Genomic DNA, 136394 nt, shown 5'->3' with positions numbered 1-136394 from the left:
GAGCAGAAGCTAAGAAATTCATCCAAGAAATCAGCTTTCTATAGTGTCAGTGATTAGCTAAAATGCTAGAAAAATTATCAACATCCATAGGTTGAATAATAAAAAGTTGAAATCTGGAATCGAATCAGTCTGACATGTCAAATTTTCTGTGTAAGGGAAAATAGTAAATCATCATTATAACAAGAAAATAAATGTAAACATATGAAATGCCTATCAATACCTTAGACCATCCTGTGTAGCCTATCAATAAACAGCCCCCCAGCCATCCACATGCAAATAAATGTAAACATATGAAATGCCTATCAATACCTTAGACCATCCTGTGTAGCCTATCAATAAACAGCCCCCCAGCCATCCACATGCAAATAAATGTAAACATATGAAATGCCTATCAATACCTTAGACCACATATGTCAGAGTCAAGGCCCGCGGGCCACATCCGGCCCGCAAGAAGGTTTTTTACGGCCCCTGGGATGATCTTGATTTATTATTAGAACCGGCCCGCAGCAAGCCGGCAGCCCGCAGATCTTTTACACGCACCAATACTACATTTCCCACAATGCAAAGGTGACGCACCGAGCAGTAGGCTGCTTCATTTCAATATTTATTGGCACAGCAGTCGTCAGCATCACAGTAAAATTAACTTTCAGATACCCATCAAAAATGGCAAAACGGAAGGTGGATACTGAGAACCGGGGGTTTCAAACAAGGTGGGAGTCGGAGTATATGTTCACGAAGGTAGCTGGAAAACCTGTGTGTCTTCTGTGTGGAGAAAGTGTGGCGGTACTGAAAGAGTATAATCTGAGACGACATTATGAAACGAAACACGCGGACAAAAACAAGAATATGGACATGGAACAAAGGCTACAAAAGGCAGAGGAATTAAAACGAGGCCTCAAATCTCGACAGGCTCTGTTCAAAAAAGCCAAATCACAAGGCCAGGCTGCTGTCAAGGCCAGTTTTATTTTGGCAGAAGAGATCGCTAAATCAGCCCGGCCATTTACGGAGGGGGATTTCATCAAAAACTGCATGATTAAAGTTTGTGACGAAGTTTGCCCAGAAAAAAGGCAACTCTTTTTAAATGTGAGTCTGAGCAGAAACACCATTGCCGAGAGAGTAGACCAGTTGTCCATCAATCTAAAAGAGCAGCTTGTGAAAAAGGGAAAAGATTTTATTGCATATTCCTTGGCTGTGGATGAGAGCACCGACATTTCTGACATTGCCCAGTTGTCAATTTTCATCCGCGGAGTGGACTCCAGCCTAAGCGTGACAGAGGAGTTTTTGGCTTTACGTCCTATGCATGGCACAACTACGGGGCATGATTTGTATGAAGAGGTGTCAAGATGTGTAAATGAGATGGAGCTGCCTTGGGAAAAACTTGTGGGTTTGACAACCGACGGAGCACCTGCGATGTGTGGACACAGGAGCGGACTGGTGGCGAAGATACGGGAAAAGATGCAAGAGGAAAACGCGACAGGTGAGCTGACAGCTTATCATTGTATCATACACCAGGAAGCGTTGTGCGGTAAAGCCTTGAAAATGGAGCATGTAATGAGCATCATCACGCGCACAGTTAACTTTATCAGAGCCAAAGGTTTGAATCACCGCCAGTTCAAGGCATTTCTGACGGAGTTAGAAACGGAGCATGGTGATTTGCCTTATCACACAGAGGTGCGATGGCTAAGCCAGGGAAAGGTGCTTCAAAGATGTTTCGAGCTTCGTGAGGAGATTTGTCTATTCTTGGACAGCAAAGGGAAAGACACAACACAACTCCGAGACGAAATGTTTCTGTGTGAAATGGCTTTTCTGTGTGACATTACGAGTCATCTGAATGCAATAAACTTGCAGCTGCAGGGTCGGGATCGTGTCATCTCTGATATGTACAGTACAGTGAAGGCATTTAAAACCAAACTGACTCTGTGGGAGACGCAGATGCGGAAAGAAAATTTGAGCCACTTTCCCAGCTGCCAGACCATGAAAGAGAAGCTCTCTACCAGTGCGTTCCCGAGCACACAGTTGGCTGATAAAATAGGTATGCTTACCACTGACTTTCGACGCCGATTTGCTGACTTTGAAGCACAAAAAAGCAGGTTGGAACTGCTCGGTAACCCATTTGCTGTTGACGTGGAAAGCTCACCACCAAACCTCCAAATGGAGTTGATTGACCTCCAATGCAATGATGCACTGAGGGAAAAATATGCAGCAGTGGGTGCTGCGGAGTTTGCCCGTTTCCTCCCCGGCACAATGCCCCAGCTGCGCATCCAGGCTGCTCAAACGTTGTCTATGTTTGGCAGCACATACCTGTGTGAACAACTGTTTTCTTTGATGAACCTGAACAAAACATCACACAGAAGTCGACTTACTGCTGAACACCTCCACTCAATTCTGAGGATTTCTTCAGCTCAGAGCCTTACCCCGAACATTGATGAACTTGTGGAAAAGATGGGACACCACCAAGTATCACCCTCAACCTCAAACAAGTGAACATTACTGTGCAATCACATATTTAGAGTTTTTACTCAGTTCAAGTTTAAAAGTTAAAATTTAATATTTGTTTTCACTGCATGTTACTTCTCCTTAAACAAAGTGTTGTTTTTGATTAATAGATTTTTGCACTTTATTTTTTTGTATTTCAATCCAATTATATTTTAAAAATATTTCAGTTGAGTGGATGATAGAAAATTGCTATTATTGTTTTTTCTTTGTAAAGTAAAGTAAATTTAGCCCACTTTTGCTAAAATAGAAAATATAGTCTACTGATGGTGCCTTGAATACCGGTTTCTTTCATTTAATGTTCATGTTATGGGGATATTTATATAAAGGAAATTTGTCTTTTGTGTCTGTTGAAAATTAAAGATTACTGACAGAGCCATAAGAAAATATTGCTTTATTTATCTGATCATATTGTAATATATTTGTTAGGTTTTCAGTAGGTTCAATTAGGTTCACTAGACTATATGCGTCATTTAAAAAATTTTCAATGAACATTCGAACAGTCCGGCCCTCGTCTTGTAGCTGATTTTTTTATTTGGCCCTCCGTCCATTTGACTTTGACACCCCTGCCTTAGACCATCCTGTGTAGCCTATCAATAAACAGCCCCCCAGCCATCCACATGCCATCCACTAGCAGAGGGATGAGGGAAAATTCATAACTCACCCACACATCTTCACATATCAGATGGATTTAGCCTAATGCACAATACGCATAAAAATATACATAACACTCAGAAATCTAACACAACTGATTACCACGCACAAGATTATAAGGGTTAAATGTTACAAACATATGTTTGAGACTACGTTGTTGCAGCCTACTATGTTAGAATTACAGTTATTCCGAGCGTTTGAGCTCCAGGCAATTGCATTTTGAGTTTCAAACATTGGGATAGAGTCTGCACCGTTTCTCAAACAAGACAGGATATGTATCATAGGATATGTATAATTTGATCTATGATTATCTGCTCACGCCACGCATTGAGAGAATACATTGTAATCGCTAAATTTGAAACCTGTCCTATGCGCAACCAAGACAACGTCAGCATTATAAACGCACATGTTTCCCAGAAACACTGCGGTCTGTCCAATGATCCCGTTGTTGGTTAAAACGTGTTATTCATGTAAAAAACTAAACAATGAACGCTTCACGAATTAGAGTTTATATGAATATAAAAAATGGCTGAGCTCTGTAACTTTCCCTGTCTGGTTAACTTGGCCTGTCTGGTTGCTGGAGAGAGGCACGGATGCGGCCACCACAAGCTAGGCTACAGAGAAAGTTTCAGGTTGGATATTCGATGGATATTCGCCTGTAGTTTTCCTTACATCCACCAACAACAGTTAGGGACGGTCAACATAGTGACAAATAAAAAAAAAAGTTTTTCAATAGCTCTTTAACCATTACTCCTAACACTTTCAAAACTGGTTGTAGCTAATGTTATGAATTTTATGAATAATGACTAAATTATGTATACATTTAACGTAGAACTATAATTAACAAAATGTCACTGTATGATCGTATGAAATTTATTATAATCATAAATCTAATGTGTGTAGTTTTAGTCAGAATTAGAACAATAACTTTTTGTTCCTTTTTAGTATGTAAGCAGGGTGCAAGTGTGATTCAAATGATTAGAGGAGCTACCAACAGACAAGCTGTACTACTGTGTTCCTTACAGGAATTTCTGTCCCCACCCAGGGAGGGGTGGGCTTGTAGTAGATTGTATAACAGGTGGCAGACAATGTATGAGTAGAAGACTTGTGAACTATATTGTCATTTTTTCTGAGAGTAGGAGTGACAATTATGACGAAATGTGAGGTATATAGACCAATGTACAGGAAATGATAAGCAGAGCTCTCGTAAATAAACATGCTGACTATGGTAGACTGGCCTCTGTCTGTTTCATTTTAATAAGAACCTTACAAATTCTTAGTAACAGACAGAGTATTTTAATTGAAGTTCAGCTTATGAACATTGAGAACAAAATTCTCTTAACAGCTAACCCGATGGCATAGACACACATTGCACACCCTTTAGTTTGTCCATTTTCATCTCACACGTTTTTACATTAATTTTAAAAAATGTAAAATTTCAATAGCTCCTTGGTCATGTGACCTAATGTCCGCTGACTACCCTTCTATATTGCACACTCTTGTTTGTGTACTGTAAAGTCACGTGGTGTAACATACATTTTTCATAGTTTCACATTTGCAATACCTCCTTGGTCATGTCAATTACACACCTAAGAAGCATGCAGTGGATATACACCCATATTGCATAACCATAACATATCTTCTATATTGTTGTACATTAATATTAGTTTGACAATTAGGGGGTTCAGTCCAGTGTTGTGTTTACCCTTTTCTTTAATATTTATCTATAATAATTGGTAGTTCTAAGTACTTATTTTCCCTGTTTTTTATTTATTTTTCCACAGTATTTAACAGTGGTACACAATAGGAGAGAGACAGATAATATCTCCTTTCGTCGTTAATATCAACCATAAAGGAAAAGGGCAAAGTACGAGAGTCATGCTATTAATTGTCCAAAGCAGGGATGGAGAGTGAGCTGGTGAGGTAGGCTGCAGTGGGTTTGCTGGTCAATACATATACTGAACATGTAACCATAGTAATGGTGGCCAGTAAATCAATGAATACACATTTAATATTGACAAATTTAACAGAAATTGTAGACCTTTAATCTTTTCCAACATGTCAACAGACACAACTTCATTTAAGTATGAAACATTTCACAGTGTAAACTTTCTCTTTATCCCTGGTTGATGTACATGTCAGAGCCTCTTCAGTGTGGATGGGGTATAGCATACATTTTCAACAACAAAGACAGCACTTCCAGTTTGTGTTCTTTACTCTGTTGAACTCTCTTCTGTCTTCATTCCTAGGCACAGCACATGGAGCCACCGTTGGCATGCAAAACATTTGATCAAAACAAAGCGTAACACGTTATAAATAATATCAAATATCAATGAAGTATGATGAATGACGAATTAGCCATCCATTGTGTTATAACATAAATTGTCTTACATGCCGTCACTGTTGTCAAAAGATTATAAACATGTTAAATAAAGTTACTAACCCAGACAGTCTTTGGGCCACATCCAGGTTCTTTATCAGTGGCACACATGATGGCTATCCCACACAACTACATAAAAATCAAGAATGTTAATTTAGTTTGAATTAAATGTTGTTACATACCAGACATTTTAGTATATCCTCAGCCATTTCTTTTCGCAGTTGCTCCATGTGTTTTTGAAGGTTCCGTAACATTTTGGGAGGGGATGTTGGGGAACTTCCATGGCCATCTTCACCAAAAAAATAAATTGAGTTTTTGACCTAATTGTCACATAACAATTATTGAAAATATAACTATCAAACCTGCATTACAAAGACCCCGCAGCTGAAGGTGTCCTGCTGCATGGTGTGAGTTATTTCCCCTCCTTTCCACTTGATGTCCACCCAGTTGTCTTTTCCATGGCAGGATCTCCTCATTTTGAAGTATTCTCTTTTTTATGTAAAAATAATGGAATTCTGATTAGTTATAGGCAAATGAATACACAAGCCAAATCTGTATGCTGTTTTCCTTATCACTGTAATCTAGTAGTCATTTATTAGTAGAGGTATTTTCCTTTATGCCCCATTCTACACATTTACAGAACCATTTAATAAGGGACAATAATAAAAGTAGCATATAGGATCCAATCCTATCACAGAGTGAATAAATGTCGAGCGTTTGTAGACTTTAAGAAAAACATATTAAGTGACAGTTTCAACAGTACGTGCTTAAAGAAAGTAATATCACAAAGATCATAAATGACAGTGCCCACCAAATCTATGACAATAGAGAATGAATTGTAAGCACCAAAGTGTGTTTGTCAAAATAATATCTGAAAATGTCAGTTGATGAACATAATACTTCTATTTGCAATAGCAATTTATGATATATGCAGTTGAGGAATACTCCATGTACCAACACAACATGTAGGACGGACATAAGACATTCCCACATACAGTATTTTAAATTTTTTATTTCACCTTTATTCAACCAGGTAAGCCAGTTGAGAACAAGTTCTCATTTACAACTGCGACATGGCCATGATAAAGTAAAGCAGTGTGACACAAACAACAACACAGAGTTACACATGGAATAAACAAATGTACAGTTAATAACACAATACAAAAGTCTATGTACAGTGTGTGCAAATGAAGTAAGATTAGGGAAGTAAGGCAATAAATAGGCCATAGTGGAGAAATAATTACAATTTTACAAATAAACACTGGAGTGAGGTGTGCAGAAGATGAATGAGCAAGTAGAGATACTGTGGTACAAAGGAGCAATTTAAAATATATATATATATATATATATATATATATATAAATAAAATAAATAACAATATGGGGATGAGGTAGTTGGATGGGCTATTTACAGATGGGCTACATACAGGTGCAATGATCTGTAAACTGCTCTGATAGCTGATGCTTAAACAGTGAGGGAGGTATGAGTATCCAGCTTCAGTGATTTTTGCAATTCGTTCCAGTCATTGGCAGCAGAGAACTGGAAGGAAAGGCGGCCAAAGGGGGAATTGGCTTTGGGGGTGACCAGTAAAATATACCTGCTGGAGCGCGTGCTACGGGTGGGTGCTGCTATGGTGACCAGTGAGCTGAGATAAGGCGGGGCTTTACCTAGCAAGGACTTATAGATGACCTGGAGCCTGTGGGTTTGGCAACGAATCTGAAGCGAGGGCCAGCCTACGAGAGCATACAGGTCGCAGTGATGGGTAGTATATGGGGCTTTGGTGACAAAACGGATGGCACTATGATAGACTGCATCCAGTTTGCTGAGTAGAGTGTTGGAGGCTATTTTGTAAATTACACCGCCAAAGTCAAAAAATCGGTAGGATAGTCAGTTTTACGAGGGTATGTTTGGCAGCATGAGTGAAGGATGCTTTGTTGCGATATAGGAAGCCGATTCTAGATTTAATTTTGGATTGGAGATGCTTAATATGAGTCTGGAAGGAGAGTTTACAGTCTAACCAGACACCTAGGTATTTGTAGTTGTCCACATATTCTAAGTCAGAACCGTCCAGAGCAGTGATGCTAGGCGGGTGGGCAGATGCGGGCAGCGATTGGTTGAAGAGCATGCATTTAGTTTGACTTGCATTTAAGAGCAGTTGGAGGCCACGGAAGGAGAGTTGTATGGCATTGAAGCTCGTCTGGAGGTTAGTTAACACAGTGTCCAAAGAAGGGCCAGAAGTACACAGAAAGGTGTAGTCTGCGTAGAGGTGGATCAGAGAATCACCAGCTGCAAGAGCAACATCATTGATGCATACAGAGAAAAGAGTTGGCCCGAGAATTAAACCCTGTGGCACCCCCATAGAGACTGCAAGAGGTCCGGACAACAGGCCCTCCCATTTGACACACTGAACTCTATCTGAGAAGTAGTTGGTGAACCAGGCGAGGCAGTCATTTGAGAAACTAAGGTTGTTGAGTCTGCCGATAAGAATGCAGTAATTGACAGAGTCGAAAGCCTTGGCCAGGTCGATGGATACGGCTGCACAGTATTGTCTTTTATCGATGGCGATTATGATATCGTTTAGGATCTTGAGCATGGCGGAGGTGCACCCATGACCAGCTCGGAAATCAGATTGCATAGTGGAGAAGGTACGGTGAGATTCGAAATGGTCGGTGATCTGTGTCATAAATTGGCTTTCGAAGACCTTAGAAAGACAGGGTAGGATAGATATAGGTCTGTAGCAGTTTGGGTCTAAAGTGTCACCCCCTTTGAAGAGGGGGAGGACCGCGGCAGCTTTCCAATCTTTGGGGATCTCAGACGATACGAAAGAGAGTTTGAACAGGCTAGTAATAGGGGTTTTGCGGCAGATCGTTTTAGAAAGAGAGGGTCCAGATTGTCTAGCCCAGCTAATTTGTAGGGGTCCAGATTTTGCAGCTCTTTCAGAACATCAGCTATCTGGATTTGGTTGAAGGAGAAATGTTTTATTTTCTTTATTTCACCTTTATTTAACCAGGTAGGCAAGTTGAGAACCAGTTCTCGTTTACAATTGCGACCTGGCCAAGATAAAGAAAAGCAGTTCGACACATACAACAACACAGAGTTACACATGGAGTTAAACAAACATACAGTCAATAATACAGTAGAAACAAGTCTATATACGATGTGAGCAAATGAGGTGAGATAAGGGAGGTAAAGGCAAAAAAAAGGCCATGGTGGCAAAGTAAATACAATATAGCAAGTAAAACACTGGAATGGTAGATTTGCAGTGGAAGAATGTGCAAAGTAGAAATAAAAATAATTGGGTGCAAAGGAGCAAAATAAATAAATAAAATAAAATAAATACAGTAGGGAAAGAGGAAGTTGTTTGGACTAAATTATAGATGGGCTATGTACAGGTGCAAATGGGGAGGCTTGGGCAAGTTGCTGTGGGGGGTGCAGATCTATTGACAAGGGTAGGGGTAGCCAGGTGGAAAGCAAGGCCGGCCGTAGAAAAATGCTTCTTGAAATTCTCGATAATCGTAGATTTATCGGTGATGACAGTGTTTCCTAGCCTCAGTGCAGTGGGCAGCTGGGAGGAGGTGCACTTATTCTCCATGGACTTTGCCAGTGTACTAGAACTTTTTGGAGTTTGTGCTACAGGATGCAAATTTCTGTTGGAAGAAGCTAGCCTCTGCTTTCCTAACTGCCTGTGTATATTGGTTCCTAATTTCCCTGAAAAGTTGCATATCGCAGGGTCTATTCAATGCTAATGCAGTACGCCGCGGGATGTTTTTGTGCTGGTCAAGGGCAGTCAGGTCTGGAGTGAACAAAGGGCTATATCTGTTCCTGGTTCTACATTTTTTGAATGTGGCATGCTTATTTAAGTTGGTGAGGAAAGCACTTTCAAAGAACAACCAGGCATCCTCTACTGATGGAATGAGGTCAATATCTTTCCAGGATACCCGGGCCAGGTCGATTAGAAAGGCCTGCTCGCTGAAGTGTTTCAGGGAGCGTTTGACTGTGATGAGGGGTGGTTGTTTGACCGCGGACCCATTACGGACGCAGGCAATGAGGCAGTGATCGTTGAGATCCTAGTTGAAGACAGCAGAGGTGTATTTAGAGGACAGGTTGGTCAGGATGATATCTATGAGGGTGCCCGAGTTTACGGATTTGGGGTTGTACCTGGTAGGTTCCATGATAATTTGGGTGAGATTGAGGGCATCTAGTTGAGATTGTAGGACGGCCGGGGTGTTAAGCATATCCCAGTTTAGGTCACCTAACAGTACAAACTCTGAAGATAAATGGGGGGCAATTAATTCACATGTGGTGTCAAGGGCGCAGCTGGGGGCTGAGGGGGGTCTGTAACAAGCGACAACAGTAAGATACATTTTTCTGGAACGGTGGATTTTTAAAAGTAGAAGCTCGAACTGTTTGGGCACAGACCTGGATAGCATGACAGAACTCTGCAGGCTGTGTCTGCAGTAGATTGCAACTCCACCTTCTTTGGCATTTCTGTCTTGGTGGAAAGTGTATACACATACATACAGGCATTTTTCAGCTATGATTTTACCACTCAGAATCCAGAATGGATATGACAATGGGGCCAGCACAGGACGTAATACACCCTTACAACAATCTACTTTTAAACTTGACTATGTGTCAAGAAAAGAGCCCCATTAGGGGTTAGTGTACTCCAGTAAAAATTAAACACTATTGCCCTGTGTCCCCATTCATAGGGGCATGAGAGACTAGTCAGTGGTAGAATTGAGTTGGCACTTTAATTGGCCCAAACACCCACAAGGTTGAGGTTACTCATGGACAGTAATAAGTATTTTTTTGTTGTTGTTGCATTCATGCATTGTGTCTTCTAACTGGCTGTTGTCATATCATTCTCGTTAGAGATAAAATGAATCACTAACCTTTGATGATCTTCATCAGATGACACTCATAGGACTTCATGTTACACAATACATGTATGTTTTGTTTGATAAAGTACATATTTATATAAAAAAATCTGAGTTTACATTGGCGCGTTACATTCACTAGTTCCAAAAACATCCAGTGATTTTGCATAGCCACATCAATTTGACAGAAATACTCATCATAAATGTTGATGATAATACAAGTGTTACACATGGAATTATAGATATACCTCTCCTTAATGCAACCGCTGTGTCAGATTTTTTTTTAAAAGTAGCTACTTTTGTTAGGGCGTTAGGTACACAAAACTACTAAGGGTAGTTAGTGGACATTCTGAACCTTGTTTAAAGTCAGTAGGTCACATGACCAAGGAGCTATTGAAATGTGAATGTAAAAAAAAATTGTACTTTGTTTACACTCCCTAACTAATTCAACTTGGAATACAAAATGCTGCTCACATTTCCATAAGCTTTGGAAAGCGAATTAATGTCCAAATCGTGAAATAAGACCTGTGCAATGTTGTGCGCAATTTTTCCAACATCATGACACTTATTTGGAGTCTGTGGCTCAAGTGATTTGAAAGCTATTGAGGTTTGAACGCGCGAAAATCCGTCGAAATTCCAACACCGAAGTCCTATTCAAGTCTGAATCATTTGCTTTGTGTCTAGTTTAAGAAGCACAAAGAAATGTGGATTCCGGTATCCAGGGTTCCAACACTTCGATGCTAGATGACCCGTCATGGGAGTGTAAGAGTCTACACCTTGGTTGAAATGCCTGGGAGCACGACCCCTCCCCAGATCCCAACACGTTTTAACTACATGTCCCGTTCGTTTGCGAGTACACTGTTTATTGTACTGTTTAGATACATTGTTAACGTTAGATGCAACGGAACATGCCTTGAATCTAGGACACCATGGTGTGAATTAAGATTTCACAAGAATGTTCCAATAACATCTAAGTGAGCGGTGGTATCGCTGCATGTTAACCTGCGCGAAATGACAGACTCTGCGTCTGTGTTGTTTGTCAATGTCTTAATGACTGAAACATGAGCTGCCATTGCCCTAAATGGACTCGCTAGTCTATGAGGAGTGCGACAACGGCTGGGATTTCGAATATGCGGGCGCCAAAACGTGCGTTTTGGAGTGTGGCTGCGCTCTCCACAATCGTCTGTAAAGCCAAAACCATTATCCGTGTCTGAAACATCATCAGTCTGGTCTGCCTCAAAGCAGAGCTGTGGGCCGGGTGTTCAGTGTCTAGACACTTTTTCTAGCACTTCACATTGCTGCTTCAAAAGTGTCACCTCTGGCTCTAAGGAGGCAACATCAGAGAAGAGTTCCAAAATACATACATTTCACTTCAATTCCCTGTTTTGGTGTTTGCAAAGCAAATGCGCACTAACCTCTAGAATTTGCTTTTACTCTGCCTCATTTTTTGCATGTCAATTGTGTGCAAGTAATCAATTATTTCAACCATAGTCTAATCAAATGTGAGACATTGTTTGCCTTTTTTGATCAAATCATTAATGCGAGATGATTGCCATAATTAAAATAATCTGTTGCTTGCATATTTTTATTTAATTTAACGTTAATTTAACTAGGCAAGTCAGTTCAGAACATTCTTATTTACAATGACAGCCTATCAGGCCTCCGGCGGGTACAGGGCTGGGATTTTAAAAAAAAAGTATAATAAAAAAAATATATAGGACAAAACACACATCACGACAAGAGAGCTTGCGCCAAGATGTCCTTTATCATTCGGTCACCAATGCTCCTTAAAAGGACACATCCCTGCACTCCATACTCCTCTGTAAACTGGTCATCTCCGTATAGCCGTCGTCGCAAGACCCACTGGTTGATGCTTATTTATAAAACCCTTTTAGGCCTCACTCCCCCTATCTGAGATACCTACTGCAGCCCTCATCCTCCACATACAACACCCGTTCGCCAGTCACATTCTGTTAAAGGTCCACAAAGCACACACATCCCTGGGTCGCTTCTCTTTTCAGTTCGCTGCAGCTAGAGACCTGAACGAGCTGCAACAAACACTGAAACTGGACAGTTTTATCTCCATCTCTTCATTCAAAGACTCAATCATGGACACTCTTACTGACAGCTGTGGCTGCTTTGCATGATGTATTGTTGTCTCCACCTTCTTGCACTTTGTGCTGTTGTCTGTTCCCAATGTTTGTATCCTGTTTTGTGCTGCTACCATGCTGTGCTTCTGCCATGTTGTGTTGCTACCTTGCTGTGTTGTCATGTGTTGCTGCCATGCACCTGGAATGTATTTCAATTAACAGATGTGCCTTGTTAAAAGTTAATTTGTGGAGTTTATTTCCTTCTTAATGCATTTCAGCCAATCAGTTGTGTTGTGACAATGTATTTGTAAATGTTTTATGTAACCTTTATTCAACTAGGCAAGTGAGTTAAGAACAAATTCCAATTTACAATGATGGGCTACCCCGGCCAAACGCTAACCCGGACGACACTGGGTCAATTGTGCGCTGCTGGGACTCCCAATCACAGCCGATTGTGATACAGCCTGGAATCAAACCAAGGTCTGTAAAGGAAAGGAAGACCCAGAGTTACCTCTGCTGTGGAGGATAAGTTCATTAGAGTTACCAGCCTCAAAAAAATTGCAGCCCAAATAAATGCTTCACAGAGTTCAAGTAACAGACACATCTCAACATCAACTGTTCAGAGGAGACTACGTGAATCAGGCCTTCATGGTCAAATTGCTGTAAAGAAACCACTACTAAAGGACACCGATAGTAAGAAGAGACTTGCTTGGGCCAAGAAACACGTAGTTAGACCGGTGGAAATCTGTCCTTTGGTCTGATGAGTCCAAATTTGAGATATTTGGTTCCAACCGCCATCCAACTGTCAGTGATTTATTTAGAATTCAAGGCACACTTAACCAGCATGGCTATCACAGCATTCTGCAACAATACACCACCCATCTGGTTTGCGCTTAGAAGGACTATAATTTGTTTACTTTGAAGAATGTAAAATTAATTTAGATTTGTTTAACACTTTTTTGGTTACTACCAGATTCCATATGTGTTATCTTATCGTTTTGATGTCTTCAGTATTATTCTACAATGTAGAAAATAGTAAAAATACAGAAAAACCCTTGAATGAGTAGATCTGTCCAAACTTTTGACTGGTACTGTATTTTTTGATATTATAAATACCTCACATGCAACTCATAATAAGACTAAGCAATTATCCTATTCAAATGTTTATCTGACTCATTAAAGATCATTCAAATATACAAGCAAGCATTAAGCGATGAGTTGACGTTGACTACACAGGAGGTTGGTGGCACCGTAATTGTGGAGGACGGGCTCGTGGTAATGGCTAGAGAGGATTCAGTGGACTGGTATCAAATACGTCAAAACACATGGTTTCCAGATGTTTGATGGCATTCCATTTTCTCCGTTCCAACTATTATTATGAGCCGTCATCCTCTCAACAGCCTCCTGTGGTTGACTAGAATTACTGATCATTTTACAAACAGAAATGCTCAACAATAAGTAGCTTAAAGTAAAGCTTCAGTAACTGAGGTTTCTCTTAAACTGAAAGTATTTTAGCCCCCAACTTGTCTGCTGCTGACTCCAGTCCTTTCTCCCTGAATGTGAGCAGCATCAGCTTACTAAACTGTTGAAAGGGCATGGTAAGAGGGTTTGCCTTTTACACCACCTAACGTCTTTCCTCAATGGAGGCCATTAGCCGACTGAAGATTGGCCTATTCTACGGCCACCTATCCCCGTGGGTCAAAGGTGTGGTTGGCCAATAAGGGCAAGCTACCTAGCAGGAGGCCAGGTAGGGATGGTAGTGAGAGGGGCTGTGGCTTCAGCATTGGAGGCGGTGCTGGAGCTGCAGTTTGGGCGGTGCCGTTGCTGGCACAACTGCGGTGGACTGCAGTTTGGGCAGTACCTCTAGTGTTACAGCAAGGGACTGCAGTATGGGCGGTACCTCTAGTGTTACAGCAAGGGACTGCAGTATGGGCGGTACCTCTAGTGTTACAGCAAGGTACTGCAGTATGGGTGGTACCTCTAGTGTTACAGCAAGGGACTGCAGTATGGGTGGTACCTCTAGTGTTACAGCAAGGGACTGCAGTATGGGCGGTGCCTCTAGTGTTACAGCAAGGGACTGCAGTATGGGTAATACCTCTAGTGTTACAGCAAGGGACTGCAGTATGGGTGGTACCTCTAGTGTTACAGCAAGGGACTGCAGTATGGGCAGTACCTCTAGTGTTACAGCAAGGGACTGCAGTATGGGTTGTACCTCTAGTGTTACAGCAAGGTACTGCAGTATGGGTGGTACCTCTAGTGTTACTGCAAGGTACTGCAGTATGGGCGGTACCTCTAGTGTTACAGCAAGGTACTGCAGTATGGGCGGTACCTCTAGTGTTACAGCAAGGGACTGCAGTATGGGTGGTACCTCTAGTGTTACAGCAAGGGACTGCAGTATGGGCGGTGCCCCTGGTGGCACAGTAAGGGACTGCAGTTTAGGCGGTGCCCCTGGTGGCACAGTAAGCGATTGCAGTTTAGGTGCTGCCCCTTGTGACACAGCGAGGGACTGTAGTTTTGATAGCACCTCTGGTTTCACAGGGGGTATTGGCCAGACTCAGTCTGGCTCCCATGCCGGACATGAGGACACCTTAGACCAAGGAGGCAGTGGCAGCTCCATGGAGTCCCCTTCAGCATGACAGGGCAGCAGGTTGACTGCTTCAATGGGGTGGTCGGCTTTGGCTTGGCCTCCTTTGGGCTGAAGGAGGCTGAGATTTAGAAGACAGCAGGGTGGCTGCCTCAGGGCGGGAGGGTGGCGTAGCAACCAGTGCCTGAAAGTGGGTCCATGAACCTACAGAACAGCAGACTTTATAGAGGAGCTACAGAAGAAACCAGGCAGAGTGAGAGGAGTGTGTGACAGCAGAGTAGAGAGGTTCAGAAACGCACGGGTACCACAACACACACAGGTACCACAGTACACCACTAGGGGGCAAGAGAACACAATATGTTATACTCAGTACACTGGACGATATGCCCCATGGTAATACCATGTTAAAAGCAGGTATCAACTGGCTACAATCATTCAAGGTAGATTCGATTTGGATCAATCTTTCTCTGTGATGCTCAAAGCGCCTTACTCCGTCTCAACATATGTGTGCACAGAGCTGGATGCCAGGCACTGGTTGCTATGGTAAAGGGAGTGTTGGGCAGCGCTGGAGAAGAGGGCGAGGTCAAATGGAGCACCCATAATGCACCTCAGCTCCCCGGTAACATACAGACACGGTGTGTTTGGAATGTTGGCTCAGTACCCAGACGTTCCGGAATCTACCGCAGTACTCTGTCCCAATGCCCTCAACCTGCCGCGAGTACCCTAACCGTTGACCCCTAACCCAATGCGCTCCAAACATTCTAGGTAACCTGTAACATCCAACCCGACCCAAATGGTAGAAGAATAATTAATACCCTTCTCTTCTCCCCGTTTATTTGTCCTCTCCATCGCTCTCCTCAGATGTTCCTAGTCCCGTGCACTTCTCTGAGTCACACCCCTTCCTCTCCTCTACCCCCCCCCCCCGCCAAACCTAACCCTTCACCTCTAACCATGACCCCTGTATTCCTTTCCTCTCCTCCAAACAGAGCACAGTTGGTTCTGGTTGTTATGACATTGCAGAAAAGGGGTGGAGTAAGACTGACAATGGCCACACCTCCTCCTTCAGATCACAGACAGGGAGATACCGTCACAAACCTGACAGAGACGAGCACTCACAGTAAGACACGCACACACAGTGATACCCGACCTGAAACGACAAAGACCTTTCTCTGACAGAGCTTGTGCGTTTCAGGGAGTTTCCTGGTGCCGCCCAGAAGGAACACTTTGATGACAGCTGCAAAGGCACACAGCATACACACAAGCAGCACGCCCCAGACTTAGGATTCAACCATCAGATTTCAAAGTTTTGTTTTTCAACTATCCTCAAATCTATATTGATCAATATGAGATGTCTATGTTTGGTACCGTAGAAAGTAGTAGAGAGATTTACTGTTGACAAATCAAACTTTATTATCATACATCAACAAAAACATTTATGTGGACAAAAGCAGTGACGTCCTTTCTCTCTGAACACGCACACACACACGGACTGAGAACAGGTGACTGTTCTTCCACAAGCCAGAGGAAAATGTGATTGATTAAACACTACAGATGACGTGCGAACCAATAATCATCAGATGAGTTTAAGGCGGAGTGATGTGATCACAGTGGACACAAAGAAACATGCTCCATATGTCAGGATAGATTCTAAACACATGACGGAAGAGCAGACTGGATATGTGTTGTATAACAGGCAGAGGGCATTACATCATTAAAGCCACAGTCTGTAAGATGTCCAGTCATTTGAACTAAGGAAATATACCCCATGATAGTCAAATTAAGGAATGTTAAAACAAACAAATGACAGCACAGGTCTCTCCTAGGGTTATGAGCTAGAGGCTGGTGTTGGGGTTAGGGGTCAGAGGTTAGACATCAAAACAGGCAAGTGTTAGGGCTGTGTTTGCTTCATCAGCACATTCACATTCAGTGGAATTAACCATACAAACAGGATGAGAACATGGTGCAAACACTCCTTAAAGGCTCTCATCTTCATATTGTTGCTGGTGGGATGGCAGAGTTGAAAGGATCAGAGGTTAGAGGTCAGTGTCGTGCAGCTTTGCAGATCTTGTCGTAGACCTCGGGGAAAGCGTCCTGACAGCCAAGCTCCTTCCTCAGACGGTGATACAACGTCCCGTCAAACATCTCCCAGAACTCACTGCGCTCCATGTACACATCAGCATACAGCATCTGGAACCTGGAGACACACACACATCATCACAATCTGAACCCTAACTCCCTACTCTCTATAGCCCCTGTTGGGGTGCGTGTGTGTGTGTGTGTGTAAAGAAACTCACCCGTGAACCTCTCTGACAAACTGCTCCAGCTGTCTACACGAGGCTTTAGCCTGGAAGTGTTTAACTCCGGGTTCTCCATACGCTCCGATGTCCACATACAGCTCTGCCTCTTCACCTTTAGGATGAACCATCCCCCGGCCCGGGGGGAGCATGAACGGACACAACCACAGAGGGTACACCTGCAGGAAGGGACATACCAACTCGATCACACCCCTACAACGAGACATACCAACTCGGTCACACCCCTACAACGAGACATACCAACTCGGTCACACCCCTACAACGAGACATACCAACTCGGTCACACACCTACAACGAGACATACTGCACCAACTCAGTCACACCCTTAAAACGAGATCTACCAACTCAGTCACACCCCTACAACGAGACATACCAACTCAGTCACACCCCTACAACGAGACATACTGCACCAACTCAGTCACACCCTTAAAACGAGATCTACCAACTCAGTCACACTTGAGTTTGTCTAATTTATTAGGGTATATGTTACGCTGTGGAATCATGTAAAGTATGTGTCTTACGTGGATGTCCTGGTGGAAGCGTGCGATAGCTGTCTGGATGTGTTTCATGGGGACCAGCATGTCCTGGACAACATGGTGCTGCTCATACAGCTGTCTGATGGTCTCTCCCTGGGTCAGCTTCAACAGAGAGATCTTAGGAGGAACCATCCAGCCAAACAACCACCGGAACACTGGGTGGTTACCAAACGGGATGATGTCCTGGAGACACATTCATGTGAACAGGAATCAGCTTTCCAGCAGTGCAGTGGTGTCCAGTACATTTCAGAACGTTTAGCTATTGTAATGTACGCCCTACAGACCACGACCCTCAATAAGGATAGAATATCAGGAAGCTGTAAAACTGCCTCCTTACCCATCCTCTCCCCCTTCCCCAACAACAACATCCTCTGTCTGCCAGAAAAAAACTACATTATTTATAACATCATTTAAGGTTAGGAAAGAAACAATTACCAGCCAACCACACATGACTTCCTAATAGCAGTGTGTGTGTGCATGCATTAGGGAGACTAATGCATGAGCTGGGGGAGAATATGATGACATGCTGAAATCTGCAGGATAAAAGGGTCACTCTGTATCATCTGTCTAATGCATTGTGTGTGTGTGTGTGTGTGTACCTGGAGCTCCCAGAAGATGGATCGTGTGTGTCTGTGGTAGTAGTGGCGAAGAGGGATGTACTCTACTGCTTTCTTGTTCTCTGTCAAGTATCTCTCAACGTGCTTGAAGAACCAAGGCTTATAGTGCAGGCCGATCCGGTTGATCTGAAACACACACACACACAGAGGAGGGATATGGTTAGATCTTGCAGACAGACAGCACTCTCCTCCTCGCTTGTCCTTCTCAGTGTACCCGGTCATTCTTTCTCGCTTTCCCTCTCTCACCTTGTCGGGTTCAGCGGTGTCAGTCATAGTGCCAGTCATGATAACAGCTTCATCCAGTGAGTACTGCAGTCCTTCTACAAATGTGTTGTTCTTGTCCTCAGACGCCTCACTGAACCGACGGCAGATGTTCTCCAGCCCTCTGATTGGCTCATACTGCAAACGAACCCACAACCTCGCAGGGACAATCTTTATTTCTGCGGCAACCAGGAACCCCAGAGTTCCACAGGACCAAGGGACCGCGTGGAACAGGTCAGAATTCTCCTCCTGTTAGAGAACACAAACACACAGAACAACAGTTCCCCTCCTGTAAGAGAGACACACAGCAGAGGACAGAAACAATCCTCCTCCTCTCTAACTCTTTCCTTCGCTCTCTCTTGTTGTACTGTGAAACCTTTGTTTCCAGAATAGCTTTAGCTAGGTGTTGGCTTGTGTTTACTAATGGATTGGAGGTCTGTAGTATTACTCTGTTAGTTATAGAACTGGAGGTCTGTAGTATTACTTAGTTAGTTATAGAACTGGAGGTCTGTAGCATTACTCTGTTATAGAACTGGAGGTCTGTAGTATTACTCTGTTAGTTATAGAACTGGAGGTCTGTAGTATTACTCTGTTAGTTATAGAACTGGAGGTCTGTAGCATTACTCTGTTATAGAACTGGAGGTCTGTATTATTACTCTGTTATAGAACTGGAGGTCTGTATTATTACTCAGTTAGTTATAGAACTGGAGGTCTGTAGTATTACTGTTAGTTATAGAACTGGAGGTCTGTAGTATTACTATGTTAGCTATAGAATTGGAGGTCTGTAGTATTACTCTGTTATAGAACTGGAGGTCTGTAGTATTACTCAGTTATAGAACTGGAGGTCTGTAGTATTACTCAGTTATAGAACTGGAGGTCTGTAGTATTACTCTGTTATAGAACTGGAGGTCTGTAGTATTACTCAGTTATAGAACTGGAGGTCTGTAGTATTACCATGTTAGTTATAGAACTGGAGGTCTGTAGTATTACTGTTAGTTATAGAACTGGAGGTCTGTAGTATTACTCTGTTATAGAACTGGAGGTCTGTAGTATTACTATGTTAGTTATAGAACTGGAGGTCTGTAGTATTACTATGTTAGTTATAGAACTGGAGGTCTGTAGTATTACCATGTTAGCTATAGAATTGGAGGTCTGTAGCATTACTCTGTTATAGAACTGGAGGTCTGTAGTATTACTATGTTAGTTATAGAACTGGAGGTCTGTAGTATTACTATGTTAGTTATAGAACTGGAGGTCTGTAGTATTACTCAGTTATAGAACTGGAGGTCTGTAGCATTACTCTGTTATAGAACTGGAGGTCTGTATTATTACTCTGTTATAGAACTGGAGGTCTGTATTATTACTCTGTTATAGAACTGGAGGTCTGTAGTATTACTCAGTTATAGAATTGGAGGTCTGTAGTATTACGCTGTTAGTTATAGAACTGGAGGTCTGTATTATTACTCTGTTATAGAACTGGAGGTCTGTAGTATTACTCAGTTATAGAACTGGAGGTCTGTAGTATTACTATGTTATAGAACTGGAGGTCTGTAGTATTACTCTGTTAGTTATAGAACTGGGGGTATGTAGTATTACTATGTTATAGAACTGGAGGTCTGTAGTATTACTATGTTAGTTATAGAACTGGAGGTCTGTAGTATTACTATGTTATAGAACTGGAGGTCTGTAGTATTACTCAGTTAGTTATAGAACTGGAGGTCTGTAGTATTACTATGTTATAGAACTGGAGATCTGTAGTATTACTATGTTAGTTATAGAACTGGAGGTCTGTAGTATTACTATGTTATAGAACTGGAGGTCTGTAGTATTACTCAGTTAGTTATAGAACTGGAGGTCTGTAGTATTACTGTTAGTTATAGAACTGGAGGTCTGTAGTATTACTATGTTAGTTATAGAACTGGAGGTCTGTAGTATTACTGTTAGTTATAGAACTGGAGGTCTGTAGTATTACTATGTTAGTTATAGAACTGGAGGTCTGTAGTATTACTATGTTATAGAACTGGAGGTCTGTAGTATTACTATGTTATAGAACTGGAGGTCTGTAGTATTACTCAGTTAGTTATAGAACTGGAGGTCTGTAGTATTACTATGTTATAGAACTGGAGATCTGTAGTATTACTATGTTATAGAACTGGAGGTCTGTATTATTACTCTGTTATAGAACTGGAGGTCTGTATTATTACTCTGTTATAGAACTGGAGGTCTGTAGTATTACTCAGTTATAGAATTGGAGGTCTGTAGTATTACTCTGTTAGTTATAGAACTGGAGGTCTGTATTATTACTCTGTTATAGAACTGGAGGTCTGTAGTATTACTCAGTTATAGAACTGGAGGTCTGTAGTATTACTATGTTATAGAACTGGAGGTCTGTAGTATTACTCTGTTAGTTATAGAACTGGGGGTATGTAGTATTACTATGTTATAGAACTGGAGGTCTGTAGTATTACTATGTTAGTTATAGAACTGGAGGTCTGTAGTATTACTATGTTAGTTATAGAACTGGAGGTCTGTAGTATTACTGTTAGTTATAGAACTGGAGGTCTGTAGTATTACTATGTTAGTTATAGAACTGGAGGTCTGTAGTATTACCATGTTAGTTATAGAACTGGAGGTCTGTAGTATTACTATGTTAGTTATAGAACTAAAGGTCTGTAGTATTACCATGTTAGTTATAGAACTGGAGGTCTGTAGTATTGCTATGTTAGTTGTAGACCTGGAGGTCTGTAGTATTACTCAGTTATAGAACTGGAGGTCTGTAGTATTACTCTGTTATAGAACTGGAGGTCTGTAGTATTACTATGTTAGTTATAGAACTGGAGGTCTGTAGTATTACTCAGTTAGTTATAGAACTGGAGGTCTGTAGTATTACTCAGTTAGTTATAGAACTGGAGGTCTGTAGTATTACTCTGTTATAGAACTGGAGGTCTATAGTGTTACTATGTTAGTTATAGAATTTGAGGTCTGTAGTATTACTCAGTTATAGAACTGGAGGTCTGTAGTATTACTCAGTTATAGAACTGGAGGTCTGTAGTATTACCATGTTAGTTATAGAAGTGGAGGTCTGTAGTATTACTATGTTAGTTATTGAACTGGAGGTCTGTAGTATTACTCTGTTATAGAACTGGAGGTCTGTAGTATTACTCTGTTAGTTATAGAACTGGAGGTCTGTAGTATTACTATGTTATAGAACTGGAGGTCTGTAGTATTACTCAGTTAGTTATAGAACTGGAGGTCTGTAGTATTACTGTTAGTTATAGAACTGGAGGTCTGTAGTATTACTATGTTAGCTATAGAATTGGAGGTCTGTAGCATTACTCTGTTATAGAACTGGAGGTCTGTAGTATTACTATGTTAGTTATAGAACTGGAGGTCTGTAGTATTACTATGTTAGTTATAGAACTGGAGGTCTGTAGTATTACTATGCTAGTTATAGAACTGGAGGTCTGTAGCATTACTCTGTTATAGAACTGGAGGTCTGTATTATTACTCTGTTATAGAACTGGAGGTCTGTATTATTACTCTGTTATAGAACTGGAGGTCTGTAGTATTACTCAGTAATAGAACTGGAGGTCTGTAGTATTATTCTGTTAGTTACAGAACTGGAGGTCTGTATTATTACTCTGTTATAGAACTGGAGGTCTGTAGTATTACTCAGTTATAGAACTGGAGGTCTGTAGTATTACTATGTTATAGAACTGGAGGTCTGTAGTATTACTCTGTTAGTTATAGAACTGGAGGTCTGTAGTATTACTATGTTATAGAACTGGAGGTCTGTAGTATTACTATGTTAGTTATAGAACTGGAGGTCTGTAGTATTACTCTGTTATAGAACTGGAGGTCTGTAGTATTACTATGTTAGTTATAGAACTGGAGGTCTGTAGTATTACTATGTTATAGAACTGGAGGTCTGTAGTATTACTCAGTTAGTTATAGAACTGGAGGTCTGTAGTATTACTATGTTAGTTATAGAACTGGAGGTCTGTAGTATTACTGTTAGTTATAGAACTGGAGGTCTGTAGTATTACTATGTTATAGAACTGGAGGTCTGTAGTATTACTATGTTAGTTATAGAACTGGAGGTCTGTAGTATTACTCTGTTATAGAACTGGAGGTCTGTAGTATTACTATGTTAGTTATAGAACTGGAGGTCTGTAGTATTACTATGTTATAGAACTGGAGGTCTGTAGTATTACTCAGTTAGTTATAGAACTGGAGGTCTGTAGTATTACTATGTTAGTTATAGAACTGGAGGTCTGTAGTATTACTGTTAGTTATAGAACTGGAGGTCTGTAGTATTACTATGTTAGTTATAGAACTGGAGGTCTGTAGTATTACTATGTTAGTTATAGAACTGGAGGTCTGTAGTATTACTCTGTTATAGAACTGGAGGTCTGTAGTATTACTATGTTAGTTATAGAACTGGAGGTCTGTAGTATTACTCTGTTAGTTATAGAACTGGAGGTCTGTAGTATTACTATGTTAGTTATAGAACTGGAGGTCTGTAGTATTACTATGTTATAGAACTGGAGGTCTGTAGTATTACTGTTAGTTATAGAACTGGAGGTCTGTAGTATTACTATGTTAGTTATAGAACTGGAGGTCTGTAGTATTACTCTGTTAGTTATAGAACTGGAGGTCTGTAGTATTACTATGTTATAGAACTGGAGGTCTGTAGTATTACTATGTTAGTTATAGAACTGGAGGTCTGTAGCATTACTCTGTTATAGAACTGGAGGTCTGTAGTATTACTCTGTTAGTTATAGAACTGGAGTTCTGTAGTATTACTATGTTATAGAACTGGAGGTCTGTAGTATTACTATGTTAGTTATAGAACTGGAGGTCTGTAGTATTATCATGTTAGTTATAGAACTGGAGGTCTGTAGTATTACTATGTTAGTTATAGAATTGGAGGTCTGTAGTATTACTATGTTAGTTATAGAACTGGAGGTCTGTATTATTACTATGTTAGTTATAGAACTGGAGGTCTGTAGTATTACCATGTTAGTTATAGAACTGGAGGTCTGTAGTATTACCATGTTAGTTGTAGACCTGGAGGTCTGTAGTATTACTCAGTTATAGAACTGGAGGTCTGTAGTATTACTCTGTTATAGAACTGGAGGTCTGTAGTATTACTCTGTTAGTTATAGAACTGGAGGTCTGTAGTATTACTATGTTAGTTATAGAACTGGAGGTCTGTAGTATTACTCAGTTAGTTATAGAACTGGAGGTCTGTAGTATTACTCTGTTAGTTATAGAACTGGAGGTCTGTAGTATTACTATGTTAGTTATAGAACTGGAGGTCTGTAGTATTACTCAGTTAGTTATAGAACTGGAGGTCTGTAGTATTACTCAGTTAGTTATAGAACTGGAGGTCTGTAGTATTACTCTGTTATAGAACTGGAGGTCTATAGTGTTACTATGTTAGTTATAGAATTGGAGGTCTGTAGTATTACTATGTTAGTTATAGAACTGGAAGTCTGTAGTATTACTCTGTTAGTTATAGAACTGGAGGTCTGTAGTATTACTATGTTAGTTATAGAACTGGAGGTCTGTAGTATTACTCAGTTATAGAACTGGAGGTCTGTAGTATTACTCAGTTATAGAACTGGAGGTCTGTAGTATTACCATGTTAGTTATAGAACTGGAGGTCTGTAGTATTACTATGTTAGTTATAGAACTGGAGGTCTGTAGTATTACTCTGTTATAGAACTGGAGGTCTGTAGTATTACTCTGTTAGTTATAGAACTGGAGGTCTGTAGTATTACTATGTTAGTTATAGAACTGGAGGTCTGTAGTATTACTATGTTAGTTATAGAACTGGAGGTCTGTAGTATTACTATGTTATAGAACTGGAGGTCTGTAGTATTACTCAGTTAGTTATAGAACTGGAGGTCTGTAGTATTACTATGTTAGTTATAGAACTGGAGGTCTGTAGTATTACTGTTAGTTATAGAACTGGAGGTCTGTAGTATTACTATGTTAGTTATAGAACTGGAGGTCTGTAGTATTACTATGTTAGTTATAGAACTGGAGGTCTGTAGTATTACTCTGTTATAGAACTGGAGGTCTGTAGTATTACTATGTTAGTTATAGAACTGGAGGTCTGTAGTATTACTCTGTTAGTTATAGAACTGGAGGTCTGTAGTATTACTATGTTAGTTATAGAACTGGAGGTCTGTAGTATTACTATGTTATAGAACTGGAGGTCTGTAGTATTACTGTTAGTTATAGAACTGGAGGTCTGTAGTATTACTATGTTAGTTATAGAACTGGAGGTCTGTAGTATTACTCTGCTAGTTATAGAACTGGAGGTCTGTAGTATTACTATGTTATAGAACTGGAGGTCTGTAGTATTACTATGTTAGTTATAGAACTGGAGGTCTGTAGCATTACTCTGTTATAGAACTGGAGGTCTGTAGTATTACTCTGTTAGTTATAGAACTGGAGTTCTGTAGTATTACTATGTTATAGAACTGGAGGTCTGTAGTATTACTATGTTAGTTATAGAACTGGAGGTCTGTAGTATTATCATGTTAGTTATAGAACTGGAGGTCTGTAGTATTACTATGTTAGTTATAGAATTGGAGGTCTGTAGTATTACTATGTTAGTTATAGAACTGGAGGTCTGTATTATTACTATGTTAGTTATAGAACTGGAGGTCTGTAGTATTACCATGTTAGTTATAGAACTGGAGGTCTGTAGTATTACCATGTTAGTTGTAGACCTGGAGGTCTGTAGTATTACTCAGTTATAGAACTGGAGGTCTGTAGTATTACTCTGTTATAGAACTGGAGGTCTGTAGTATTACTCTGTTAGTTATAGAACTGGAGGTCTGTAGTATTACTATGTTAGTTATAGAACTGGAGGTCTGTAGTATTACTCAGTTAGTTATAGAACTGGAGGTCTGTAGTATTACTCTGTTAGTTATAGAACTGGAGGTCTGTAGTATTACTATGTTAGTTATAGAACTGGAGGTCTGTAGTATTACTCAGTAAGTTATAGAACTGGAGGTCTGTAGTATTACTCAGTTAGTTATAGAACTGGAGGTCTGTAGTATTACTCTGTTATAGAACTGGAGGTCTATAGTGTTACTATGTTAGTTATAGAATTGGAGGTCTGTAGTATTACTATGTTAGTTATAGAACTGGAGGTCTGTAGTATTACTCTGTTAGTTATAGAACTGGAGGTCTGTAGTATTACTATGTTAGTTATAGAACTGGAGGTCTGTAGTATTACTCAGTTATAGAACTGGAGGTCTGTAGTATTACTCAGTTATAGAACTGGAGGTCTGTAGTATTACCATGTTAGTTATAGAACTGGAGGTCTGTAGTATTACTATGTTAGTTATAGAACTGGAGGTCTGTAGTATTACTCTGTTATAGAACTGGAGGTCTGTAGTATTACTCTGTTAGTTATAGAACTGGAGGTCTGTAGTATTACTATGTTAGTTATAGAACTGGAGGTCTGTAGTATTACTATGTTAGTTATAGAACTGGAGGTCTGTAGTATTACCATGTTAGTTATAGAACTGGAGGTCTGTAGTATTACTATGTTATAGAACTGGAGGTCTGTAGTATTACTCTGTTAGTTATAGAACTGGAGGTCTGTAGTATTACCATGTTAGTTATAGAACTGGAGGTCTGTAGTATTACTCTGTTATAGAACTGGAGGTCTGTATTATTACTCTGTTATAGAACTGGAGGTCTGTATTATTACTCTGTTATAGAACTGGAGGTCTGTAGTATTACTCAGTTATAGAACTGGAGGTCTGTAGTATTACTCTGTTAGTTATAGAACTGGAGGTCTGTATTATTACTCTGTTATAGAACTGGAGGTCTGTAGTATTACTCAGTTAGTTATAGAACTGGAGGTCTGTAGTATTACTCTGTTAGTTATAGAACTGGAGGTCTGTAGTATTACTATGTTAGTTATAGAACTGGAGGTCTGTAGTATTACTCAGTTAGTTATAGAACTGGAGGTCTGTAGTATTACTCAGTTAGTTATAGAACTGGAGGTCTGTAGTATTACTCAGTTAGTTATAGAACTGGAGGTCTGTAGTATTACTCTGTTATAGAACTGGAGGTCTATAGTGTTACTATGTTAGTTATAGAATTGGAGGTCTGTAGTATTACTATGTTAGTTATAGAACTGGAGGTCTGTAGTATTACTCTGTTAGTTATAGAACTGGAGGTCTGTAGTATTACTATGTTAGTTATAGAACTGGAGGTCTGTAGTATTACTCAGTTATAGAACTGGAGGTCTGTAGTATTACTCAGTTATAGAACTGGAGGTCTGTAGTATTACCATGTTAGTTATAGAACTGGAGGTCTGTAGTATTACTCTGTTATAGAACTGGAGGTCTGTAGTATTACTCTGTTAGTTATAGAACTGGAGGTCTGTAGTATTACTATGTTAGTTATAGAACTGGAGGTCTGTAGTATTACTATGTTAGTTATAGAACTGGAGGTCTGTAGTATTACCATGTTAGTTATAGAACTGGAGGTCTGTAGTATTACTATGTTAGTTATAGAACTGGAGGTCTGTAGTATTACTATGTTAGTTATAGAACTGGAGGTCTGTAGTATTACTATGTTAGTTATAGAACTGGAGGTCTGTAGTATTACTCTGTTATAGAACTGGAGGTCTGTAGTATTACTCTGTTAGTTATAGAACTGGAGGTCTGTAGTATTACTATGTTAGTTATAGAACTGGAGGTCTGTAGTATTACTATGTTAGTTATAGAACTGGAGGTCTGTAGTATTACCATGTTAGTTATAGAACTGGAGGTCTGTAGTATTCCTCTGTTAGTAATACTACAGAACTCCAGTTCTATAACTAACATAGTCTCCGACTACAAGGTTCTCTCAAAGAGTCAAACAGTAAAGAGAGCTATGCTCACCTCAGTACAGCGGACCAGGCTGCCATCAGCCAGCACCAGCTCAAAGGCAACACAGATGTGCTGGAAGAGTCCATAGATATGAGAGGACGACTCAATACCTGTACCCATCACAAGACCTCCTAGAGAGAGAGAGAGAGAGGAGAGAGAGAGGAGTAGGCTTGATTATTTAGTAAAAAATGGGGGAATAGTCTTTTTTAAATATAACTTTCATTTAACTAGGAACGTCAGTTAATTAAGAACAAATTGTTATTTACAATGACGGCCTAGGAACAGTGGGTTAACTGTCTTGTTCAGGGGCAGAACGACAGGTTTTTACCTTGTCAGCTCGGGGATTCGGTCTGGCGACCTTTCGGTTACTAGCCCAACACTTTAACCACTAGGCTACCTGCCGCTCTAATGCTCAGGAACAGTCAAGATACAGCAGTACCTTGTCTTAAGATGGAAGCCCCCACATACACTGGCACGGCTCCAATGGGTCTTCTAGTTTTTAGATATTGTTCTTTTGGAATAGTCCACTTCTCATTCTCAAGGTGACAATGAAAGAACCTTGTTAATGTGGTGTAATGCAGCTAAAATTGGAAGATCTCTTGCTACAAGGAGTTAAATCTAAAGAGTCACTCGGGTGGGCTGGGGGGGGGTTATTTTCTAATTCATCCTATTTTTTAGTTTTCTTATAATGTTGGAATCAATTAGCATAGCGTATATTGTTGCTTGCATGTACTATGAATGCTCCTTACAGTATGTTATTGATAAGCATGTAATGATTATTATTATGTGATATGGACGTGCACTGACAAGGTATTTGTCAAATGCTGTTTATTCTGACGGTTCATTGAAAACAGAATAATAACAAACTGTAAAAAAATTCAATAATAATAATAACAACAACATAGAACAGCACAGAACAACAAAAACAACACTGACAAAAGTGAGGACACTTTAGGGATTCGGGGAACTCAATACCCTCACAGGTGAAAAAGAAGAGAGCAGGGTAAACACAGAGCAGGAAACAGAGAACAGAGAGCAGGAAACAGTTCCTTGGTTGTGTGTGTGAGAGAGAGAGTCTCTGTGGAAATCCAGATTAATCTGCAGCGTGCTGATGGGAAAACATTAAGCTGTTGATCTAACATTCATGGATCCGTAAAACCATTATGGAATCTGATCCAGGGGCGCTGTGCACTTCCGAAACCATTTCCTCTGAGTTTCACCTTCGGAACTCTACCATCTATAAACCATGTATCATCCAATCCAATAAGAGAGTGTGATGGTTATCACAACCCAAAATAACAACCCTGTGATGGATGTTATGCCATGGAAATGCTAAACTACAGAGAAGTATACTACAATCAACCAGTTAGCCAGCTAACTTTGATAAACAACCAGAAATAACTACTGATGTTCGTTTGGGTTCAAACCTCTTAAGGATCTGACCCTTTTTTTCAATTTTCACCTAAAATAACACACACAAATCTAACTGCCTGTAGCTCAGGACTTGAAGCAAGGATATGCATATTTTTGATACCATTTGAAAGGAAACACTTTGAAGTTTGTGGAAATTGTAAATGAATGTTGGAGAATATAACACATTAGATCTGGTAAAAGATAATACAAACGAAAAAACATGAGTTTTTTTTTATATATTTTTTCCTTTTTTCCCCATCATCTTTGAAATGCAAGAGAAAGGCCATCATATAATATTGCAGTTTAGGCGCAATTTAGATTTAGCAGTGTGTGTGCAAAGTTTCAGATTGATCCAGTGAAGCCTTAATATACTGGACAATATTTTGTATCAAGTATGCCCAAATGTTCCCGAATTGGTCAATTGATACATTTTCAAGTACATAACTATAGAGAACATACAAAACATGATATGGTAATACAAAATAAGAGTTTACACACTCCAGGGAATGTCATACATGATAGATAATTAGCTTATACACTAACTGGCACACATCTAGGTGGCCAGGCAGGATGGGTGTGGAGCCAGAGACAGCAGGGGTTCAAACTGTAGATCCCAGTTCCTACATTTGAATATAAAAATTGATTTTATCAAACAAAACTATGCTACATTTTATCTCTGGGACCCTCAGGATGACAAATCAGAGCAAGAGTACTGAATGTAAGTACATTATTTACATTCAGAGGTGAATGTATCAAACCAGTTGCTGGGATAAGTTTTTTGTTGTTGTGCACTCTCCTCAAACAATAGCATGATATTTTTTCACTGTAATAGCTACTGTAAATTGGACAGTGCAGTTAGATTAACAAGAATTTAAGCTTTCTGACCAAATAAGACATGTCTATGTCCTGAGACATTTTCTTGTTACTTAAAACGGCATGCTAATCACATTAGCGCACGTTAGCTCAACCGTCCCAGTATAGGGACACCGATCTCGTAGATTAAGAAAGCTAAACATAGATATGTGTTTTTGGTTGTTGAGAGAATTAGACCATGCATATTTCACACTCATCTTTAAAAAAAATAAAAGGTTATTTCAGAATATTTGCCTTCGTAGTATACCCCTCTGGATGACAATTTGACGGTCGTTGTATAGGACAACAACATATGCCACCATACACTGAGTGTACAAAACCTTACGAACACCTGCTCTTTCCATGACATAGACTGACCAGGTGAAAGCCTTGATCCCTTATTGATGTCACTTGTTAAATCCACTTCAAATCAGTGTAGATTTGGATTGTTTTTCAAGTTGGCTGGATGCCCTTTAGCTGGTGGACCATTCTTGATACTCACGGGACACTGTTGAATGTGAAATAGCCAGCAGCGGTACAGTGCTTGACACAAACCGGTGCGCCTGGCAACTACTACCATACCCCGTTCAAAGGCAATTAAATATTTTGTCTTGCCCATTCTCCCTCTGAATGACACACATACACAATCCATGTCTCAGTTGTCTCAAGACTTAAACATTCTTCTTTAACCGTTCTCCTCCCCTTCGTCTACACTGATTGAAGTGGATTTAACAGGTGACATCAATAAGGGATCGTACAGTAGCTTTCACCTGGATTCACCTGGTCAGTATCATGGAAAGATCAGTGTATATACTAGAGCTGGGCGATATGGACAAAATTCCATATTGCGATAAATTGCCTGAATTGATGCGATAACGATAAATAGATCATTTTATAACATTAATGTGTACCACAGGTTTTTTTATTACCCTTTAAAATACTACTACTAGTTTGATTGTTGTACTTATCTTTGTACTTCAGCATCATATCATGAGCGTGTTTAGAGAACAACAATAAAAAAAAACATACAACAATATATACTACATTATAACCCCAACCCATATACCTAAGCAATAAGGCACCTCAGGGATTTGTGGTATATGGCCAATATACCACGGCTAAGGGCTGTTCTTAAGCTTGACACAACATGGAGTGCCTGGATACAGCCCTTAGACGTGGTATATTGGCCATATACCACAGACCCCCGAGGTGCCTTATTACTATTATAAACTGGTTAGCAATGTAATTAGAGCAGTAAAAATACATGTTTTGTCATACCTGTGGTATACGGTCTGATATACCACAGCTGTTAGCCAATCAGCATTCAGGGCTCGAACCACCCAGTTTATAAAATAACACATACCACCACACAATATAACCTGATCCATATACAACCAATATATGAGGATGATATGCAGATGATATGGTAACGAGATGCATAGCGTACCGACAGTGAGGTCGTCCAGTTCTGGCAGCACAGGCAGAGTCCAGCCCAGGGAGTTGAGGAGAGCAGTTATCTGGCCCATGTTGACCAGGGGCTCCACACGAACCACCTGTTATACATGCACATGTCCAGGTCATACGGGTTTACACACACACACACACTTTTATATACAGAGCTACAGTGTGTGTGTTTGATCTCCTACCTGTCTCTGTGTGTCCACCTCCAGTATGTCCATCATGTTGATCATGATGTTCTTATTGGTCTTCTTGTATTTCCCCACTCTGAGAGAGACAGTCAGCCAGCCTGGACGACCTGTACACATGTGGGTTTTCCCCCCCTCCTTCCTCCATTCGCGCACCTGCAACACACAGACAGTATTATACTGTAGATTGATTAAGCTCAATTTATTCGTAAATTGCACACAAGGTCCTACCAAAATTTGACTTACGCTTTTAACCAAACCCTTTAAAAGACACGTGTACATACACATACAGGTTTTGGAGGTGTGGGGGGGCTGCCACACAGTGCGCCCGGGGAGCTGTTGTTGTTGGGGGTTAAGTACCTTGCTCAAGGGCACAACAGCAGGCAATGGATTCTAGGATTTGGTACCAGCAACCTTCCTGTTGCCAGCTCACTTCACGCCTGATTTTTTTCCCCCGTCAGACCCAGGATTCGAACTGGCAACGCTCCAGTTGCTGGCTTGCCTCTCTAACCACTCTGAACACTATGGCCCCTGCCTAAAGGTCTGGAACTTTATGGCATAGAAGCAGTGGTGACCCGTCATTCAGGGCAGGTGGGGCAAAGAAAAAATATACATAAGGACATTTAGAAATGTCCTTGTTTTTGGTCTATTAAAATATCAAATTGATCAGAAATACAGTGCAGACATTGCTAATGTTGTAAATGACTATTGTAGCTGGAAACATCTGTTTTTTATGTAATATCTACATAGGCGTACAGAAGCCCATTATCAGCAACCATCACTCCTGTGTTCCAATTCCACGTTGTTAGCTAATCCAAGTTTATAATTTTAAAAGGCTAATTGATCATTAGAAAACCCTTTTGCAATTATGTTAGCACTAGAGGTCGACCGATTAAATCGGAATGGCCGATTAATTCGGGCCGATTTCAAGTTTTCATAACAATCGGAAATCATTTTTTGGGGGCGCCGATTTTTTTATATATATATATACATATATATTTTTTTATACCTTTATTTAACTAGGCAAGTCAGTTAAGAACACATTCTTATTTTCAATGACGGCCTAGGAACGGTGGGTTAACTGTCTTGTTCAGGGGCAGAACGACAGATTTTCACCTTGTCAGCTCGGGGGATCCAATCTTGCAACACTAACAGTTAACTAGTCCAACGCTATAACCACCTGCCTCTCGTTGCACTCCACGAGGAGACTGCCTGTTACGCAAATGCAGTAAGCCAAGGTAAGTTGCTAGCTAGCATTAAACTTATCTTATAAAAAACAATCAATCAATCATAATCACTAGTTATAACTACACATGGTTGATGATATTACTAGTTTGAGAAACAGACGCCTCACAAGTCCTCAACTGACAGCTTCATTAAATAGTAACCGCAAAACACCAGTCAACGTCAACAGTGAAGAGGCGACTCCGGGATGCTGGCCTTCTAGGCAGAGTTCCTCTGTCCAGTGTCTGTGTTCTGTTGCCCATCTTAATCTTTTATTGGTCAGTCTGAGATATGGCTTTTCTTTGCAACTCTGCCTAGGCCAGCTCCCGGAGTTGCCTCTTCACTGTTGACGTTGAGACTGGTTATTACACAATGGTTATTATGGCCAAACAGTTCTATTTTGTTTCATCAGACCAGCCACACTACTTGCCTAGAGAGTTTTCAGCTATACTTTTCATGGCTGTTTATTTACTACCACAGACAGATGCTGGCACAAAGACCGTACTCAGTCAGCTGTATAAGGAAATAAGCAAACAGGAAACCACTCACCCAGAGGTGGCGGTCCTTGTGGCCAGATACTTTAATGCAGGGAAACTTAAATAATTTCTACCAAATTTCTATCAACATGTTAAATGTGCAACCAGAGGGAAAACAATTCTAGATCACCTGTACTCCACACACAGAGACGCGTACAAAGCTCTCCCTCACCCTTCATTTGGTAAATCTGACCAGAACTCTATCCTCCTGATTCCTGCTTACAATGAAAAATTAAAGCAGGAAGCACCAGTGACTTGGTCTATAAAAAAGTGGTCAGATGAAGCAGATGCTAAACTACAGGACTGTTTTGCTAGCACAGACTGGAACATGTTCCGGGATTCTTCCGATGTACACCACATCAGTCACTGGCTTTATCAATTAGTGCATTGGGGACATCATCCCCACAGTGACTGTACGTACATACCCCAACCAGAAGCCATGGATTACAGGCGACATTCGCACTGAACTAAAGGGTAGAGCTGCCGCCTTCAAGGTGCGGGACTCTAACCCGGAAGCTTACAAGAAATCCTGCTATGCCCTGTGACGAACCATCAAACAGGCAAAGCATCAATACAGGGCTAAGATTGAATCATACTACACCAGCTCCGACGCTCGTCTTATGTGGCAGGGCTTGCAAACTATTACAGACTATAAAGGGAAGCACAGCCGCGAGCTGCCCAGTGACACGAGCCTACCAGACGAGCTACATCACTTCTATGCTCGCTTCGAGGCAAGCAACACTGAGGCATGCATGAAAGCATCAACTGTTCTGAACGACTGTGTGATCACGCTCTCCGTAGCCGACATGAGTAAGACCTTTAAACAGGTCAACATACACAAGGCTACGGGGCCAGACGGATTACCAGGACGTGTGCTCCGGGCATGTGCATTTTTTACACCACCAAGATTTACATGCTAAAATCGCCCAATTGTTAAAGCCGTACTCCTGCTTTTCCCTGTAAATTAATCTCTACAGAACATAACACATGGAAGCAAGAATTTGAACTTTGAACCGACACAAGGGAAATACGATACCTGATACCATTATGAAATGCTGAGCTCCCAGAATACACTCACACACTGCCACACATTCCGAGATCTACGCAGTGAACCCTGCACAGTTTGTTATCCATTCCCAAATCCCTTGTCCTTTCCAAAATCCCTTTAGGAAGAGGGGGATTAAGGTCCCTCACCCCAGGAATTTCACTGCACAGTCACACACACACATAAAATGTATTATAATTTGATCTGTTATCATCTGGTGTTATCAGGGATCTGTGTTTAGGAACACACGCACGCACGCACGCATCTGGGGTTGTTATCAGGAACCTGTGTGAAGGTCCAGATAACATAACATGTTAGAATTTAGACTGTAATAGCACTGCACAAGTTATCAATTAATAGGCCTTTACATGTAGGGTAGTAGAGTAGAGGCTAGAGGTCGACCGATTATGTTTTTTCATCTCCGATTCCGATTATTGGAGGACCCCCAAAAAAAACAATGCCGATTAAATCGGCCGGTTTTTATATATATATTTGTAATAATGACAATTACAACAATACTGAATGAACACTTATTTTAACTTAATATAATGCATCAATTAAATCACTTTAGTCTCAAATAAATAATGAAACATTTTCAATTTAGTTTAAATAATGTAAAAAGTGTTGGAGAAGAAAGTAAAAGTGCAATATGTGCCATGTAAAAAAGCTAACGTTTAAGTTCCTTGCTCAGAATATGAGAACATATGAAAGCTGGTGGTTCCTTTTAACATGAGTCTTCAATATTCCCAGGTAAGAAGTTTTAGGTTGTAGTTATTATAGGATTATTTCTCTCTATACCATTTGTATTTCATATATCTTTGACTATTGGATGTTCTAATAGGTACTTTAGTATTGCCAGCCTAATCTCAGGAGTTGATAAAGTTGAAGTTATAAACAGCTGCTGGCAAACGCAGTAAAGTGCTGTTTGAATGAAAGCTTACAAGCCTGCTGCTGCCTACCACACTCAGTCAAACTGCTCTAACAAATCATAGACTTAATTATAATATAATAACACACCGAAATACGAGCCTTTGGTCATTAATATGGTCAAATCCGGAAACTATCATTTAAAAAAACAAAACGTTTATTCTTTCAGGGAAATACGGAACCGTTCCGTATTTTATCTAACGGGTGGCATCCATAAGTCTAAATATTGCTGTTAGATTGCACAACCTTCAATGTTGTCATAATTAAGTAAAATTCTGGAAAATTAGTTCGCAATGAGCCAGGCGGCCCAAACTGCTGCATATACCCTGACTCTGTTGCACAGAACGCAAGAGAAGTGACAATTTCCCTAGTTTAATATTGCCTGCTAACCTGAATTTCTTTTAACTAAATATGCAGGTTTAAAAAAATATACTTCTGTGTATTGATTTTAAGAAAGACATTGATGTTTATATGGTTAGGTACATTCGTGCAACGATTGTGCTTTTTCGTAAATGTGCTTTTGTTAAATCATCCCCCGTTTGGCGAAGTTGGCTGTCTTTGTTAGGAAGAAATAGTCTTCACACAGTTCGCAACGAGCCAGGCAGCCCAAACTGCTGCATATACCCTGACTCTGTTGCACAGAACGCAAGAGAAGTGACAATTTCCCTAGTTAAAAGAAATTCATGTTAGCAGGCAATATTAACTAAATATGCATTGATTTTAAGAAAGGCGTTGATGTTTATGGTTAGGTACACATTGGTGCAACGACAGGGCTTTTTTTGCAAATGCGCTTGTTAAATCACCCGTTTGGCGAAGTAGGCTATGATTCAATGATAAATTAACAGGCACTGCATCAATTACAGTGGGGCAAAAAAGTATTTAGTCAGCCACCAATTGTACAAGTTCTCCACTTAAAAAGATGAGAGGCCTGTAATTTTCATCATAGGTACACTTCAACTATGACAGACAAAATGAGAAAAAAAAAATCCAGAAAATCACATTGTAGGATTTTTAATGAATTTATTTGCAAATTATGGTGGAAAATAAGTATTTGGTCACCTACAAACAAGCACGAGTTTGGCTTTCACAGACCTGTAACTTCTTCTTTAAGAGGCTCCTCTGTCCTCCACTTGTTACCTGTATTAATGGCACCTGTCCCAGAGTCCCTGTCCACAACCTCAAACAGTCACACTCCAAACTCCACTATGGCCAAGACCAAAGAGCTGTCAAAGGACACCAGAAACAAAATTGTAGACCTGCACCAAGCTGGGAAGACTGAATCTGCAATAGATAAGCAGCTTGGTTTGAAGAAATCAACTGTGGGAGCAATTATTAGGAAATGGAAGACATACAAGACCACTGACAATCTCCCTCAATCTGGGGCTCCACGCAAGATCTCACCCCGTGGGGTCAAAATGATCACAAGAACGGTGAGCAAAAATCCAAGAACCACACGGGGGGACCTAGTGAATGACCTGCAGAGAGCTGGGACCAAAGTAACAAAGCCTACCATCAGCAAGGGCATTGAAGATGAAACGTGGCTGGGTCTTTAAGCATGACAATGATCCCAAACACACCGCCCGGGCAACGAAGGTGTGGCTTCTTAAGAAGCATTTCAAGGTCCTGGAGTGGCCTAGCCAGTCTCCAGATCTCAACCCCATAGAAAATCTTTGGAGGGAGTTGAAAGTCCATGTTGCCCAGCAACTGCCCCAAAACATCACTGCTCTATAGGAGATCTGCATGGAGGAATGGGCCAAAATACCAGCAACAGTGTGTGAAAACCTTGTGAAGACTCACAGAAAACGTTTGACCTCTGTCATTGCCAACAAAAGGTATATAACAAAGTATTGAGATAAACTTTTGTTATTGACCAAATACTTATTTTCCACCACCATGCTAGAATGGCCAATGCTACATCCTTAATGTTGCTGCACTGTGTTCAGGCAGGGGTAAACAACAGACTGATGCAACCTGATTGTCTGAACGCGGTGTGCAACATCTGGAAATGTTGATTGTTTTATTAAGACAGTAGGCCTACGCATATTTGCTTGCGATACGGCTTTCAAAACATATGGCCCTTATCTTTCATCAGTGAGAAAATATACTTCAAATAAAAAAGATAACTACTACAGCTGGTGTTTGCACAGATCCATTCAGCTATGGGTGTGTCCATCCGACGAAACGACACTTCCTGAGTTACACTTACACACATGTTAGATAACTAATTAGCACAGTTGGTCTATTGTCTCTTGTCTTCCGTCTGTTTTCTTAAACAAGCGCTGTAGCATGGAGACACGGCCTTGTAGGAACACTAACCCTATCAAGGCGTGTATCAATATAAACTTTTTTTAATGATTTCTCACTGATATGAAAGATAAGGTCCTTATACTTCCAAAACTGTACAGCAAGCGATGCATATTAATGTTCAGACCGAGCATCAGGGATCTTAACAAAACTCCCCCCTACAGAAGACACCTTCGTCCAATGACTCTAATATGTAATGGAATGGAATTGAGAGTCCTGATCAATGACATTTGAATTAAACCAGATCAAAGTACAGTATGGTGACCAAATTATGAAAAATCACTGTTGCTTCTACTTTGATAACGTTTGATCATAAAGTTACTGGTCCCCTCCCCCATGTCAAACACTTCGATTCAGGAGGCGGGATTATTAAGGGGTTAAGGTGACATCACCCTAACCCTCATTTTAATACACCAATGATAACATGATGTTCTCTTACCTAATCTAAATAAGTACCGCTTTGTAACCAACATTGAAGAAGGCGTGTTTGTAGAGGGGCGTAGTTTATATAGCTAGATAGCTACTCTACTGGTGCCAACAGTAGGGTGTCAGCAAATATATTTAAAAGTTTACCCTATTTATCTCTGGCAAAGATACTTACATGTTTCCCCTTTCATCCGTGTCTGGTGTTAGCTAGTTACTGGCTACCTAGGGCTTCAGCCAGCATGGAAGAAAAGGGGGAGGGCCGTTCAAAACCCGACGCAGTTGTCAAGTCAAACACATCAGTCAGTGTTGCTGTGAACCACATAACAAGAGACATGCCAAACGGGAGATGTATATATATATAAAAAGTTGACATCATTGATGCAATTTCAATGTTGTTTGAGTTGCTTTGTGTTGCAACACTGAATCCAAGTTACTTGACATAGGCGTTTTATAGCTGTCAGTCAAGGCAAGCTCATGAATTTAAGCTCCCTGCCCACTCACACTGTCTTTTCAAACTTCCTGTTAGTTAGTAATTTTCTCAAATAAATTTCCACTCCTATCCAAAACAAATATTATGGGTGATATTTTAGTCACACAAGAGGCTATTTTACATGGGAATCAGAATGACTGTTCGGGGCCTTTAATATTAACAATTTATTTAAATAGAGTATTATCACAGGAGTGCATACATAATTGATATTCAGCCTCGTGTTCTTACTTGTCTCTGGATGTTCCGTACACGCTCGTCGTGCTGTTTAGGCGCGGAACACATCTTGAAGATGAGCCACGCGCGCAGGTAATAATACACATCAAATATGGCTGAGAGCGGCAGCAGAAACAGACAGACGAATATCCATCTCTGATGAACGATCACGTAGTCTAAGCCTTTCACCTTGATCCACAACAGAAATAGTACTACCAGTCCACCAAGATACAGCAACGGATCCATTTTTACCGCTCTGTTGGTCTACTTGGCCTGATGATGGTCCAATGGGACTTTTCCAGAGAGAAAATCCCTTCTAGGAACAATCGATCTTCTATGACCTTTAGTTGGGAACGAGCGATGCAAGATTAAAAAGCTTCTGCTTTTAAAAACCAACACAGATTGTTTATGCCAACACGTGCACACACATAAATTCACACACATTTAAACACATAGATAGGTGTGTAAATTTTGAAGTTAGAATCCAGCCACTCCTGTCGTTCTCTCTGATATGCGAGTCTGGCTGGGTGGTCGGCTTGCCCCGCCTCTGGCCGGTGCTCATTGGCGAACAATGCGTCAATCGGGATAACTCCAGTTGCATGTCGGCGCGCTTCGTCCAATCAGAGAGCAGAAAGCTCGTCACACCATTCACCCCCTGCTCATGCTTTCATTAGCATACAACGGTTAGGTAATACATGATATAAATCAATAAAACGTTGTAAAAACAAATACAATTATTTTAAACTAGGCCTACAGTATTTCAATATCCTATTATATGCATGATACAATTCTTAAACTATATGAAAAACATAGGCTATATTAATTCAACTATAAACTATTATAACTTCCAATATAATTACACTAGTAGTTATTGCGATCATATAGCCAGGAAATAAAACTATACCAATAAAACAGGTAATAAAACTACATTGATTATTAGGATACATGAAACCCTAACCAATGAAAATAAATTGAATGTGTGAATACAGTGCGAATACATCCTTAAATATCCATAGTTAACTATTAGTCTGAAATCAAACTAGATAAATAATACCATATACCCTATCCATACAGTGAGGTAGGTCTGGATACATAGCTTTAGCCACATCTATGAACTGTCACAGTGACAGGAGCCATGCTTGACTTGGGCAGGAGGAGCTCACCGGAGCTGAGTACCAACACCTCAAATGTTCTACTGCTTGAGCTCCTGTTCCTCTTATAGAATAGTAGCTCAAATGTATTGTGGAGCTCCTGTTCCTCTTATAGAATAGTAGCTCAAATGTATTGTGGAGCTCCTGTTCCTCTTATAGAATAGTAGCTCAAATGTATTGTGGAGCTCCTGTTCCTCTTATAGAATAGTAGCTCAAATGTATTGTGGAGCTCCTGTTCCTCTTATAGAATAGTAGCTCAAATGTATTGTGGAGCTCCTGCACCTAAATATGAACAGTACCGGTACCCAAAATGAGTATCGACTCCTATTTCAGTCCATGTCAAGCACTGGCACAGGAGAGATTTCTGCGAATACACATACACCGAGGCATGCAAACATGCACACACATGAATGGAGCATTACTTGCCTGGTGAGTTGTACACACACATTAGACAGAGGGTGGGGCGCCAGTAATTAATGGGCTCTGCTGTCAACTCGTCTGTCTCTCCTGCCCGGAACACGCACACCACACACTAATTCTCTCTCTTTTTCTCTCTCTCTCTCACACACTCACTCAGCCCTCCCGGATGATTCTCTCCTGCTTTCAGTGTCTTCATTTAAGAAACTGTATGATATTGACAATTTTTTTATGTGAGCTTCTGGATATCATTGGAAAATGGGTCTCTATTATTCTAAAAGAAATTGATGGTGATCACCTCATCTTTTGTCTTCATTTCATCATCCAGTCTGGAAGGAATAAAAGAAAACCAACATTTCATTTGTATTTCTACTGCTGTACCTGAAGATAATGAACTCTGTGCAAATGTTTTTCAACTTTAACTTTCATTTAACTTCAAATCCATTCATCACCTTTGCTTCTTGAATCCAAATAACCCACACGGACCTGGGAACCACACTTGGAATGGGACCTGGTCCCATGGAACTGACCAGAACAGAGCACGCCTAACGGGTTATTTACCAGGGGGTTACATCCCTGGTGATCCCATAGAGAGGGAGATGCCTTCCCTGAACCACAGAAACTAACACACACACAAACCTCATCCCCGGAGGTCCCAGAGCGATGCCTTCCCTCCACCACGGCGCCATCTTCCTCGGAGTCTTTCTCATCGCGACAGGCGGCTCCACTGCCTTTCTCACCTCCTCACAGGTGGGTACCATAAAGAGATACAATGTACAATCTATTATTATTACTGTTATGATTATGGTTAATAATAAAATAATTAAATGTATTATTATTACAGAGCCGCCTGCAGGCGTTCTCTCTGTGCTGTGTGGTGCTGGGAGCCGTCATGCTGATCCTGGGGCTTCTCTGGGCCATGAGTAACAAGCACCAGGTAGAGTACAGCCAGGGAGAGTACCCCAACTTCCCCCAATACCCCCACCAGGGAGAACACCCCAACTATCCCTACCCACACCCAGACCTCAACTACCCTGGCCGGTACGCCCATCCTGACCTGGGACATGTCCTCTTCAGCCCCCGTGGTCCTGTTGGACACTTCCCAGAGTCCCAGTCAGCCCTACTGCAGAGGTAACGCATCCTTCTTGAATTGTTATTGTTGAATTGAAAGTACATTAAAAGGTCAATGAAAGGTTACAATGCACTGTGCATGTACTGTAACTGTCCTTTATGTGTGTGTTTGTGTCTAGGACTGAGCACCAACGGCGAGGTGTGTATGGGGCTAATGATGTGGACTACCCCCCACTCAGCCCCCCTTCCCGCTACCCCCCCGGGCTGGGCCCCCCACCTCCCTACGAGGTCGCCATAAAGACCACCTGTAGCTCCACCCACCTGCGCCGCGCCTACTCAGACACACACCTGTCCTCGGAACCCCTGTTTGGCCGATCACGGGAGATCAGCTTTGAGGTGTGACATCACCAGACAGGCCCACACACTGCCTCCACCCACCACACTGGAGGAGGAATACTGTGGCCACACCCTTCACTCAGGCTCTTCCAATCAGCTGTCAGCCCATAGGAAAAGGCAGGAATAGGAGATTGCCCTAAAGCAACACTCTGAGCAGCATATTATCTGTCTGTCTTCAACAACCTGTAGTTGAGCATGTTTTCACAAGCTACCTTTTAAATGAGACATTGAGTTTGCCTGGTGCAAAGGAACCGATGGAATAGCCCAAAAGTGCAAACCACACTCAATGTCCGCAGTGCCTTTCCCTACCTCTGCTAGCTCTTTACATTATATGCATGTGTAACAGAATATAAAAGTTAAATACTATTTAATTTATGTAAAGTTCAGCAAAATAGTCTGAATACTTTAAATGATTTCATGTCATCTAATAGTCCTTTTGAAATCCAAATGTGATACATTAATGTGTCTGCGAGGACATCTAGTGGTCAGTCGACATGCTAGACAATTAAAACCATACAAATACCACATCCAGCCCCCTCCTAAAGGGTTTTGTCTAGCAGGGATACAGCTTCAGTCAACATAGAATTTTCTTAGCAGGTTTAAAGGCGACGCATGGTCAATCTGTTGTCTGCATTCGCCGTGCAGCATTTACGGTGAGACGGCCTCTGCAGAAATCAGGGCATTCATACTTCTTGTGCTTCGCGGATCAGCGCAGAGCTGTTGAGTAGAGCTGTTATGAAGTAAGTTGTCAAGGAAGTGAGTTTGTGTTTGTACAGGACCTCCCGCCCCCATCTACCGTCAACCAATCATGTCAATGCAGGACTATACAGCGCTGTATGGATCCCTCCACATTGTTACAACATTTGGGAGGCGCATGGCGATGCGGTATACAGCTCAATTTGGCCTCTTGCACGACTCCGGAGGCCACGAAATTGCGTCACACCCTCCAAATGGTGTCTCCTACCACATTTTCAGATCAAGCATATAATTTACGCAGCGGTTTAGGTTAATGTAGCAGGTTGTTAAGTTTAGGGAAAAGGTTAGCTAAAATAAAAAATATAACGTTTGACGTCAAATTTGACTAAAGCTGTATCCCATCTAGACATGACCCTTAAAGGCTCTGCATGGTCAATCTGTAACACATGATGACCCACCTGTTCTGCCACAAGGAGAATGTAGTATGCAGAAACAGGCTCCACATACACAATCAGCCCAGAGATGTATCTCCTTGGCTGATTAATGAATGAGTTATGGTACTTTATAAATGCACATATTGTTATTCTGTGCAATTTTGTTGTATAAGACTATGAATTTAGGAATTAGATTCCAAGGGCCTCATTTATCAATAATGCATAGGCACAAATCTGTGTGTAAATAATGCTTGGGATAATTTCCACGCAAAGTGTAAGATTTATCAATATGAACATTGGATTGAGGCTGCACAAATTTAAGCACAGCCATGACATTGGGTATGCACAGTGGCATGTGGTGGAATAAGGGAACTGCTTGTCAAGTGTAGAATGAGAAAAATATATGTTGAAAATGTGTAAAGTTGGGAGAGTAATCATTAAATCATTTTTTTTTATTCCATTGTATTTCCACTGAATTCATGCAACATACACTACATGACCAAAAGTATGTGGACACCTGCTCATCAAACATCTCATTCCAAAATTATGGGCATTAATATGGAGTTGGTCCCCTCTTTACTGCTATAACAGCCTACATTAATCTGGGAAGGCTTTCCACTAGATGTTGGAACATTGTTGCAGGGACTTGCTTCCATTCAGCCATGAGGATTAGTGAGCTCGGGCGATTAGGCCTGGCGTATTCCAATTCATCCCAAAGGTGTTTGATGGGGTTAAGGTCACGGTTCTGTGCAGGCTAGTCAAGTTCTTCCACACCAATCTCGACAAACACTTTCTGCATGCGCCTCGCTTTGTGCACAGGGGCATTGTCATGCTGAAACAGGAAAACTTTTGCCATAAAGCTAGAAGCACAGAATGTCATTGTATGCTGTAGCATTAAGATTTCCCTTCACTGGAACAAAGGGGCCTAGTCCAAACCATGACTGTCTTTTAGGGCTCCCGAGTGGGTCAGAAGTCTAAGGCACTGTATCTCAGTGCTAGAAGCATCACTACAGACCCTGGTTCGATCCCAGGCTGTATCACAATCGGACGTGATCGTGAGTCCCATAGGGCGGCACACAATTGTCTCAGCATCGTCTGGGTTGTGGGAGGGTTTGGCCGGCCTAGATAAATAAAGGTTAAATAAAAAAAATACAAATTCCCCGAACCAGGACTGCCAGATGGTGAAGTGTGATTCATCACTCGAGATAACTCGTTTCCACTGCTCCAGAGGCCAATGACAGTGTGCTTTACACCACTCCAACCGACGCTTGGCATTGCAGACCGTGATCTTAGGCATGTGTGCGTCTGCTCGGGCCATGGAAAGACATCTCATGAAGCTCCCGATGAACAGTTCTTGTGCTGACATTGCTTCCAGAGGCAGTTTGGAACTCGGTAGTGAGTGTTGCAACAGAGGACAGATGATTTTTCTGCGGTACATGCTTCAGCACTCGGAGGTCCCTTTCTGTGAGCTGTGTGGCCTACCACTTCCCGGCTGAACCGTTGTTGCTCCTAGAAGTTTCCACCTCACAATAACAGCACTTACAGTTGACCGGGGCAGCTCTAGCAGGGCAGAAATTGGATGAACTTAATTGTTGGAAAGGTGGCATTGCATTCTATGACGGTGCCATGTTGAAAGTCACTGAGCTCTTCAGTAAGATCATTCTACTGTGAATGTTTGTCTATGGAGATTGCATGGCTGTGTGCTCGACTTTATACTCCTGTCTTCAATGGATGTGGCTGAAATAACAACGAAATGGCACCGACAGAGAGAGCTGCCGTGCTTCTAGCTCTCAGGAAACTTTGCTGTACCTAGTTTTTTTAATTTATTATTTCTTACATTATTAGCCCAGAAGTTTTTTGGTGTTATTACATACAGCGGAGAAGAACTATTGGATATTAGAGCAGCTGTAACTCACCAGCTCTACCAGCATTACGACCAGGAACACGACTTTCCTGAATCGGATCCTTTGTTCGCACCCCCCAGGGCAAATTAACTGATTCCAGAGGCCAACCCAAAACACAGCTGGCAGAGGTACTCGGAGTGGTCTTCTAGTCCGACTTAGGTGCGCACACCACCCACCGCTTCCGAGAATATTACTCGCTAATGTTCAGTCTCTGGATAATAAAGTTGACAAACTCAGGGCGATGATTTCTTTCCAAAGAGACATCAGGGATTGTAACATACTCTGTTTCACAGAAACATGGCTCTTCCGGGATATACTGTTTGAGTCAGTCCAGCCAGTTGGGTTCTCAGTTCATCGCGGAGACAGGAATAAATATCTCTCCAGGAAGAAGAAGAAGGGGTGTATGTTTCATGATTAACGACTCATGGTGTGATTGTGATAACATACAGGAACTCAAGTCCTTTTGTTCACCTGACCTAGAATACCTCAATCAAATGCCGACCGTATTATCAAACAGTAATTACCCGTGCTAAGGACTATTCTACGCTTGTCTAACCAATCCGCGCTTCAAAATTGTTTTGATCACGCGGACTGGGATATGTTCCGGGTACCCTTCAACAATAACCTTGACGAATATACTGATACGGTGACTGAGTTTATCAGGAAGTGTATAGGTGATGTTGTACCCACTGTGACTATTGAAACCTACCCTAACCAAAAACCGTGGAGAGATGGCAGCACTCGTGCAAAACTGAATGCACGAACCACCGCGTTTAACCATGGCAAGGTGACTGTGAATATGGTTGAATACAAACAGTGTAGTTATTCCCTCCACAAGGCAATCAAACAGGCAAAATGTCAGTACAGAGACAAAGTGGAGTTGCAATTCAACGGCTCAGACACGAGATGAATGTGGCAGGGTCTGCAGACAATCACAGAGTTCAGTGTGTCAAATCGGAGGGCATGCTGTCCGGTCCTCTGGCAGTCTCTATGGGGGTGCCGCAGGGTTCAATCCTCGGGCCGACTCTTTTCTCTGTATATATCAATGATGTTGCTCTTGCTGCGGGCGATTCCCTGATCCACCTCTACGCAGACGACACCATTCTATATACTTCCGGCCCGTCCTTGGACACTGTGCTATCTAACCTCCAACAAGCTTCAATGCCATTCAACACTCCTTCCGTGGCCTCCAACTGCTCTTAAACGCTAGTAAAACCAAATGCATGCTTTTCAACCGTTTGCTGCCTGCACCCGCACGCCTGACCAGCATCACCACCCTGGATGGTTCCGACCTAGAATATGTGGACATCTATAAGTACCTAGGTGTCTGGCTAGACTGTAAACTCTCCTTCCAGACTCATATCAAACATCTCCAATCGAAAATCAAATCTATTTTTCTATAGCTTTCTATTCCGCAACAAAGCCTCCTTCACGCACGCCGCCAAACTTACCCTAGTAAAACTGACTATCCTACCAATCCTCGCCTTCGGCGATGTCATCTACAAAATTGCTTCCAACACTCTACACTCTACTCAGCAAACTGGATGCAGTTTATCACAGTGCCATCCACTTTGTCACTAAAGCACCTTATACCACCCACCACTGCGACTTGTATGCTCTAGTCGGCTGGCCCTCGCTACATATTCGTTGCCAGACCCACTGGCTCCAGGTCATCTACAAGTCCATGCTAGGTAAAGCTCCGCCTTATCTCAGTTCACTGGTCACGATGGCAACACCCATCCGTAGCACGCGCTCCAGCAGGTGTATCTCACTGATCATCCCTAAAGCCAACACCTCATTTGGCCGCCTTTCGTTCCAGTTCTCTGCTGCCTGTGACTGGAACGAATTGCAAAAATCGCTGAAGTTGGAGACTTTCATCTCCCTCACCAACTTCAAACATCTGCTATCTGAGCAGCTAACCGATCGCTGCAGCTGTACATAGTCTATCGGTAAATAGCCCACCCATTTTTACCTAACTCATCCCCATACTGTTTTTATTTATTTACTTTTCTGCTCTTTTGCACACCAATATCTCTACCTGTACATGACCATCTGATCATTTATCACTCCAGTGTTAATCTGCAAAATTGTAATTATTCACCTACCTCCTCATGCCTTTTGCACACAATGTATATAGACTCCCCTTTTTTTCTACTGTGTTATTGACTTGTTAATTTTTTACTCCATGTGTAACTCTGTGTTGTCTGTTCACACTGCTATGCTTTATCTTGGCCAGGTCGCAGTTGCAAATGAGAACTTGTTCTCAACTAGCCTACCTGGTTAAATAAAGGTTAAATAATTTTTTTAATTTTTTTAAACGGACAACAAAAGGAAAACCAGCCACGTCGCGGGCACCGACGTCTTGTTTCCAGATAATAAACACTTTCTTCGCCCGTTTTGAGGATAACACAGTGCCACCGGAGCGGCCCATTACCAAGGACTGTGGGCTCTCCTTCTCCGTGGCTGACGTAAGTAAGACGTTTAAGCATGTTAACCTCAAAAGGCTGCCGGCACTGACGGCATCCATAGCCGCATCCTCAGAGGATGCGCAGACCAGCTGGCTATTGACATATTCAATATCTTCTTTATCCCAGTCTGCTGTTCCCACATGCTTCAAGATTGCCTTCATAGACTTGAAATCACTGGCGACTTTAATAAATTGAACACTAGTCACTTTTATAATGTTTACATATTTTGCATTACTCATCTCATATGTATATACTGTATTCTATTATACTGTATCTTAGTCTATGCCGCTCTGACATTGCTTGTCCATATATTTATATATGCTTAATTCCATTCCTTTACTTAGATTTGTGTGTATTGGCCATATGTTGTGAAATTGTTAGATATTACTTCACTATCGCTAGAAACACAGGCATTTCGCTACACCCGCAATAACATCTGCTAAGCACTTGTATGTGACCAATAAAATTTGATTTGAAATAGCCAAATCCACTCATTTGAAAGGGTGTCCACATACACTATACATACAAAAGTATCTTGACCTGCCTTAGCCTATAATTTGACCACATGAGTGCATTTGTTAAGATAACAATCCATATAAAGTAGAATTTGTTAAATTAGAGGTAGGCCTGTGGGTGAAACTGAACTGTTGTTGACATACTGTAAAATACTGAGATAATGGGTAATCGAATTAGAGATAGATGATTTTGCTTTTGGAAGATTTGACCCATGCTGCATTTTCCAGAGACCTAATTTTTAGAGACAGGTGGGAGTTTTTCTGCAAAGTACAGATTGGCTCATCAGATATTGTTTCCCAAAACCAATGTTATATGATTTTTGTGGGGATTTAATACCTACTTTAAAAAAGGCAAACATATGCCATTCCGTTGTACATCCAAGTGATATCCACAACAGGTACCTTTCAAAACAGGCACTTTTCAACGGGAGCTTGCTGATCGGCATCTCACACCCCGCGATGAGCCAATGTTTTGTATGCAATCATCAGCAAAACTAACAGTAACATACAACAGTAGCTCCCAAATATGAACGGAGAAATAGACTCGCCCACATAAAATACAGTTGAAGTCGGAAGTTTACATACACTTTAGCCAAATAAATTTCAACTCAGTTTTTCACAATTCCTGACATTTAATCCTAGTAAAAATTCCACAGCCGTAGGTCAGATAGGCCTTAGGTCACCACTTTATTTTAAGAATGTGAAATGTCATAATAGTAGAGAGAAAGATTTATTTCAGCTTTTATTTCTTTCATCACATTCCCAGTGGGTCAGAAGTTTACATACACTCAATTAGTATTTGGTAGCATTGCCTTTAAATTGTTGAACTTGGGTCAAGTGTTTCAGGTAGCCTTCCAAAAGCTTCCCACAATAAGTTGGGTGAGTTTTGGCCCATTCCTCCTGACAGAGCTGGTGTAACGGAGTCAGGTTTGTAGGCCTCCTTGCTCGAACACGCTTTTTCAGTTCTGCCCCCAAAAATTCTATAGAATGGAGGTCAGGGCTTTGTGATGGCCACTCCAATAACTTGACTTTGTGGTCCTTAAGCCATTTTGCCACAACTTTGGAAGTATGCTTTGGGTCATTCTCCATTTGCGACCAAGCTTTAACTTCCTGACTGATGTCTTGAGATGTTGCTTCAATATATCCACAGAATTTTGTTTCCTCATTATGCCATCTATTTTGTAAAGTGCACCAGTCCCTCCTGCAGCAAAGCACCCCCACAACATGATGCTGCCACCCTTGTACTTCACGGTTGGGATGGTGTTCTTCAGCTTGCAAGCCTCCCCCTTTTTCCTCCAAACATAGCGATGATCATTACTTTCAAACAGTTCTATTTTTGTTTCATCAGACCAGAGGACATTTCTCCAAAAAGTACGATCTTGTCCCCATGTGCAGTTGCAAACCATAGTCCGGCTTTGTTATGGCAGTTTTGGAGCAGTGGCTTCTTCCTTTCTGAGCGGCCTTTCAGGTTATGTTGATATAGGACTCGTTTTACTGTGGATATAAACTGAGCAAAAAAAGAAATGTCCGCTCAATGTCAACTGTGTTTATTTTCAGCAAACTTAACGTGTAAATATTTGTATGAACATAATATTCAACAACTGAGACATAAACTGAACAAGTTCCACAGACATGTGACTAACAGAAATAGAATAATGTGTCCCTGAACAAAGGGGGGGTCAAAATCAAAAGTAACAGTCAGTATCTGATGTGGCCACCAGCTTCATTAAGTACTGCAGTCCATTCCTCCTCATGGACTGCACCAGATTTGCCAGTTCTTGCCATGAGATGTTACCCCACTCTTCCACCAAGGCACCTGCAAGTTCCTGGACATTTCTGGGAGGAATGGCTCAAGCTCTCACCCTCCGATCCAACAGGTCCCAGACGTGCTCAATGGGATTGAGATGCGGGCTCTTCACTGGCCATGGCAGAACACTGACATTCCTGTCTTGCGGGAAATCAGCCATACTGCTCATTCTGTGCGTGAAGGCATTGTCATGCTGGAGGGTCATGTCAGGATGAGCCCGCAGGAAGGGTACCACATGAAGGAGGAGAATGTCTTCCCTGTAATGCACAGCATTGAGATTGCCTGCAATGACAACAAGCTCAGTCCGATGATGCTGTGACACACCGCCCCACCTCCAAATCAATCCCGCTCCAGAGTATAGGCCTCGGTCTAACGTTCATTCCTTCGAAGATAAACGCGAATCCGACCATCACCCCTGGTGAGACAAAACCGCGACCCGTTAGAGAAGAGCACTTTTTGCCAGTCCTGTCTGGTCCAGTGACGGTGGGTTTGTGCCTGTGGGTGAAGTTGTTGCCGGTGATGTCTGGTGAGGACTTGCCTTAAAACAGTCCTACAAGCCCTCAGTCTAGCCTCTCTCAGCCTATTGTGGACAGTCTGAGCACTGATGGAGGGATTGTGCGTTCCTGGTGTAACCCAGGCAGTTGTTGTTGCTATCCTGTACCTGTCCCGCAGGTGTGATGTTCAGATGTACTAATCCTGTGCAGGTGTTGTTACACGTGGTCTGCCACTGCGAGAACGATCAGCTGTCCATCCTGTCTCTCTGTAGTGCTGTCTTAGGTGTCTCACAGTACGGACATTGCAATTTATTGCCCTGGCCACATCTGCAGTCCTCATGCCTCCTTTCAGCATGCCTAAAGCACGTTCAGGCAGATGAGCAGGGCCCTGGGAATCTTTCTTTTGGTATTTTCCAGAGTCATTAGAAAGGCCTCTTTAGTGTCCTAAGTTTTCATAACTGTGACCTTAATTGCCTACCGTCTGCAAGCTGTTCGTGTCTTAATGACCGTTCCACGGGTGCATGTTCATTAATTGTTTATGGTTCACTGAACAAGCATGGGAAACAGTGTTTAAACCCTTTACAATGAAGATCTGTGAAGTTATTTGGATTTTTACGAATTATCTTTGAAAGACAGGGTCCTGAAAAAGGGACGTTTCTTTTTTTGCTGAGTTTAGATACTTTTGTACCCGTTTCCTCCAGCCTCTTCACAAGGTCCTTTGCTGTTGTTCTGGGATTGATTTGCACTTTTCGCACCAAAGTATGTTAATCTCTAGGAGACAGAACGTGTCTCCTTCCTGAGCGGTATGACGGCTGCGTGGTCCCATGTTTATACTTGCGTACTATTGTTTGTACAAATGAACGTGGTACCTTCAGGTGTTTGGAAATTGCTCCCAAGGATTAACTAGACTTGGAGGTCCACAATTTTCTTCTGAGGTCTTGGCTGATTTATTTTGATTTCCCCATGATGTCAAGCAAAGAGGCACTGAGTTTGAAGGTAGGCCTTGAAATACATCCACAGGTACACCACCTCCAATTCACTCAAATTATGTAAATTAGCCTGTGAGAAGCTTCTAAAGCCATGACATAATTTTCTGGAATTTTCCAAGCTGTTTAAAGGCACAGTCTACTTAAGTGTATGTAAACTTGTGACCCACTGGAATTGGGATACAGTGGATTATAAATGAAAAAATCTGTCTGTAAACAATTGTTGGAAAAATTACTTGTGTCATACACAAAGTAGATATCCTAACTGACATGGTTAAACTATAGTTTGTTAATTTGTGGAGTGGTTGAAAAATGAGTTTTAATGACTCCAACATAAGTGTATGTAAACGTCTGACTTCAACTGTATATCCCCAGACAATTTCAACTATGTAAACAGGTTTCCATGCTTAATGTGCAAGTGATAGGTTATGTGACGTGCAAAAAGACGCTGCTGAATATGGTGGCCAGGTGTAACGCACTGCTCGGTTATTCTACAGAACAGCAATGTTAGCATGTTTTTATTTTTACTGGTCACGCCACAACTGAGCGAACCCCAAAAAACATTTTGGTTTTACTCAATCTCTGATACTAGCACCTCTATTTCTGTCTTGGAAAAGTGTTTTTTTTTCTTCGCTTTGTTTGGTTGCGCGTTGAATTTCATGTTACGACGTTATATATTCCCCCAATACAAAGAAAACACTTCAAAACACAATCATCTTTGAAATGCAAGAGAAAGACCATCATGTATTATTCCAGCCCATGTGCAATTTAGATTTTGGACACTAGATGGCAGCAGTGTCTGTACAAAGTTCCAGACTGATCCAATGAACCATTGCATTTCTGTTCAAAATTTTGCATCAAGACTGCCCAACTGTGCCTAATTTGTTTAACTTTTCATGTACAAAATTGTGCACTCTCCTCAAACAATAACATGGTATTATTTCACTGTAATAGCTACTGTAAATTGGACAGTGCAGTTAGATTAACAAGAATGTAAGCTTTCTGCCAATATCAGTTATGTCTATGTCCTGGGAAATGTTCATGCTACTTACAACCTTATGCTAATCGCATTAGCCTAAATTAGCTCAACCGTCCTGTAAGGGACCCACCAATTCTGAAGAAGTTTTAAAATGGGTGATTTTGACCAAATGGTTAATTTGGGGCGTTTCCGAAATGCAACTACCCAAGGTCGTGCACAACCACTGAGGCTAAGAACAATTTTTATTTATCAATGGTTCTCCCCTTCTGGTGTGCGTCTGACGCTAGTAGGATTGTTTGATAAATCACAAATGTTATATGCGTATGAACTTCCTAAATACCGTTCGGGAGTAGTATTTTAGAATAGTTTCTACGCAACGTTACATTGATAAATGAGGCTCCAGGTTAGGCTCTCTCGATCAACACATTCTGGTAATAGAGATGACTGACTGGCCAGTCAATCATCACATTTTAATCATTGAAGATTATAGGTTTGCTTGTTCACTGAAACAATTTGAACCAAAGTTATCTGCTTCAGAGATAATAACCTACACTGTCCAACTAATTGAAAATGAGTCTATGGATAATTAATTACACCACACAATAGGAATGGCATATATCCTCCCCCCTCCTCACACAGCTTCGTCTAGATAAATCAACAGCCAAACATGTTTTTGATAAAACACTGACGATATCCAGATCTTTCTCTTCCCCACCACTGCCCCACCCTGTCTCTCTCCGTCCCCGCCCCCTCTCTCTGTCTTGATCCTTTCCTCCTACGGTCACCGAATAACATTCAGAAACCGACTTCCTTTTACCACGCGCAGGGGCTGTGTGACTACCGGGGGCGAGTGTCCTGCCCTGCCCACAACTCGACACACATTCAATGTCGACCGCGATGCAACGTTATAACGGATTTAAAGGATCGATCAAGATTACCTCTGGCAAAGCAAACGGGATGAGTTTTAAATTATAGTCTCGGTCGAGTAGAATCATTTGATTCTTGAGATTCTTACATTTTGTTTAGATAACAATCACAGCCCCGCAAGCCACATGGAAAGCATAAAGGAAGATAAACTAGTTGAAGAGATTAGTAAAAAAACTACGGAGATGTATAGAAACTAAATAATACTATCCTTCCTTTATCCCCGGCTGGGCAACTGGAAGCTTCTTCAGAAGGTAAAATGGTATGCCCTAGTTCAATCAACAAGTGATCATCTGATAACTCTCTAACCCTCTTTGATATCTCAATTTAAATTCAATTTAAAGGGCTTTATTGGCATGGAAAGCACATGTTTACATTGCCAAAGCAAGTGAAATTGACAAGAAACACATGGGAAATAAACAATACAAAATTAACAATAAACATTACACTCATCCATCTTTCTCTCTCTCCCCTGCAGATTGTGTATGATGGTGTTGCAGGAGGAGTGTAGTGTGTGTGAGCCAAGTCAGGGAGTAACTCCAGGCAGACAGAGGGAGAGAAGGAGGCCATCTCCCCAGGGCATGCTGCTATCTCTAGGCCCAGTGATGATGGTAGGAGGGTGCAGATTTCTAGCTGTGTGTGTCTTTTTTTGTTAACAAGTATATAGATGGTGTCCTGGCTTACTGTATGTATGTATGTATGTATGTATGTATGTATGTAGGTAGTAGGGGGTTTCCTGACTCTGCAAGGTCCAGCCCTCTGGCTGGGGGTGCTGATGGCGGTTACCGGAGCGACACTGACCACCGCGGGACTCTGTATTGTCATGACAACGCTACAGGTGTTGGACGTACCTGGACACTTCCTGTTACACCCCCGCACAGGAACACGCTACAGCCCGCACCAGGCCCTGGCCATCCAGAGGTAAACACACACAGGGCTGTTACGGCAGTCATGAGTCATGACCACAGTAAATTTTCACGTGACTGTTGAGTCACGGTAATCTCCTCTTATGCACTCCTCGTGTTGTCTATTTTTCATCTGTTGTTTCTCTCTGCATTGTTGGGAAGGGCCCCGTAAGTAAGCATTTCACTGTTAGTCTTCACCTGTTGTTTAGGAAGCATGCGACAAATAACATTTTTTGATTTGATTTGACATGCATTGGTAGTACCAAACACACTGACGACCATCAGGTCCTAATGGCCTGGTACTTTATTGTACCTGTAACCAGTCAGACATCAATGCATATGCAATCAAAAATCACATCAAACTCATCATCAAAACAGTATTTTACGTTTAAAACTCACCTCAATGTGATTGATCAATTTGAAGAAAGAAGTTCAACAACAGGTTGAAACTGAGTGGAAAACATGGTCCATGTGGGTGTGGTTTCAAAGCCTAACACAAGGAAATGGACAGCCCTTTCTAAGGTGAGGATTAATTAAAAACATACGTATATTAGAGCTTATGTATACACATAGGCCTATATATGAGCCCAAGCCTGAACCCCCCCCCCCCCCCCCAAATTAAAATAATCATTGTGCCGTACGTTACACAATGCATAGCCTATCGCATATTACGCACAGCAGAAAAACAAAACAAAATAACAGATTTAAGATGTTTTGGTACATAATTGGTCTAGCCTATACTCCAAAATCAAACAAATTCTAGTAATCGCCTTTGAGTGTGGACTGTATTATTATGCATACTGGATGGTGTCACCCTGATCCGTTTCACCTGTCTTTGTGATTGTCTCCACCCCCGTCCAAGTGTCGCCCATCTTCCCCGTTATACCCTGTGTATTTATACCTGTGTTCTCTGTTTGTCTGTTGCCAGTTCATCTTGTTTGTCAAGCCTACCAGCATTTTTTTTGTTGTCAGGTCCTGCTTTTCCTCAGTCTCTCTTTTCTCGTCCTCCTGGTTTTTGACCCTTGCCTGTCCTGACCCTGTACCCACCCGCCTGACCTCTCTGCCTGCCCCCGAGCCTGCCGTCCTGTACCTTTGCCCCACCTCTGGATTACCAACCTCTGCCTGACCTGACCCTGCCTGCGGTCCATGGTTACTTTGACACGGTCTGCATCTGGGTCTTACCTTGATACCTGATAGATGGACTGGTTACCTTATGCAACGCTCTAGACTATCCATGAGTTTGGGAAAGAATGTATAGGGCTAAGCGATGCGGTTGGTTCATTGATTGTGCAGGGTGGTTTACAGAGTTAGCTTACAATTATAGTGAAATTGTATTGGACATTTTCCTTTCCGAGCGCACTGTCAACAGTTAAATATTTTAACTGTGAAAACATGTTACTATCAATGTTCCCATACAGATTTCACTTGGTTTCCAAAATTAAGCACTGGGTAGCTGCAGGAACAGGGTTTGAGAGCCCATGGCATACAGAGTTTGGGCAGAATATCACCTGTCGAGAGGCTGCATGCGCCTCAAACAGTGGTTGATGGAAGGATTAAATTAACCAGAATAGCTTACCCTTCCTGATTGAAAAACTAACCAGCAGGAAAGTGGCCTCCATTCACTATTCCAGTGCATACAGAGTGAATGTCTTTTTCCCTCTGCCTCTGTTCTTGCCTATTTGATAATGGGCCAATCTAAATCTAAACGAATTTGACATATTAGTGAAGACAAGATTAAATTGAAAATATGACCACTTGATGAGAGAACAGCTGTGCAGCCTGAGACAAGGAACAGAGCACAAGCTATTTTTGTGACTTTCTCAAATCATCAATAGCCTATAGGCGCATCATGCAGCCAATATAAACTCAGCAAAAAAGAAAACGGCCCTTTTTCAGGACCCTGTCTTTCAAAGATAATTCGTAAAAATCCAAATAACTTCACAGATCTTCATTGTAAAGGGTTTAAACACTGTTTCCCATGCTTGTTCAATGAACCATAAACAATGAATTAATATACACCTGTGGAACGGTCGTTAAGACACTAACAGCTTACAGACGGTAGGCAATTAAGGTCACAGTTATGAAAACTTAGGACACTATAAAGAGGCCTTTCTACCGACTCTGAAAAACACCAAAAGAAAGATGTCCCTGCTCATCTGCGTGAACGTGCCTTAGGCATGAGGACTGCAGATGTGGCCAGGGCAATAAATTGCAATGTCCGTACTGTGAGATGCCTAAGACAGCGCTACAGAGAGACAGGACGTACAGCTGATCGTCCTCGCAGTGGCAGACCACATGTAACAACACCTGCACAGGATCGGTACATCTGAACATCACACCTGCGGGACAGGTACAGGATGGCAACAACAACTGCCCAGGTTACACCAGGAATGCACAATCCCTCCATCAGTGCTCAGACTGTCCGCAATAGCTAGAGAGAGGTTGGACTGAGTTCTTGTAGGCCTGTGGTAAGGCAGGCCCTCACCAGACATCACCGGCAACAACGTCGCCTATGGGCACAAACCCACCGTCACTGGACCAGACAGGACCTGCAAAAAGTGAGAAAGTGAAAAAAGGGAAGTTGCAGGTGCCTTGGTGGAAGAATGGGGTAACATCTCATATCAAGAACTGGCAAATGTGGTGCAGTCCATCAGGAGGAGATGCACTGCAATACTTAATGCAGCTGGTGGCCACACCAGATCATGACTGTTACTTTTGATTTTGACCAGGGACACATTATTCTATTTCTGTTAGTCACATGTCTGTGTTGAATCTTGTTATGTTCATACAAATATTTGCACATGTTAAGTTTGCTGAAAATAAACGCATTTGACAGTGAGAGGATGTTTGTTTTTGCAGGTTTGTATCATTCACAATTAAATTAGCCAAATATCTCTAAATCTAGCGTATAGGACCTGTTTCAAAGGATCACTTTTACGCTCAATATAGCCACTTCATATGCGCAGTTGCTCCAGAATGGGAAAAATATCCTTTATTTTATTCAGCTATAATCAATTATAATTTTACTATAAAATCGAATAATATAAAATAATGGCACGGAATTTACAAGCATATCTTACCTGCTAAATGAACAAGCATATCTTACCTGCCAAATGAACAAGCATATGGCATGGCACATGGCCTACTGTATGTTATCTGGCTAACTCATTCTGTTCTTCTGAAATACATTATATTCATATCATAATGTTTCTGTAGACCTGACTAAAATAAATAATTGATTTATTGTGATGTGTATTAAATTGATTTATTATACTTCCAAAGGTGCGCATCAGCGGCTTGTATGTGTGAAGGCCTGGAGAGGCTAAATGTGTTTGTTCATTAACGGTCAATAACAGTGAGCAGGATGGACAGGAGATAAGGATTCTTGGAGACAATGAAACAATGTGATTTGAGCGACATGGGAGTTTGTCACTATATGTCAAGGTACTTTATAATCCGTCTCTCTCTCCCTAGGAGGTTGGACCGGATACGTAGAGAGATGTCAGAGGACTCTGTGCGAGTGACCCCCTCTCTACACCTCCCCTTGTCCCCCACCCCTCCTCCCTGGGACCTGGAGGCACCCCCCTCCTACGACTCTGTCATGAAGAGCCGAGGTCCTTCTGACCTCTGAGGGCTAGGATGGGACTACTGTTCTTTGACTCTGGTGTATTCCCTTGCTGCCATTACACAGTGAGCTAAATAAAGCCCACCCGTGCTGGGAGAGAAGTTGTTTGGGAATGGAGGGGAACGCAGAGGCTGTAAGGGGTTTAACCCACCAACATTGTTTACATACTTGTTTAAAGAATGAGTGCGTTATAATGCTGCTATTAAGACTACTACAGCGTAATACACTGCACTCCTATTATGTAATTTAGAAAAAATAACTTTTTTCAACTTTACACCACCTAAAATTGTTGTTGCTGCTGTTACTTGTTAGTATAAGACCGCCCGGCAGCCATATATTTTGACTTTGTAGTGGCATCGTGCTACACCAGGCGACAAGCCCAGCACTAAGCCTTCACTACCAGCCTCAATGGAGCCAGCCTTTAAAACCCCAATCTGACTTTCTTGCGGCCTTGGACTCCATTAGCTGTGTCTGTGACTGTGGAGGGAGTTAAGTGTCATTCCCTAGTGTGAGTGAGAAGGTGTGTGTGTCTGTGTGTGTGTGTATGTATGTATGTGTGAGTGAGTGTGATATAGCGAGTGTGTGTGCTTCTGTGGTCTTGTATGCACCACTGATTCTGATTTGTTTTTCCTTTGTTGGGTTTACAGGTACAATATTACAATTAATATAATTTTCACTGATTTGCTTTTTTGACAATGTAATAAAATTTGGGCAGAGATGATTTCAACCAGAAGTGCCTTGTTGTTACAGTAGTAAACGCTTGTAACAGTTTTTTTCTCTCTCTCTTCATTTTTAAAATGGGATGTCATGATCAACTTTAGTAAATGATTAACCAAAGATCTCTGAGTCGTTTGTGTCTCAGATGTGTTAAGGTATTGTTATATCATGCCATGCATTCGGAGGTATTCAGACCCCTTGACCTTTTCTACATTTTGGTACGTTACCGCCTTATTCTAAAATTGATTAAATAGTTTTTCCCCCTCATCAATCTACACACAATACCCCATAATGGCAAACAGATTTTTAAACATTTTGACCAAATGAATAAAAAAAAAAAAAACTGAACTAACACATTTACATAAGTATTCGGACCCTTTAGTCAGTACTTTGTTGAAGCACCTTTGGCATTGATTACAGCCTTGAGTCTTCTTGGGTATTACGCTACAAGCTTGGCACACCTGTATTTGGGGAGCTTCTCCCATTCTTCTCTGCAGATCCTTTCAAGCTCTAAGGTTGGATGGGGAGCGTCGTTGCACAGCTATTTTCAGGTCTCTCCAGAGATTTTCGATGGGGTTCAAGTCCGGGCTCTGGCTGGGCCACTCAAGGACATTTATATACTTGTCCCAAAGCCATTCCTGCGTTGTCTTGGCTGTGTGCTTAGGGTCGTTGTCCGGTTGGAAGGTGAACCTTCGCCCCCCAGTCGGAGGTCCTGAGCGTCTGGTGCAGGTTTTCCTCAACGATCGCTCTGTACGCTCTGTGCTCCGTTCATCTTTCCCTCGATCCTGACTAGTCTCCCAGTCCCTGCCGCTGAAAAACATCCCCACAGCATGAGGCCCCCATGCTTCACCGTAGGGCTGGTGCCAGGTCTCCTCCAGAGGTGATGCTTGGTATTCAGGCCAAAGAGTCTAATCTTAGTTTCACCAGACCAAAGAATCTTATTTCTCATGGTCTGATAGTCCTTTAGGTGCCTTTTGGCAAATTCCAAGCGGGCTGTTATGTGCCTTTTACTGAGGAGTGGCTTCTGTCTGACCACTCCACCATAAAATCCTGATTGGTTGAGGGCTGCAGAGATGGTTGTCCTTCTGGAAGGTTCTCCCATCTCCACAGAGGAACCCTGGAGTTCTGTCAGAGTGACCATCGGTTTCTTGGTCACCTCCTTGACTAAGGCCCTTCTCCCCCGATGGCTCAGTTTGGCCGGGCAGCCAGCTGTTGGAAGAGTCTTTGTCGTTCTAAACTTCTTAAATTTAAGAATGATGGAGGCCACTGTGTTCTTGGGGACCTTCAATGCCTAAGACATTTTTTGGTACCCTTCTCCAGAAGTGTGCCTCGACACAATCCTGTCTCGGAGCTCTACGGACAATTCCTTCGACCCAATGGCTTGGTTTTTGCTCTGACATGCACTGTCAACTGTGGGACCTTATATAGACAGGTGTGTGCCTTTCCAAATCATGTAAATCAATTGAATTTACCACAGGTGGACTCCAATCAAGTTGTAGAAACAGCTCAAGGATGATCAATGGAAACAGGATGCACCTGAGCTCAATGTCGAGTCTCATACCAAAGGGTCTGAATACCTATGTAAGTAAGGTATTTCAGTTTTTTTTTAATAAATGTGCAAAAAATTCTAAAACCTGCTTTTTCACTTTGTCATTATGGGGTATTGTGTGTAGATTGATGAGGGAAAAAATATTTAATCAATTTTAGAACAAGGCTGTAAACGTAACAAAATGTGGAAAAAGTGAAGGGGTCTGAATACTTTCCGAATGCACTGTATGTTTGCTCAGTTTCTTTGTTCTGTTCTAACCTCAGTTACACTTGAAGTAAATGCTTTCAAGGAGAGAGAGAGAGATAAAGGGGAGAGGAAAATAGGACGGTGGAGAAGGAGTTGTGGGCCTCCTAGCAGAGTGACAGCCTTCTCCCCTTCATCTCTCCTTGAGAAAGCATTTACTTCAAGTAGAACTGGAGGTAGGACAAGGTGACCCACCACTGGCCGATCTAGAAGAAAAAGAAACGCACACCTATTAAGACGAGGTGCTGGCTAGCGGAGTAGAAACTTGAAAATAAAAGAGAACTGCACACTCTAGGAGCTCAGATGGAAAAATGTAATACCAACATTGACAGCCAAGCTGTCTTCATCAGGGTATACCCACCACTGGCCACCACACAAACATTGTATTATTCTTGTGGGGACCAAACAATTGATTCCCATTCAAAATCATAGTTTCCCTAACCTAACCTTAAGCCTTAAATAGCATTTTTCCTTGTGAGAGCTGGCAAAATATCCACACTTGTCAGAACTGTACTTGTTTTACTATCCTTGTGAGGATTTCTGATCCCCACAAGGATAGTAAAACCACACACACACAGTCTTGTATAACTGACCTTGTTGGGACAAACAACTCAGTCCCATTCAAAATTCAATTTTCCCTAACCCAAAAACCTAACCCTAGAAATAGCATTTGACCTTGTGGGGACTAACAAAATGTCCCCAGTTGGTCAGATTTTTGTTTGTTTACTATTCTTGTGGGGACTTCTGGTCCCCACAAGTATACTTAAAAACGTCCACATGCACACACCTTATTCTGTCTGCAGGCTGTAATAACCAGCAGAGTGGAACTCTGTTGCTGAATTACAAATCTTGAACCTCCTTCTTTCCCTCACCTTCAGTAGTATCTGACCCAGAGCATAACATAGCCTTAGCTAAGCTCCATACCAAGGTGGAGTGGGTTTGGTTCAGACTTCATTGGTCAGAGTAGCAGCATGGTGGAGGGTAAGCCGTATCGGTATGGTCTGATCGCGGCGGGGATGTGTGTGTTGTTAGTCGGTCTGTTCGTTATGACTCAGGAGCGACCTCACATCTACGCAACACTCTGCTCTCTGGGGATCACCATGGTCACCCTTGGCACCGCGTGGAGCCTCTGCCAGTGCTACCCTAAGGTAAGAACAGGTGTGTGTGTGTATGTTCAAGTTTAAACTTACCTCAGGGAGACAACCTTTCCTAGATAATCGATCCCCCTAACAGGTGTGGCAAATCAAGAAGCTGATTAAACAGTATGATCAAAGGGACAATAAAAGGGCACTCTAAAATGTGCAGTTTTGTCACACAACACAATGCCTCAGACGTCTCAAGTTGAGGGAGTGTGCAATTGGCATGCTGACTGCAGAAATGTTCAATAGAGCTGTTGCCAGAGAGGATTCTACCATAAGCCGCGTCATTTTATAGAATATGGCAGTACATCCAACTTGGCCGTACAACCGCAGACTACGTGTAACCACGCCAGCCCAGGACCTCCACATCCGGCTTCTTCACCTGCAGGATCATCTGAGGAGAGGGAGGGGGGTGCTAAGGAGTATTTCTGTCTTTACTAAAGCCCTTTTGTGGGGGGAAAAAAATAATTCTGATTGGCTGGGCCTGGATCCCCAGTGGGTTGGCCTATTCCCACCCATGGCTGCGCCCTGCCAGTCATGTTAAATCCATAGATTAGGGCCTAAATCATTTATTTACATTGACTGATTTACTTCTCTAAACTAACTCAGTAAAATCTTTGAAATTGTAGCATGTTACATTTATATTTTTGTTCAGTATAGTAGCAGGACGTGCGGTCTGTCTCCACTCGGTCTCTCCCAGAGCCATACTAAACACAGAATGAGTGTGCATGGAATAAACAAACAGGGTCATTAAATCTGTGTTTGCTTGTCAGGTGGTGTTGATCTCTCAGAGCCTGGAGGAGAGGGGAGCCAGGGACAGCATGGATGCTGCTGCAGGCGAGAAAAACATCAGGTACTGTATACACACACACATATATACACACACTCCAGTAATATACTAATATGTAGTATTACTAGGAATTAATGTGATCATGAATGTATGTTTATGTGATGGAGCATTGAGATACAAGACTGACGTATCTCCCACTTCTCTCTCAGTGTTACACTGGCTGGTTTCCATGATAACAAGGTCAGCCCTGCCCTGTCTGTCCCTCTGGTCCTCCAGCTCCACTCTTCCCACAGCTGTCCCATACTACACCTGGCTTGACCTGAAATAAACATCTTTTATGGATTTTATATTTTACTGTGATCACTCCTGTTTCACAGACACACAAAGAACAAGACAAAGTTTACAAAAAGGTTGGGCATTCCAGTTTATTTTATATCAAATTTCCCCATAATCAAACTGATGTACAAATGAAAACTGGGTTTCAACATGAATGATGCTCAAAGCAGAATGAGACAGAATAAAAATCTGGATCCATATCAATCTGTAATTCCATCCCACCCTCCCCCCTTACTACACACCACAGATGGTACTGTTCTGAGAAGTACTACAGGTGCTGTTGAGGGTCAAACTGAGCAGTAGGCTCTGAGTGAGGAGTGCTGTGTCACTGGCACACCAGACCTAGAACACACCTGAAAGCTCTGACACAGCCTTCTAAGACCAGGATGAGGGCCCGGTCAGTCTGCTGGTCAATACACAGCATGGTAACATACACACAGTTCATTATAGCAAGTCATCTGTTGCCAGGTAGGGGATTGGTGTGAGAGGGACAAGGGATGCTTAAAAATGGCACTGACAGAGGGCTGCCTCGCTTCGAGCTCTTAGGAAACTTTGCATTTCACTACACCCACAAAAACATCTGCTAAACACGTGTATGTGACCAATAAAATGTGATTTCAGAGAGGTGAGGGGAGTTGGGAGATGAAGGCACTAGAATTCTCCCAGGGGTTAGGTCAAGAGGTTAGTGGTCAGAGGTCCAGGTGGGGTGGGGTTTGGTATCAGAGCTTAGGGGTCAGAGGTTATGCCCCTCTGTGTCCAAAGGCAAACCTGAACAGACAAAGATAAAAAGGCAAAAAAAGAAAAACCCAGCACCAAATAATAATGATAAAGCAGAGTATGGTGTGTGTGTACATATATAAATAAAAAAAGAGGGGAAGACAGTGTGCGTGTATTTCATTGGCACCCAAAGTAAAACTTGCTCCTGATCTCTCCTCTGGTTGGCACGATGACCTTCTCTCTGGTGTGTGTGTCACAGGGCAGTGGTGGTGGCATAAGTACAGCGACGTCAGGAGAAACCAAAAACAAAGAAATTAAAATACCTAAAATCCAGCGCTGTGATTCGCTGTAAGGGGAGGGGATGAGAGAGCGCTGAATGATTGGTTGGTTTGGTTCCGTTCGTGTTCTAGAACCCTCCGTAGACTGCGCCATTCCTAGATACCACTGTGGTTACCAGAGCAACAGACATAGCCATAGCGTGTTCTCTACGGTGGCATCGGCTGTGTGTACTGTGTGTGTGTGTGTGTAACAAGCTGAAAACTAAGTTTGGTGTGATAAGAAGTGCTAACACCAAAAGAAAGACAGGTGCGTGTGTTGAGGATGGTTAAGCTGCTCTAGCGAACCTGATCACTATTGCTCTACTCCACTATAGACTGGGGTGGACTATAAAGTGCATACATAAAAACCCTGGTTAAACGTGTGTGTGTGTGTGTGTGTGTGTGGTGTTCTTCCAGAGCAGGTCATACCGCGGGCTCACACATACACACATCTACAGAGTGGAGCACAGGAGACTTTAAAATATTATCTTACATTTCAAATTACAGCTATCGAACAGATCTTTACAATAATGAATATGGTCTGTTTAGTTACATTGCCAAATATGAGCAACAACTTACAAAACAAACCCATCCCTTCCTTGTGTGTGGCTACATCTGAAATGACACCCTTTTGCCGATACAGTCTAGTACCACTGGCCGTCACTGAACCTTTGGCCCAAAGTAGTGAACTACAAAGGCAAAGGGGTGAACTTTCTGACTCAGCCAGTAAGAGAAGAATAAACTGCACTGTAACCCATTAGTCTGGTCTCTAAACTCTCCTCCAGCTCTGATTCCATTAGTCTGGTCTCAAAACTCTCCTCCAGCTCTGATTCCATTAGTCTGGTCTCAAAACTCTCCTCCAGCTCTGATTACATTAGTCTGGCCGGAAGTCACTCAAGATATTTCACGCATCGCATCCTTTGTTGCTCCGCCAACCAGGCTGTAGCGGGCCTCTCCCTCAAAACTCTGGCCAATCAGGTGAAAAGCAGTCTTTTGATTGGTTGTCTGGAGCCTTCTCTCAATTGGAGCGATTGTGTCTGGTAGGAGAAGCTAAGGGTCGACATCCTCCAGATCACTCTTTGAATCACCGAGCATCATGGGAGACTCGGAACCCTGAGATAAAGAGAGAGGGGAGAGGGAGAGATTACAGGAGACGTGACATCTCAGAGTAAGAGATCTTTATGAAACCGATTCATACAACACTCTTCAGCCAAGATTTTGAGCTCAGCCCAGTCCTGAGAAGTGACAATACCCTGACAAGGCTCTATTCTAGGACCGCTACTGAGCTCTTCATACTTCTGTCAAGCTGTACCTGTCGGAGGCTGCGGTCTGCGTTCTCGTTGGCTGGGCTGCCGTCAGAGCCGTTGCTGCTGCCAGATGGCTCCTTCTCGTTGAGCAGTGCTGTGGCATAGGCCAGCGTGTCCTGGGCTGAGATGGTGCGCTGGAACGTTTTGGCTGTGGACGTCTCATTGGACACGTTGCTCTGAGGAGTCCAGTAGTGTTCTGACATCTGACAGAGAAACACACACTGTAACACTAACCCATACTCTATACACACACACACACACACACACACACACACCTGAAATTGTGTGTGCTTGATGCTTGCCTTTTTCTGCAGCCACTGCACTGCCCAGCTCCAGTGACCAGACAGATCTTTAAAATAGTCCTTAGCAGGAGCACACCTGGAGAAAGAGGCAGACAAACACTTGATGTGAAATCAGGAAGTATGAAATGAGAGGTTTTAACTGAAACAAATATTATTTGTTACTTTCATGTACTTGCTGCAACGTTCAAATCTACTTCCGTTCAATATTTTCAGCCTGAGACAAAAGGGTGGCGACATGAACATATTTCCTGGTCTCTGGAGGAACTCACTTCTGTGCCAGGGTAACCAGGAACTTGACACACTGGTAGCAGCGGCTGCTGTCCACGTTGTTACTCTGGTGCATCAATGCTGCAAACAAGAGAAGTGTCACACACACCTTACAAATACACACGCTCTCCACACGCCTTACACACGCTCTCCACACGCCTTACACACACTCTCCACACGCCTTACACACACTCTCCACACGCCTTACACACACTCTCCACACGCCTTACACACACTCTCCACACGCCTTACACACACTCTCCACACGCCTTACACACACTCACCACACGCCTTACACACACTCACCACACGCCTTACACACACTCTCCACACACACTCTCCACAAACCTTACAAATACACAACACTCTCCACACGCCTTACACACGCTCTCAACACGCCTTACACACGCTCTCCACACGCCTTACACACGCTCTCCACACGCCTTACACACACTCTGCACACGCCTTACACACACTCTGCACACGCCTTACACACACTCTGCACACGCCTTACACACACTCTGCACACGCCTTACACACACTCTGCACACGCCTTACACACACTCTGCACACGCCTTACACACACTCTGCACACGCCTTACACACACTCTGCACACGCCTTACAAATACACACACTCTGCACACGCCTTACAAATACACACGCCCTGCACACACTTCCAGTGGAAGGTAGCCTACCTAGCAGGCCTTTCTCTGACTCAAAGGCGTACTTCAGTCTCTGGGTCTGGAGAGGGTCCTCTACCACCTGAGAACACACGTTACACCGTGTGTATTACACTGCCTCGTCGGGGCATGGATTCCCCATCCCAAACAAATTATTTTCTGTTAAATCGCTCAACCCTAATGCACAGACAGGTTTGATTGACAGCGGTCACTCACCAGCAGCTCTTGCAGCAGCTGGAACACGTTCTTCAACTCATGGGGTGGAGCGGTCTCCAACTGGGTCTATGTACATAAACGTACACACACAGATCAGAAGAGTAATGATGTGTTTTGTGCTGGGATTTGGAGTCCTCTGTGGAAATGGATTTGTTCACAACTGGCAGTTGTAGTTCTTACCTTGAGCAGCTGTAATACTCCGAGGGAGAAGGGTTCGTTACAGAAGGAACAGTACGTCACCATCTCTATCAGCACAGTCAGAGGGCCTGACAACTCCCGCACCGCAAACATCACCTACAGACAAACAGACAAACAAAAAAAAAATGTTAAGAAAAAAGAATAACTGCCTCTTCCATATACACTGAACAAAAATATTACAATTGCAACGATTTTACTGAGTTACTGTTCAAAAAAATATTACAATTTCAACGATTTTACTGAGTTACAGTTCATATAAAGGAAATAAGTCAATTGAAATCAATTCATTAGGCCTTAATCTATGGATTTCACATGACTGAGCAGAGGCGTAGCCATGGGTGGGCCTGGGAGGACACCCACTGTGGAGCTAGTCCAAGCCAATCAGAATGAGTTTTCCCCCACAATAGGGCTTTATTACAGCCAGAAATACTCCTCAGTGTGTGTGTGTGTGTGTGTGTGTGTGTGAGAGACCGTGTGTATGTTACCTCTAGCAGGTAAGGCTGTCCCTCGGGGCTGAAGAGCGAGGCCATGATGTCAGCGTTGAGGGGGAGGAGGCGGGAGGAGGCAGGGATACTGCTCACAATCAGCTTACACACACCTTGATCTGAGAAACGCACACACACTCACATCAGCTTACACACACCGTGATCTGAGAAACACACATCAGCGTATTATGGAACCATCCTAACTGCGGTAAGGCGTGTGCGTTTGTTACCATGTGTGTGCTGTGTGTTGAGTTCTGAGTGGAGAGTCATCAGGGCCAGAGTGGAGTGGAGGTGCAGGAACTCTCTGGCCTGGGCTGGACTCCACCTCCGATTCTAGAGTGGGAGAAGGAATCACAGGAACAGGGAGCGAGAGAGAGAGAGTGAGAGAGAGTGGGAAAAAAGGTAATTAACTTCCAGAACCATCAACAATAACAATCTGTCATATGCATTTCACTGCAGCGGAGTAGGAATTGAGTGTGTGCTGTGAGTACCTGGTTGTTCTGTCTGTTGGGTCCGAGGAGAAAGATGAGCATCCTGCGATATGCTGAGTGTTTCAACAACAAATGGCACGGACCAGAGCCTCTCTGAGCAAAGTTGCTGAAGAGGCTGAAGTATTGGTTGCAGTTTTTGACGTTCTCAGGAACATCTTTGTCCAATAGGGAGAGGAGCGCGTCGGTCAGGCTGTCCAATCCAGAGTCAGCGAAGTGGAGCGCACTCTCTAAGGTCTTCTCCAAGATGGCTGCCACTACGACCCTCACCTCCCTCACCCCACACTCCAACAGACACACTCTGGAAGGGGGGAGGAGAGAAAGATCAGTTAGATTGATGAGTAGAAATGTAAGATATAAGGAGTAGTACTACAGTGGTTCTGTGTAGAGTAGTGGTATTATAGTATACAAATAAAAAAATGACTTCACCTTTATTTAACCAGGTAGGCTAGTTGAGAACAAGTTCTCATTTACAACTGCGACCTGGCCAAGATAAAGCAAAGCAGTGTGACAGAAAGAACAACACAGAGATATGTAGTGAGGGCCAGCCAACTAGAGCATACAGGTCGCAGTGGTGAGTGGTATAAGGTGATTTGGTAACAAAACGGATGGCACTGTGATAGACTGCATCCAGTTTGCTGAGTAGAGTATTGGAAGCTATTTTGTAGATGACATCACCAAAGTCAAGGACCGGTAGGATAGTCAGTTTAACTAGGGTAAGTTTAGCGGCGTGAGTGAAGGAGGCTTTGTTGCGAAATAGAAAGCCGAATTCAGATTTGATTTTGGATTGGAGATGTTTAATATGAGTCTGGAAGGAGAGTTTACAGTCTAGCCAGACACCTAGGTATTTGTAGTTGTCAACATATTCTAGACTGTTTATTAACTTGGCTTTCGAAGACTTTAGAAACAGTTTGGGTCTAGAGTGTCACCCCCTTTGAAGAGGGGGATGACCGCGGCAGCTTTCCAATCTTTAGCGATCTCAGACAACACGAAAGAGAGGTTGAACAGACTGGTAATAGGGGTTGCAACAATGGCGGTGGATAGTTTTAGAAAGAGAGGATTGTCTAGCCCAGCTGATTTGTAGGGGTTCAGGTTTTGCAGCTCTTTCAGAACATCTGCTATCTGGATTTGGGTGAAAGAGAAGCTGGGAGGCTTGGGCAAGTAGCTGCGGGTGGGTGAAGCTATTGGTCAGGGTAGCCAGGAGGAAAGCATGGCCAGCCGTAGAGAAATGCTTATTGAAATGTTTGATTATCATAGATTTATCGGTGGTGACCGTGTTACCTAGCCTCAGTGCAGTAGGCAGCTGGGAGGAGTAGTTAGTCGTTAGTATTAAGGCTGTGGCGGTCTTGAAATGTTGTCAGCTGGCAATTTGCCATTAATTAACAAATATATGTTTGGCAACTTCAGGTCTCTACACATACAAATTAAATCATTTTATTTGTCACATGCACCGAATACAAATGGTGCGGCCCAAAAATAAATAAATAAATAATTAAAGAGCAACAATAGAATAACAGTAGCGAGGCTATATACACCGGTACAGAGTCAATGTGCGGGGGCACAGGTTAGTCAAAGAAATTGAGGTAATATGTAAGTAGAGGTAAAGTGACTATGTATAGTTAATAAACAGAGTAGCAGCAGCAGCAGCAAAAATGGGGAGGGGATCAATGCTAATAGTCCGGGTAGCAATTTGATTAGTTGTTCAGGAGTCTTATAGCGTGGGGGTAGAAACTGTTAAGAAGCCGTTTGGACCTAGACTTGGCGCTCCGGTACCGCATGCCGTGTGGTGGCAGAGAAAACAGTCTATGACTAGGATGGCTGGAGTCTTTGACCATTTTTAGGGCCTTCCTCTGACACCGCCTGGTATAGAGGTCCTGGATGGCAGGAAGCTTGGCCCCAGTGATGTACTGGGCCGTATGCACTACTCTCTGTAGTACCTTGCGGTCGGAGGCCGAGCAGTTGCCATACCAGGTGGTGATGCAACCAGTCAGGATGCTCTCGATGGTTCAGCTGTAGAACTTTTGAGGATCTGAGGAACCATTCTGAATCTTTTCAATATCCTGAGGTGCCATAAGCATTGTCATGCACTCTTCACAACTGTCTTGTGTTTGGACCATGATAGTTTGTTGGTGATGTGGACACCAAGGAACTTGGAAGCTCTCAACCTGCTCCACTACAGCCCCGTCGATGAGAATGGGGGCGTGCTCTGCCCTTATTTTCCTGTAGTCCACAATGATCTCCTTTGTCTTGATCATGTTGAGGAGATGTTATCCTGGCATCTCTGACTCCTCCCTATAGGCTTTCTCATCGTTGTCGGTGATCAAGCCTACCACTGTTGTGTCGTCGGAAAACTTGGTGTTGGGAGTTGTGCTTGGCCATGCAGTCATGGGTGAACAGGGAGTACAGGAAGGGACTGAGCACGCACCCGAGGGGGCCCCCATGTTGAGGATCAGCGTGGCAGATGTGTTGTTACCTACCCTTACCACTTGGCGATGCGCGCCATTGGAACATCTACATTAAAAAAGTTGAATGAACCTATTCAATATACACCATCACAATAAATCCATTATTCATTTTAGTCTGGCCTAAAATAAACATTATGATATGAAGAAAATATATTTCAGAAGAACAGAATAGGAATCGGCCTAATGTATGCTATCTGGCTATGCGCCATGCCAAAGGCTGTAGGCTAGTTCATTTAGCAGAAAAGATATGCCTGTAAGTCCTATTATTTTATATCAGATTTTATAAATCAGATTTTTTTTGTTAGAATAATATAATTGAAAAAAATATATCCGGAGAAAGTGGTTTCGTTGAGCATAAAAGTGATCATTTGAAACAGGTCTTTTACTCTAGATGTCGGTTTTGGCAATTTTAGTTGTGAATTATACAAACCTGTCTGTCTTCAGAATCAAAACATACAATGGACTTCATGATGCGACTATAGGCTATTTGAAAGAGTTTGCACAAGCTCTAATATGCAAATGAAGGTTCTACATGCAACGTCTTAAACACTGACTGAATCATCACCTTAGAAACGGCTGTCCATTTCACTGCGTTTGGCTTTGAAACATCCACAATGACCACGTTTTCCACTCAGTTTCAACCGGTTGTTGAACTTCTTTCTTCAAATTGACATCACAGTGAGGTAAATATTTTTTGCCTAATGGTGAGTTTTAAAAGCATGATACTGTTTTGATAAGTGTTTGATGTGATTTCTGATTTCATGTGCACTGATGTCAGAGTGGTTAGAGGGACAATAGAGCCCCGAGTACCAGGCCATTATGACCTGATGGTCGTTAGGGAGCTGGGTACTACCAACATGTCCAGAGTGCATAAGAGGAGATTACCGTGACTCAATGGTCACATGGAATTTGACTGCGGTCATAACTCATGACTGCTGGTGTGGCGGTAATAAGGTCACCGCAACAGCTCTAAGTAGTAGAATATTAGTATTATAGCAGTACTATAGCAGTATTATAGTAGTACTGACTTGGTGATCTCTCGTCCCTCAGGTCCCACCAGGTACTGAGCCATCCAGTGACAGGCTTCACTGCTTTTAGACAGCAGCACCTCCACCGTAGTCATCCACTCCTCTGTGTCCACCCGCAGCTTCTTTTTGGTGTGGAGGTAGGTGTGGAACAGGAAGTGGACTGCTAGCTGGAGACTGACTCTGGCCATGGCCTGATAGGCTGGGTGCTTCAGCTTTGTCTGCCACACACACACACACACACCTTATAAGAACAGTTTTAAAAGAGTCAGGCATAACTTTGAATTATGCAGACACGTCTCTGTTTATCTTACACACACAAACACATACCGCGTTGACGGAGGCCAGTGACAGAGTGAAGTTGAAGTAGTCGCTGTTGTACACATCTCTGTTCTTCATAAACTTCAGGTTCTCATCTCTCACCATCTATAGACAGATAAACACAGAGAGAGAGAGATACAGCGAGAGAGAGAGATACAGCGAGAGAGAGACAGACAGACAGACACAGAAATGGAGGGGGAAGGGGAGAGGAGTTTGTCTGTGCGCCACAAGACAGTGTTATACTGCACTGTTGGAGCTAGGAACAAAAGCATTTCCCTACACCCGCAATAACATCTGCTAAATATGTGTATGTGACCAATAACATTTGATTAGCGAACTGAGCTAAAGCCTAGGCATTAACACAGGGTGCTTTTTTAAAGTCCTCAGGTCTCAGGGAAGGTGACGGATTACAAAATGTGGTCCACCGAAATAGTCCAGTGTAGTTACCTGGTAGATCCTAGCAGGCATCTTCTCCACAAACAGTCCTTTCTTCTCTCCCTTCCGTACGAGGCGGGTCAGGACAGAGAGACGGTCATTGTTGGCCCTGGCAGGGCGAGGGGATGACTGGGGACTGACGTCTGGGCTAGAGGGTGCCGAACTACATGAAAGAGAGAGGGTTACAGTGTGAGTTGTGTGTGTGTGCATGAGGTGTGTGTATGTAGGCTGTGTGTGTGTGTGAGACTCACAGCGTGAGGTCTTCTGCCTCTTGCCTCATGACGCTGACTCTGCTCTTCTTAGGGAGAACAGGAGAGTTCTGGTCACTGATCCTCTGGTAGAACAACATGTAGGCGTTCCAATACCGCCGCCGCACATCCGGGTAGGGGTTAGCTACACACACACACAAAGTGATGTTAGGTTGGATATTTTATGAGTTTGTCATTAATGTACAGAAGGAACTGAAAAAAAGGTGACCAAGGACACTACCCAGAGGGACCCCAAAAATGTTAGCGCTGCGAATGTTCCATTTACATCCACTATTTGGTCTACCTGTTAAATAGGACTTACACTGATCGTAGACTTTAGGCCGGTACTCTCCTCCAAAGCACTCGTATTCCAGTGTCTCGTCGTTCATGTCAAACTCCTCGACCACATTGTCATTAAACTTATACCACCTTCCTCTAGCACTTCCCCTATAGGAGAGGAGAGCAGAATTGTAAGATTACTATTTATGATCAATGTAATTTCCTTGTCTTAAAAATAGGATATTAGTTTATAACACTTAAGTGTTAGTCTTTCACCGTCGGTCCTTTATGAAGGAGTAGTAATGTCCAGCGTGTGCCTGCCCGCTGTGGACTACGACTCCCACCAGCTCGTAGTTCTCAGAGATAGTGACCTTCTTCCTGGGTGAGCCACCTGCCTCCCCCCGGCCCTCTCCCCCCTCCGCCCCCCCATCCTGACGAGCCATGCCAGACACTGTGTAGGGCTCCATGTTCAGCACCCAGGGAAACCTGATCTGCTCGTCGTATTTGATGGAGCGTCCACTCTCCCAGTCGAATCCGAAGCGCATCAGATGGATACAGAGAACACTGGGCAGGGACTTTATGCAGGTCCGCTTCACTGTGGTACGCTGGAGAGAGACACACACCAAGTTAACGTACATGTACACTAACACTGGACATCGACTTAATAAACATCCTGTTTACACACACATTAATACACATCCTCCTTATGCATACATTAACACACACACCTTCTCCTTGCACTTCTCGCAATAGTAGGCGTTGGTTCCTTCCAGCACCTCCCCCCTGACGAACTGGTCCAATGAGATCTCCAGACTCTGACAGGAAGTCACACCCAGGTTCAGCGCCATAAACGTCTCCTCTCGCTCATATCTACGATCAGGGGTCAGAGGTTATAGTTAGGGGTTTAAAAGTGATGGCTGTGTGTGTGTGTGTGTGTGTATACACGCATGTGTGAGCTTACCGGTGAGGACAGTCTTTGCAGATCTTCTGATCAGAGAAGATTCCCTGGAAAGTGTTCTTAAAGATCTGCTCACGGCCGATTTTCTAAAGAACAAAACAGACAACATCTCAATATGTCAATAATAAAAAAGGTGTGTGTCACATTATAGTACAAATATGTGTGATAAGTAGATAAGTGAGTAGTGGAGTGTGTGAAACCTTAAGGTGCTCGTCCAACTGGTCCACCAGTGAAGTGAAGAACTCATAGGCATCCTGTTGCTCTCGTACATACAGCTCCTTATTCCACATCTTAAAGATCTACAGAAACACAAACATTCATTATTTTCAAAGGAAACGCGGGTAGTTAGTCGAGTATGTACTGTGTAGTGTACTTGAATGAGTGTGCGTGTGCACGTCCGCGTCTGCGCATGTTCGGATACCTTCCAGAAGTTCTCAGGGACGTAGTACTGCAGCTTGCTCTCCATCAGGTGTCCGAACAGAGACTGGACCTGACAGAAAACACTCTCGTCTGGCTGCTCCGTGTCGTCCTCTATAGACAGAAAGGCCTCAGCCAGGCCAGGCTGCATGTACAGCTGCTGGAACACAGCATTCATATAGCAGGTGGCTCCACCGTTCTTTAGCCCTACGAACCCCGACACAGAGCGACTGTCCACCGGCGGGAGGAACTGGGAGAGGGGCACGGAGGGAGGGAATAGGACAAGAGAGTTAGACACTGAAGGTAGAAACATTACATACCTGTAAACGCTTCAGTTCTTTCAAGCATTTCTCCATTCACATGTGTTTGTTGTGTGTGGGCACGCGCACACCAGGGTAGTAACGGTACACGTATTCATACCGAACCGTTTGGTACGGGGACCCCGTTTGTTCCTGTGAACCCGAACGAATAAATAAAAAACAGAAAACACTAGGCCTATAGGCTGTGCCTACGCTGCATGGTAGGCCAATGTCTCCAGTAAATCTGAGCTGAAAAGATATTTCAGGCTATTCCGTTAACACAACTAGAGCCTATGCGCACGTTGTAATCCAAATTCAAATCTTAATTGTCGCATTTCAAACTGTCCTGGGGTGGATAAACCAGGAATGGACGTTCCTCACCACCATCGTTTAAATCTCCCGTTTGGGATGGACAACACCTCAAATGTGGTTGACACATTTACGCCGACATCACCCCAGTATACCGGAGCAAGACGGAAACAACACATCTCCCCTCTGCATTCAAGCAGCCCTTGGCAGCTGTTTGTGACAGAGCCAAATAGCTTACAAGAGCGATAGGTAGGCTATTCTCTGTGGTTGAGAATACTTCTCTTTCTTCAGCACCTCGTGAAAGTACTCGAGCCAACATTACGAACTTCGCATTACCCCGGAAAGAGATGTATCATGCTCGAGACACGCCCCCTTTATGAGTCACAAGTACCCATCTGGCACTGAAGGAGGCAGTGTCACGGTGCGTTCAGAACCGAGATGGAAGTGGGAATTTACCATATACGACTGGGGAGGAAAAAAATCCACTTGAACAGCTGTCAAACTCCTAATTACTAGAGGGAAACTAGTCCATCATCCTGAGAACCCACTTCTCCCACATGCTGACCTCTGACGTCACCTACTAAGGAAATGTACAACAGCATTTTCGGCAGTTAAATGCAACAAAACATGATTTATTAAAAAAAAGCAATCTATTTATGTGGTTATTGAACCCTATAATTTGTTTGCAAGCATGATAGCTGTTCTTTTAGTTTATGGTTGACGCAGCGTGTTGGCCATTAGCCAAATCGTTTCTCAAACAGAGTTAAAATCACATGAATGCATCTAACTGGTATTTACGACTTCATAACTGGTAAACTCCCACCTCCCACAAACTCAGCATCAGAGCGGAAAACTTGAGGCCCAACATAACAATCCAGTCACAACAGACAACGTCAGGAACATTGTGAAACGTGAACGCCAAACACACCAAACCGTTACACCCATCTGTGTGTGTGCGCTCGCATGAGAGCAAAAATGTGTGTGAGACTCACGTCAAACTCCTTGCTGAGCGAGGGGTCTGACTGGTGGTGCATGGACAGCAGCTCTCTGGTGATGAGCTGTAGGTTGGCCACAGAGCTGTCTGCCAGCATCACCAGCACCTCGTAGGCTGCCAGTCTGCTGCTGGCCGTACTGCACTTGGGGAAGAAGTCGTGGCTGGGGGGGGAGCTGGAGGCGGGGTTAGACGTGTTCAGGATGATGCGCGATGCTCGGAAGAGGAAGTCATCTAACAGCTGCTGGATCAGAGAGTGACCTGTGGAGAAAACACACACATGCTGTAAATGTGAAAGTCGTCTAGTTAGCGACTTTGAAACCCGAACTGCCTGGACTGTCTTGTAATGCAACATGCAAAAATGTCTAGGATTATACAGTTACAGTTCATATAAGGACATCAGTCAATTAAAAAAAAATAATAATGCCCAAATCTATGGATTTCACTGGGAAAACAGATATGCATCGGTTGGTCACAGATACCTTGAGAAAAAAAAGGTAGGGGTGTGGATCAGAAAACCAGTCAGTATCTGGTGTGACCATTTGTCTCATGCAGTGCGACACATCTCCTTCACATAGAGTTGATCAGGCTGTTGATTGTGGCCTGTGGAATGTTGTCCCACTCCTCTTCAATGGCTGTGAGAAGTTGCTGGACATTGGCGGGAACTGGAATACACCGTTGTACACGTCAATCCAGAGCATCCCAAACATGGTGAATGGGTGACATGTCTGGTGAGTATGCAGGCCATGGAAGAACTGGGACATTTTTAGCTTCGAGGAAGTGTACATAACCTTGCGACATGGGGTTGTCCATTATCATGCTGAAACATGAGGTTATGGCGACCGATGACAGGCACGACAATGGGCCTCAGGATCTCGTCACTCAAATTGCCATTGATAAGATGCATTGTGTTTGTTGTCCGTGGCTTATGCCTGACCATACAATAACCGCACCCCCATCATGGGGCACTCGGTTCACAATGTTGACATCAGCAATCCACTCACCAACACAATGCCATACACGTGAGTCTGCGGTTGTGAGGCCGGTTGGACGTACTGCCAAATTCTCTAAAACAACATTGGATGCGGCTTATGGTAGAGAAATGAACATTAGACATTTATGCTAATTATACGCTCCCTCAAAACTTGAGACGTCTGTGACATTGTGCTGTGTGACACAAAACTGCCTGTTTTAGAGTGGCCTTTTATTGTCCCTAGCACAAGGTACACCTGTGGAATGATCATCCTGTTTAAATCAGCTTCTTGATATGCCACCCCTCTCAGGTGGATGGATTATCTTGACAAAGGATAAATGCTCAATAACAGGGAGATAAACACATTTTTGCCCAAAATCTGAGAGAAATAAGCATTTTGTGCCTAAAGAACATTTCTGGGATAATTTATTTAATCTTATGAACCACGGGACCAACACTTTATATGTGGTTTATATTTTTGTTCAGTGTAACTTGCAGCTGTGCTTGGTGCTGGACCGTCTCCCTACCACAGCAAAGCATTCGGAAAATATAACCTTTTAAGGATCTGAACTATATATGTGTGTATGTATGGCAGGCTGTGTTCTGGTGTGTGTGTGTGTGTGTGTTCTGGTGTGTGTGTGTGTGTGTTCTGGTGTGTGTGTGTGTGTGTGTGTGTGTTCTGGTGTGTGTGTGTGTTCTGGTGTGTGTGTGTGTGTGTTCTGATGGTGTATATGTACAGTGCATTGGGAAAGTATTCAGACCCCTTGACCTTTTCCACATTTTGATTTGGAAAGGCCTCCATTCTTAAACGGATGAAGTTTGGAACCACCAAGAGACTCTTCCTACAGCTGGCTGGCCGGCCAAACTAAGCAATCGGGGGAGAAGGGTCTTGGTCAGGGAGGTGACCAAGAACCCGATGGTCACTCTGACAGAGTTCCTCTATGGAGATGGGAGAACCTTCCAGAAGGACAACCATCACTGCAACATTCCACCAATCAGGCCTTTATGGTAGTGGCCAGACGGAAGCCACTCTTCAGTAAAAAGGCACATGACCGCCCGGTTGGAGTTTGCCAAAAGGCACCTAAAGGACTTTCAGACCATGAGAAACAAGATTCTCTCTGAAACCAAGATTGAACTCTTTGGCCTGAATGCCAAGCATCACGTCTGGAGGAAACCTAGCACCATCCCTACAGTGAAGCAGAGTACAGAGAGATCCTTGACAGACTGGGGCAAAGGTTCACCTTCCAACAGGACAACGACCTCAAGCACAAAGCCAAGACAACGGAGGAGCAACTTCGGAACAAGTCTCTGAATGTCCTTGAGTGGCCTAGACAGATCCCGGACTTGAAGCCATCGAACATCTCTGGAGAGACCTGAAAATTGTTGTGCAGCGACGCCCCCCATCCAACCTGAGAGCTTGAGAGGATCTGCAGAGAATTGGAGAAACTCCCCAAATACAGGTGTGCCAAGCTTGTAGCGTCATACCCAAGAAGACTTGAGGCTGTAATCGCTGCCAAAGGTGCTTCAACAAAGTGCTGAGTAAAGGGTCTGAATACCTATGTAAATGTTATCATAAAAATAAAAAATAAAAATTACATTTGCAAAAATTCTTGAAAACAGTTTTTGCTTTGTCATTATGGGGTATTGTCTGTAGATTGATGAGGGGGAAAACCATTTAATACATTTTAGAATAAGGTTGTAACATAACAAAATGTGGAAAAATTCAAGGGGTCTGAATACTTTCCGAAGGCACGGTATATGAATGTGTGTGTTCTCACCCAGTTGTTCCTTCTCTGTGCCACAGAGTGACAGTAGTGTTTTGATGAGGCGGAGGTGTCCAGCCTGCAGGATGTTGTCAGCCTCACTGGTCTCCATCTCAGAGCTCCAGCTGGGCTCAAAGTTATCCAACCAGCTGATCTCATCTTCCAACATGGCCACCGCACTCACTGACAACACCTCCATCTCCGAACCTGGAGTGGGACAGGAGCATTCATCATGTGTCAATGAGTGTTGGAAAACCGTTGGTGTGTGTGTCTGTGTGTGTGTAAACTTACTGGTCAAGTCATCCAGTAGTTGACATCGCAGGTCAAAGTACTCAGTACACTGTGACAGCAACCTGGACAGACAGAACAATATTACACTCAGATATAGACACAACAGACAGAACAATATTACACTCAGATATAGACACAACAGACAGAACAATATTACACTCAGATATAGACACAACAGACAGAACAATATTACACTCAGATATAGACACAACAGACAGAACAATATTACACTCAGATATAGACACAACAGACAGAACAATATTACACTCAGATATAGACACAACAGACAGAACAATATTACACTCAGATATAGACACAACAGACAGAACAATATTACACTCAGATATAGACACAACAGACAGAACAATATTACACTCAGATATAGACACAACAGACAGAACAATATTACACTCAGATATAGACACAACAGACAGAACAATATTACACTCAGATATAGACACAACAGACAGAACAATATTACACTCAGATATAGACACAACAGACAGAACAATATTACACTCAGATATAGACACAACAGACAGAACAATATTACACTCAGATATAGACACAACAGACAGAACAATATTACACTCAGATATAGACAACAGACAGAACAATATTACACTCAGATATAGACACAACAGACAGAACAATATTACACTCAGATATAGACACAACAGACAGAACAATATTACACTCAGATATAGACACAACAGACAGAACAATATTACACTCAGATATAGACACAACAGACAGAACAATATTACACTCAGATATAGACACAACAGACAGAACAAAGTACACAGAACAAAACAGGCCGTGGCTGCAATGATTGAATAACATGTATGTTATTCAAATCATTGCAAGCGGTGTGGTCAGCATGTTAGTCCACCTATCATCTGTCACGGATAATTTGGCCCCATCTGCTGTTTAAGATAACTTACTACTGCCTCCGAGTAGCAATGACAACAATGCGTGTGTGTACCTCTGGTTGACTCCTCTCATGACAGACGTGGGGCTCCAGAGAGGCAGCTGGGAGGCGAGGACGACTCGGAGCAGGAACACGTTGGGTTTGACGATCTCAGGGAACGCAGAGCTGTCGGATTGGCTCAGAGTGTACAGCTGGTCACATGCCACGCGCCGGATCTGACAGAGACACGGGTTAGAACCCACACACACACAGTCTCACACACCAACACACATCCTAGGTACCTCTCCACTGGCTGATCCTAGCAGGATGTCGATGATGAAGTCGCTGACACAGGGGAGGATGTAGAATGAGCCTGGAGAGAGACAAACACACTGTTAGCATTCCGTCTTTACAAAACAGTGTCTGTGTGTCAAATCAAGGCCACATTGTATTCATCACATGCTTGGTAAACAACAGATGTAGACTAACAGTGAAATGCTTACTTACAGGCCCTTCCCAACAATGCAGAGAAAGAAAATAGAGAAATAATAGAAAGGTAAAACACATAATAATAAATACACAATGGGCAGCGATAACTTGGCTCTATACACGGGGTACCAATACCGAGTCGGTGTGCAGGGGTACGAGGTAATTGAGGTAGATATGTACATACAACTAGGAATAAAGTCACAGATAATAAACAGTAGTGTGTGTGATGAGACAAAAGAAAGTTAGTGCAGAAAGGTTCAATGCAGATAGTTAAATAGTCCAGGTAGCTGTTTTAGTTAACTATTTAACTAACTATTTAGCTGTCTTATCGCTTGGGGGTAGAAGCTGTTCTGGGTTCTGTTGGTTCCAGACTTGGTGCATCGGTACTGCTTGCCGTGCTGTAGCAGAGAGAACAGTTTATGACTTGTGTGGCTGGAGTAAATTACCATTTCTAGGGCCTTCCTTTGACACCGCCTGGTATACAGGTCCTAGATGGCAGGGAGCTCGGCCCCAGTGATGTACTGGGCCGTACGCACTACCCCCTGCGCCTTGCGGTCAGATGCCAAGCAGTTGCCATACCAAGCAGTGATGCCGCCAGTCAAGATGCTCTCAATTCTGAGCTGTATAACTTTGAGGATCTGAGGGTCCAAGCCAAATCTTTTCAGCCTCCTGAGGGAGAAGAGGCATTGTCGTGCCCTCTTCACAACTGTGTTGATGTGTGTGGACCATGATAGATCCTTAGTGATGTGGACACCGAGGAACTTGAAGCTCTCGACCCCTCCAACTACAGCCACGTCAATATGAATGGGGGCGTGCTCGGCCCTCTGTTTCCTGTAGTCCACTCCACGATCAGCTCCTTTGTCTTGCTGACGTTGAGGGAGAGGTTGTTGTCCTGGCACTACACTGCCAGGTCTCTGATCTTCTCCCTACAGGCTGTCTTATCATCGTCAATGATCAGGCCAACCATTGTCGTGCCGTCAGCAAACTTAATGATAGTGTTGAAGTAGTACGTGGCAACGCAGTTGTGGGTGAACAGGGAATACAGGAGGGGACTAACCACGCACCCGAGGGGCACCCGCGGTGAGGGGCAGCATGGCAGATGTTTTGTTGCCTAACCTCATCACCCGGGTGCGGCTCATCAGGAAGTCCCGGATCCAGATGCAGAGGGAGGTGTTCAGTCCCAGGGAGCTTAACTTAGTGATGAGCTTGGAGGGTACTATGGTGTTGAACGCTGAGCTGTAGTCAATTAACATCTCTCACATAGGTGTTCCTTTTGTCCAGGTGGGAAAGGCCGGTGTGGAGTACAATAGAGACTGCGCCATCTGTGGATCTATTGGGGCGGTATGTGAATTGGAGTGGGTCTAGGGTTTCTGGGATGATAGTATTGATGTGAGCCAATGACCAGCCTTTCAAAGCATTTCATGGCTACAGATGTGAGTGCTACAGGGCGATAGTAATTTAGACATGTTACCTTGGTGTTCTTGGGCACAGGGACTATGGTGGTCTGCTTGAAACATGTAGGTATTACAGACTGGGTCAGGTTTTGAAAATGTCAGTGTGTGTTACCTAGCTGCAGTGTTCGTAGCCGTAGACAAGAGACCAGTGGAGACAGGAGTGTGTGTGTGTTACCTAACTGCTGTGTCCACAGCTGTAGACAGGTGACCAGTAGAGAGAGTGTGTTGTAGAGACAGTGTGTGTGTTACCTAGCTGCTGTGTCCATAGCTATAGACTGGTGACCAGTAGAGACAAGGTGTGTGTGTGTGTGTGTGTTACCTAGCTGCTGTGTTCGTAGCTGTAGACAGGTGACCAGTAGAGACAGGGTGTGTGTTACCTAGCTGCTGTGTTCGTAGCTGTAGACAGGTGACCAGTAGAGACAGGGTGTGTGTTACCTAGCTGCTGTGTTCGTAGCTGTAGACAGGTGACCAGTAGTGACAGGGTGTGTGTTACCTAGCTGCTGTGTTCGTAGCTGTAGACAGGTGACCAGTAGTGACAGGGTGTGTGTTACCTAGCTGCTGTGTTCGTAGCTGTAGACAGGTGACCAGTAGTGACAGGGTGTGTGTTACCTAGCTGCTGTGTTCGTAGCTGTAGACAGGTGACCTGTAGTGACAGGGTGTGTGTGTGTGTGTGTGTTACCTAGCTGCTGTGTTCGTAGCTGTAGACAGGTGACCAGTAGTGACAGGGTGTGTGTGTGTGTGTGTTACCTAGCTGCTGTGTTCGTAGCTGTAGACAGGTGACTAGTAGAGACAGGGTGTGTGTGTGTGTGTGTTACCTAGCTGCTGTGTTCGTAGCTGTAGACAGGTGACTAGTAGAGACAGGGTGTGTGTGTGTGTGTGTTACCTAGCTGCTGTGTTCGTAGCTATAGACAGGTGACCAGTAGAGACAGGGTGTGTGTTACCTAGCTGCTGTGTTCGTAGCTGTAGACAGGTGACCAGTAGTGACAGGGTGTGTGTTACCTAGCTGCTGTGTTCGTAGCTGTAGACAGGTGACCAGTAGAGACAGGGTGTGTGTTACCTAGCTGCTGTGTTCGTAGCTGTAGACAGGTGACCAGTAGTGACAGGGTGTGTGTGTGTGTGTGTGTGTTACCTAGCTGCTGTGTTCGTAGCTGTAGACAGGTGACCAGTAGAGACAGGGTGTGTGTGTGTGTGTGTTACCTAGCTGCTGTGTTCGTAGCTGTAGACAGGTGACCAGTAGAGACAGGGTGTGTGTGTGTGTGTGTGTGTGTTACCTAGCTGCTGTGTTCGTAGCTGTAGACAGGTGACCAGTAGAGACAGGGTGTGTGTGTGTGTGTGTTACCTAGCTGCTGTGTTCGTAGCTGTAGACAGGTGACCAGTAGAAACAGGGTGTGTGTGTGTTACCTAGCTGCTGTGTTCGTAGCTGTAGACAGGTGACCAGTAGTGACAGGGTGTGTGTTACCTAGCTGCTGTGTTCGTAGCTGTAGACAGGTGACCTGTAGTGACAGGGTGTGTGTGTGTGTGTGTTACCTAGCTGCTGTGTTCGTAGCTGTAGACAGGTGACCAGTAGTGACAGGGTGTGTGTGTGTGTGTGTTACCTAGCTGCTGTGTTCGTAGCTGTAGACAGGTGACCAGTAGAGACAGGGTGTGTGTGTGTTACCTAGCTGCTGTGTTCGTAGCTGTAGACAGGTGACTAGTAGAGACAGGGTGTGTGTGTGTGTGTGTGTTACCTAGCTGCTGTGTTCGTAGCTGTAGACAGGTGACCAGTAGAGACAGGGTGTGTGTGTGTGTGTGTGTTACCTAGCTGCTGTGTTCGTAGCTGTAGACAGGTGACTAGTAGAGACAGGGTGTGTGTGTGTGTGTGTTACCTAGCTGCTGTGTTCGTAGCTGTAGACAGGTGACTAGTAGAGATAGGGTGTGTGTGTGTGTGTGTTACCTAGCTGCTGTGTTCGTAGCTGTAGACAGGTGACTAGTAGAGACAGGGTGTGTGTGTGTTACCTAGCTGCTGTGTTCGTAGCTGTAGACAGGTGACCAGTAGTGACAGGGTGTGTGTTACCTAGCTGCTGTGTTCGTAGCTGTAGACAGGTGACCAGTAGTGACAGGGTGTGTGTTACCTAGCTGCTGTGTTCGTAGCTGTAGACAGGTGACCAGTAGAGACAGGGTGTGTGTTACCTAGCTGCTGTGTTCGTAGCTGTAGACAGGTGACCAGTAGTGACAGGGTGTGTGTTACCTAGCTGCTGTGTTCGTAGCTGTAGACAGGTGACCAGTAGTGACAGGGTGTGTGTTACCTAGCTGCTGTGTTCGTAGCTGTAGACAGGTGACCAGTAGAGACAGGGTGTGTGTTACCTAGCTGCTGTGTTCGTAGCTGTAGACAGGTGACCAGTAGAGACAGGGTGTGTGTTACCTAGCTGCTGTGTTCGTAGCTGTAGACAGGTGACCAGTAGTGACAGGGTGTGTGTTACCTAGCTGCTGTGTTCGTAGCTGTAGACAGGTGACCAGTAGTGACAGGGTGTGTGTTACCTAGCTGCTGTGTTCGTAGCTGTAGACAGGTGACCAGTAGAGACAGGGTGTGTGTTACCTAGCTGCTGTGTTCGTAGCTGTAGACAGGTGACCAGTAGTGACAGGGTGTGTGTTACCTAGCTGCTGTGTTCGTAGCTGTAGACAGGTGACCAGTAGAGACAGGGTGTGTGTTACCTAGCTGCTGTGTTCGTAGCTGTAGACAGGTGACCAGTAGTGACAGGGTGTGTGTTACCTAGCTGCTGTGTTCGTAGCTGTAGACAGGTGACCAGTAGAGACAGGGTGTGTGTTACCTAGCTGCTGTGTTCGTAGCTGTAGACAGGTGACCAGTAGTGACAGGGTGTGTGTTACCTAGCTGCTGTGTTCGTAGCTGTAGACAGGTGACCAGTAGAGACAGGGTGTGTGTTACCTAGCTGCTGTGTTCGTAGCTGTAGACAGGTGACCAGTAGTGACAGGGCCTCTCTAGCGATGATGCAGTCTTTAATAGAAACACTCTGCTGCTTCACACATATCCCAGCATGCAACGCTGTGGGCGGCGCCTCGCCCTCACTGCTGGAGCTGCAGTTACTTCCTGTCGAGAGAGAGAGAGAGAGAGAGAAGTAAAAAGAGAGGAGAGAGAGAGAGAAATCCTCAGTATAAGGCCAAAGAATGAGAAGAGCGTAACAGAATCCATTTCATTGCTCACAATTCAGGCTGATGTGTATGTTGTTAAATGTGTGTCAATATATTCCACCAGTGCCTTGTATGTGTGTGTCTCACCAGTGCTGCTGACACGGGTGCGGACCCCAAGTGGGAGGAGCGAGCTGTGCTCAGGTCTGATTGGCTGTGGACTGCCGACGAGGTCCAATCGGCCAGCGGCTGCTGCCCATGTCAGACGCATGAAGCACGCCAACGTCGAGGTGAAGTCCCCCACCTCCATCGTCTATGGAGAAGAGACATGGTTAGAGGTGTGTGTAAGATGTGTGTGTATTAGTTGCATGTTTGTGTTAGGTATGCATTAGTGTGTGTGTGTGTACCTGTATAGCCACGCGTGCAGCAGGGATGATCTCCTCTACTCTGATGGAGGAGCGTTCAGACAGAGACATCTGTCTATAGGAGCTCTTCTCTGGCGTTCCACACAGCGACAGCTGTCTCCCCGGTCGCCCCGCATTACGGAACGGCCGACTAGACAGCGTGTCGCCCTCTCGGATGACATCATCATCCAGCAACGACGGCATACTTTGGCCAACCAAAAGGAACCTGCAGGGGAAAGAAAGATCCAATCAAATTCAACCTCTCTAACAACTTATCTAAACGTGTGTGTGTGCAGTGGTAGGTTGTCGTTATAGGCGACATGGACAGCCACCCAGGGCGGCACGGGGCGCCCACACATTTGCGCGATCGTTTTTCTATCGCTCATTTGCACGTCACGTCAATGATATCATGTCACCGTGTGGGACTGTGGGTCAATTAACCTTGTCGGAGTGGGCGCCCTGATTCTAGTTGCCTGGGAAGGTCTCCCACTCAGAAGTACGAGATGGGGAGGGGGGTGGGAGTAGGTTGACCAGAAGTCTCCCCCACTGGAAGCCCGAGGTAGGGGGAGCGGGGAAATCTATCAAATAGCGCACCTCTAAGGTTGTACAGTACTAATGCAATTAGTACAATCAGTCACACTATGAAATGCTACCAAATAACCTACAATTCATTCATAATACTGTGAATATATAGTTTCACTGACATATTGTTGCTTTTCTTTCTGGTTTGTGTGAAATCATTAAGAATAATATAAAACCAGTCTGCACACCACCAAGGTGAACTGGTTTAGTCTCGACTCTTGGTTGACAGTGTTGGGGGATGGGTAATGTATTGATGCTCGAGTGCCAAATCAACACAAATGTTTCTATTTGTCTTTGTTACTTATTTTTGATATTTATGAGTTATTTTTGTATATATTTTATATAGTTTTAAATGTTATGAATATTTATTTGTGTTGTTCCAAATGTCTGAATAAAAATGACAGTGCAGAATGGTGGGTGGGGGTTCGCCCAGGGAGCTATACAAGCTAGAACCGCCACTGTGTGTGTACCTGGCCAGTTGTAGACAGATGGAGTAGACTCCCTGTCTGGTCTCATAGTCCACCTCAGAGGGAATAGAGTCTCGCTGCATCACGTTCACCACCAAACTGAGACCTCCAGCTTTCAGGAAGTTCTCACAGAAAGACTTGACACTGGTCTTAGCCATCTCATCATCTGAGGTTGGCATCAACTTAGAACTCAACACCTTGAGAAAGGAGAAGAAAGAGGTCACAGAACGAAGTGTGTGAAGTGTGTCCGTGCACAAATGTGTGGGTGTGTACAGGAGTGTGTGTGTACCTCTAGGTTGTAGAGGACTCTGAAGGTGGACATCCCGGGAGCAGAGGATCTGAAGAGTGATTCCAAGATGGAGGCAGCACTGGGCTGGTGCTGCTGCTTAGAACCCAGAGACGGAGACCGAGAGCCTGACCCCTGACCCAGGGTGAACAGCGTCTTCTACAGCAGACACACACAGGAAACGCATACATGCTATCACCCTCGCTCTGGTCAGAGGGGTTTAACTGTCCTCATCATTTCAACCCAAACACAAACTAACCCACCGGGCCTGATGGTTGCTAGTACAGGGTTAGATTATGATAGTACTGAAGGGTTAGTAGCTATAGAACTAGTTAATGCAAATGTACCTGGTGACTCCATACACTGGACTCTTTGGGAACAAAGTTATCTAGAGCATCCTGAACCTCTGGGTCTGTTGGGATCAGCAGCAGCAGCTTACGCACACGAAGCGTTGTCCTGGAACACACACACAAACAGAACGTCATACATTCAGGTCCAGGTCCTTGAAGGATCTGTGTGTGTTCGTGCACAACTCACCGGGGTTCGTCCAGGTTGGCCAGCTGGTAGAGCATCTCAAACACGTTGCACACCAACGCCATGACAACACCTGGAAGGGACTTCTCCTACAAACACACCGTTAGCACATAATCAGACACAAACATGAACTCAATGTGTTCGTATACACATGTCAGTGAGTGATTGTGTGTGGTTTACCTGTTCCATAGCGTAGGCTGAGTTGAAGACCGCAGAGCTGGAGGAGGAGGCGGAGGCGGAGGATTCAGAGCTGCCACCTGAGGGTGTCCCTGTGCCAGAGCTCTTTACTGTCAGAGACTGCTCATCACTGAACCCCAGCTGGGACAGCAGCTTCTGGTCCCGGTTCATTGTCAACTACAGAGCAAGAGAGAGAGTTACACAAAACACACAGATACAGTGCCTTGCGAAAGTATTCGGCCCCCTTGAACTTTGCGACCTTTTGCCACATTTCAGGCTTCAAACAAAGATATAAAACTGTATTTTTTTTTGTGAAGAATCAACAACAAGTGGGACACAATCATGAAGTGGAACGACATTTATTGGATATTTCAAACTTTTTTAACAAATCAAAAACTGAAAAATTGGGCGTGCAAAATTATTCAGCCCCCTTAAGTTAATACTTTGTAGCGCCACCTTTTGCTGCGATTACAGCTGTAAGTCGCTTGGGGTATGTCTCTATCAGTTTTGCACATCGAGAGACTGAAATTTTTCCCCATTCCTCCTTGCAAAACAGCTCGAGCTCAGTGAGGTTGGATGGAGAGCATTTGTGAACAGCAGTTTTCAGTTCTTTCCACAGATTCTCGATTGGATTCAGGTCTGGACTTTGACTTGGCCATTCTAACACCTGGATATGTTCATTTTTGAACCATTCCATTGTAGATTTTGCTTTATGTTTTGGATCATTGTCTTGTTGGAAGACAAATCTCCGTCCCAGTCTCAGGTCTTTTGCAGACTCCATCAGGTTTTCTTCCAGAATGGTCCTGTATTTGGCTCCATCCATCTTCCCATCAATTTTAACCATCTTCCCTGTCCCTGCTGAAGAAAAGCAGGCCCAAACCATGATGCTGCCACCACCATGTTTGACAGTGGGGATGGTGTGTTCAGCTGTGTTGCTTTTACACCAAACATAACGTTTTGCATTGTTGCCAAAAAGTTCAATTTTGGTTTCATCTGACCAGAGCACCTTCTTCCACATGTTTGGTGTGTCTCCCAGGTGGCTTGTGGCAAACTTTAAACGACACTTTTTATGGATATCTTTAAGAAATGGCTTTCTTCTTGCCACTCTTCCATAAAGGCCAGATTTGTGCAATATACGACTGATTGTTGTCCTATGGACAGAGTCTCCCACCTCAGCTGTAGATCTCTGCAGTTCATCCAGAGTGATCATGGGCCTCTTGGCTGCATCTCTGATCAGTCTTCTCCTTGTATGAGCTGAAAGTTTAGAGGGACGGCCAGATCTTGGTAGATTTGCAGTGGTCTGATACTCCTTCCATTTCAATATTATCGCTTGCACAGCGCTCCTTGGGATGTTTAAAGCTTGGGAAATCTTTTTGTATCCAAATCCAGATTTAAACTTCTTCACAACAGTATCTCGGACCAGCCTGGTGTGTTCCTTGTTCTTCATGATGCTCTCTGCGCTTTTAACGGACCTCTGAGACTATCACAGTGCAGGTGCATTTATACGGAGACTTGATTACACACAGGTGGATTGTATTTATCATCATTAGTCATTTAGGTCAACGTTGGATCATTCAGAGATCCTCACTGAACTTCTGGAGAGAGTTTGCTGCACTGAAAGTAAAGGGGCTGAATAATTTTGCACGCCAAATTTTTCAGTTTTGGATTTGTTAAAAAAGTTTGAAATATCCAATAAATGTCGTTCCACTTCATGATTGTGTCCCACTTGTTGTTGATTCTTCACAAAAAAATACAGTTTTATATCTTTATGTTTGAAGCCTGAAATGTGGCAAAAGGTTGCAAAGTTCAAGGGGGCCGAATACTTTCGCAAGGCACTGTACATATGATACACAGTCACACACTTCCATCCTTTGGCTTACTACGCTGTCACACACACTGTTCAGTCAACAAGACACACAAATAACACACACACACTCACCACGCTGTCATTGGCAAAGATTTGGACATTGTCGACTGGACAGCTGAGGTGCTCGGCGATCTTCCATCGGATGCTGCCTACAGTTTCATTACTGTGGGCCTCCAGGGTGAAGGTGTCTTTGGTGGACTCATAGGTGACGTGTAGAGAGACAGGGTGGCCGTTGAAGGACGCTCCGTGAGGTAGAATGGTACGAGGCACAGAGTACAGATCCTACACACACACAGTCATTTTTCTATCTTTCCATGTCACGCTCTCATCCCCCAAATTGAAATGTTTATAACGAAATATAGGTGAAAGTAGTCTAACGTTTAAACAAAAATGATAAATGCCATGTTACATATTTTGGTCAGTGTGAGGTCTTACCTCGATAGTGATGACGTAACGCTCAGCCAATAGCAGCAGCCTCTCAATGATAACCAGTTTGGTGGACCTGGAAGGTGATTGGACCGACGTAGCAACAGTTGGCATGGCGGTGGCCGTCAGCATCTTGGTTGCCCTGGTAACAGCATGAGTCAACGTGGGGCCTCCTAGAGCTGAACTGGCTGCCTCCAGTCGTTTGTAACAATCAGCAATGAACTTCTTGTGTAAAGACACAGAATCCTACAGAGACACACAGCGGGGACCGAGAGACTGAAAAACAGCTTCTATCTCAAGGCCATCAGACTGTTAAACAGCCATCACTAACATTGAGTGGCTGCTGCCAACATACTGACGACAAATCTCTAGCCACTTCAATAATGGAAAAATTGATGTAGTAAATGTATCACTAGTCACTTTAAACTATGCCACTTTATATCATGTTTACATACATTACTCATCTCAGTATATATACTGTACTCTATACCATCTACCGCATCTTGCCTATACCGTTCGGCCATCTCTCATCCATATATTTATATGTACATATTCTTATTCATTCCTTTACACTTGTGTGTATAAGGTAGTTGTTGTGAAATTGTTAGATTACTTGTTAGATATTACTGCACGGTCGGAACTAGACGCACAAGCATTTCGCTACACTCGCATTAACATCTGCTAACCATGTGTATGTGACAAATAAAATTTGATTTCAGAGTCAATAGCAGAGATGGTAACCATGACCCCCACACACACACACACACACAGGTTTGGGTACTAACGGACTGCATGTAACAGGGATTATGTAATCGGATTACAAAAATGAAGTAACTATCAGCACAGATTGCTTAAAATAAATATGGCGTAATCAAATTAGTTATTTTCTTAAAAACAACGTATTACTTCATCTAATATCAAGATGTTTGCTGCAATAGAAATTGCAGGTTTTTGCGAGCTGTGCTGAGTGTAAGTCACCTTTTAGTGGAAATGGATACTTCTCCTTTCTGTTCGAATCTATTTAAAATCTCCAAAACTGCCAAATTACTTTCCTTGGTTGTCTCTACAGAAAAACCAAAAAACATCAGACCCCCGCTTTACTGAGAACTAAATCATCCCCCATTTCATCAGGATCTTTCTGTCAAAAGGACACTTTAGATTAGTTAACACAGCTCCATCCTGTTTGTTCACTTCCTAAGCCCTGGGATGACACACACGACAGCTGCTTGCACAGCTAACCCTCTAGTTTCAGTGGAAACTACACTGAAATATACCTGTCAGCTTTGGCAGACAGATCTATGTGTTTTTGCAAACTGAGAATAGTCTACATTCAGATTATTTGCACAATTGATCATCCAACTCATGAAATAATCAGATCTCTTGGATCCGTTACATATGTTTACTTTATGGTTATGTTAAAGGTGGGCCAGACATTCAAACGATCATTTCCTCTTTTACTGAGCACTATCTGCTTGGTGGCTGGGTGCAGTAGGCCTAGAACTGCACAATCAAAGAACAAGAGTTGGGTCTGCTTTCCCTACAACTTGACAGTGAAGCAGACTTTTTAGCAGTGGTGCCATTTCATCAAGAAGATGCAACAGGCATCTGAGCCAGCAATTGCCCAAAGATGCTGGTGAGCTGGGTGGGCAAGAGGGAGATAGGTGGGCAGAGAGGTCACTCATCAGTCTGCAGCATAAACTGATGTGGCAGATGCTGGCTAACCAAGTAATCCAAAAGTAATCAGATTGCGTAACTCATTCCAATGGGTTATATTACTAATTACTTTTACTGTCATGTAATCTCTAATCAGTAAAAGATGACCTTTCTCAAGTAATCCTTCATCAAACCCTGCACACACACACACACACCTTCTTCATCTTTGGGTTGAGGTTGGTGTAGCTGTAGGTGATGATGAGCTGGATGGCCTCGTTAGCGATCTCCTCGTCAGGCGTTTCCATGGCGATGCGCCAGATAAAGTCCATCCCAGACAGGTCCAGCCGCTCCACACACTACACACACAGGACCGAAATGATAAAAGGGTTGGGGTGTTTAGGTCCCACAGGTGCATTAATCCTAACGGTCAGGCTAGTGTTAGCCTCATACACGGAATAAATTGACAGAAACTGGTCAGATTGTTGGAGTCCATAAATGACTTTCCAGCTCTGAAAATATGTCTCAATACTGGAGATGAACGACTGTCTAGACATATCATGAACCAGATGATTTAATAAAAAGAGGTCGTTTCACCATGTCAGTGCCTTTTGAGATGTGTAAATTGGTGAAGAAAATTGATTTAGCCTAATTTTAACATTGTTATATAGAGCACATACATGTTCAACTGAAATGCTTTTTAAAATTAAAAGTAAATAAAAAGACTATAGCAGTGGTTCCAAAACTTTTCTAATAGTCCTGTACACCTTCAAACATTCAGCTGCGTACCCCCTCTAGCCACAGGGTCAGTGCACTCTCAAATGTTTTTTTTTTGTTGCCATCATTGTAAGCCTGCCACACACACTATACGATATATATGTTAAACATAAGAATGAGTGAATTTGTCACAACCAGGCTCGTGGAAAGTGACAAAGAGCTCTTATAGGACCAGGACACAATTAATAATAAATAATTGTGCACTTTATTTAGCCATCTTACATATAAAACCTTATTTGTTAGACAAACATTGTGAATAACTCACCGCAGGTTAATGAGAATGGTGTGCTTGAAAGGATGCTCATAACTCTGCAATGTTGGGTTGTAGAGTCTGTCTTAAATCATTTTCCACACACAGTCTGTGCCTGTATTTACTTGTCATGCTTGTAAGGGCCAAGAATCCACACTCACGTAGGTATATGGTTGCAGTGTCTTAACAGCATAATTTGCTAAAGCAAGAAACTCTGAGCGCAGCCCAATCCAGAAATCTGGCAATGGTTTCTGATTGAATTCAATTTTCACAGAACCGCTTGTTGCAATTTCGATGAGGCTGTCTTGTTCAGATATCGATAAGTTGCCTGGAGGCAGGGCATGAAAGGGATAACGAATCCAGTTGTTTGTGTCGTCTGTTTCGGGAAAGTATCTGCGTAATTGCGCACCCAGCTCGCTCAGGTGCTTCGCTATATCACATTTGACATTGTCCGTAAGCTTCAGTTAATTTGCACACAAACAAATCATACAAATGATGGAAAGACCTGTGTGATGTCCTTGTTAATGCAGACAGAAAAGAGCTCCAACTTCTTAATCATAGCCTCAATTTTGTCCCTGCACATTAAATATAGTTGCAGAGAGTCCCTGTAATCCTAGATTCAGATCATTCAGGCGAGAAAAAAACATCACCCAGATAGGCCAGTCGTGTGAGAAACTCATTGTCATGCAAGTGGTCAGACAAGTAAAAATGTTGGTCAGCGAAGAAAACTTTGAGCTCACGTGTCAATACTTTGCCCCTTGATAACCAGCACACTTCTTCTGTATGTTGTCAAAGCGTAAAATCGTCGCTGCCCATATCATTGCATAATGCAGAAAATACACGAGAGTTCAGGGGCCTTGCTTTAACAAAGTTAACCATTTTCACTGTAGTGTCCAAAACATCTTTCAAGCTGTCAGGCATTCCCTTGGCAGCAAGAGCCTCTCGGTGGATGCTGCAGTGTACCCAAGTGGTGTCGGGATCAAATGCTTGCAGGCGCGTTAACCCTCCACTATGTCTCCCTGTCATGGCTTTTGCGCCATCAGTACAGATACAACACATCTTGACCACCAAAGTCCATTTGATGTCACAAAGCTGTCCAGTACTTTAAAAAATATCCTCTCATGTTGTTCTGGTTTCCAGAGGATGTCTTCCTTAATTGACCCCCCATAAACGTAATGGACATATACCAGTAGCTGGGCCAGGCCTGCCACATTGTCACGTGTGCGCCCTCCCCAGCCTCTAGGTCACCGGGCTGCTCGTTATGGCGCACACCTGTCACCATCGTTAAGCGCATCATTGCATTCTGACACTGACCTGGACTCCATCCACTCCTTGATTACCTGCCCTAAAAATGTCACTCCCTTTGGTTCCTTCCTCAGCAGTCATTGTTTCAGTTTGTCTGTGCGTTGTTCTCGTTTCTTGTTTTGTATTATTTATTTATTAAAAACACTCACTCCCTGAACTTGCTTCCCGACTCCCAGCACACGTTACACACGTCTGTTGACTCATCCAGCTGTAAAGCATATAATAATTCACTGGCCTGTATGCGAAGCAGTAATTGTTTCAAAACATCTCCTGCCATGTCACTGATGCGTCGTGAAACAATGTTGTTTGATGGAGATATTGTCTGTATAGTTTTTTTGGCCTTTTCCCCCAGCATTGTCCCAGCCATATTCGCGGTAGCAGGAAGAATTAAGTCCTCCACAATAGTATGGGGCTTGCCTGTCCTAGCCACTCGGTAGCTCACCATATACGACACTTCTAGACCCTTCTTATTAATGGTATCTGTTGCTTTTATACGTCTTACTACTCGAAAGTCATCTTTATTCTCGCTCAAAAAACTCCCGTGGCTTATTTTTCAAATTGTCATGTTTTGTTTCTAAATGTCTGCGCAAGAGTGAAGGTTTCCTGCGAGAGAGTAACGGTTAATGTGATTGGATGTTAATTATTTGACTAGGCTACCTGTATTTGACGTTGTATTACTTCGCTGAACACTAGATGGTTTCATTTTATTTTTGGCAGTGAAACGAGGCTACTCAGGCGAGAGAGAAAAAAACGCACCCAAATGTATAGTCCCATTGGAACATATAAATGTACTGTTTGAAAATGAGAAAAACTTTTTTTTTTTTTTTTTTTTAAATGTGAATCACATTTTTATTTGGCGTACCCCCGACGGCATTGCACGTATTCCCAGTTTGGGTATACCAGGACTATAGTAAGTATTATTAATGCCTATTAAAGGTGCACAATGCAGATATCGCTCTGCCATTTCCTGGGTTCTAAAATTCTAGTAGTTTGCTTAATTTCAGTTAGTGACAAAACAAGCAAGTATAGTGTAGAGATTCATTTGTACCATCTAAACAGCTGTGAAAAATATTGTCCATAACCAAAATACTGCATTTTCAGCTGTTTGAAGCTGGTGTACAAAACCCAAAGTAAAAAAAAAAAGAAAGCTAAAAATGAAACTTTTGACAGATCTTTAACTCAAATTTCTATGTCAATTTTGTCGGGTCGCCCCAAAAGTTATATATTGCCACTTTAAGTGCCAAATAAAGTCAGATTTGACCATAACAGGTCTAATGATTTCATCTTAAAATCCACACATTATTTTATGACAGAAGGAATGGAAGCTTGTTTTGTGCAACAGGCAAATGAATGCAAGCAAAAAAATAAATTTGTAAAACATTTCTAGCCTGTCTATATATGGTTAACCAGGTTGATGTGTTATCCTCAACCAACTCAGTTGTCCACTACAAAACACTTTATTCACATTCAAAGACAGATTTATTGAATTGTGGTCTATATTAAAAAAGGGCACTTATCTGAATATAACAGGCTTTTAAAATTCTACATTGGAGCACAATTTCAAATTAAAATATCAAATGGACGCATAAGGCACTCATTTCGTGTAATGACCTAAAAAGGGCAGTGTGTAGACAAATATAACTATACTTATGGGAACCAAAACAAATGCAACCAACTGGGGCCATTTTGGCGATCCTCATAAGGAAAAAGGCTATTTCTAGAATTAGGGTTAGGATTAAGTTTTGGGGTTAATCTTAGGGTAAGGGTTAGGGAAAATAGGATTTTGAATGGGAATCAATTGTGTCCCCACAATGTTAGTAAAACAAGACTGTGCGTGCGTGTACTGACTCACCAGTTGAGTCCCCTGGCGTTTCAAGCGATGGTCACACAGGTTGACGTTCTCAAAAAAGGTCTTGAACAGATTGAAGCCTGAAAAATCCCAAATAAAACCCTGGTTAAAGCCACTATGTAAGATCTACATGCAGTGCATTCGGAAAGTATTCAGACCCTTTGACTTTTTCCACATTTTGTTACGTTACAACCTTATTGTAAAATGGATTTCATTATTGGTTGTCCTCAATCTACACACAATAATGACAAAGCAAAAACTGTTTTAAAGAAATGTTTGTAAACATAAGTATTCAGACCCTTTAAAATCAGTACTTTATTGAAGAACCTTTGGCAGAGATTACAGCCTTGAGTCTTCTCAAACCTGTATTTAGGGAGTTTCTCCCATACTTCTTCGCAGATCCTCTCAAGCTCTGTCAGATTGGATGGGGAGTGTCGCTGCACAGCTATTTTCAGGTCTCTCCAGATATGTTTGATCGGATCTTCAGACTTGTCCCAAAGCCACTCCTGCACTGTCTTGACTGTGTTCTTAGGGTCATTGTCCTGTTGGAAGGTGAACCTTCGCCCCAGTCGGAGGTCATGAGCACTTTGGAGCAGTTTTTTTTCTTTTCTCCGCTCATCTGACTAGTCTCCCAGTCCCTGCTGCTGAAAAACATCCCCACAGAAATCTCAGCCACCACACTTCACCGTAGGGGTGCTGCCAGGTTTCCTCCAGACCTGACGCTTGGCATTCAAGCGTTGGCAAACTCCAAGTGAGCGGTCATGTTCCTTTTACTGAAGAGTAGCTTCCGTCTGGCCACTCTACCATAAATGTCTGATTGGTGGAGTGCTGCAGAGATGGTTGTCCTTCTGGATAGTTCTCCCATCTCCATAGAGGAACTCTTGAGCTCTTGGTCACTTCCTTGACCAAGGCCCTTCTCCCCCGATTGCTCAGTTAGGCCGGGCGGCCAGCTCTAGGAAGAGTCTCAGTGGTTCCAAACTTCTTCCATTTAAGAATGATGGAGGCCACTGGGCTCTTTTGGACCTTCAATGCTGCAGACATTTTTTGGTGCCCTTCCCCAGATCTGTGCCTCGACACAATCCTGTCTTGGAGATCTACGGACAATTAATTAGACCTCATGGCTTGGTTTCTGCTCTGACATGCACTGTCAACTGTGGGACCTGATTTAGACAGGATGCACCTGAGCTCAATTTGGAGTCTACTAGCAAAGGGTCTGAATACTTACGCAAATAAGGTTCCGTGTTTTATTTGTAATAAATATGCAAACATTTCAAAAAAAAAAAACAGTTTTTGCTTTGTCATTATGGGGTATTGTGTGTAGATTGATGAGGAAAATTGTTAATTTAATCAATTTTAGAATTTTAGAATTGATTAAACAAAACTTGGAAAAGTGAAGGGGTCTGAATACTCCAAATGCACTTTATGTCAATGAGTGTGCTGCTATCCAAAATGTTTAAAAAAGATACATTGTGTGTGTATCTCACCATTCATAGTAATCTCGTAGGGCTCCAGTTTGAGGATCTTCTCTTTAAAGAGCTGCTGCTGAACATCACTCTCCAGATCATGCTGGCCCTTAGTGAACCACTCAAAACACATCTACACACACAGGTAAAGTCAGAGTGGTGGAAAAAGTACACAAATGTCATAGTTGAGTACAAGTAAAGATACCTTAACAGAAAATGACTTAAGTAAAAGTCACCCAGTAAAATCCTACTAGAGTAAAGGTAAAAAAAGTATTTTGTTTTAAATATACTTATGTATCAAAAGTAAATGTAATTCCTAAAATATACTTTAGTATCAAAGTAGATATAATTTCTAATTCCTTATATTAGGCAAACCAAACAGCATGAGTTCTTTGTATTATTATTATTTTTAAATTCACACACACACACACACACACACACACACACACACACACACACACACACACTATGTAACATGTGTAGGTACCTCTCTGTCCAGCTCGCAGACTTCGGGCCCAGAGACCAGGCAATCCCATAGTTCTTTGGCTCTGTTCCAGACCAGGTAGAGGCTGGCCTCCTGGAGGAAGAAGGCCAGGAACCTCAGATGGCCGTCTAGATACTGAGGAGGAAGAAAGAGTCAGAGGCTTGCATGTACTTCAAACCACAATCATCACTGTTCCGTTTAACTCTAAGGCTTCATGCCACAATGATTACCACCCTGAAGCACTCACTTCTGTAATCATTAAGTTCTTTGAGAGGCTGGTTATGGCACACATTAACGGCACCATCCTAGCCACTCAAATTTGCATACCACCCCAACAATCTCAATTGGTCTCCACACTACCCTCACCCACTGATATAAGAAGAATACCTGTGTGAGAATGCTGTTCATTGACTACAGCTCAGCATTCAACACCATTATCCCTACACGCTTGTCACCAAGATTAGGACTCTGGGTCTGAACACCTCCCTCTGCAACTGGATCCTGGAATTCCTGACGGGCCGACCCGTGATGGTGAGGGTAGGCAACATCACCTCCACCAGGCTGACCCTTAACAGAGGGGCCCCACAGGGATGTGTGCTTAGTCACCTTCTGTACTCCTTGTTCACCCACGACTGTGTGGTCACGCACGACTCCAACGACAACGAGTCAGCCTACAGGGTGAAGGTCAGAGCAAGAATCTCTCCCTCAACGTCAGCAAGTCCAAGGAGCTGATCGTGGACTAGAGAAAACTGGGGGCATGGACGCCCCCATCCACATCGACGGAGTGGCAGTGGAGCAGGTAGACAACTTCAAGTTCCTCGTTGCCGAAACCACTAAAGACTTAAAATGGTCCAAATACACACATACACAGTCTTGAAGACGCAACAGTGCCTCTTCCCCCTCAGGAGGTTGAAAAAGTTTGGAGTGGGCCCTCAAATCCTTAAAAACGATCTACAGCTGTACCATTGAGAACATATTGACTGGCTGCATCACTGCTTGGAATGGCAACAGCACCGCCCTCGATCGCATAGCGCTACAGAGGGTTGTGCGGACAGCCCAGTACATCACTGGGACCGAGCTCCCTAGCCATCCAGGACCTCTATATCGGTGTGAAAAGAAGGCCCGGAAAATCATCAAAGACCACAACCACCCAAGCCATAGACTATTTTCTCTGTTGCCGCACAGCAAGAGGTACCGTTGGATCAAGTCTCACAACAACGGGCTCTTGAACAGCTTCTATCCCCAAGCAATACAACTGATAAATAGCTAACAAAATGGCTAAACGGACAGAGTTTACCTTTATTGACGTTTTCTTTTATATTTGTCTCTATGCACACTCACAGGGCCCTACACACAAACATTCACTCCATCATTTGCTCATTCACATATACTATGCATATACATTTATACTGACTCTACAGACGCACTCACATGCAAGCTGCTGCTACTACTCCGTTTCTTATATCCTTTTGCCTAGTCCCCTTACCCCTGTACATATCTACCTCCTTCACTCCAGTATCACTGCACATGTAAATATGGTATTGGATCTGAATTTTTAAATATTTCCTTTCTACAGTATGCTTACTTAATTAAAAGTGTATTTCATATTTATTATTTCTTGTGTGCTTTTTTCTAGTAATACATTGTTTTTGATTATTGCATTGTTTGGTTTAGAACTTGCAAGAAAGGCCTTTGGCTGTACTTGTGACATTAAAATGTCAAAATCTCAGGAGGTCAAAATCCTCAGTCCATCATCTCAACTAGGGCCAGGACGATACGAGTATGGTGATATTTAGTATCGTGACAAGGAAACAAAACACGAAAGCGGATTCAACGTCTTTAGAAAAACAGCCCTGATGTTGGAAACAAACATTATGTTGTCATCCAGTCACATATTTTCCAAGCTATATCACACTATATTTTACATACAGCAGATTTGTTTTTATTTTTTACATTTTTGCTCCCCAATTTCATGATTACGATCTTGTCTCATCGCTGCAAATTCCCAACGGGCCTGGAAGAGGTGAAGGTCGAGTCATGCGTCCTACGAAACATGACCCACCGAGCCACACTTCTTAACACTCGCTCACTTAACCCAGAAGCCAGCTACACCAATGTGTGGAGGAAACACCATTCAACTGACAACTGAAGTCAGCCTGTAGGCGCCCGGCCCGCCACAAGGATTCACTAGAGCACGATAAGCCAAGTAAAGCCCGCCGGAAAACCCTCCCCTAACCCGGACGACGCTGGGCAAATTTTGCCATTCATGGCCGGATCGAACCCCAGGCTGTAGTGACACTGCAACACTGCGAATCAGTGCCTTAGAACACTGCGCCACTCAGGAGGACATACAGATTTTTTTTTAAGGACCAAAGAGTTGTCTGCTTGGTGTTCTTTTTTGCCATGGAAAAAAATATTGCAATACTGGTATCGTCACAGCCCTAATCTCAGCCACGAACTCCTACCAAAGCTCTACATTCATCAACCCATCAAAGCAAATCACACACAGACAAGCAGACACGCTGCGGTACCTCCTGGTAGGTGTATCGTCCATCTACGAGTGTGTGTCCGGCCAGTCCATTGCTCCCAGCTGCAGACACAGCCAGTCGATGACAGACCACCAAAGATCCTGTGATCAATTTGACGATCTCAAAGTTCTTCTTCAAGTCCTGGATGATGCTCTGCTGGGGAAGCACATGTGCTATGAAGATGTGTCTGTTAATTTTAAAATGTGTCAAGTAATGTGTTCATGTACTTTTAATGCTGTCAACTGCTGCCATCTTGGATAAGGTCTCTCTTGCAGGGGTAATGTGTGTGTGTGTGTGTGTGTGTGTGTGTGTGTACCTTGTCCTGTTTCTGGTAGGTCTGTTTGATGAAGGAACGTGTGATCTCATGGAGCTGCCGCAGAGCTGGAACCACCCAGACCGCTTGGGGGCTGCCCTGCTGTGAAGACTACACACACATACTAGATGAGCAGTACCGTCAGATTCCTTCAGCTCATCCAATCACATGACACAGAACACCAGAGGCCCCCCCACACACACACACACACACACCTTACACCTTGATGCCCAAACACAAACCTTATCCAATCAATACCTCACCCCTTGACTTATACACCTGGACTTCCCCCAACACACACACACGCCGTATAACCTCAAATGAAGACTGGCCCATTCCACATAAAATTAGACACCTGATGTAGTACTGAAACAGCTCATGTTACCCTGCGTCCTTAACCAAGTGGGAAGGTGGAATTTACCACATACACCTAAAATCCACTTGAATGCCCCTCCAACTGGTAATTACTAGTGGGAAACTCGTCTATCATCCATGAGCTCCGACTTCTCCACATGCTGACCTCTGACAACTAAGGAAATTCTCTCAATAACAGCATTTTGGGCAGTTAAATGCAACAACAAAAGCAATCTATAAATATGGTTATTGAACCCTATAATTTGTTTACAAGCATGACAACCACTTTTAGTTAATGGTTGACGCAGCTTGTTGGCCATTAGCCAATCTGTGTTTCTCAACGAGTTCAAAGCACGTGAACGCATCCAACTGGTATTTACGAGTTCACAACTTGTAATTTCCACTTTCCCACTTAGTTATGAACGCAGCATTAAAATCAAGTCTAGCAATCCTTCAGTGACCAATCAAATCCCCCCGTGATCCAGCACTCCTCCAGAATTGGTTGGTGTGTAGCATTGAGAAGATTGTAGGTGAATGCTGACTGGTCAGTAGAGTTGGAAGTGGAGGGGCTTCTCTTACTTTGGCCAATGAGTTTTCTTTGGCTTTCTTCTTGCCCCAGGAGCCAGTAAGAAACGAGCTCTGAATGTCGCTGGTTTTACCCTCCTCCTCAGTCTGAGTCTACAAACATAAACTGGCTTATTCAGGGCGTGTGCGTGTGTGTAAAAAAACGTACATTGATATTCAAAGGCTGTGAGTGACAAAGCGCTTCAACCTACAGAGAAACAGAAAGTGTGTGTGTTTCTCACCTTCTTGATGTCTTCTATACATTTGATGATGTAGCAGCGTTTGACAGTCTCCTTCACAGCGTACGCGTCAGTGAGGATGGCCAGGTGTTCCTCAGACGCCTGCTGTACCAGGGAGGTGGGCAGGGTTGGCAGGTGGGCTAACTCCCACAGCACCTCCAGCACCTTCCCCGTGGTAGCCTCAGAGCGGGCCTCTCTACCGATCCTCCCAATCAGACTGAGCAGCTTCTGCCTCACACGGTCACTCTCTACCTCCCAGCTCTGGAACACACACAAAACATATTCAGGGCCTAAAATGTACTTTTTGTTCCACCAGCTATGGTGGCAGGTAGATGAAAGAAGAAAAAAAATCTACCAGCCACTCAGATTTTTTTTACCAGCCAAAATATGTTTGTTATAATTACATTTAAAAAAATAAACCACGCTTTGTAATTTTTCTAAACCAAGAAATGTATTAGAAAGAAGTAAATGTGGTAATATTGCTCAATTTCATTTCATTTTTTTCAGTCTTTTACCCAGAATATTGTATTTCTTTGTGATTAGCAGCTATGAAACAAAACAGCAGAAATAGTTAGAAAACTCACACATATGCTCATAGTTGACTTCTGACTCTTATTTTTATTAACAAATGGGAAGGAAATGCTTGCAGTGTAGAGCCTGCAAATCGACCACCCCCCAACGTGGCTGGTGAAATAGACATTCTTAACCGCCAATAGCTAAATCTACCAGCACTTGCCTGAGCATAAAATTAACACACACAGACGTTCCTAAGCACACATACAGACCTTCTGTATAAGGACAAACAAGTGGCTGAGCTGGTCTAAGTTGAACTTGACGGCAGCTGCAGCCATGATGGTGTGGATGTTCTCAATCACCGTGGACGACTGTCCTGCCTGTATCATCCAGATCTTGGAGAGCTCGTCCAGAGACAGTTTACTGCCCAGCAATTCAATGATGCCTTTTATTCGATCACAATACTGGGCCTGGTCTATGTTACCTAGAACACACACACTTCTATTACTGCTTTCTCTTACCTGGAATCACATGTCAAGATAGATAAAAGTACAAATATGTTGTTCCAGTGCTAACATTAACATTGTCTTTACCCTCCAGTGCTATTGAGAGGACAGAGTTTTCCACCAGCCAGTCCAGCAGTCTGTCTGTGTCAATGGCATTCTTCACCGTCTTAGACACAGTACTCTCCTCAATCAGCTTAGTCACCTAGACACGCATAAACACATTTCATACCGTTTATAGCAAGAAGCATCCACATGGACAATAGCATAACAATAAGGAGAGCGACACCAGTTTGTCTTGGCCCCGCTAACTTCGGCAAAGGCTTCCTGTTTTACATCTAACCTTTCATCGTGTAACCCCTGACCTCTCACCTCTTTGAGGGAGTTCATCTTGGTAGAGAAGTGAGGAGTCTTCAGCATGCGTAGCAGAGTGTCCAAGCGCAGGTCGTCCACCACAGTGACCAGGGTGGTCTGGAACCTCATACACAGCAGCTTTATGGCCGACAGCAGTTCTGGGATGCTCACCAGCCTCTACAGGACGGACGGTAACAATCATCATCTGATGCGGTGTTCATAGGAAACTCTGTGCAGTCTGACTGTTCGCTTCAGACTTTAAGCGCTGAATGAACGGTTTTAGACGTTGGACACTGATATTTATAACATTTACGGGAGCATCCCAAGGTCTGTAGAGCAGAGTCTTGCGGGTAAACAAGGTAGGGGGTATTGTGGTACCTTGTCTTTCAGGTCCTTCTCCTCCAGGTTCTGAACATAGGTGATCATCTTATGGATAACAGGATCCAACATGGGCTACAAGCAAACACACATTATTATTAGTCTCATGAAGTAATCATCATGCTGAGGATGTACCATATGTTGCGTGTGTGTTAGAGGGAAATGTCTTACCTGCACCAGGCTGGAGTTGAGGTATTCTGCACACACAGATAGAGGCTGGACCAGAGCAGACACACACTGCAGAGAGACAGACAGTTGCATACACACAGTCTAAAAAATAAAATGTTAAATGGTTGTCTCCCAAGGGTGAGGAGGTGGGGGGGGGCTTGAGAAGCTACAGTCTCCAGTGCAAGAGAGAGATTAACATGCTAATGGTGGAGAAGGTCTTTGCTGTGAAAGGGATCAATGTGTGCATTGTTCCGGTTAGAATCCTCAAAAGGAAGGACTCACACAAGGAGATCTAAGAGTAGCCACACAAGTACGCATGTGTGTCCTTACCCCAATCTCTATCTCCTGTGTATTGAGTTTAGCCTGGATAGCAGTGAACCCTCCCATCTCTCCAAACTAGAGAGAGCAAGAAGGGAAAGGACATTGAGAGAAGAGACAGAAATACAACAGTCACTTCACTGAATAGAGAGAGACACAGACAAAAATGAACGGCAATTCGACTGTAACGGAGCTGTATGACTACTTTGAAGAATTTACATAGTAAAAAGGTTTACATACATTTACTGGAAAAACTGCAGATGCTAAATTTGGTAAAATAATTGAGGTAAAATCCACTTTTTCGAGCTGAAAGATGATGGCCAGAGCTTACTCATGATGTTGCACAACGATTTAAGTCAATAAGTCATCGTTTTAGTCAAAGTATGATACTGTATTTTTATCCAAACTGTGCACTCCGTGTAAATCCACATGAATGCAGTATCTTTTCCTATGACATAGACATTGTTGTCAGCCTACGTTTTGTTTCAGGACTGCGTTTTATTTTAACGTTACCACCCACCAGCATGGCATTGTATATTAATCAGAAACAGCTGCAATTTTATTCCTCTTCACGACTGAACTGATCCAAACAGACTTGTGTTCACTGAGCCATGGAGCAAAATAAAATAAGGGGTGCAAATTAGTTTTTTAACAGAAAATTATCAGATTCCTTTAGATCATTTGCAAATGTTCACTGATTTGTTAGCAGGTCTGTATAAAAAAAAATATATACACACACAGACACACACCACACACAGTGGCCAGTCACCCCGTTCACGAAAATGGTTCGCTCCTACAGAGAGTGAGTCACGTGGCTGTGGCTAGCTAGAAAAGCAGGCAGACAGGCGTCGAGGCATTCATTTACTGTTTGATTGAACGTTAGAATGAGCAAAACGAGTGACCTAAGCGACTGAGCGTGGTATGACCATCGGTGCCAGGCACGTCAGCTCCGGCGTTGGCTTTTCACTCAGGACAGTGTCTGCGGTTTACTGGAAATGCTGCGACAAACAAAAAATATCCAGTCAGTGGCAATCCTGTGGGCGAAAACAACTCGTTGATGAGGGGTCGAAGGAGAATTGCAAGAATCATACAAGCTAACAGGCAGGCCACAAACAGACAAAAACAGCACAGTACAACAGTGGTATGCAGAACAGCATCTCGGAACACACAACTCGTTGGTCCTCGTCACAGATGGGCTATTGCAGCAGGTGACCACACTGGGTTCCACTCCTATCAGCCAAAAACAAGAAGAAGCAGGCATGCGATCACCAACACTGGACAATTGAGGAGTGGAAAAACTTCAGGCTGGTCTGACGAATCCCGGTTTCTGTTGCGTCATGCTGATGGCAGAGTCAGGATTTGGCGTAAGAGTCCATGGCCCCATCCTGCCTGGCGTCAATGGTACAGGCTGGTGGTGTAATGGTGTGGGGAATGTTTTCCTGGCACACGTTATGTCCCTTGATACCAATTGAGCAACATTTCCATCCCCCGAAGAATTCACGCTGTTCTGGACGCAAAGGGGGATCCGACCCAGCACTAGATGGGTGTACCTAATAAACTAGCCACTGAGTGGCTAGTGACCCCTTTATAAATGGTATTATTGTGTGATGTGATAGCATTTTGAAAAAAAAAGCATCAGTATCAAATAAACATGTTATCCATAATAAAAACAAAAAAGCTATGATAGGAAACAGTGGGTGAGATCAAATCTTCTGGAGACCTTCAAATGTTCAGGAAATAATTTCCTAGACAGATTTGCCTGGTAGTTAGCAGATTTAGCCTTAGACAGCAGGGTAGACTTATCTGTGGAAAACAGTTCCTCTGGCAATCATAGATGCCTTCTTGGTAACGAGGGCACTCGGCATGTCTGTACTGAGGGAGGCTCTGTACTGGGTTTTGTTCTTGGAAACGAGACTGAATATTCATTCACAGTCTGCATTGCTGGGGATGTTGGTGGAATATGACCAATATGCCCAGCATCACAGCCAAAAGGTGGGAGTAGACCAGGCAGCCCCCCCTTTTCATTGTGCCGATTTCTCTCCAGGCCTGATCCATGCAGTCCTCCAGACTCTGCTCAAAGGTTGTTGCCGGAGAGTCTAAACTCATCTTCCACAAAATCAACAGAGGCTCCCTCAGGAATAATGCAGGGAAAGCGTGCCATGCAAAAGTTGAGGGATGAGAACTAGGCAGTCTGCCTGTTGGCAATGTCAGCGACCACTGCATGCTGGAGGAGCATATCACCAAATGGAAATTTCAGCAACATGTAGTCAACTGCAGAAGAAAATAAGTTTCTGACATCTGCATAGAAGGTCTTCAGATCCAACTTGTCTTGGCCACCAAGTATAGTCTCTATAGTAGAGGTACACTTGTCACCTCTCAAACAGGGCCAGCTCACAAGTATTGGCTTTTTAGACAGGGTTCCTAATCAACATTGAAAACATAAAAACAAAATGATCGCATCAACACAGACCGCAAACAGGCTACACAAAGCTTAAGCAGGCTGTGTTTCAGCCTATATAAAGGGGCCGTATTGGATTTCTTTACAGCGCATACATCATTTCAGATGTTCTAAATTGATAAAATCTCAAATCTAGTGCAACGGTATTTTAGAAGCATTGCCTCTATAGCTAATACCGGACACTCATCCATTCTTCATCGCTCACTCTTCTAAACTCCCCACTCCATTTAATGCAAAGATGTTTATATTTATTTTGGATTATACTTTTTGTGACGTGGATCAGAATGACAGTTACAGTCTGTAAGGTTGCATGATCTTCGTAAATGTTACGTGGGAAATACAACTAAAGGGACGCAGAATTAAAATGTATATCACAATCGCACAAATGCGACCAGTTATTTTTCGTATTTGCATTTCATTTCTTTCACTAGCAAATGCGAGTGAACTGCTGGCACTTTAGAGCCCACTGAATGTCCATCTTATGTTCGCTAACGTTAGCTTGAAATAATTAGTGTTTACCTTTGCACAACACACGGAGTCGAAAAGGGATTTGTCCATGTGTTTACGGACAGCTGACAGTCAGCAAACTCAGCATCACAACAAACAGGAGGGGCAGACAGGTAGCTACGTCCAATAATAATGTATTGATCTGCATGTCCGTTGACATGCAGCTCGAGAATCAGGATGTTAGATTCACTTTTTTATTCAAATTGAGAATCAGGATGTCAGATTAACTTTTTTATTAAAATTGAGAATCAGGATGTTAGATTCACTTTTTTATTAAAATTGAGAATCAGGATGTTAGATTCACTTTTTTATTAAAATTGAGAATCAGGATGTTAGATTCACTTTTTTATTAAAATTGAGAATCAGGATGTTAGATTCACTTTTTTATTAAAATTGAGAATCAGGATGTTAGATTCACTTTTTTATTAAAATTGAGAATCAGGATGTCAGATTAACTTTTTTATTAAAATTGAGAATCAGGATGTTAGATTCACTTTTTTATTAAAATTGAGAATCAGGATGTTAGATTCACTTTTTTATTAAAATTGAGAATCAGGATGTTAGATTCACTTTTTTATTAAAATTGAGAATCAGGATGTTAGATTTACTTTTTTATTAAAATTGAGAATCAGGATGTTAGATTTACTTTTTTATTAAAATTGAGAATCAGGATGTTAGATGTACTTTTTTATTAAAATTGAGAATCAGGATGTTAGATTAACTTTTTTATTAAAATTGAGAATCAGGATGTTAGATTCACTTTTTTATTAAAATTGAGAATCAGGATGTTAGATTTACTTTTTTATTAAAATTGAGAATCAGGATGTTAGATTTACTTTTTTATTAAAATTGAGAATCAGGATGTTAGATGTACTTTTTTATTAAAATTGAGAATCAGGATGTTAGATTAACTTTTTTATTAAAATTGAGAATCAGGATGTTAGATTCACTTTTTTATTAAAATTGAGAATCAGGATGTTAGATTCACTTTTTTATTAAAATTGAGAATCAGGATGTTAGATTCACTTTTTTATTAAAATTGAGAATCAGGATGTTAGATTCACTTTTTTATTAAAATTGAGAATCAGGATGTTAGATTCACTTTTTTATTAAAATTGAGAATCAGGATGTTAGATTCACTTTTTTATTAAAATTGAGAATCAGGATGTTAGATTCACTTTTTTATTAAAATTGAGAATCAGGATGTTAGATTCACTTTTTTATTAAAATTGAGAATCAGGATGTTAGATTCACTTTTTTATTAAAATTGAGAATCAGGATGTTAGATTCACTTTTTTATTAAAATTGAGAATCAGGATGTTAGATTCACTTTTTTATTAAAATTGAGAATCAGGATGTTAGATTCACTTTTTATGAAAATGTACATCAACAACAAAAAAACAAAAATCAGGGCCTATTTATATCTGCGTACTTTTAACTTGGATCTCGTACATGGACAGAGAACTACAAAATACGTGCATGTTGGCAGGTCTGTTATTTTTTTCTAACTATATCTATGGTGGATTCGCAGCCACAACTTATGGGAGATGACAAAACTTGAGAAAACAATAGATGGCGAAATCAAAGATAGGTCAGTGGCTGCGATCTGTGGCGAAGTCTTGACGAGCTGTTCATTGCGAAAAATAAAATACTTCTGCATTTCCCGCTGTGTAATCACATTGAAAATAAGCTCCCAAGAACTCCTGATAAAGTTGGGTAGCTGACATTCAGATCTTAAATAGTGGGCCTACCACATGGATGGGGATTCATAAAAATCCATTGAGGGCTGACATTGTAGGCTACATCCCTGTCCGCAAGTCTTTTTGGGGTGTTTTACAAACTGTAGGCTTACCACATAAATGGGCATTCAGAAAATAACATTTCAGGCTACACCTCAGTAAGTGTGCCTTTTGGACTTTTTTGGTGCAGTCCGGACCGGCCTTGATTTCCACATCCACTGACATTGGTTTTTGGTCCGGTCCATCCTTGATTTCGCCCAAAAATAGATGTCTATAAAATTACTTATTTTCAACTTTCATTCAGAACCAAAAATTAACTGGATTTCTATGTCTGGATAATACGTATTTTTCAACATCCGGAAAAATACGCCTTTTCAGCGTCCTGGAAAATATGTATTTTAAACATAAGGAAAATACTTTTTCACCTTTCATTCAGAACCTAAATTTAACCTAACTTCAATGTCTGGGGGGGCTTTAAAAGTAGTCATTGTGCATGGATATATACGGTTTGTTAAACCTTGAAATCAGTGGGGGTTTTTTTGGTATACATTTTAAAGTGAAAAGAGTTCTCAGCATAATTCTGTTACCATGAAACTGCCCTGAACTATCACAGAGGTGTGTGTAGGTGTGTGTGGGAGGACTTACTCGATTGACCAAATCTACCAGCCAGCCATGAGGCTCCTGTAGAAACAAAAGGCACACGCACGCACGCACGCACGCACACACACACACACACACACACACACACACACACACACACACACACACACACACACACACACACACACACACACGTGATCAGTCACACATATATTTTCTCTGTTTTTTATTTCATACTTGTGCTTTAGAGCCACACCCATATTACAGCCTCACCTTTTGGTAGCTGTTACTAGGTGACACAGCAAACATGGCTTCCTCTCCAAACACCTCGCTCCAGTTCCTCTGACACGTCTTCATACGGTTCTTAAAGTGGTACTCATTGTCTGGGTTGAAGGCCTACACACAGACAGCTAATGGTTTAATGGTGGTGTGTGTGCGTGTGTGTGTTTACTGTATGCATGAGGTCTGTGTATGTACCCACAATAGTCAGTACACCCATCACGCCAACTGGTATGGGGTCCCGTTTGACTCTCTCAGCCACCAGCTCCACCAGTAACATCAACATGTTGTAGATCCCCTCATGGATCTCTGTCCCCCACTTATGGACCGCACTACTGGTCAGGAGCTAGAAAGGGATGGGAAGAGCAAGCAGAATGAGTGAACGTGTTAATATTCCACCAAACAGTCCTGTTCAAATAGGTCTCCTTTCTTGAAGATGAGGGAAACTGGCTTTGAAACAGGTTCTACGTCGCTCACTTATAAGTGTTATGCACACACACCCACACACTAGAGGTCGACCGATTAATTAGGGCCGATTTCAAGTTTTCATAACAATCGGAAATAGGTATTTTTTTTTTTTACACCTTTATTTAATCTTTATTTAACAAGTCAGTTAAGAACACAATTCATATTTTCAATGATGGCCTAGGAACAGTGGGTTAACTGCCTTGTTCAGGGGCAGAAAAACAGATTTTCACCTTGTCAGCTCGGGTGATCCAATCTTGCAACCTTAACTAGTCCAACGCAATAACGACCTGCCTCTTTCTCATTGCACTCCACAAGGAGGCTGCCTGTTATGCGAATGCAGTAAGCCAAGGTACGTTGCTAGCTAGCATTAAACTTATCATAATCACTAGTTAACTACACATGGTTGATGATATTACTAGATATTATCTAGCGTGTCCTGCGTTGCATATAATCTGACTGAGCATACAAGTATCTGACTGAGCGGTGGTAGGCAGAAGCATATAGGCGTAAACATTCATTCAAACAGCACTTTCATGCGTTTTGCCAACAGCTCTTCGTTGTGCGTCAAGCATTGCGCCGTTTATGACTTCAAGCCTATCAACTCCCGAGATGAGGCTGGTGTAACCGAAGTGAAATGGCTGGCTGGTTAGCGCGCGCTAATTGTCGTTGTGTTGCTGGTTCAAGCCCAGGTAGGGGCAAGGAGAGGGACGGAAGCTATACTGTTACACTGGAAATACAAAAAAGTGCCTATAAGAACATCCAATAGTTAAAGGTTAATGAAATACAAATGGTATAGAGGGAAATAGTCCTATAATTCCTATAATAACTTCAACCTAAAACTTCTTATCAGGGAATATTGAAGACTCATGTTAAAAGGAACCACCAGCTTTCATATGTTCTCATGTTCTGTGCAAGGAACTGAAACGTTAGCTTTTTTACATGGCACATATTTTACATGGAACATATTGCACTTTTACTTTCTTCTCCAACACTTTGTTTTTGCATTATTTAAACCAAATTGAACATGTTTCATTATTTACTTGAGGCTAAATCGATTTTATTGATGTAGTATATTAAGTTAAAATAAGTGTTCATTCAGTATTGTTGTAATTGTCATTATTACAAATAAAAAGAAAATAAAAATCGTCAGATTAATCGGTATCGGCTTTTATGGTCCTCCAATAAATCGGTATCGGTGTTGAAAAATCATAATTGGTCGACCTCTACCACACACACACACACACTTAAAGGCGTCATTCATGCATACACACAACTCACCTTTTTAAAGGCCTCGTGCATACACCTGTCCATAAACTGTTTACAGTTTTCATCCGCATCCGCCAGACCTGAGAGAGCGAGAGTGAGAGAAAGAAAGTGAGAGAGAGACTGTAGTTATTGATTGACAGCTGGGTGTAAAATAATGTGTGAAAAGCCTCCAACAGTTACAAGTCACAAAACCCACAACAACAAACCCACCCCACACACTTACTGGCTCTCTCTTACCGTGTTTGGCAAGGCAGGTGGCTGCGATCAGACATTTGCCCAGTGACTCCTCTCTCTTGTAGGGGATTGACCAGTGGTCAGTGAACACTCTGTTCTCCAGTTCATACAGGTTAGTGGTGGGGAACTCCATACTGCTGCCTGAACAATTCCCATTCTCATCATTACTCCTCTGAAACACACAGAAACATTTTATAGTTCTACCAGTGTTGTAGTACTCTAGACTGGTCTTGAGAGTCCTGGTCTTGTCTAAGTTTCGGATAACAAAAACAAAATTAAAAAAATACACACACAAAAAAGGTATTTAGTCAGCCACCAATTGTGCAAGTTCTCCCACTTAAAAAGATGAGGCCTGTAATTTTCATCATAGGTACACTTATTTTCCACCATAATTTGCAAATAAATTCATTAAAACTCCTACAATGTGATTTTCTGGATTTTTTTTCCTCATTTTGTCTGTCATAGTTGAAGTGTATCTATGATGAAAATTACAGTCCTCTCTCATATTTTTAAGTAGGAGAACTTGCACAATTGTTGGCTGACTAAATACGTTTTTGCATTGTGTGTAATATATATATATATATATATATATATATATATATATATATATATATATATATATATATATATATATAAATGAATTGGTCTTTATTCCGTCTCTGACATTGAGGACTTGTAATTTCTTCGAGACCAGCAGATAAAGAAATTCAGTCAGACTCAGCGTATAAAACTGCTTGGTCAGGCCAAACAACCACCCTCCTTTCATGACACATTAACATCTAATCGCCTATTGAAACCCGGGCTTCCTACTTTACTCGTAACATTACTGTCCTTTACTTTCATTGAAAAATATCCTCAAACTGTCACGCTCGACAGAATGTCCTTTGATTCACCTGCATGAATGCGGCAAAGTTTGAAAGTTGTGCGCTCACTATTATTTGGGGAGACGGGGAAGTTGGAACATAGTCTTTATCTATTATCGACCAGCTTGGGTTAGTGATCATCTGTAGTGGTTCTCTGCCATTAGCATGCATTCTCTCACCATTCTGACTGTCTAAAGAATCAATATGTTCTTCTGAAATATAAACATAAATACTGGACATTTTGAACTCATTATGGTGGTTATTTGACACAGTTACAATCATGGTCTTGAATTGGACTTCATTTTTCTGATATCGGTCTTGACTCGCCCCCCTCTCGGTCTTGGGTCTTGACTAAGACTCGATTTGCTCCGGTCTTTAAAAATCGGTCTCGCTTTGGTGGTCTTGAACACAACAGGCTGTGAGAGTGGTGGGTGTGTATGTTCAATAACCCCTCTGCCCTTTCTGTACAGCATAACAATATATGATCGATGGAAGGATGAAGGGGGAGGGAGGTTTCAGCTATCTTCCTTCATAGAAAGAATTGGAAAGAGATGAGCTCTAGATGGATGGGTGAATGGAGGGAGTCAGAGATGAGTGTTTCTCTAAGACAGAAACGTCAACAGCCTACTAGGTAGGTGCTCCCCAGAACAGCACAGTCCAATCAGAGACCCCTTTTTGAGATCAAGAAGACAGCACGATCTGTTGACCTGTCTTTTAACAAATAACTGGGGTCAGGATCCTAGATTGAGATGACTCCAGGACTACAAAGCATGTGTATAGGAGAATCTCATTAGAAATATGTTAATAGATACTACCTGGGGAGGTTTCTAACTAGCTACTGCTGAACCAATAGGCAGTTTTCACTGTTTCCTCTCAGCATTATTAACACAGTAACAATAACAGTACTAGTGCTGTTTTCCTGCCTGAGGAAAAGCTAAGGGGAGGACTGGAGCTCTGGGCTTCTCTCAGGAGGACGGGGTGTGGTGTGTTTGTTAGTGTGTCTATGTCTTTCTGGTATGTGTGTTTTTATTGAGTGTGTGTGCTGCTGTGTTTATGTATGCATGTATGTATGTTGCGCAGGGCAGCTAGGTAACCATATGAGAATGTAGGGATGTTTGTGTGTGGAGCTAAATTTAGGATGAGAATGCAGGGCCACAGACCCGTGACATGCCTCCTAACAGCAGACAGCAGAGACGCAAAAACAAGCTGGAGAGAGAGAGGGAGATGGAGGAGAAAGAGTGGGACGGAGGGATTTGTCTGGCGTAATGGTCTGAATGTGAACCATTTGAATATGTAACCCGAAAGAAATGTTTTCAATATAAAAACAAAACAGGGCTGCTTTTGATGCAGACGGTTCCTGGAAAATGGGGAAAATTTGAAAACATTTCGCAATGCTGTGACCTACTGAATGCAACCCGGGTGTCAGACACACACACACACACACACCCTGGTGATCAACGTCACCATGCACACGGTTTCGCACAGCAATGAAGACAGTGGACATAATCTGCTGTGTGTAGAGAAGAGATGGTACCCTAACCGCTAGACTAGAGAGAGATACACCTTACGATCGGATGCTAAGCAGTTGCCATACCAAGCAGTGATGCAGCCAGCCAAGATGCTCTCAATGGTGCAGCTGTAAAAAAATATATATATATAGGATCTGAGGGCCCATGACAAATCTTTCCAGCCTCCTGAGGGGGAAAGAGGTGTTGTCATGCCCTCTTCAAGACTGTGTTGGTGTGTGTGGATCATGATAGATCCTTAGTGATGTGGACACCGAAGAACTTGAAGCTCTCGACCCCTTCACTACAGCCCCGTCCATGTGAATGGGGGCGTGCTCGGCCCTCTGTTTCCTGTAGTCCACCGTCAGCTCCTTTGTCTTGCTGACGTTGAGGGAGAGGTTGCCGTCCTGGCACCACACTGCCAGGTTTCTGACCCCCTTATCAAAATGCAACATTCCAAAATGTAGCTGACTGTTCTGGATGTTGTCCTATAACCAGTGATGTAAAAATACAGCCTATCCAGTTCCATGTGGTTTTAGAGTTGTGGTAGTTTAAACAGCGCATACCCCCACCCCAATCGATGACTGATTTATTACCACTTGACAAAACGACAGGGGTTTGGAGCTTGTGCAGTTTATAAGTAGCTCCTTAAAAAAAATACATATGTTTACTATTGTTGCACATGTATATAGTACATTTCATGTTTAGGTTTTCAATATATCACAAACAATTATTGATTCGGACACTTTAAAACTGTTTTGACATTGGACTATTTATTATTCATCATTATGTCTTAACAGGAAGCAGCAACAGCATCAGTTTCAACTTAAGTATTAGGAATATAAACTGATCTTTCAACATAAAATATCCAATGGTATTTTACTTAATCAGGTAAAAACCGATGAATGAGACCAAAAACGTGTGCGATTGAGTTATTTTGATGATACCCAAATGACCAAAACGGTTTTGTCCTGTCCCTACTTGATGCTCTCTAGCTAGCTTGCAGATGCTGAATGCTGGAGTTTAGTTAGACATCATGTAGTTAGACATCACGTTGTCACTGGACTATGAACAATTTAAATAACTTTTTTTATTAGACAATATTTAAAAGCACAAGATGGCCACATCAGGTTCACGGGCGATTGCGAAATCTCAGCTTCTCTAATGTACCTAGTTATAGCCAGCTTAGTTCGCGTAGCTAACGTTGGCTAGCTACATTTGTACATTTGAGTCATTTAACAGACGCTCTTATTCAGAGCCCATACATGAGCAATTAGGGTTAAGTGCCTTGCACATCGACGGATTATTCACGTAGTAGGCTCAGGGATTCCAACCAGTGGCCTTTCGGTTACTGGCCCAACGCTCTTAACCGCTAGGCTACCTATCGACTTCGTCTCCGGCCTAACAACACCGGTGCCAATATCCAACAAACACCGGCTTCTCGGGCATTATCATTAGCTCCATTACGCTAAACTGCATACTGATGTGCATTTCCCCAAGATAATGAATGCGAAGACCTTAATATCACCACATTCACTCTGCAAACCGGCTTTATTAATAACGATTGCAAACACTAGTTAGTTGGTTAGCAAGTTTGCCCATGTAACGTTAGAGATTCGCGCATTCCCCATCCCCAAAAGCGCTGGGCTAACTAACTACCTAGCTAGCTGTCAAGCAACAGCTACATTCTGAATCGGATGTTGGCTAGTGTGCACCCAATTTCAATACTGATGATTAAAGTATCTAGTGCTGTTTTTACAACTCAACTAACCGAATGTCGAATTTATGCAGACCGAGATTGAGCTAACGTTAGCCAACTGTAAATTGAGTTATGCATGCCGCGGATTTTCCTTCTATATTTTGACAGTCAGGCATGAGCGGAACGCGCTATGCAGTATTGTAGGGCGAGCCTTGTCTGGCTACCTAGCCATCATCATCGCTAGATTTGATAGCGCTAACGACGTTAGCTAACTTGTGTTCTAGCTTACGAAGCCAGCGAACTACCGTTACTATCCTTCTTCACCCTTACCTCGCTCTCCACCACATCGTGGTATGCGGGAGGTGGGTCGAACCCTCCAGTCCCGGTCCGCCCACTGGACTCCCCGTCTCCACTCGGGCCTGGGGCAGGGCCACTCTCCATCGGCTCATATCCATACCCAAGACCGGGGCTTTCGTTGGTCAGGAGCGCAACAGCCTCGTTGATGTCGTTCTTCGCCAGGCGTAGCGCCTTGCGTATCGCCACTGCATCTGGGAAACCCATGCAGAGGAGAGTTGTCATATGTTGTTCCTCTTCTGTCTCCATGGTTAAGTTTTGTGTCTCAGGCTAGCTACAAACGGGATGTAAAACAGCACAGCCCTGTAGCGGTGCATGGCGCCATGTTTACAATCACGCAGGCTGTCACGATGGTTCACTGGATACTTCCTGCGTAGAACGTCAGCACCCTGACCCACCCATATGAACCGAAAAGAGGACTGAGGATCCCCGTTATTTTACCCCAAAACCTCTAACACTAGGCTGACTAGCTAGCTCTGCAAACACTAACATTATGTTTCACACTGATTCGAAGTGTTGATAATGCAACACGACTACAGACAAAACACTCGACCTCACTACACTCGAACAATGACAAAACAATATAAATATAAAACTATCAATCAATATGAATAGGAAAAATATAAATGAGTCGTGTTATTGTTTGTGTGATGATTGTTAGTGGTGACAACCACACGACGTAGCACGCACCTGTCAAGTAAAAGGGTGTAACTCGAATTCAGAAGAGGGGGAATAATTCATTTTTATAATTTTATTGAACCTTTTATAAAAAAAAAAATATTGAACCTTTATTTAAGTCAGTTAAGAACAAATTCGTATTTACAATGACGGCCTACCAGAAGGCAAAATGCCTTCTGCGGGGACGGGGTTGGGATTAAACATGACAAAATGTAATAAAAATATAGGACAAAACACACATCATGACAAGAGAGACACCACAACACTATATAAAGAGGGACCTAAGACAATAACATAGCATAGCTACAACACATGAAAACACAACATGACAACAACATGGTACAAACATTATTGGCCACAGACAACAGCACAAAGGGCAAAAAAGTTGAGATAACAATAAATGTCACGTGGAACTCCATCATGTGACTGGCGGAAAGGCAAAATGGCGGCCACGGGAGAGGAGGCTGCTGCGATGGATAGCATCTCCAGAGTACCCCCTGTCCATCCTACCGTCCTCAGCCTGGGAGGGAGCTCCGAACCCCGGGGAGAGCCTAGCGAGACTGCTGCTGACGGCCAGGTTGTGCCCGCGGCGCCCAAGAAGCCTACCAGCAGCAGTGAGTGGTGCTTGCTAGCTTCCAATTCCAGCTAACCGTAGCAGGTCGACAAACACAAATGGGCCAATGGAGACGCCCTGGCTGCAAATTGATGCGCTATTTTAGTTATTGAGAGCAAGAAGATTAACAATTTGTTTGTTGTTTACTCTGGCCAACTTCTGCTATGAGACTGGTGTTAGTACCTTAAGGGCCGCCTCTAGCCTTTTGGGGACCCTAAGTGAGGGGGCCCTGCGATTCTACACGTTTTGCCATGATGCCATGTTAATTATACAGTATCTGAGTGAGAGTGACTCATAAAATCAATGGGGGTCCCATGGAGGTTAGTGCCCCTGGACGGTATTTGGCCATGATAACTGACTAGACTAACATAGCAATCTAAAAATTGTTAGCTGACATGGCTAATTGAGTGACTGTCTGACTGACAAAACAAGAGAGAAACTGCTGATGTAACAACCACATGTTGAACTTGCACCTTGTGTATTCTCTAAACATGTAACTCTAAACATTAAGTTGAGACCCCAACTGAGTTAATATATACACTACATGACCAAACGCATGTCGACACCTGCTCGTTGAACATATCATTCCAAAATCATGGGCATTAATATGGAGTTGGTCCCCCCTTTGCTGCTGTAACAGCCTCCACTCTTCTGGGAAAGCTTTCCACTAGATGTTGGAACATTGCTGTGGGGACTAGCTTCCATTAAGCAAGCGTTGCAACCCGAGGACAGACGATTTCTATGCGCTTCAGCACTCGGTCATACCGTTCTGTGAGCTTGTGTGGCCTACCACTTCGTGGCTGAGCCGTTGTTGCTCCTAGATGTTTTAACTTCACTATAACAGCACTTACAGTTGACCCGGACAGTTCTAGCAGAGCAGACCTTTTATGAACTGACTGAAAGATGGCATCCTGAGCTCATCAGTACGGGCCATTTCACTGCCAATGTGTGTTTATGGAGATTGCATGGCTGTGTCCTTGATTTTATAGACGTGTCAGCACACATGTGGCTGAAATAGGCGAATCTGCTAATTGGAAGGGGTGTCCACATACTTTTGTGTGTGTACGGTACCAGTCAAGTTTGGACACACCTACTCCTTCAAGGTTTATTTGTACTATTTTCTGCATTGTAGAATAATAGTAAGACATCAACTATGAAATAACACACATGGAGTCATGTAGTAACCAAAAAAGTGTTAAACAAGTCAATATGTTTTAGAATCTTCAAAGTAGCCACCTTTTGCCTCGATGACAGCTTTGCACACACTTGGCATTCTCTCAACCAGCTTCACCTGGAAGGAGTTCCACATATGCTGAGCACTTGATGGCTGCTTTTTCTTAACTCTGCGGTCCAACTCATCTCAATTGGGTTAAGGTCAGGTGATTGTGGAGGCCAGGTCATCTGATGCAGCGCTCTCCTTCTTGGTCAAATAGTCCTTACATGGCCTGGAGGTGTGTTGGGTCATTGTCCTGTTGAAAAAGAAATGACAGTCCCACTAAGCACAAACCAGATGTGATGGTGTATCACTGCAGAATGATGTGATGGTGTATCACTGCAGAATGATGTGATAGTGTATCACTGCAGAATGATGTGATGGCGTATCGCTGCAAAATGCTGTGATGGCGTATCGCTGCAAAATGCTGTGATGGCGTATCGCTGCAAAATGCTGTGATGGCGTATCGCTGCAAAATGATGTGATGGCGTATCGCTGCAAAATGATGTGATGGCGTATCGCTGCAAAATGATGTGATGGCGTATCGCTGCAAAATGATGTGATGGCGTATCGCTGCAAAATGATGTGATGGCGTATCGCTGCAAAATGATGTGATGGCGTATCGCTGCAAAATGATGTGATGGCGTATCGCTGCAAAATGATGTGATGGCGTATCGCTGCAAAATGCTGTGATGGCGTATCGCTGCAAAATGCTGTGATGGCGTATCGCTGCAAAATGCTGTGATGGCGTATCGCTGCAAAATGCTGTGATGGCGTATCGCTGCAGAATGCTGTGATGGCGTATCGCTGCAGAATGCTGTGATGGCCATGCTGGTTAAATGTGCATTGAATTCTAAATAAATCACAGACCGTGTCACCAGCAAAGCACCATCACACCTCCTCCTCCATGCTTCACTGTTGGAACCACACATGCAGAGATCATCTGTTCACCTACTCTGCGTATCACAAAAACACAGCGGTTGTAACCAAAAATATAACATACTCATCAGACCAAAGGACAAATTTCCACCTGTCTAATGTCCATTGCTCGTGTTTCTTGGCCCAAGCAAGTCTCTTCTTATTGGTGGCCTTTAGTAGTGGTTTCTTTTAGAGCTCGACCGATTAATCGAAATGGCTGATTTAATTAGGGCCGATTGCAAGTTTTCATAACAATCGGCCTAGGAACGGTGGGTTAACTGCCTTGCTCGGGCAGAACGACAGATTTTTACCTTGTCAGCTCGGGGATTCAATCTTGCAACCTTACTGTGAACTACTCCAACGCTCTAACCACCTGCCTCTCATTGCACTCCACGAGGAGCCTGCCTGTTACGCGAATACAGTAAGAAGCCAAGGTAAGTTGCTAGCTAGCATTAAACGTATCTAATAAAAAACAATCAATCAATCATAATCACTAGTTAACTACACATGGTTGATGATATTACTAGTTTATCTAGCGTGTCCTGCGTTGCATATAATCGATGTGGTGGGCATTTGCGAAAAAGGACTCGTTGCTCCAACGTGTACCTAACCATAAACATCAATGCCTTTCTTAAAATCAATACACAAGTATATATTTTTAAACCTGCATATGTAGTTAATATTGCCTGCTAACATGAATTTCTTTTAACTAGGGAAATTGTGTCACTTCTCTTGCGTTCTGTGCAACAGAGTCAGGGTATATGCAGCAGTTTGGGCCGCCTGGCTTGTTGCGAACTGTGTGAAGACTATTTCTTCCTAAAAAAGACAGCCAACTTCGCCAAACGGGGAATGAGTTAACAAAAGCGCACTTGCGAAAAAAGCACAATCGTTGCACGACTGTACCTAACCATAAACATCAATGCCTTTCTTAAAATCAATACACAGAAGTATATATGTTTAAACCTGCATATTTAGCTAAAATAAATCCAGGTTAGCAGGCAATATTAACCAGGTGAAATTGTGTCTCTTCTCTTGCGTTCATTGCACGCAGAGTCAGGGTATATGCAACAGTTTGGGCCGCCTGGCTCGTTGCGAACTAATTTGCCAGAATTTTATCTAATTATGACAAGATTGAAGGTTGTACAATGTAACAGCAATATTTAGACTTAGGGATGCCACCCGTTGGATGAAATATAGAACGGTTCCGTATTTCCCTGAAAGAATAAATGTTTTGTTTTCGAAATGATAGTTTCCGGATTCGACCATATTCATGACCTAAGGCTCTTATTTCTGTGTGTTATTATGTTATAATTAAGTCTATGATTTGATAAAGCAGTCTGACTGAGTGATGTTAGGCAGCAGCAGGCTCGTAAGCATTCATTCAAACAGCACTTCAGTGCGTTTTGCCAGCAGCTCTTCGCAATGCTTCAAGCATTGCGCTGTTTATGACTTCAAGCCTATCAACTCCCGAGATTAGGCTGGTGTAACCGATGTGAAATGGCTAGCTAGTTAGCGGGGTGCGCGCTAATAGCTTTTCAAACATCATTCGCTCTGAGACTTGGAGTAGTTGTTCCCCTTGCTCAGTAAGGGCTGTGGATTTTGTGGCGCGATGGGTAACGATGCTTCGAGGGTGGCTGTTGTCGATGTGTTCCTGGTTCGAGCCCAGGTAGGGGCGAGGAGAGGGACAGAAGCTATACTGTTACACTGGCAATACTAAAGTGCCTATAAGAACATGCAATAGTTAAAGGTATATGAAATACAAATGGTATAGAGAGAAATAGTCCTATAAATACTATATTAACTACAACCTAAAACCTCTTACCTTGGAATATTGAAGTCTGATGTTAAAAGGAACCACCAGCTTTCAAATGTTCTCATGTTCTGAGCAAGGAACTTAAACGTTAGCTTTCTTACATGGCACATATTGCACTTTTACTTTCTTCTCCAACACTTAGTTTTTGCATTATTTAAACCAAATTGAACATGTTTCATTATTTATTTGAGGCTGAATTGATGTTATTGATGTATTATATTAAGTTAAAATAAGTGTTCATTCAGTATTGTTGTAATTGTCATTATTACAAATACATATTCAAAAATCGTCTGATTAATCGGTATTGGCTTTTTTTGGTCCTCCAATAATCTGTATCGGCGTTGAAAAATCATAATCGGTCGACCTCTAGTTACTTTGCAGCAATTCAACCATGAAGGCCTGATACACACAGTCTCCTCTGAACAATTGATGTTGATGTGTCTGTTACTTGAACTCTGACGCATTTATTTGGGCTGAAGTTTCTGAGGCTGGTAACTAATTAACTTATCCTCTACAGCAGAGGTAACTCTGGGTCTCACGAGAGCCAGTTTCGTCATTAGCTTGATGGTTTTTGAGACTGCACTTGAAGAAGCTTTCAAAGTTCTTGAAATGTTCAATATTGACTGACCTTCCTGTCTTAAAGAAATGGACTGTCGATTCACTTTGCTTATTTGAGCTGTTCTTGCCATAATATGGACGTGGTCTTTTACCAAATAAGGCTATCTTCTGTATACCACCCCTACCTTGTCACAACACAACTGATTGGCTCGAACACATTAAGAAGGAAAGAAATTCCACATTCACTTTTAACAAGGCACACCTGTTAATTGGAATGCATTCCAGGTGACTACTTCATGAAGGTGATTGAGAGATTGCCAAGAGTGTGAGAGCTGTCATCAAGGCAAAGGGGGCCTACTTTGAAGAATCTCAAATATAAAATATATTTTGATTTGTTTAACACTTTTTTTTCTCTTTTTCTTTTTGGTTACTACATGATTCCATGGTTGTTCTTTAAAAGTAATTTCCTCACCAAATAAGCATGCCCCTTTCAAAAAATGTAGAGCTAAGAACAGATATAGCCCGTGGTTCACTCCAGACCGGGCGGCCCTCGACCAGCACAAAAACATCCTGTGGCGTACTGCACTAGCATCGAATTGTCCATGCGATATGCAACTTTTCAGGGAAGTCAGGAACCAATACACACAGGAAAGCAAAGGCTAGCTTTTCCAAATTGAAATTTGCACCCTGTAGCTCTAACTCTAAAAGGTTATGGGACACTGTGAAGTCCATGGAGAATAAGAGCACCTCCCAGCTGCCCACTGCACTGAGGCTAGGAAACACTGTCACCACCGATAAATCCACTATAATTGAGAATTTCAATAAGCATTTATCTACGGCTGGCCATGCTTTCCTCCTGGCTACCCCGGCCAACAGCTCCGCACCCCCCGCAGCTACTTGCCCAAGCCACCCCAGCTTCTCCTTTACAGAAATCCAGATAGCTGATGTTCTGAAAGAGCTGCAAATCCTGGACCTGTACAAATCAGCTGGGCTAGACAATCTGGACCCTCTCTTTCTAAAATTATCTGCCGCCATTGTTACAACCCCTATTACTAGTCTGTTCAACCTCTCTTTCATATCGGCCGAGATTCCTAAAGATTGGAAAGCTGCCACGATCATCCCCCTCTTCAAAGGGGATGATACTCTAGACCCAAACTGTTACAGCCCTAAATCCATCCTGCCCTGCCTTTTCTAAAGTATTCGAAAGCCACGTTAACAAACAGATCACTGACCATTTTCGAATCCCATCGTACCTTCTCCACTGTGCAATCGGGTTTCCGAGCTGGTCACGGGTCCACCTCAGCCACGCTCAAGGTACTAAACAATATAATAACCGCCATCGATAAAAGACAGTACTGTGCAGCCGTCTTCATCAACCTGGTTAAGGATTTCGACTCTGTCAATCACCGCAGGGGCGGCAGGTAGCCTAGTGGTTAGTGTTGGACTAGTAACCGAAAGGTTGCAAGATCGAATCCCCGAGCTGACTAGGTAAAAATATTTTGTTCTGTTCCTGAACAAGGCAGTTAACCCACTGTTCCTAGGCCGTCATTGAAAATAAGAATTTGTTTTTAACTAGTTATTTAAAGGTAAAATAAAATAAAATGGCAGACTCAACAGCCTTGGTTTATCTAATGACGGCCTCGCCTGGTTCACTCACTACTTCTCAGATAGGTAAGTGTGTCAAATAGGAGAGCCTGTTGTCCGGACCTCTGGCAGTCTATGGGGGTACCACAGGGTTTACTTCTCGGGCCGACTCTTTTCTCTGTATATATCAATGATGACACTCTTGCTGCGGGTGATTCCTTGATCCACCTCTACCCAGACGACACCATTCTGTATACATCTTGCCCTTTTTTGGACACTAACTCCAAACGAGCTTCAATGCCATACAACACTCCTTCCGTGGCCTCCAACTGCTCTTAAATGCTAGTAAAACTAAATACATGCTCTTCAACCGACCGCTGCCCGCACCCGCCCGCCCGACTAGCATCACTACTCTGGACGATTCTGACTTAGAATATGTGGACAACAACAAATACCTAGGTGTCTGGCTAGACTGTAAACTCTCTTTCCAAACTGATATTAAACATCTCCAATCCAAAATTAAATATAGAATTGTCTTTCTATTTCGCAACAAAGCCTCCTTCACTCACACTGCAAAACATACCCTCGTAAAATTGACTATCCTACCAATCCTCGACTTCGGCGATGTCATTTACAAAATAGCCTCCAACACTCTACTCAGCAAACTGCATCCAGTTATCACAGTGCCATCTGTTTTGTCACCGAAGCCCCAGAACTACCCACCACTGCGACCTGTATGCTCTCGTCGGCTGGCCTTCGCTACATATTCGTCTGCTAGGTAAAGCTCCGCCTTAACGCAGCTCACTGGTCACCATAGTAAAGCTCCAGCAGGTATATCTCACTGGTCATCCCCAAAGACAACACCCCCTTTGGCCGCCTTTCCTTCCAGTTCTCTGCTGCCAATGACTGGAACAATTTGCAAAAATCGCTGAAGTTGGAGACGTATGTAAACTTCTGACTTCAACTGTATACATCTTAGCAAAATACATTTAAACTCAGTTTTTCACAATTACTGACATTTTAATCCTAGTAAAAATTCCATGTCTTAGGTCAGTTAGAATCACCACTTTATTTTAAGAATGTGAAATGTCAAAAGTAGTAGAGTGATTTATTTCAGCTATTATTTATTTTATCACATTCCCAGTGGGTCAGAAGTTTACATGTATTTGGTAGCATTGCCTTTAAATTGTTTAACTTGGGTCAAACATTTCGGGTAGCCTTCCACAAGCTTCCCACAATAAGTTTGGTGAATTTTGGCCCATCCCTCCTGATAGAGCTGGTGTAACTGAGTCAGGTTTGTAGGCCTCCTTGCTCGCACACACGTTTTCAGTTCTGCCCACAAATTTTCTATAGGATTGAGGTCAGGGCTTTATGATGGCCACTCCAATACCTTGACTTTGTTTTCCTTAAGCCATTTTGCCACAACTTTGGAAGTATGCTTGGAGTCATTGTCCATTTGGAAGACCCATTTGCGACCAAGCTTTAACTTCCTGACTGATGTCTTGAGATGTTGCTTCAATATATCCACAGAATTTTCTTTCCTCATCATGCCATCTATTTTGTAAAGTATACCAGCCCCTCCTGCAGCAAAGCACCCCACACAGCATGATGCTGCCACCCCCGTGCTTCACGGTTGAGATGGTGTTCTTCGGCTTGCAAGCATCCCCCTTTGTCCTCCAAACATAACGATGGTCATTACGGCCGAACAGTTCTGTTTTTGTTTCAACAGACTAGAGGACATGTCTACAAAAAGTACAATCTTTGTCCTCATGTGCAGTTAAACCATAGTCTGACTTTTTATGGTGCTTTTGGAGCAGTGGTTTCTTCTTTACTGAGCGGCCTTTCAGGTTATGTCGATATAGGACTTATATAGGACACAAGGTCCTTTGCCTTTGTTCTTGGATTGCTTTGCACTTTTCTCACCAAAGGACATTCATCTTTAGGAGACAGAATGTGTCTCCTTCCTGAGCGGTAGGATGGCTGCATGGTTCCATGGTGTTTATATTTGTGTACTATTGTTTGTATAGATGAACATGGTACCTTCAGGCATTTGGAAATTGCTCCCAAGGATGGACCAGACTTGTGAAGGTCTACAATTTATTTTCTGATGTCTTTGCTGATTTCTTTAGATTTTTCCATCATGTCAAGCAAAGAGGACCTGAGTTCGAAGGTAGGCCTTGAAATACACTGCTCAAAAAAATAAAGGGAACACTTAAACAACACAATGTAACTCCAAGTCAATCATACTTCTGTGAAATCAAACTGTCCACTTAGGAAGCAACACTGATTGACAATACATTTCACATGCTGTTGTGCAAATGGAATAGACAACAGGTGGAAATTATAGGCAATTAGCAAGACACCCCCAATAAAGGAGTGGTTCTGCAGATGGTGACCACAGACCACTTCTCAGTTCCTATGCTTCCTGGCTGATGTTTTGGTCACTTTTGAATGCTGGCGGTGCTTTCACTCTAGTGGTAGCATGAGACGGAGTCTACAAACCACACAAGTGGCTCAGGTAGTGCAGCTCATCCAGGATGGTACATCAATGCGAGCAATTCGAGCTGTGGCAATAAGGTTTGCTGTGTCTGTCAGCGGAGTGTCCAGAGCATGGAGGCGCTACCAGGAGACGGGCCAGTACATCAGGAGACGTAGAGGAGGACGTAGAAGGGCAACAACCCAGCGGCAGGACCGCTATCTGCGCCTTTGTGCAAGGAGGACCAGGAGGAGCACTGCCAGAGCCCTGCAAAATGACCTCCAGCAGGCCACAAATGTGCATGTGTCTGCTCAAACGGTCAGAAACAGACTCCATGAGGGTGGTATGAGGGCCCGACGTCCACAGGTGGGGGTTGTGCTTTACAGCCCAACACCGTGCATGACGTTTGGCATTTGCCAGAGAACACCAAGATTAGCAAATTCGCCACTGGCGCCCTGTGATCCTTAGACCCCTTGTGAGACCATTTGCTGGTGCGGTTGGCCCTGGGTTCCTCCTAATGCAAGACAATGCTAGACCTCATGTGGCTGGAGTGTGTCAGCAGTTCCTGCAAGAGGAAGTCATTAATGCTATGGACTGGCCCGCCCGTTCCCCAGACCTGAATCCAATTGACCACATCTGGGACATCTTGTCTCGCTCCATCCACCAACGCCACGTTGCACCACAGACTGTCCAGGAGTTGGTGGATGCTTTAGTCCAGGTCTGGGAGGAGATCCCTCAGGAGACCATCCGCCACCTCATCAGGAGCATGCCCAGGCGTTGTAGGGAGGTCATACAGGCACGTGGAGGCCACACACACTACTGAGCCTCATTTTGACTTGTTTTAAGGACATTACATCAAAGTTGGATCAGCCTGTAGTGTGGTTTTCCACTTTAATTTTGAGTGTGACTCCAAATCCAGACCTCCATGGGTTGATAAATTTGATTTCCATTTATAATTTTTGTGTGATTTTGTTGTCAGCACATTCAACTATGCAAAGAAAAAAGTACTTAAGAATATTTCATTCATTCAGATCTAGGATGTGTTATTTTAGTGTTCCCTTTATTTTTTTGAGCAGTGTACATCCACAGGTACACCTCCAATTGACTCAAATTATGCAAAAATAACTGAATCCACTAATTTGTAGAGGTGTCCACATGCTTTTTAAGAGATTTATTTATGAGTATATACTGAACAAAAATATAAACGCAACATGCAACAATTTCAAAAAGTTTACAGAGTTACAGTTCATATAAGTAAATCAGTCAACTGAATGAATTAATAAATAAGCCCTAATCTATGGATTTGACCTGACTGGGCAGGGGGGCAGCCCTGGGTGGGCATAGGCTCACCCACTGCGGAGCCAGGCCCAGCCAATCGGAATGAGTTTTCCCAACAAGAGCTTTATTACAGACATAAATACTCCTCAGTTTCATCAGCTGTCCGGGTGGTTGGTCTCAGATAATCCCGCAGGTGAAGAAGCCGGATGTGGAGGTACTGGGCTGGCATGGTTACATGTGGTCTGCAGTTGTAAGGCCGGTTGGACGTACTGCCAAATTTTCTAAAATGACGTTGGAGGCAGCTTATGGTAGAGAAATTAACATACAATTATCTGGCAACAGCTCTGGAAATTCCTGCAGTCAGCATGCCAATTACACGCTCCCTCAACTTGAGACATCTGTGGCATTGTGTTGTATGACAAAACTGCCCATTTTAGAGTGGCCTTACTGTATATTGTCCCCAGCACAAGGTGCACCTCTGTAATGATCATGCTGTTTAATTAGCTTCTTGATATGCCACACCTGTCAGGTGGACAAATTATCTGGGCAAAGGAAAAATGCTCACCAACAGGGATGTAAACAAATGTATGCACAAAATTTGTTTATTAAGAAACTGCTTATGCCTGTAGTTGGCCATGAGTACCTTTTTATTACATTAGAATGCAGTAGCTAAGCCGACTATCACAGCATCATGCCAAGGGACTGGCAAATTGGTCCTACATCTGAGGTAGGAGCCAGCAGAATCCTCCAGAGTACGGATGATGGGATGTTTCTACAACATGTCAATGGTGTGTAACTCTGCTGTGTGTGTAGGTGACGGTGGGGTGGAGACTGCAGAGGAGGCTGTAGAACCAGACATCAATGAGCTCTGTACAGACATGTTCGATAAGATGGCGGTCTTCCTACAAGGAGAACTCACAGGTGTGCCTGTCTATCTGTCTGTATTCCTGCATGTCTGTCTCCCCTGCCTGTCTCTGACTGTCTTCTGTCTCTCTCTCTACATGTCTATACAGCTGCATACTAGTATATGCTGAGTGTACAAAACATTAAGAACACCTTCCAAATATTGAGTTTTATTACACTCAGTGAATACTGTCATGTCTTCAGCATAACAACAATGTCATCTCCTGTTTCATGCTCCCCTGTTTCCCTCTTCTCCCAGGCACCTGTGAGGACTACCGTCTGCTGGAGAATATGAACAAGCTGACCAGTCTGAAGTACATGGAGATGAAAGACATCAGCATTAATATCAGCAGGAACCTGCAGGACCTCAACCTCAAGTGTATGTTTACTAGCCTTTCAAACGTGAGGGGAAAGCTTGCGACCCTTTATGAAAATGACGTTTTTTTTTTTTTTTACCTTAATTTAGCTGAAAAATATATTGTCTTGTGTGTTAGACGCCAGCCTCCAGCCCTATCTAGACCAGATAAACCAGATTGAGGAACAAGTGTCGTCTCTGGAGCAGGCTGCTTATAAACTGGACACCTACTCCAAGAAGCTTGGTAAGACAGAAACACACACAGAGACAGTGTAGCATGCCTGTGGAAACACATACCGTAGCTTCATATTGCAAGTCTATATTTATACCAGGGCTGTAAGTGGAAAAGGGCCTACTGAGTTTGTGTGTAACCTTAACCCTCGCCAGACTGACTGGGAGAGAGAAGTGGTAGATAGAAATGCATATGTTAGCTTGTTCACTATGGCTTCTCTATTTGAATCTGCTAGCAGTCTCTATAGCAGATGTGTTAGGAATAGCCGTGCTGCAGTGTTCAGCTCAACATTAAAGCCTCATGCAGTGTTTTTAATGTTGTTTTTAAACGACTCCTAAATATATATTTGCATCATTTATTACCCTGTTCCTCTTTTGGCCATTGAAATGCTAAGTCTGATCGTGTGGGCGTTAGGAAAGAAGTTTGAAGATATTCACATATTCACATACACAGCTCTGATTGGCTGATAGGATGATCTAGAGCCCACCCGCTTACCCTGATGAACGATTATTGGTCTTTTATAATCAGATCAGATTGTGACGTCATGATCTGGGCCGAAAACTCCATCCCACCTGAACAGGCTGTGTTATTTTGACCTCATAGTGTCATATTAAAAATGCACTGGCCCTTTAATGTTAGGAACTGCCTTATGGTGCCCTCTGCTGTTTAAGTTCACCTCTACACCCTGAGCTCCAACAGCAGAGAGCGCTAGCACACTGTCCCAAATGAACAGCTAAAAATTCACTTCCCTTGGACACTACTCCTAAGTGTGTGTGTGTGTGTGAGACTAACTAACCTTCCTGCACAGTCAGTCAATCTGTCTGTCTCTCTGCAGAGGCCAAATTCAAGAAACTGGAGAAGCGATGATGAGGAGTAAATATGGAAGAAGATTATATGGAAAGGAGGAAGAGGAGGCCTGAGGGGGTACTGGTCCTCCTCCTCCCCGTCTGTTAACCCTTTTGATCTGAGGAAGCACACCCACATCTTTACAACACCAGCCTTATATAGAGAGATATGAGGTAGCCTGGGGTTGGTTGGAGGGATATCCCAGATGTTAGACCTAGTATTATCATTTTTGTTGGATCATTAAAGTTGCTTGTCCATGGGGCTTTGGGTAGTTTGAGTCCATATTCCTGTTAGCAACATTCCAGGCCGCTCTGTGTCGTCCTGTCACTATGACTATTTACTTCCTGGATTTAGTGAATTGACCCCTACCTTGGTGCGCACTACCCTAGAATCAGCAACCTCCTTCTAACCTTGAAGGTACACAGCTAAGAAGATGACAACCAAATTCACTTTTCTACTGATGGACTTTAGCTTCTTTAAATGTTTTCCTCTGCTGGCATCATGAACTGAATTCAAACCTTTTTTATGACCTTTATAATACTTATTTGCTTGTGTATACTAATGTCCCTTAAAAGCATTGACATACATGTTTGATTGCAGCATGTGTACAATGTATCTTCTAAAAACATTAACTAATAATAATAAATCTGTGAAGGAAACTGATGTGTTGTCATTTGGTCAGCAGATGGAAGCGGTACTCCATGTTCATAATGAAGTGCAGGCTGTGTATGTGAGACTAGGGTGTGATCTCCCAGACGACATTGTTGATTCACGTTTCCACTGAAACATTCCCCCAGACCCCAACCAACCACACACACACAGACCCCCTCTAAACCCTAACTAACCACAAACCCTCTCGTATCCAGAGCAACTTACAGGCGCAATTAGGGTTAATAGCCTTGCTCAAGTGCACATTGACAGATTTTTCACCTAGTCATCTCAGGGATTCGAACCAGTGAACTTTCGGTTACAGGCCCAATTCTCCCTGTCTTTGTCTTTATCCCCTTTCCTTTGCTCCCTCTTTTGTCCTGGAGCAAAGCAAATCTGATATCATTGCCAGGGGCAATAGATTATCAGAGTGGATGCCGATATGAACTCCTGCACTGCTCTCCTGTGTAAGTGGCTGCATGGGGGTTGTGAGTTTGTGTGTGTGTGTTTGTTTGTAGGGGCTTAATCTAAAGCAGGTCTCTGTCGTTAGGCCAGTGAAGGCCCAGCTCATTATTCATAATGTAACATTATTTACCTCCCTCGCGCTCTCTCTCTCTCTCCCCTAGTCGATAAATGTTTCAACATGGTGTTTTCATTTGTTGCTACAACTTACAGTCTTCAGGGGGTACAATATATGACAAACTCGGTTTGAACTCAGGTTGTCTGCGCGCCACAGGACGGTCGACTCGCTGAGACAGCATCATGAGTGTAACGTTGCGTATGGGGGGTTAAATCCGATACGTAGGGGAACGGGACAAGAGAGGGAGAATTAAATGAGGCTCTGGTTTCTTTCCCCTGTCATCCGACTCTTTATTGCTCAAGAAAGAGTCTTATTTTTATGTTTGTACTTTTACCCATTTTTCTCCCCAATTGGTAGTTAGTCTTGTCCCATCGCTGCAACTCCCGTACGGATTCGGGAGAGGCGAAGGTCGAGAGCCAGGCGTCCTCCACAACACGACCCTGCCAAGCCCCACTGCTTCTTGACACACTGCTCGCTTAACCCGGAAGCCAGCCGCACCAATGTATCGGAGGAAACATTGTACAACTGGCAAACAAAGTCAGCTTGCAGGCGCCGACCCGCCATAAGGAGTTGCTAGAGCGCGATGGGACAAGGATATCCTGGCCGGCCAAACCTTCCCCTAACCCGGACAATGCTGGGCCAATTGTGCGCCACCTCATGGGTCTCCTGCTCACGGCCAGCAATGACACAGCCTGGGATCGAACCCAGTCTGTAGTGACGCCTCAAGCACTGCGATGCAGTGCCTTAGACCGCCGCGCCACTCAGGAGGCCCAAAGAGTCTTATTTAAAGCGAGGCGTGATCGAGGCCTGCTACAGTCTATCAGGAGGCTCCCTGAGGACATCCCTTCAAGTGCCAATACAGTTTACTCTGATTTATTATATGAATCTGTGTAACCACTGAAAGACCGACACAAAGCCTGACAATCACACACTCTAGATCAGGGGTTTGACCACCTCTCCTCTGGGACCCCAAGACATTTCACAATTTTGTTGTAGCCCTTAACCAGCTCACCTGATTCACCTATTCAAGGGCTTGATGATTAGTTAAAGTTGATCAGGTGTGCTAGCTGTCGATAAGTTAAAAAACATGGAACGGCTGGGTGTCCCCGAGGAAAGGTTTGAAAACCCCTGCTCTAGATGGATAGAAAGACAGATGGGACACTAGCCAGTATTGGCACATAAACATATTATGCGTACTGACTGTTCTTACTGGTACTGACCACAAAAGTCCCTGAGAGAGTCCTTGAGAAATATGATTTTAGAAATATCAAACATCAATCAAGATGACCAATTACAATAGCAGGGCAGGATGCCACACCACACTGTTGAGTAAGTGAGGGGTTCTGGAAAAGCTCAGTTGTATTCATGAAGTGTGCATGCGCATGTGTTTTTCAATTTTCTGCTTTGATGTGTGGTACGTCTCTGTTCTCAGCGCCATGTCTAACTGGTACCAGGTCACTGCAGGTCCCACTGTCTCCCAGACCTACAGGCACCCGAGTCCCTTTGGGGGAGACTGGTGAGGGGTCAGAGGAACGACAATGTATCTTATCTTCACTGCTGACAGAGATGGCCGCCTCGCTTCGCGTTCTTAGGAAACTATGCAGTATTTTGTTTTTTATGTATTATTTCTTACTTGTTACCCTAGGAAATCTTAAGTCTCATTATATACAGCGGGGAGGAACTATTGGATATAAGAGCAACGCCAACTTACCAACATTACGACCAGGAATACAACTTTTCCGAAGCGGATCCTCTGTTTGGTCCACCACCCAGGACAATGGATCGGATCCCAGCAGGCAACCCAAAACGACGGTGCCGTAGAAGGGGCAGATGGAGCGGTCTTCTGGTCAGGCTCTGTAGACGGGTACATCGCCCACCGCTCCCGAGTATACTACTAGCCAACGTCCAGTCTCTTGACAACAAGGTAGACGAAATCCGAGCAAGGGTTCCCTTCCAGAGAGACATCAGAGATTGTAACAATCTCTGTTTCACGGAAATATGGCTCACTTGGGATATACGTTATCAGAGTTGGTACAGCCACCTGGTTTCTTCACGCTTCGCACCGACAGACACAAACATCTCTCTGATAAGAAGGAGGGCGGGGGTGTATGCCTTATGATTAACGAGTCGTGGTGTGATCATAACAACATACAGGAACTCAAGTCCTTTTGTTCACCTGACCTAGAATTCCTTACAATCCTTACAAATCCTTACAAACCTTACAAAAACCGACCGCATTATCTACCAAGAGGACTCTATGTAAACTGGAAACCACATATCCTGAGGCTGCATTTATTGTAGCTGGGGATTTTAACAAGGCTAATCTGAAAACAAGGCACCCTAAATTTTAGCAGCATATCGAAGGCGGCACCCAGGCTGTGAAAATTCTGGATCACTGTTACGCTAACTTCCGCGATGCATACAAAACCATCCCTCGCCCTCCTTTTGGCAAATCTGACCACGACTACATTTTGTTGCTCCCAGCCTATAGACAGAAACTAAAACAGGAAACGCCCGTGCTGAGGTCTGTTCAACGCTGGTCCGACCAATCTGATTCCACGCTTCAAGATTGCTTCGATCACGTGGACTGGGATATGTTCCGGATAGCGTCAAACAACAACATTGATGTATACGCTGATTCAGTGAGTGAGTTTATTAGCAAGTGCATCTGTGATGTTGTACCAACAGCGACTATTAAAACCTTCCCCAACCAGAAACCGTGGATTGATGGCAGCATTCACACAAAACTGAAAGCGCGAACCACTGCTTTTAATCAGGGCAAGGCGACCGGAAACATGACCGAATACAAACAGTGTAGCTATTCCCTCCGCAAGGCAATCAAACAAGCTAAGTGTCAGTATAGAGACAAAGTAGAGTCGCAATTCAACGGCTCAGACACGAGAGGAATATGGCAGGGTCTACAGCCAATCACGGACTACAAAAAGAAAACGAGCCCAGTCTTGGACCCCGATGTATTGCTCCCAGACAAACTAAACAACTTCTTCACTTGCTTTGAGGACAACAAAGTGCCACCGACACGGCCCACTACCAAAACCTGCGGACTCTCATTCAATGCAGCCAACGTGAGTAAAACATTTAAACGTGTCAACCCTCGCAAGGCTGCCGGTCCAGACGGCATCCCTAGCCGCGTCCTCGCAGCATGCGCAGACTAGCTGGCTGGTGTGTTTACGGACATATTCAATCAATCCCCATCCCAGTCTGCTGTTCCCACATGCTTCAAGAGGGCCACCATTGTTCCTGTTCCCAAGAAAGCAAAGGTAAGTGAGCTGAACGACTATCGCCCCGTAGCACTCACTTCCGTCATCATGAAGTGCTTTGAGAGACTAGTCAAGGATCATATCACCTCCACCCTACCTGACACCGTAGACCCACTCCAATTTGCTTACCGCCCCAATAGGTCCACAGGAATCGCAATCACACTGCACACTGCCCTAACCCATCTGGACAAGAGGAATACCTATGCAAGAATGCTGTTCATCGAAACTACAGCTCAGCATTTAACACCATAGTACCCTCCAAACTCGTCATTAAGCCCGAGACCCTGGGTCTCGACCCTGCCCTGTGCAACTGGGTCCTGGACTTTCTGACGGGCCGCCCCCCAGGTGGTGAGGGTAGGAAACATCTCCACCCAGCTGATCCTCAACACTGGGGGCCCCACAAAGGTGCGTTCTCAGCCCTCTCCTGTACTCCCAGTTCACCCATGACTGCGTGGCCATGCACGCCTCCAACTCAATCATCAAGTTTGCAGACGACACTACAGTAGTAGGCTTGATTACCAACAACGACGAGACAGCCTCAGAGTGTGGTGTCTGTAAAACAACCTCGCACTCAACGTCAACAAAACAAAGGAGATGATCGTGGACTTCAGGAAACAGCAGCAGGAGCACCCCCCTATCCACATCGATGGGACAGTAGTGGAGAAGGCGGAAAGATCCTCGGCGTAGACATCATGGACTAACTGAAATGGTCCACCCACACAGACAGCGTGGTGAAGAAGGCGCAACAGCGCCTCTTCAATCTCAGGAGAATGAAGAAATTTGGCTTGTCACCAAAAACACTCAAACTTTTACAGATGCACAATCGAGAGCATCCTGTCGGGCTGTATTACCGCCTGGTATGGCAACTGCTCCGCCCACAACCGCAAGGCTCTCCAGAGAGTAGTGAGGTCTGCACAACGCATCACCGGGGGCAAACTACCTGCCCCCCAAGACACCTACACCACCCGATGTCACAGGAAGGCCAAAAAGATAATCAAGGACAACAACCACCCGAGCCACTGCCTGTTCACCCCGCAACATCCAGAAGGCGAGGTCAGCACAGGTGCATCAAAGCTGGGACTGAGAGAGTGGAAAAACAGATTCTATCTCAAGGCCATCAGACTGTTAAATAGCCATCACTAACATTGAGTGGCTGCTGCCAACATACTGACTCAAATCTCTAGCCACTTTAATAATTTAAAATTATATGTAATAAATGTATCACTAGTCACTTTAAACAATGCCACTTTATATAATGTTTACATACCCTACATTACTCATCTCATATGTATATACTGGACTCTATACCATCTACTGCATCTTGCCTATGCCGTTCGGCCATCGCTCATGCATATATTTATATGTACATATTCTTATTCATTCCTTACACTTTGTGTGTGTATAAGGTAGTTGTTGTGAAATTGTTAGATTACTTGTTAGATATTACTGCATGGTCGGAACTAGAAGCACAAGCATTTCGCTACACTCTCATTAACATCTGCTAACCATGTGTATGTGACCAATAAAATTTGATTTAAAACTACACTGATCAAAAATATGAATGCAACAATTTCAACGATTTTACTGAGTTACAGTTCATATAAGGAAATCAGTCGATTGGAATAAATTCATTAGGCTCTAATCTATGGATTTCACATGGCTGGGCAAGGGCGCACCCCTAGAGAGCCAGGCCCAGCCAATCAGAATGACTTTTTCCCACAAAAGGGCTTTATTACAGACAGAAATACTCCTCACTTTCATCAGCTGTGCGGGTGGCAGGTCTCGGACGATCCCGCAGGTGAACAAGCTAGATTTTGAGGTCCTGGGCTGGCGTGGTTACACGTGGCCTGCCATTGTGAAGCTGGTTGACAAATTCTCTAGAATGATGTCGGAAGCGGCTTATGGTAGAGAAATGTATTTTTAATTATCTGGCAACAGCTCTGGTGGACATTGCTGCAGTCAGCATGTCGATTGAACACACTCAACTTGAGACATCTGTGGCATTGTGTTGTGTGACGAAACTGCACATTTTAGTGGCCTTTTATGATCACCAGCACAAGGTCCACCTGTGTAGTGATCATGCTGTTTTATCAGCTTCTTCATATGCCACACCTGTCAGGTGGATGGCTTATCTTGACAAAGGATTAATTCTCCCTGTTGGGATGTAAACAAATTTGTGCACAGAATTTGAGAGAAATAAGAACATTTCTGGAATCTTTTATTTCAGCTCATGAAACATGTTACCAACTAATTACACATTGCATTTTATATTTTTGTTCAGTATAAATACCCCCAAACACTGTTTCATGCATAGTGACCAACATACTGCAACATAAATACAGAACACCACTAACTTCAGAGTAAACAGCATAGTGCCTTGCTTGGCTTGCATAACCTAGTAGCTATCTTCTGTCCAGATAGAGTGCTGGTCAGCCAGTGGTCATGTCATCGTTGTGGTTGACACTTCATATGGGTGACCGAGAGAGACAGAGCACTTTGTTGCGACTCTAGGGGCAGTATTTTCATTTTTGGGAAAAAAACGTTCCCGTTTTAAACGGGATATTTTGTCAGGACAAGATGCTAGAATATGCATATAATTGACAGCTCTGGAAAGAAAACACTAACGTTTCCAAAACTGTAAAGATATTGTCTGTGAGTATAACAGAACTGATGTTGCAGGCGGAAAGCCTGAGAAAAATCCAATCCGGAAGTGCCCCATATTTTGAAAGCGCTGCATTCCAATGAGTCCCTATTGAGCTGTGAATGTCCTATCAATGAGCTTACGCTTTCTACGTATTCCCCAAGGTGTCTACAGCATTGTGACGTAGTTTTACGGCTACATTGCGTAAGTGGTCACATGATGGCTCCCAGGGTGACTCTCGGTAAAATACAGAGGTAGCCATTACTCCAATCGGTCCTACTGAAAAACGAATTGTCCTGACTGATTGATTATCGAATAGATATTAGAAAAACACCTTGAGGATTGACTATAAACAACATTTGCCATGTTTCTGTCGATATTATGGAGCTAATTTGGAATATTTTTTGTTTTCGTGACTACAATTTCCGGGCGATTTCTCAGCCAAACGTGAAGAACAAACTATTTTGCCTACAAAAATAATATTTTGGGAAAAAGTGAACTTTGGCTATCTACCTGGGAGTCTCGTGAGTGAAAACATCCGAAGCTCATCAAAGGTAAACCATTTAATTTGATTGCTTTTCTGATTTCCGTGACCAAGTTACCTGCTGCTAGCTGGACAAAATGCTATGCTAGGCTATCGATAAACTTACACAAATGCTTGTCTAGCTTTGGCTGTAAAGCATATTTTGAAAATCTGAGATGACAGGGTGATTTTTCAAAAGGCTAAGCTGTGTCTCAATATATTTCATTTGTGATTTTCATGAATAGGAATATTTTCTAGGGATATTTATGTCCGTTGCATTATGCTAATTCGTTTCAGGCGATGATTATGCTCCCGCATGCGGGTTTGTGAGTCACGAAGTTTTAAATTAACAAGTCACAAATTTCCTGTCTAAGAGAATAAAAATATCTGAGTAGTTTGGCGTTAGATCATAGTTTAGAGTTGGTGTGTGTGTCATAATGAGCACATTTTCTGGTTGTAAATA

General features: G+C 43.0%; 5 protein-coding genes across 10 annotated transcripts; 3 read left to right on the top strand and 2 right to left on the bottom strand.

Moving 5' to 3' along the window:
- Positions 1-16466: 16466 nt before the first annotated feature.
- On the bottom strand, positions 16467-39332 carry dhcr24 (24-dehydrocholesterol reductase). The gene is made up of 9 exons (XM_021599325.2): positions 38811-39332; positions 31631-31786; positions 31432-31537; positions 27732-27850; positions 18796-19059; positions 18532-18675; positions 17918-18115; positions 17376-17554; positions 16467-17275 (listed from the first exon to the last, which is right to left on the bottom strand). Exons 1-9 carry the CDS (start codon positions 39039-39041, stop codon positions 17122-17124), a joined length of 1551 nt encoding a protein of 516 aa, XP_021455000.2. The 5' UTR covers positions 39042-39332; the 3' UTR covers positions 16467-17121.
- A 1357-nt stretch (positions 39333-40689) lies between these two features.
- Positions 40690-43383, top strand: si:dkeyp-51f12.2 (uncharacterized protein LOC100151460 homolog). The gene is made up of 3 exons (XM_036969363.1): positions 40690-41113; positions 41208-41494; positions 41614-43383. Exons 1-3 carry the CDS (start codon positions 41027-41029, stop codon positions 41834-41836), a joined length of 597 nt encoding a protein of 198 aa, XP_036825258.1. The 5' UTR covers positions 40690-41026; the 3' UTR covers positions 41837-43383.
- Positions 43384-60927: 17544 nt separating this feature from the next.
- bsnd (barttin CLCNK type accessory subunit beta) lies at positions 60928-62352 on the top strand. Its single transcript, XM_021599323.2, has 3 exons — positions 60928-61224; positions 61989-62068; positions 62215-62352. Exons 1-3 carry the CDS (start codon positions 61048-61050, stop codon positions 62321-62323), a joined length of 366 nt encoding a protein of 121 aa, XP_021454998.2. The 5' UTR covers positions 60928-61047; the 3' UTR covers positions 62324-62352.
- A 52-nt stretch (positions 62353-62404) lies between these two features.
- usp24 (ubiquitin specific peptidase 24) lies at positions 62405-115211 on the bottom strand. 6 transcript variants are annotated; one of them, XM_036969176.1, is made up of 55 exons: positions 114771-115211; positions 110377-110545; positions 110152-110219; positions 108608-108751; positions 108400-108522; positions 108172-108207; positions 102835-102900; positions 102508-102573; positions 102337-102411; positions 101977-102135; positions 101695-101809; positions 101374-101585; positions 100592-100849; positions 100365-100463; positions 99435-99542; positions 99122-99274; positions 96594-96725; positions 96128-96239; positions 94647-94723; positions 90681-90821; positions 88822-89058; positions 88459-88668; positions 86523-86696; positions 86346-86431; positions 86156-86264; positions 85812-85967; positions 85526-85719; positions 84477-84699; positions 84220-84382; positions 83870-84031; positions 79306-79376; positions 79079-79239; positions 78094-78155; positions 77818-78009; positions 75068-75327; positions 73472-73717; positions 73251-73349; positions 73054-73136; positions 72821-72962; positions 72369-72697; positions 72136-72260; positions 71817-71958; positions 71578-71728; positions 71140-71235; positions 70813-71030; positions 67323-67620; positions 67062-67164; positions 66832-66950; positions 66329-66442; positions 66149-66214; positions 65948-66014; positions 65254-65332; positions 64958-65060; positions 64688-64885; positions 62405-64488 (listed from the first exon to the last, which is right to left on the bottom strand). In XM_036969176.1, the coding sequence occupies exons 1-55, from the start codon at positions 115041-115043 to the stop codon at positions 64426-64428; spliced, it is 7887 nt and encodes a 2628-aa protein (XP_036825071.1). In that variant the 5' UTR covers positions 115044-115211; the 3' UTR covers positions 62405-64425. The 6 variants fall into 6 exon arrangements, with proteins under 6 accessions (XP_036825071.1, XP_036825073.1, XP_036825072.1 ...); XM_036969178.1 differs by having other exon boundaries at positions 64985-65060; positions 114771-115210; XM_036969177.1 differs by having other exon boundaries at positions 99122-99271; positions 114771-115210.
- Positions 115212-115874: 663 nt separating this feature from the next.
- Positions 115875-128920, top strand: bloc1s2 (biogenesis of lysosomal organelles complex-1, subunit 2). Its single transcript, XM_021599322.2, has 5 exons — positions 115875-116086; positions 126739-126846; positions 127088-127207; positions 127323-127427; positions 128251-128920. Exons 1-5 carry the CDS (start codon positions 115915-115917, stop codon positions 128280-128282), a joined length of 537 nt encoding a protein of 178 aa, XP_021454997.1. The 5' UTR covers positions 115875-115914; the 3' UTR covers positions 128283-128920.
- Positions 128921-136394: the final 7474 nt, after the last annotated feature.

The sequence above is a fragment of the Oncorhynchus mykiss genome, chromosome 30 (genome assembly GCF_013265735.2).
Source record: "Oncorhynchus mykiss isolate Arlee chromosome 30, USDA_OmykA_1.1, whole genome shotgun sequence".
NCBI lineage: Eukaryota > Metazoa > Chordata > Actinopteri > Salmoniformes > Salmonidae > Oncorhynchus > Oncorhynchus mykiss.
Note: the sequence above shows the minus strand (reverse complement) of the source record. Positions and strands in the feature narration are given on the sequence as shown.

Bases quoted from the DNA above. Each gene is read 5' to 3' on its own strand.
- dhcr24 (XM_021599325.2), bottom strand. From the start codon at position 39,041: ATGGATCCGTTGCTGTATCTTGGTGGACTGGTAGTACTATTTCTGTTG. The intron at 27,851-31,431 runs GTACGCTATGCA...CTCTCTCTCTAG, and splicing joins ACTGGACGACCTCACTGTCG to GAGGTCTTGTGATGGGTACA. The intron at 18,116-18,531 runs GTACACACACAC...ATGTGTCTCCAG, and splicing joins CCATCTTCTGGGAGCTCCAG to GACATCATCCCGTTTGGTAA.
- si:dkeyp-51f12.2 (XM_036969363.1), top strand. From the start codon at position 41,027: ATGCCTTCCCTCCACCACGGCGCCATCTTCCTCGGAGTCTTTCTCATC. The intron at 41,114-41,207 runs GTGGGTACCATA...TTATTATTACAG, and splicing joins CCTTTCTCACCTCCTCACAG to AGCCGCCTGCAGGCGTTCTC. The intron at 41,495-41,613 runs GTAACGCATCCT...GTTTGTGTCTAG, and splicing joins CAGTCAGCCCTACTGCAGAG to GACTGAGCACCAACGGCGAG.
- bsnd (XM_021599323.2), top strand. From the start codon at position 61,048: ATGGTGGAGGGTAAGCCGTATCGGTATGGTCTGATCGCGGCGGGGATG. The intron at 61,225-61,988 runs GTAAGAACAGGT...TTTGCTTGTCAG, and splicing joins TCTGCCAGTGCTACCCTAAG to GTGGTGTTGATCTCTCAGAG. The intron at 62,069-62,214 runs GTACTGTATACA...CTTCTCTCTCAG, and splicing joins GCAGGCGAGAAAAACATCAG to TGTTACACTGGCTGGTTTCC.
- usp24 (XM_036969176.1), bottom strand. From the start codon at position 115,043: ATGGAGACAGAAGAGGAACAACATATGACAACTCTCCTCTGCATGGGT. The intron at 66,443-66,831 runs GTAACATACACA...GTTTGTCTGTAG, and splicing joins GACAGCCTTACCTGCTAGAG to GTGATGTTTGCGGTGCGGGA. The intron at 65,061-65,253 runs GTGAGTTCCTCC...CTCTTTCTCCAG, and splicing joins CTGGTTACCCTGGCACAGAA to GTGTGCTCCTGCTAAGGACT.
- bloc1s2 (XM_021599322.2), top strand. From the start codon at position 115,915: ATGGCGGCCACGGGAGAGGAGGCTGCTGCGATGGATAGCATCTCCAGA. The intron at 116,087-126,738 runs GTGAGTGGTGCT...CTGTGTGTGTAG, and splicing joins CAAGAAGCCTACCAGCAGCA to GTGACGGTGGGGTGGAGACT. The intron at 126,847-127,087 runs GTGTGCCTGTCT...CTCTTCTCCCAG, and splicing joins CCTACAAGGAGAACTCACAG to GCACCTGTGAGGACTACCGT.